This window comes from Emys orbicularis, chromosome 1 (genome assembly GCF_028017835.1).
Source record: "Emys orbicularis isolate rEmyOrb1 chromosome 1, rEmyOrb1.hap1, whole genome shotgun sequence".
Lineage (NCBI taxonomy): Eukaryota > Metazoa > Chordata > Testudines > Emydidae > Emys > Emys orbicularis.
Window position 1 is genome coordinate 265,411,640 of NC_088683.1, and position 144,179 is coordinate 265,555,818.

Sequence of the window (144,179 nt, forward strand, 5' to 3'; positions counted from 1 at the left end):
CCCTGTGGTGGGAAGAACATCTCAACAGCCCAACACTGTGGCATTTAATTTCAAAAAGGGGAACTATGCAAAAATGAGGGGGTTAGTTAAACAGAAATTAAAAGGTACAGTGACTAAAGTGAAATCCCTGCAAGCTGCATGGGCACTTTTTAAAGACACCATAATAGAGGCCCAATTTAAATGTATACCCCAAATTAAGAAACACAGTAAAAGAATTTTTAAAAGAGCCACCGTGGCTTAACAACCATGTAAAAGAAGCAGTGAGAGATAAAAAGACTTCCTTTAAAAAGTGGAAGTCAAATCCTAGTGAGATAAATAGAAAGGAGCATAAACACTGCCCAATTAAGTGTAAAAATGTAATAAGAAAAGCCAAAGAGGAGTTTGAAGAATTGAGTTTTTGGCTAGCCAAAGGTAATAACAAAATGTTTTTTAAGTACATCAGAAGCAGGAAGCCTGCTAAACAACCAGTGGGGCCCCTTGATGATCGAGATACAAAAGGAGCGCTTAAAGACGATAAAGTCATTGCGGAGAAACTAAACAAATTCTTTGCTTCAGTCTTCACGGCTGAGGATGTTAGGGGGATTCCTAAACCTGAGCTGGCTTTTGTAGGTGACAAATCTGAGGAACTGTCACAGATTGAAGTGTCACTAGAGGAGGTTTTGGAATTAATTGATAAACTTAACATTAACAAGTCACCGGGACCAGATGGCATTCACCCAAGAGTTCTGAAAGAACTCAAATGTGAAGTTGCGGAACTATTAACTAGGGTTTGTAACCTGTCCTTTAAATCGGCTTCTGTACCCAATGACTGGAAGATAGCTAATGTAACGCCAATATTTAAAAAGGGCTCTAGAGGTGATCCCGGCAATTACAGACCGGTAAGTCGAACGTCAGTACCAGGCAAATTAGTCGAAACAATAGTAAAGAATAAAATTGTCAGACACATAGAAGAATATAAATTGTTGGGCAAAAGTCAACATGGTTTCTGTAAAGGGAAATCGTGTCTTACTAATCTATTAGAGTTCTTTGAAGGGATCAAGAAACATGTGGACAAAGGGGATCCACTGGACATAGTGTACTTAGATTTCCAGAAAGCCTTTGACAAGGTCCCTCACCAAAGGCTCTTATGTAAATTAAGGTGTCATGGGATAAAAGGGACGGTCCTTTCATGGATTGAGAACTGGTTAAAAGACAGGGAACAAAGGGTAGGAATTAATGGTAAATTCTCAGAATGGAGAGGGGTAACGAGTGGTGTTCCCCAAGGGTCAGTCCTAGGACCAATCCTATTCAACTTATTCATAAATGATCTAGAGAAAGGGGTAAAAAGTGAGGTGGCAAAGTTTGCAGATGATACTAAACTGCTCAAGATAGTTAAGACCAAAGCAGACTGTGAAGAACTTCAAAAAGATCTCACAAAACTAAGTGATTGGGCAACAAAATGGCAAATGAAATTTAATGTGGATAAATGTAAAGTAATGCACATTGGAAAAAATAACCCCAAGTATACATACAATATGATGTGGGCTAATTTAGCTACAACGAATCAGGAAAAAGATCTTGGAGTCATCGTGGATAGTTCTCTGAAGATGTCCACGCAGTGTGCAGAGGTGGTCAAAAAAGCAAACAGGATGTTAGGAACCATTAAAAAGAGGATAGAGAATAAGACGGAGAATATATTATTGCCCTTATATAAATCAATGGTACGCCCACATCTTGAATACTGTGTACAGATGTGGTCTCCTCATCTCAAAAAAGATATACTGTCTTTAGAAAAGGTTCAGAGAAGGGCAACTAAAATGATTAGGGGTTTGGAGCGGGTCCCATATGAGGAGAGATTAAAGAGGCTAGGACTTTTCAGCTTGGAAAAGAGGAGACTAAGGGGGGATATGATAGAGGTATATAAAATCATGAGTGATGTGGAGAAAGTAGATAAGGAAAAGTTATTTACTTATTCCCATAATACAAGAACTAGGGGTCACCAAATGAAATTAATAGGCAGCAGGTTTAAAACAATTAAAAGGAAGTTCTTCTTCACACAGCGCACAGTCAACTTGTGGAACTCCTTACCTGAGGAGGTTGTGAAGGCCAGGACTATAACAGTGTTTAAAAGAGAACTGGATAAATTCATGGAGGTTAAGTCCATTAATGGCTATTAGCCAGGATGGGTAAGAAATGGTGTCCCTAGCCTCTGTTTGTCAGAGGGTGGAGATGAATGGCAGGAGAGAGATCACTTGATTACCTGTTAGGTTCACCCCCTCCGGGGCACCTGGCATTGGCCACTGTTGGTAGACAGGATACTGGGCTAGATGGACCTTTGGTCTGACCCAGTACGGCCGTTCTTATGTTCTTACATTCTTAAAACGTGACCTGGCCTCCTCTGGCTCATCTATGAATCTATAAACCAGAGATGTTTATAATTAGCTTCACCATATGCAATCGATACAATCCTCATTTTGAAAAGGAATGACTCTGTCATACACACAATAGGTGTTGCTCTAAAGTTGAGAAAGAATCTTGATGTTTCCTGTGTTAGCCAAAGAACCATTAATTATTATTTTTTTATATGTATTGGAAGATGGGAAGAGATTTCAGATGACTGGAAAGGGGCAAATATAGTGCCAATCTACAAAAAAGGAAATAAGGACAACCCGGGGAATTACAGACCGGTCAGCTTAACTTCTGTACCCGGAAAGATAATGGAGCAAATAATTAAGTGATCAATTTGCAAACATCTAGAAGATAATAAAGTGATAAGTGACAGTCAGAATGGATTTGTCAAGAACAAATCATGTCAAACCAACCTGATAGATTTCTTTGACAGGGTAACAAGCCTCGTGGATAGGAGGGAAGCGGTAGACGTGGTATATCTTGACTTTAGTAAAGCTTTGGGTATGGTCTCGCATGACCTTTTCATAAACAAGCTAGAGAAGTGCAACCTAGACGGAGTTACTAGAAGGTGAGTGCAAAACTGGTTGGAAAACCATTCCCAGAGAGTAGTTATCGGTGGTTCACAGTCATGCTGGAAGTACATAACGAGTAGGGTCCCGCAGGAATCAGTTCTGGGTCTCGTTCTCTTCCATATCTTCATCAATTATTTAGATAATGGCATAGAGTATACTTATAAAGTTTGTGGACGACACCAAGCTGGGAGAAGTTGCAAGTGCTTTGGAGGATAGGATTATAATTCAAAATGATCTGGACAAACTAGAGAAATGGTCTGAAGTAAACAGGATGAAATTCAATAAGGATAAATGCAAAGTACTCCATTTAGGAAGGAACAATCAGTTGCATACATACAAAATGGGAAATGACTGCCTAGGAAGGAGTACTGCGGAAAGGGATCTGGGGGTCATAGTGGACCATAAGCTAAATATGGGTCAACAGTGTATCACTGGGATCATTCTGGGATGTATTAGCAGGAGTGTTGTAAGCAAGACACGAGAAGAAATTCTTCGGCTCTACTCCACACTGATTAGGCCTCAACTGAAGTATTGTGTCTAGTTCTGGGTACCACATTTCAGGAAAGATGTGGACAAATTGGAGAAAGTCCAGAGGAGAGCAACAAAAATGATAAAAGGTCTAGAAAACATGACCTGTGAGGGAAGATTGAAAAAATTGGGTTTGTTTAGTATGGAAAAGAGAAGACTGAGAGGGGAGGTGATAACAGTTTTCAAGTGCATAAAAAGTTGTTAACCGCTGAGGATAGGACAAGAAGCAATGGAATTAAATTAAATTGCAGCAAGGGAGGTTTAGGTTGGACATTAGGAAAAACTTCCTAACTGTCAGGGTGGTTAAGCACCGGAATAAATTGCCTAGGGAGATTGTGGAATCTCCATCATTGGAGATTTTGAAGATCAGGTTAGACAGGAATGGTCTAGATCAGGAATTGTCAACCTTTGGCACGCGGCCTGCTAGGGTAAGCACCCTGGCGGGCTGGGCCGATTTGTTTACCTGCCTCGTCCACAGGTTCAGCTGATCACAGCTCCCATTTGCCGCGGCCTGAGGGATGTGGTGGCCCCTGCTTCCCGCCAACCCCATTGGCCTGGAGCAGCAAACCACGGCCAGTGGGAGCCGAGATCGGCCAAACCTGCGGACGCAGCGGGTAAACAAACTGACCCGGCCCACCAGGGTGCTTACCCTGGCGGGCTGCGGGCCAAAGGTTGACGATCCCTGGTCTAGATAATACTTAGTCCTGCCATGAGTGCAGGGGACTGGACTACATGACCTCTCGAGGTCCCTTCCAGTCCTATGATTGATTCTATGATTGTGGTAGCATATAGAGGAGGCGTCTGCCCTAATGTGCTAGGCCCTACACACATACAACGAAAAAACAGTCCCTGCCTCAAAGAGCTTACAATCTAAATAGATGAGAACAGGTAAGTACAACAGACAGAGGAAGGAGCATAGATAACGCACCTCCCTAAGAGGCAGTAGGTAGGTTATTGGGAGAATTCTCCCGTTGACCTAGCGCTGTCCACCCCCAGGATTAGGTCAGTTTAACTGCATCATTCGGGGGGTGGGGAGGTGATTTTTATGCCAACATAATTTCCTAGTATAGACCAGGCCAATGAGAGGATTAGAATAAGTGTAACATGCTGTGACCACTGCTTACCACCCGCCTAGCCACCTTGTAGGTATCACAGCAGAGGTGAAATTTGAAGGCAGACAGTGTAATGGTCTTGGGCAATCTTAGAAGGAGCTTTTCCCATGTGTAAGGGCCAGTACTGGAGTACACAGGTGTCATAACTATAAAGGGAAGGGTAACAGCTCTCCTGTGTACAGTACTAAAATCCCTCCTGGCCAGAGACTCCAAAATCCTTTTACCTGTAAAGTGTTAAGAAGCTCGGGTAACCTGGCTGACACCTGACCCAAAGGACCAATAAGGGAACAAGATATTTTCAAATCTTGGGGGGGGAAAGGCTTTTGTGTGTGCTCTTTGTTTGAAGGGGTTGTTCGCTCTTGGGACTGAGAGGGACCAGCCATCAATCCAGGTTCTCCCCATCTTTCTAAACAAGTCTCTCTTATTTCAAAATTGTAAGTAAAAGCCAGGCAAGGCGTCTTAGATTTACTTTGTTTTCTCAACTTGTAAATGTGCCTTTTACTGGAGTGTTTATCTTTGTTTGCTGTACTTTGAACCTAAGACAGAGGGGGGTCCTCTGAGCTCTTTAAGTTTGATTACCCTGTAAAGTTATTTTCCATACTGATTTTACAGAGATGATTTTTACCTTTTTCTTTAATTAAAAGCCTTCTTTTTAAGAACCTGATTGATTTCTCCTTGTTTTAAGATCCAAGGGGGTTTGGATCTGTATTCACCAGAAGTTGGTGAAAGGAAGGAGGGGGGAAGGGTCAAATTCTCCTTGTTTTAAGATCCAAGGGGGTTTGGATCTGTATTCACCAGGGAATTGGTGAGAGGTTTCTAAAAGCTTCCCAGGGTAGGGAATGGTGGCAGCGGACCAGAACTAAGCTGGTAGTTAAGCTTAGAAGTCCTCATGCAGGCCCCTACATTTGTACCCTAAAGTTCAAAGTGGGGATACAGCCTTGACAACAGGTTTTTTGCATAACACCATTTATCTAGGGAGAAAATACCAACTTTTTCAGTCAGATTAGAAAAATACTGGCAACCACACCATACAAACATGTTATATAATTTTGGGATCATGACCCAGCAGTGGGTTTTGTTATGGAGACAGAGCCAGGGCAAAGTTTAATAGAGCATAACTTAGTTTTATTAGGAGCATGCAGTCTCAACAGGAGCCCATAACAAGCATTTTTCACTCCAGTCCCCCTTACAGTAGACTAAAAAAAAATTTTCACTCCAGTCCCCTGGCAGTAGACTAAAAACAAACTAGGTAAACACTGTATGTGATCCACAGGATGGTTTCTACATAATAAAACATAGGGAAATTCTTTATAACAAGGCTCAACATATTAAACTGTTAATAAAATCATCTTCCTTTCCCCTTTATAAATAAGAATAATATATTAGTGTAAACATTGACTTCCTTGGGACTGCCCACCTGAGTCAGGTTCAACATATGCACAAGTCTTCACAGGATTAGGGGCTTTAGATTGTAAAGTCTTTGGGTCAATTCTGGCCGCATCGAAGCTCCTGGGAGTTTCACCACAGATCTCAAGGAGGTCAGGATTTGACCCCTTGGATCAGCTACTTCTGTATTTTTATAATGTCAATCACAGGGCTTGTCTAGACAGAGTAGTGCAAGACAAGCTGGGGTGTAAACCTACAGCATATACTGCGCACTAACTGTCCATGTGGAACCTGCTACCATCCACTAAAAGTTCCCTCATGTGCTTTGATCTACTCCTGTTTGAAACAGGAATAGGTTAATGCACACAAGAAAACTTTTAGCACGCAGCCCCTGGGTACACGCAGACAGTCAGTTTGCATCACGCTAGTTGTGCTGTAGATTTACACCCCCACTTGCCACTCTGTCTACACAAGCCAATAAAACAAATAAATAATACATAAAATAATAATAATTAGTACTAAATAATAGCTGTTAGGGATCTGGAGAGAGAACTTTGTGACACTTTGAAGACTAGAAGGTGGTCTAGGGCTCAGAGTTAAGTGCAGTTTCACTTATAGCACTAAATAATACTTTCTCAACTCTCTTTAAAAGTGAAGGCTATATTTAGATCTGCAAGAAATTGTTGAAAAAGCAAAGAATGGCAACCCTGACAAATGAAATGAACTGCCAAGTAGACTTTCACAAGTGTAATAGCTTATCCTGAAATCTCACAGCTTGCTTTTTTCTAGTAAAAAGCAATTCTCTTTACTAGCTTTCATGACAACTTAGGGACCAGCAACCTTCAAACTGATTTTCCCTTGCAGTGATACTGTTAATTGTAATAATGAGATATCCAAGAATCCAAGCCCTTTTGAAACTGATGTAGTACCTTGTTGTCTATCAAACTAGAACACAATTAAAGGAAGAATTTACTATTTTAAAAGCTATGTGGCAAATTGTCTCATATATATTAAGTCTGTTGAAAATTTCATGCGCAGTTAGGTTTAAAGCTTCCCTGATGTTTGCAAGACACAGCTGAGGCAGTGAATTTGTGTCCCAGATATAATTATGTGGCATATTGCCAGGAGTTTCCTGATTCTTATAGACCCATAGACTTTAAGACCAGAAGGGACTATCATGATCATCTGATGTTGTGGCCCAGATGTCAAAGCAAGCTATTGATTAGAGGCAGGATGTGATCTTAACTTCTTTAAGAGAAAGTTAATGGTTATTTTTTATTTGATTGAAAATCCAATATGACTTTGATTGAAATGAATAAGTCCTTTGATATTAATTGAGACAAATTTTGGGTTTTTTCCCCCCACCCAGTCCTATTATCCTCTTTTTCTAAGACAACTAGACATGAATATGCGCCAACCTGGGAAATAATTAACGCTTAAGCCAAGTTTCCCGTGAGCACATGGCATCATCACAAAAACCATCACCCCAACTGGTTTTTGTTGGCATTCTCAGCAGCAGAGGAGCCAAGAATTGAAGGGATAGAAATATAAAACTACTCTTTCAACCCTTATTCCTCCAAGTGAGGGATGAGGAATATTGCAGGGGGAGCATGGGGAACTTGCACTGTCATTTCCCACACTATGCCTGTCCTATGAGTAAACAAAGGACAAAACATTCCAGAGGTAATAATCTGACCCCTTCCTCAGCTGTGAAAGTTCACTACAATAATAAAAAAGGGAGGGGGGAGAATGCAATTCAGAGGTATGCTCCATAATCTCACACACACGCTGATAAAACATCACCTTTACTTAAACTTTAAACGCACTCCCTGTGTTACTTTACAGCTTTGGCTCCTCCTTGTAGCACTGGAAGTTCCTTTACATCAAGTACCTTTACCAAGAGATTAAACTGGGCGCAGGTCATGGGATTCCTACATGTCATATTTCCCCATCACCACACTCCTTGGAAATTCCCTTAAGAGGAAATCCTGGGGATGGCACTAGTGATTTGGATGCTATAAGGGCTGCGCCTGTATCGCTGAAGTCAATGAAAGTTTTGCCATTGAATTCAGGAGATTCAAGATCAGAATCCATCCATAGCACCTCCCAAGTAGTAGCATCAGTCAGATGCTGACAGTTTCATTGTATCTGTTCCTGCTGGTGTCATGATATACTGAATCACAGGTCATCTTAAACAAGATTCCGAACCCCCCTCTTCTGGCCTTCAAACAATACCCCAACCTCACCAAGCTCATCTTCAGAAGCCAACTCCCCACAGACCAGGACCCACCAACTCTATGCAGCACCAGACTCTGCCAGAACAGAGGCAACACCTGTAGACATATTTCTGCTGCTACAATGTCAAATATCCCCCCAAACACACCTTTCAAGATCCATGGGGCCTACATATGCCTATAGCATGCAGTGTACCTCATCCAGTGCACTAAATGCCCCAATAACAACTATGTGGGTGAAACCAATCGCTATGGTCACAAATGAACTCACACAGAAAAATTATAAAAGAGAAAAAACACCATATCACCTGTGGGCAAACATGTTTCATAAAATGATCACTCCATATCTGACCTCGCAGTCCTCATCCTCATAGGAAACCTCGACAATACTTTCAAAAGATGAGCCTGGGAGCTTAAATTCATGACTTTGCTAGATATTGAAAAATCCTGGTCTTAATAAAGACACTGCATTTGTGGTCTATTACAGCAATCTGTAACCCACTAACTCCCCTCACCCCTGTTTTTTTCCTATGGCTGCAGAGGTGTTAATAGGCCACTTCACCTTAAGAACAGCCATACTGGGTCAGACTAATGGTCCATCTAGTCCAGTATCCCATCTTCCGATAGCAGCCAATGCCCCAGAGGGAATGAACAGAAAAGGGCAAATATTGCATGATCCATCCCATGTCGACAGTATCTGGCAGTCAGAGGCTTAGGAACACACAGAGCATGGGGTTGCATCCCTAACCATCTTGGCTAATAGCCATTGATGGACCATGAACTTATCTCATTCTTTTTTGAACCCAGTTATAGTTTGGGCCTTCACAACATCCCCTGGCAATGAGTTTCACAGGTTGACTGCACACTGTGTGAAGAACTACTTCCTTTAATTTGTTTTAAACTTGCTGCTAATTTCACTGGGTGATCCCTGGTTCCTATGTTATGTGAAGGGGTAAATAACACTTCCTTATTCTCTTTCTCCACACCATTCATGATTTTATAGACCTCTATCATATCCCCCTTAGTCGTCTCTTTTCTAAGATGAACAGTCCCAGTCTTTTAAATCTCTCCTTAGATGGAAGCTGTTCCATATTCCTAATCATTTTTGTAATCCTTCTCTGTACTTTTTCCATTTCTAATGTTTCTTTTTTCAGACATGGGTGACCAGAACTGCACACAGTATTCAAGGTGTGGGTAAGCCATAGATTTACAAAGTGGCATTATGATGTTTACTATCTTCTTATATATCCCCTTCCTAATGGTTCCTAACACTGTTTGCTTTTTTTGATTGCCACCATACACTGAGCAGATGTTTTCAGAGAACTATCAACAATGACTCCAAGATCTCTTTCTTGAAAGGTAACAGCTAATTTAAATCCTATCATATTGTACGTATCATTGTGATTATGTTTTCCAATGTGCATTACTTTGCAGTTATCAGTGCTCAGTTTCATCTGCCATTTTGTTGCCCAGTCACTTGATTTTGGGAGATCCCTTTGTAACTCTTAGTAATGTCCAAATCAGACTGCAATCTTAAATAATTTTGTATCGTCTGCAAATTTTGCCACCTCACTGTTTACCCCCTTTTTCTAGATCATTTATCAATATGTGGGACAGAACCGGTCCCAGTACAAACGCCTGAGGGACCCCGCTATTTATGGCTCTCCATTGTGAAAACTAACCATTTATTCCTACCCCTTTGCCCCAGTCTTGTAACCAGTTATTGATCCATGAGAGGACCTTCCCTCTTATCCCATGACTGCTTACTTTGCTTATGAGCCTTTAGTGAGGGATCTTGTCAAAGGCTTTCTGAAAGTCCAAGTACACTATACCACTGGATCATCCTTGTGCACATGTTTGTTGCCCCCACAAAGAACTCTAATAGACCTGGAATGGTCCCTTAGAATTTGTGTTAACTACTTATGATAAGCAATCTGCTCCACCTTGAATTTAGCTGTGACACTGGGAGTACCTTTCCCAAACCTGAAGAGCTGGGTGTAGCTTGAAACCTTGTTTCTCTCATCCACACAAGTTGGTTCAATAAAAGATAGTACCTCGCTCACCTTAAACAAGAAGCATTTAGTAAGGAAAACAATTACAAACTATAAACCCGAAGAAACGGGCTTCACCTCGATTGCTTACCAGGGACCACACTCTGTGTATATATAGCACACAGAGACAGCTACCAGTAAACACTGTGGACACAGTAGGTGCAGAGTGGGTAAGTGATAGCCCCATTCCTTTACTGCATCTGGGAGCGCTCTGCAGGGACAAGGAGAGGTAGAAAGGAGTGAGACCAAGCATTCGTTAGTCTGACTGTTCTTTCTTTCTCCATCACACACTGAATTCAATCTCTCTCTCCCCTCCAGATTGCCGGGCATAGTCAAATTGTCATACGATCAGAAAACAGCCTAGCTTCTCAATATATTGGCTTGTCTGGATCGCTACCTAGTTGAACCCTTTTGTTTTTCATTTGGGACTCTCTATTTTGTTCAAACCCTTCTTTTGCTAGATGATTTTTTTACTATCTCAAATATAACACACGCTATAAGTGCCATATTTTGAAAGTCCCAGAACTCATATGGGAGGAAAAAATGATGGCAAATTCCTTGGGCTTTTTCCCTTGTCAGCAATGATTAGGGTGGGTATGGCATGCCCCAGAATACTCACCCAATCTGAGCATTGCCTCGCCCTATGCAGTCCCTCATTTTGTATCCTTTTAACTATAGAGATGATCACAACATTTTTGAATGAAAAGGAGCGTTCAATAAAAACAAGACTTTTTTTAAATAAAGAATTTTTGTAGAGCTCTGCTTAACAACCTCCCCTCCACATTTCACCTTCAGTATGGACATTAGCGCTTGCTTCACATCTTTCCTCATTCTCAGCTTTTGGCCTGGTCCACACTAACCCCCCACTTTGGACTAAGGTACGCAAATTCAGCTACGTTAATAACGTAGCTGAATTCGAAGTACCTTAGTCCGAACTTACCATGGGTCCAGACGTGGCAGGCAGGCTCCCCCGTCGATGCCACGTACTCCTCTCGCCGAGCTGGAGTACCGGCGTCGACGGCGAGCACTTCCGGGATCGATCCGGGATCGATTTATCGTGTCTAGACAAGACGCGATAAATCGATCCCAGAAGATCGATTGCCTGCCGCCGAACCAGGAAGTAAGTGTAGACGTACCCTAACTCTCCCCTCCTTAGTCAGCCGATCACTTCTCTGCCACCTCTCCTTTAACCTCCTTCACTAGGGAAAGCATGTTAGGCGTATAGCTGCCAATTCAGCAAAATGTTTAAGCACCTGCTCAAGTCCATCACCATTAGGAAACATTTAAGCACCTGCCCAAAGTTAACCACATAGGTAAGTGCTTGGCTGAATAGAGATAGACTGGTGAATTGAAGCTAGAGCACTTGTATCAACTGTGCCTACAAACGATGTTCACACTGGCTGATAGACAACATGGAAAGGCTCTAGTAAATCTCTTTGGGCTTGTCTTCACTACCGTGCTACATCGGGTGAAGATGCGCACCGTCAATGGGAGAGCGCTCTCCCATCAACGTAATTACTTCACCTCAACAAGAGACAGAAGCTATATCGGTGGGAAAGCATCTCCCGCTGACATAGCATGGTGTAAACACCACTTTACGGCGATATAACTTACATCGCTCAGGGGGGTGGTTTTTTCACACCCCTGAGTGCTGCAAGTTACATCGACCTAAGCAGTAGCATAGACAAGCCCTAAGTTGCAAATGCTGCTTCCCTAATAACCATCTCATTTTAGATATAATTCATTTGGACATATGGACTGTAAGGCATACATCATTATTCCTGCAGCACAAGAGAAAGACTGGCCATCTCCAAAAGCTGATAGAGGAAGAGGCGTGGCCACGCAGTGTGTGTACACAATGTATTCATTGAAATAATCAGAAATAAGACATGAACAGGGAATGTTATATATCCGTTAAGCCCTGATAACACCAACAATGTATACAGTGTTTTACATGCTCAGAGCACTAACTAATCCTTACAACTATCCTATGAACTAGATAAGTATCATTATTCCCAATTCACAGAGGGGAAAACCAAGGCAGAGAAATTAAGCAAGTTGCCCAAGGCCATAGAAGTCAGTGTCATCAGTGGAAATCAGGCTTCCAGTGCAGTGTGCAGACCACTCAACCACTCTAAAATCAGTGTTTAGTCCTTTCTTTACAAGATTTTTTAATTCTTTGAATTGGCATCAGGCAGTCCTTTTGCATCTCTTTTTCTATTTAATATATGCTCATAGCTGAATAAGATGCAGGACTATTTATAGCATGGCTATTTGGAAAGTGTTATGGCTTTCTAAGCAGCAAATATGTTAAATATTATCATTACATCTCCTATTGATTTGAGCAATTAGTTTAAACTATCATATGAGTTGAGACTACCCTTTTCTTTTTTTAATGTGGAAAACAATTCATTAATCTTTATTGATCCTGCTCCAAAGAGAATGTCTCAAGAGAAAATGGCTGTGGCTCTTAGGCAATAAAGTAAGGGGGTTTCAGGTAGAAAGTACTGGAGTTAGAAACTACAATCAAAGAGTTGGGCTGTTTGGTATCCATCTGTCTGAGTTAATACTGACATTATAAGGAGACTAAAGGAACTGTACAATAAAGTGTCATATCTTCATTACAAATTTCTATTTAAAATTCAAACATTTAAATAGTTTCAACACAACCGGATACTATTTTTTTTCAGTCCTGCCAACCCCAAGTGTTCAAAAATAATGAGTCAGGCCCCCAAAATTATGAGATTTTTTTTTAATTACACATTTTGGATTCTTTTTATTTGCCTTCTAGTTTCCAAGGTTGCACTGGATTATGTGTTCAAGCCTTTGTCTGCAACCATGAGCGTTAGACCTTTACTTTTTTTAAAAAAACTGAAAGTTGAGATTCTCACAAAACAACTTGATTCCAAAAGCTGGGATCTTAACACCAAACATCACAAGGCTCTCGATCTATTTGCAAGAGTTGGCAACATTCTTTTTCTTCAACATATTGTGCTTTGTGCTAGTGGGGTGGCTAGATTCAGGTTCTCTCCTCAGAGATACTAGCTTCTCTGGTGGCATAGCCCGCAAAAGCACTTCCTCATTTTGAGGGATGTGACTCATTTTATTCTTGAAGTTTCCTACAGCCTGTGTGCAGCAGCTGCTTCTGTGGTGTACGGATGTGAGACGTGACTGCAGAGACCAAAGGTCATCCTCCCTTTAGAAAAGTGGGGCTCTAGGCTGCAGGGGGGCAGAACAGACAGTGCTGGCTGAAACTTACAGCAGGCTCTCTGTTGCATTATGTGATATTTTGATAATTGTTTCCTTGTTAAATGCAAGCTCTCCGTGCGCACAAAACATACAGATCGATGTGCAACCCACCACTTTTATTGTTAAAAATTATTTGTAACCAGAAACGCAGAATCACGAAAGAGGGTCTATAGGAAGAGTTATTTACACTAAATGAATCTCACAGCATTTTAAGTTTCTTATGTGAATAACTGTCTATCTTTGTGTGTGCGCATTCCTCCTTGTGGGTTACTATTCATACAGCCCAGACAAAACAATCAGACTATAACTACTAAACATATGGGTGGAACAGAGGGAGGGACTGGTGAACAAACCAGCAATGCAGGAATTGCTGAGAAGTATCAAGGTGGGAATTGTAGTACAACTCTGCAGTAAGCAAACATTTTAGAGATAGGGAAACTGAGGCAGGGGTGAAATCCCTTGACCAAGACCTCCCACTGAGTCAGTGATACAGCCAGGACTGCAATCCTAGAGCTCTCAACTCCCAGCCCTGTGTTCATTCCTGCAGACTAGGCTGCTTCTCTTCCGGGATTTGATGTGTGGTACTGAAAACGGGTTGTTGGATTATGTCTTTCAGATGTCAGAGCTCATTTTTAAAGCATTGTTGGTTTCTGCAGAGTTAACATCAACACATACTAATCAGCAACTAAAGCACTGGTTTCCAAACTACATGGTGGTGCTCACTGCGCACTAGAGATCAACCCAAAACAAAACACTTCCTGTTTTTGATTTTGAAGAAGATTGGGTTAGCCAACAAGATGCTAAGAGCATGTGATATTATTTCAACTATGAGGAGAGTGGGAGGTTTCTGAAAACTCAGTAATTATTGCAACCTCTTTCTGGCCTCCTTGAAACCTATGTTGCCCTCCTCCAGTCTATGTCAATCACAGCTGCTGAGATCACCTTCCTTGCCTGCTTCTCTGATCATGTCACTTCTCTCTTTGAAGCTCTCCTCCAGTACAAGTCCAAGCTACTTGCCTTCACAATGCCCCTCTCCCTGCTCTTTATCCACTCTTGCTTATTACCACATTGCCAATCTGAAGTGCAGATTCACCTGCAAGAGAAGGAAAGAAAGTAAGGTTTCAGCTAAGGCCTCTTCACATCCCTTTCTTTGGGGCTGGCTCGGTTTTCAAAAACCAAACTCAAAACCAGAACTAAACAACTCAAACTACTGGGTACTAACCACCTTAGGCCTTTCCAGCTGCAGCCAGCTGGGAGGAGCAAGGACACAGCCTTCCCCTCTCATAGCCTCCTTCGTACCAGTTACCTTTCCTTTTATAACCTAGTCTAGGATCTGCCACATGACAGGTCGAAACCCAGCAGCTCTTTACATGCGAGAATGTCTATACACTTCGTTGTAGTCACCCACAGGCCCTCCAGTATTAATGCCAGTCCTGACCATGTCCCATTTGTCTGCTTTTTCCTAAAGATGTCTCTATGTCTTTTCATGCTATTGCTTGTGCCTGGGACACCCTCCCTGAATGGAACTGTAAATTTCCCTGTCCTCCTTCAAATCCCTCCTTGAGTCTCACTTCAAATGAATAAGTAGCAGGACAGAGGGCAATAGCCAATATTTAAATGTAACCAATGCTGATTGTGACTCAAATTGTCCCCTGTAATGGAACTCCATCTGGCACAGCGAGGAGTGGTGTCAGGGAGCAGGTCCCAGGCGCAAATTAGAGCCGCTGAGATTCTGACGAGTATAAACTCCATTCCACCACATACCGTCCCTGCAGGCTTCCTCCCTTTCCCTTCATCACAGGTGGGGGGATGGGTGGTTAGAGCAGGAGGCCTGTATGCCACCTCCCACAGCTTTAGGCCAGAAGAGAAAGCTCCCCTCCCTCCCCCTGCGCAAGGGGAATTCTCCACTGGCCACCTCCAGCCAAAATACCACCCCTTTGTGCTGTGTGAGTGGTACAAAGGAGCTGTAGGAGACCAGAGACTTTGGCCCTGTGTGTTGTCTCTCTCACTCCCTTTTCCTATGTTGCTTGCCTTAGGGTGTAAGCTCGTTGGGGCAAGGGCTGTGCCTTCCTGTGTGACTGCACAGCACCCGTTATAGGTGCTACCAGAACAGATAATCAATAATAATTTAAGGAGCTTCATAAGCACCCGTGGCTGCTGTGTCTCAACATGTTCAGCATCTTCTCACCCCCCCTTCTAGTTTGAATAATTGAAGTCAATGGCACTGCTCCTGTGCTTAAGTGCTTTGCTGGATCAGAGCCAGCTTGCTTAGTACCTCCCAGGATCAGAGCAATGAGTGGGCAAAACAGTCCTTTCCCAGGAGCAGTGTGGGTTTGTACTGCTCATTCTGTACGTGGTACATGCAAGAGAGCTACAATTCAGACAGCAGATGAGAATTTTGGCCTTATTTCAGTTGACACAAGAGGAAAATTTTAGAAGTCTAAGGAATGTGTGTTTACAGGCTATGAGGGGCACTTAGCCAGGAAGGCAAAAGAAAAAAAAACCCACTTGTTAGAGGATTGCTGAAGGATCAGACATTTTTCTATTACATTTAACATTTTGCTTATTTTTAAATTATGGGTATTTGGTATGCCTCTATCAGGGCAGCTATCTACTAGCTAATTCAAGCACGCAACTATGCTTCAAGAATATCCCAAGCTGCTTCCAGTTCCTGGCCAATGAATCTTACTGACGTAGAGGTTTGCTGCAGGGAAGGGAAAGATGATATTCCTGCGGGATAACAGGTGTCGTGCTCATGAGGAGGTAGGTAAGCTTTCAGGAGTCAGAGACTCAAACCCTCAACCTAGGCCCTTGCGGATCAAGTTCCCTACATCGGAGGCCAGCTGAAAGACATTCTGCTTTGGGAGAGGAGGAGAGTCACAAGAAGAAACCTGAGACAGCAGTTGTGTGGAGCAACTCCACCTCCACCGTGTAAAAATGAAAAACCAGGGGTTAATTTCTCCTCTCTTCAACCACTCACAGCATGGTTGATGCTCACTTTATACAGAAGGGGGCTGTGGGTAGTGGACTCCTACACTTTTTGCTTAAAATAATTCCTGTGAATGTCATATATTTGTAATCGTAGCTTATTGTGTTTGTTCGTACCCCACGGTTTTCACACCAGTTACTTATAAAGTCACAGAGCAGCTCCGTTTTTAAGCTGTTTTTATTGTGAATTATTTATTAAGAGTTGCTTATTTTTGTAGAGCTATGGTGACCTCCAGTGGCCAGTCAGAGTGATCACAGCCCTTTGGTTCATAATGCTATTTTGGGAGTGGTAATCAAATCCCTGATTATTATTTAAGTGTGACATGCTGATTTGGAATGGGAGACAGGCGAGTCATCCATGGACCTTTGGAGCAACATCAAAGCTGAAATGCTATCTATATTATCTCCAAACTAAGGAGGGAGACCTGAGTTTACAGAACCCATTCTTCAGCCATTTCTTTAGCAAGTACGCTTAAATTAAGTAAAGCTGATAACTAGGGCCCTACCAAATTCACAGCCGTGAAACACGTCAGACCGTGAAAACGGGTCTCTCCCGTGAAATCTGGTCTTTTCTCTACTTTTACCCTATACTATTCAGATTTCACGGGAGAGACTAGCATTGCTCAAACTGGGGGTCCTGACCCAAAAGGAGGTTGTGGGGGGGGATTGCAAGGTTGTTGTGTGGGGGGGGTGGTATTGCCACCCTTACTTCTGCACTGCCTTCAGAGCTGGATGGCTGGAGAGTGGCACCCGCTGGCAGCAGCGCAGAAGTAAGAGTGGCAATACCATACCATGCCATCCTTACTTCTGCGCTGCTGCTGACAATGGCGCTGCCTTGAGAGCTGGGCTCCGAGCCAGCAGCAGCCGCTCTCTCCAGCCACTTAAGGCAACAGCGCCAGTAACAGCACAGAAGTAAAGGTAGCAGTACCCCAACCCCCCCACAATAACCTTGTGACCCCCCCCCCCCCAACAACCTCCTTTTAGGTCAGGACCCCTACAATTACAACACCATGACATTTCAGATTCAAATAGCTGAAATCAAGAAATTTATGATTTTTTAAATCCTATGACCATGAAATTGATGGAAAGGGACCGTGAATTGGGTAGGGTCCTACTGATAACACATCTTTCTATAAATCTCCCTAACAGAATCTCATCGTTTAGAGCTCACAATTTTCATTTCCCTTCATCCCGAAAAGGCCTGGTAAGATAAAAGGTAAAAAAAATTAAAAAACGTGAAAGCAAGAATCTACATGGAAACCAGCTTTTCCATTTTCAATTTCAAGGAAAGGGTTAAGAGTGGAAAGAGCTAATATATGGCTGAGGAAAAAAAGTAGAAATTGTTTCCCTAGAACAAACAAACAAACAAACAAACAGTATTCTGGACTTCAAGGAGTCCAGGATATAATAACCACAAAATATCTTTGGGGCTGGTAGATCAAATTTATTCCAGGTGGTAACCCTTCCATGTCTGAAAGTTGCAGATCCTCCTGGGGAGAATGAAATGTTCTATTCTTTACATACCCATTAGACCACAATAGCAGCCCTCCATTCCATTAACCCTTACCTATCCACTCCCCCCTCCTCCCCACTATCACCCCAAATTGGCTTTACAATGGAGTTACTTTCTTATCTGTTATCAGGTTTTGTACAGGCACCCATCACTGTGGTTTGTGAGCACTGCAGATACTTTAGTTATCGTATTCAAGGTTGCAAGGTAGATGAGAGGACTGACAGACTCAGTAATATTACTGTTGAGGTGCTAGGTTTGGGCTTAAACTGAAGAGCAAGTAATCTTGTGATGGGGAAGGGAAGGTCCTGCGGGGCTGTGTGGGCTTGTTTCATTCAAATTGTTGTTCTGCGCAAAAGGCCCATTTTTACTCTTCCCTTTGTGACAGGTTACCACAAACATACACTACACACTGATCACCAGAGCTTTATCAGTACAAGGCAGCGTACAGACTGTAGCCACTGTAGTGACTGCTCTCACCTCTGGGACAAACTGGTCCGACTGGGAAGAGCCCCAAAAATGTTTTCCTCATCTAATCGACATTCAGTCAAGCTGGAAAGAACTCACCCCACATTAGGATGTGTAAGGGATTCCTGTGAAAGTGCTTTACCAAGGTGCTCTGTTGTACATTTGGGAAACTGAGATACAGTGAGGTTAAGTGACTGGCCTAAGGCCATACCGTAAGTCTGTGGCACAGCTCGGGGAAAATCCAAGCTCTCTTGCCTCCCAACCTCACAGTCAACCCAAGACCAGAGCTGCCCCAGAATGAATAAAATGCTAAGGGAATGGTGACATTCTGACAGTGCTAGACTCAAGTCCACAGAACAGGTACATCAAATCGATAGCCTAGATGGGTCAAATTAACTCCCCACAATCCTGATTGGGCTTCTCTCTCTCCTTTCTCTGATTCTCTGGAGCAGGGCAGAGATTCAATGGGGAGGATGCTGGATTTGACGGGGGAGGTGGAAACAAGGCACAGGAAGCTGAAACAAATGTTGAAGGAGCTCAGAGTGATGTTGTCACACTGACGATTTGGACCCACTGGGATTTAGTTTGCAGGCTGGCAGTTTACATGTTTAGGCTGGTCTCTGTTCTTGACAGCAGGGTGGTGTCAGCCAGTTCCTGTGTTTGGTGCAGGTGTGAGGACAATAGTTAGAGGCTCTGAACAGAAAATTCTTTACTCTGGACTAGACTGAGTACATTGCAACTACCCCTCATAAATTAATATCCACTCATAAGGGACAGAGGTGAGGTTACAGTTGCTGTATCTTCTGTTCTTACCAGAAACAGAATGTTCAAATGTCTCCTCAAAACCATGAGAGGCCACTGGACTTCCATTCAGTGGCTTGCTTTAGAGAGTACAGTCACAAGAGGCCTTGATGCCACAATCTAAAAAAAGGAAGGGAAAGAGACATTAAACTGAGTTTTAGTTTTCCTTATTTAAACTTTTTCCTGCCCCTGTTATTCAGTTCCTTGTGACCACTGTGTGGCCTACCTGAGTTCAGCAAATTTGTTTATGTAACCAAGCTACTAAATAAAATGGTGCTGTTTTAAACCACTCCACTTTAATTTCCTTATTATTGCTACTGAAGCCTTCCACGCCAAGAAGATTTTATCTGTGGTGTTCTCCTAATGAGTTTTGCATGGATTCATGCTTTTACAAAATTATAGACAGTATACAATTAACCTGGCTGCAATTATTTCCTTGTTTTTCCTCTGTCTGTTCTCTCCTTTTTTCTGGTGAAGCATGAAATCCCTACTGGAAAGTGCAATTATCTGTATAGTATTTACCTCAGAGGTTTCCAACCATCAGCCCCTTTCTGCCCTGCCTGTCTCACAGAGGCTGGCTAGAAAATGATGATCTTCTACATCTACCTATATTCAGCTCCTTGGGTGTGTTCTCTCTCTGTTTCAAGGCAACATTGTACTGCATACAATAAGCCAGAATGAGCACATAAACCTTTGCTAACTTATACACGAGTGTGACAGCAGATCCTCTCAGAATCTCATTGTCAGGGTTCTGAAAGCTCTGTCAATGGTAGAGCTGGCAGCTTGATAAAAAGAATTCTAATTTTCCTTTTGAGGTATTGCTGAGATCAGTAAAAGGAGTCATGAACCATGTTTTGAAAGCATAGAGAGTATTCCCTATGAGCAAGAAATCTGTTCACCAGCCCAGAGCGGATAACCGTAACAAGAAAGCTAATGCTACCATGAGCGGATTTGCGGTCTTTATCCAGAAGCCAGCCTCCATCATTTTCTCTGGTCTCTTATTCCACTGCCACACCACAGGATCTGAGAATGTAACAGCCATGGTATACTCCTGAGTGACACCTGTGGCTTTTCAATTTGCCTCACAGGTGTGACGATGCGGTTCTGGCGGAACCCAACTGAGAGTGCCAACTCAGGACAAATTGCTCAAACAGGGCAGTTACAGCCCAAGGCTGGGGTTTTTTCCACCTCTAAGGCAAACCAAACCAGCCAGACTAAGAGGACTTCGGTCTCACCCCACTGGCTAACCGCAAGTCTCACAAGCAATCTCCTTAGACACTCCAGTTTCCCAGTATTACCACCAGTGCCACTCGTTATGGGGACAAATGGTTATGAAAACCAAGACCCCAGTAAAAGAAAAAGGTTCTCCTGATCCCAAAGGACCAAGCCCCAGACCCAGGTCAATATACAAATCAGATCTTACCCACAAATCACGCTGTTGCCAATCCTTTAGAATCTAAAATCTAAAGGTTTATTCATAAAAGGAAAAAGATAGAGATGAGAGTTAGAATTGGTTAAATGGAATCAATTACATACAGTAATGGCAAAGTTCTTGGTTCAGGCTTGCAGCAGCGATAGAATAAACTGCAGGTTCAAATCAAGTCTCTGGAATACATCCCCCGCTGGGATGGGTCCTCAGTCCTTTGTTCAAAGCTTCAGCTTGTAGCAAAGTTCCTCCAGAGGTATGAAGCAGGATCGAAGACAAAATGGAGATGAGGCATCAGCCTTATATAGTCTTTTCCAGGTGTAAGAACACCCCTTTGTTCTTACTGTGGAAAATTACAGCAAAATGGAGTCTGGAGTCACATGGGCCAGTCCCTGCATACTTTGCTGAGTCTCAAGGCATATTTGCCTTTTCTCAATGAGTCCATTGTATAGCTGATGGTTCTTAATGGGCCATCAAGCAGGCTAGGCAGAGCTAACACCAGCTTGTCTGGGATGTCACCCAGAAGCATAGCATAAGTTTGCAATACAGACAGTATAGAGCCAATATTCATAACTTCAACTATAACACTGATACACACATATAGACAGCATAATTATAACCAGTAATCCATAACCTTGTCTTAGACACCCCATTTGACCCCCTTTATACAAGATTTGGGTGCCACTACAGGACCTTGGTTGCAACAATGATCTATATGGTCCCAGATTATATCAATAACGTCACAACAGGTGAGCTGCAGCTTGAGTTAATGGAACCCCTTTTTGCTCCCCAAAGGCCTAGGAAGAACATGAGTATAGTCAGGAGCACAAAGGACAGATTGGAAGTCTGTAGTATCAAAGACTCCTATACTGATTTGCTGCCTCTGGAAAAATCAGTGTAATTATTAACCTGCCTGAGAATAATACACAAATTGCTCGATGCAACTGGAGAGGTCTAGCTTATCACTCTCCTTTGAGTCTCTGAAATGTTCTCCCTGTCAGCAACCCCAGAGTGGTGTTGACTTTGACCATCATAAGTAGAGCACGGTTCTCTTACGTGCTTCTCCATATCCCCTTTTAATTCCTCACAGAGGTGCAGAATGGAGGTAGTCAAACCTGTATATCTCAGAAGTCTTCTGAAACTAAGTCATAAAACTTCACTGTGGCCTATAGATCCTATTTTCAGGATGTAGTCTGGGCACATTTGTATAAAATGGTTTATAAAGTTTAAATGCATGACGCTTTCCTCCTGACCCCCCTTTGATCCTCCCACGTTTATCTGGTTTCTCTCCCCTTTGGGAAAAAAAAAAAAAAAAAACCAACAACCCAGACTTGAAAAATAACTTAAATCATAACAATAATGTAACTCCTGCTTTACTGCATGTGAACTCCAACAATAGTAGGGCACAAGGAATCAAGAGCTGTCATTTTTGTGGTTTGAGGTACACACTCTCACTCAGGAGATCTGGGTTCAGTTCCTAGCTCCGCCACAGACTGTGTGTCCTTGGGCAAGTCACTTAATCTGTGCCTCACAACCTGCTCATATGTAAAATGGGAATAATAATGCTTCCCTACCTCACAGAGGTATTGTGAAGATAAATCCATTATGACTTTAAGGTGTTAAGATGCAACAGTGATGTCTTGCCTGGACACATCTCTCTCCCTTTTCTAAACTATCTGAGGTCACTCCATGGTTGCTACCACTGTAGCACTGATGGCCATGACCAGCCCAAGATTCCCATAATTGTGGAGGCATTCCTGAGGGCCTGAGAAATCTCCCAAAAGCCTGCATCTCAGGACAAAAATTTGAGGATAGGAAAGTCTATGTCTGACTCTTGTGTTATCCATGGTACCTGTAAAAAGCCACCTCTTCCTAAAGACCCCTCGCTCTTCTGTACCTCAGGTTAACCCAAATGTTTATAAACATCATCAGGACCCCTCCAACTTACTCACTTACATTCTTCAGCCTAGTGACAGTCAATATGTCTCCAGCTTCTCCGCAGTACAAAGAGAGGTTGATGAGGCTATGCAATGCAACTTGAGTGAGTGCTGTTAACCTTATACTGACTAATAGAGATGCAAAATCTGGTACAAGCTATTTGCTACCCAGCAACCATGTGCGCCGAGGTGCAATTATTTGAAAATTTCTTGGCAGTTGTATTCTTTAGGCCACACCTCTCCACTATATTGGTGCTGCCAAAAGAACTACACCCCAGTTGAACTCTTTGAAATGCTCAGCAGCAGCAGCAGCAGCATTTCCTCTTGCACCTATTAGAGACAAAAGCCTGATCTAGTCGCATGAACATGGAAAATGTAGGGTAATAACTTAGACACACAACCTCATTGTATGACAGTAAGAGAAAAATATTCAATATGAGCATATGGAAACCATATACGGATGAGGAAATTTGTTACTTTAATGTTTAATAGTGAAAAGTAAAAAATTGTAAATAGAACTCTCTAGACACTATGATACGCAATGAATGGAAGAACATTGCTGTAATGTTTGTATAAATACTAGATAAAATTAAACAGATGAAACACATTAAAATTTAAGATTCAAATGCAAGATATTTGAGGCAAGGAAATTCTAACAAATGTGGTCACATTACTTTACAGATATTGTTGTTCGTGAAATAATTGTTAGATTAGCACATAAAGAACATAAAGTAAAATTATGTGGAAAACCAGCTAACTGTTCTATACAGTACCTCCCAATTTGGATAGCCTTCTCCTCATAGCCAACATAATCTCACTACAGCCTTTGTAGCAATTCCTCACAGTTAGGGCTTTCACTTATAAAAAATTGTTGGACTTCATTGCTTTCTCCTCCTTCAAAACAACTACCAATTGTAGCTATCAAAGATCTTTAGACTAGAGTGTACAGTTATGTGCAATGCAAATACACCAGTACTTTAGCAAGCCAACAACTAGCATGGGCATTAGATTCTCTTTTTTAAAGAGGAATAAAAACCAAACTCTGTGTAAGTAATTTTAAAAAATATAGTTTGTTGGGAACTTGCCTTGGGAAGCTATAACCATACTTGACATTATTGTGGGAGGACTATTACTGAAGAAAAGAAATAATTTCTCTATGCAAATGCAGTATATGACCTCCAACCTCACATTGGTCATGGCTAATTCACTGCTAGTCATAACAGAGGACCAAAGGTCACAGGCACAATAGAACAGATAGCCACTAAAGCATTCCCAGGAAGTTTCATACAACTTTGCTAAACAGAGGTGTGAGAAAACAGAGTAATGTTAAACAGTTCACCTTATGGACCCAATCCTGTTGACTTCAAAGGGACTCCAGTATGTGGACAGCCTGAAGAACTGGGCCTTAGCTGAAGAACTAATCAGTATAACAGCCACTGAAAACCAGCTGCATTTTATTGCTTCTTTGTAACACAGAAGGTTTCTGTTTTCTTCTTTCAGACAACCAGCCATATTTCCCTGACATATTTTGGAGTTCATTTCCCCTTTTAAAGAACTTTCCAATTTTGGGTTTGGCCTTGTTGTTAATTACATGTTAATAGCCAGCACTATCCATATATCTATTACATGTTCCTATGTACAAATGACCTTCGGGGTGCCAGGTTCACAGCCACAAGCTCCTATGATTCAGGGAATCTAAAAAAATGGCAGAGGGACTCTGCTTTCTTTAAAAAAAAATTGTATCCCTTTTTTCCCTGTGCAGAGTTTTGGAAACAAAAACTGATCCACTAGGGTGGAAAGTTTGTCATTGATTTTTTTCCTAAAAATTCTCAATTATTAATTTTCATCCCCACCTAACATCCAACGCTGGCTTTTGCCATATCTGCCACCAGATTTTTAAAAAAGGGGGAGACGAGATCATGGTCCATTCTCTCTACATTTCCCATCCCACTTGGGCTGTGCTGGGAGCCATGGATAACTCTAGGATCACCACAAGGTCCCTCCTTGCTGCCTCCTGCAGCTGAGCTGGCCCCTCTGTCCAGAGCCACTGTGCTCCCTAACCACTGGGAGAATGAAAGCTCAATAGTCTGAGAAGCAGCATAGCCTAGTGGACCAAGAGCAGGACTGAGAACAAGGGATCCTTGCATTCAAATGCATGTTTTGTCACTCGTTGGTCTTAGACAAGTTGCTTCATTTTTCTGCCTTATTTTTTTCCAGTTTGACCCTGGAGTTGTGATGGTTAATGCATTTTGTAAATCAGCATAAACAAGTGCTACAATTCACACAAATGCACAAAGAAAGGCTGTGTTAGGTGGGGGCCTATCAGCCCCCAAGACCCCAGGTTATTTGAACAATTGTCCTTGACAAAACTTTTTAAAATGATGGTAACTATGCGTGGACCCCAGCACAAGCAGCTGGGTTTGCCTTTCTGCATAGTTAGGTTGGAATTGACCTGAAGATCTCATACTTACTTATTAAGTGACTCAGGAAATTTAGTAGTATCCAAAGAATTCATATAAACCTCCCTAAAACAAAATTCTCTGGTCAGTTCCAAGCAAAGTTGTGTGGTCATCAGAAATCTATTACAATTAAAAAACAATTATTTTGTGGGAGTGAAATTACCCAGGGTACAATCTTGACTGATGGACAGCTGTGTCCCCTCAATTCTCCACCCTAGGGTGCCTTTTACACTGCTTTGCTGTGAGAGTAACAACTCCTGGTCTGCTCTCACACAGCCTCCAGAATGTAAATCACTCCCAGCTATATTGTATAAATGCTATAGCCAGCCACCCATGAATTACACTGCAGGGCAACACCAGCAAACTCCCAGTACAAGACTTTCCCCCAGAAATGTCTCTCTTATTACTGCCTGGCACCCTTCTGGACAATACAAGCTCATATAAATCCATCATTTCATTAATAGAAAGTGATATGCACAAATCTTGATATCGCAAATGGAGTTTTCCAAACACTTCAATCCAAGCACACTGGTTTAGATAAAACAAGTTTAATTAACTACAGAAAGATAGATTTTAAGTGATTACAAGTAATGAGGCATAAGAGTCAGAGTTGGTTACAACAAAATAAAAGGTAAAACACAATTAATATCTAACTTAACAAGCTAAATGAATTCAAAGCAAAGGTCTCTCTCACCACATGTTTGAACAGTCTTACTGTCTGGATTTCAGTTGGCCAGGATTCTTCCACGTAACCCCCCTCCCCAGTTCAGTGTTACTTTCCTTGTCTTTCAGGTGTTGTTGATGTCATGGGTAGAGAGAAAGGGAGGAGTATTTTGAGGCATCTGTTCCCCTTTCTTATGGTTCTCTTTTATTTTAAAAATTATCTCCAGCTGAGGTTCAGGAGACAGAAGGTCTGAGGAGATGGGAACCTCCAGCTGTTTATTTGCCAAGATGTAAATTTCTTACTCACACCCTTTTTCCTACCAAAGAATGGCAGCCTAACCAGGTGATAGTCCATGTGATTTTGTTGACACCTGGCTGAGGCGTCAGTTTGCCTTTTGTCTTTGGGGAACTGGTTTGTGCCTGCTTTTGCAGAGTTGGAATATGTCTCAATCTCATACAGTAGAGCAGGGGTCAGCAACCTCTGGCACGTGGCTCGCCAGGGTAAGCACCCTGGCGGGCCGGGCCAGTTTGTTTACCTGCTGCGTCCGCAGGTTCGGCTGATCGCAGCTCCCACTGGCTGCGGTTCACCGCTCCAGGCCAATGGGGGCTGCGGGAAGCGGTGGCCAGCACATCCCTCGGCCCGCCCCCCCATTGGCCTGGAGTGGCGAACCGCGGCCAGTGGGAGCCGCGATCGGCCGAAACTGCGGACGCAGCAGGTAAACAAACTGGCCCGGCCCGCCAGGGTGCTTACCCTGGTGAGCCGTGTGCCAGAGGTTGCCGACCCCTGCAGTAGAGTCTTATAACTTTACATACAATGTTGCCACACACAGTTTACCAGGACAATAATGATCAGTAAATTATGAATTTTCAAATGATACCTCACATGGCATACTTTGTACAAAATGCATTGTAGTTTTGTAAAAAGGTGAACACAGGGATACAGACAGACAGTCACAGCGGGCCTATCCAAAGATGCTAAGCAACTTTTTCTATGATCTGCCCATAATTAAGCATGCAAATTAAGTCATTTTGGTCTCAAGCTACCACAATGAGGCAGTGATGCAAAACATTTTCTTGAGGGCAATTGTTCATATTGTTGTGCTTTCAGAGCTAGAGGTCCACAGTTGTCTATTTTGAGAGGGGCAAAGCTCCAAAGATTTGAGATTTTTTTTTAAAAAGTGAATTGGTAGTATGCTGCACTATTCTTACACAAGACCATTTGTTAAAGTTTACAACATGAGGAAGAAGAGCCACTTGCCCCAAGGCTGTGAGGCTCATAATCACCATGCATAAGAGAAGGCAAAGGGTGGTGGTGGGAAGGGACTTTCTTCTGAAGGGGACAGAGGCATCCATCTGCTGCCCTGACATCCCAAAAGGCATGCTGCCTGCATGGAGCTCACATCTGAGATGTCACAGAAAGCTTGCCATGGAACTATTCACTACAGTATATATTTCCGTACTCTGTCCAGTCTGGTTTATTGTCCTTATTACTGCCTGGCACCCTCCTGGACAATACAAGCTCATATAAATCCATCATTTCATTAATAGAAAGTGATATGCACAAATCTTGATATCGCAAATGGAGTTTTCCAAACACTTCAATCCAAGCACACTGGTTTAGATAAAACAAGTTAAAATCTATCTTTCTGTAGTTAATTAAAGTGATTACAAGTAATGAGGCATAAGAGTCAGAGTTGGTTACAACAAAATAAAAGGTAAAACGCAATTAAAAGTTATTAAAAGAACTCGACTTTGAACAGCGTGGGTGGCGGTGTGGAAACATCAGAGTGCAATTTGATACCACAATTTTTAATTTTAAATAGATTATAATCTTATGTTGTGTTTAGTCATCTGATCTTATCAGGCACTATTATAAGCTGCAATGGAAAGTTGTTGGCAGCAATACTACAGCATTGTGGATATATGATCCGCATAACTTGTGAAAAATATTAGTGTTGCACAGTTTAGCACCTAAAGTTCAGAAAATGCCAACGATACGTTCCCCCTACATGTACCAGTAGATGAAAATTTAATTTAGGATATCTTTTCAAGCATGTAAGAAGTTTTATATTTTGTTTATGACAGGACATTGATTTAACCCTAAAAAGCACCATAATCTACAGGTGTCATCAAGCATTAACATGGAACCTGTGAAGAAACTAACTCCACACACACACACACTTTCTAATACTCAAGTTGGAAATCACGTCATCTTCTTGCCTCTTCTCATTGCCTTATACAATGCTATGTTTAAACTGGGGAAATTGGAAATTACCTCCAGGTCAAACAATTCCTGAAATCTGCCCATAAATTGGTTCTTTGTGTCCAGCCTGAATCTCATGGCCCAGAGAATAACAGTGTTGTCCTGACACAAGTGATGGAAGGTAAGAAGCAGCTCCTCCAGGAAGGGATGGTAGTACACAACATCAGCAGCCATGATGTAGTCAAACTGACACAAAGACTTGGGAAAGTTCTTCTCTAAATCAACTCCCCAGGAGAGTTCTTTAACCTGGGGCTGATGCTTACATTTCATTTTGGTATTTTTGAGAATATTGTACTGAAGGTTTCCTAGTACTTCAGGCAGATCTGTGGCAGTCACATGTGCACCTATGAGAAAAAACAACAACCAAGGATTAACCCTTGAAGAATTAAGAAGTAATCTGTACACAAAACCTACTGCAAAAACAATTGCTTTTCCAGGTCTCTCCCATATATATGTACAATATACCTGTAAAAAACCTCCTGTGCGTTTCATTACACTAGAAAAGTATATTAGGTTTTCACACCAAAAATATCATTAAAATATGGTCCTGCTCTGCAAGATCAAAATGATATCCTGGGAATCCACCTTTATGGGGTCTTTATATCAAATCTGCTTGATATACAAGTCAAAAGATGGGGGGAGGGGTTTCTAACTACAACCCTGCAAAGTCAGCCTGGGATCTGAGAATCCCCTGGATTGTTTTCTTCTCATACAGTAATAAAAGACACTGCAAGCTAAATTGTGTCCTCGGTTACATTGCGGTCGTTAGTGATTCCAGTTACTGTTGGTAAAGAACAGGCTGTCAGGAAAGAAGACAGAATGGACAATGTCGGGACAGCAAGCCCAAGGATACGTTTCTGAAAGAACAGGTTACAAATTGGAATATAGAAGTGACTTGGGAAACCAGGAAGGGGTTATTTAATAGTCAGAAGATAAACTGCTCTTGTGAGAGGTTGTGTCTGAATCCAGCCTCTTCTATATATCTCTGACCTCCTGGTCTAGTAAGAACCCTAGTTCTCACAGCACCTAATTTCTGTCCTCTGTTTAATACTGGACAGAGGACAGAACTGGTTTGTGCCTGTCCTCTGTACCCTCCCACAAGGCATTCTAAAGTGAGGGCAAGTAATTTTATGGAGATAAAAGCAAAACTGGCTTCCAAGTTGGCTGAAAACCCCAAAGAATTCAGTGTTTCTTCCTCGGTTTTCAACAACATTTTAGAGGAACTGAACAACTTACTATATGCTCCAATAGTCATCAATATTAATCTTAATGAAGTTTCCAAACCCAGCAAAGCAACAGCCAGCACTTACCAAGTAAAGTGGCTACTATGGAGACCAGCCCTGTTCCAGCTCCAATTTCAATTACACTTTTATCAGCCAGGCTGTATTGTTTAGCATTTGTTTCCAAAAAGTGACATAGAACAAGAGCCTGCCGGGGGAAACAAGAACATATTGAACAAAACAAAACAAAAAGAAATACCACTCTGTGCACACATAAAATCCATAGCTATATGAGCACTGACCTTTCTGAATATGAATTACAAGAAAAATAGCTTTTTTAAAAAGTCAAGATTTTATGTAATTTATTTCACATCTATTTAAGCTGAATAAGTCCAACTGCACAGTAATAAGGCACATTTTTATCTTGGCTCTCTCTTGCAATAAAAGATCATCCTTTATCCATTACCTGACGCAGAGATTATATATTTTGCCTCCAACAGCGCCTTCTGCTGCCTAATTTCTGGAACAGCATTATTTTTCCAATCACAGCTATCTGAATAATACCACCTTGCACTTAAATAGCTCCTTCCATTCCAGATTCTCAAAACACTTCACAAACATCATGCATTTTTGCCCAACATCTCCCCACCTCCCTGTGTGAGATAAAGAAGTAGTGTCATCCCCATTGTGAGGGGGCATGAGGAGCCTGAAGCACAGATTGCTGAAGTGACTTGCCCAACCTCACCAGCACAAGCTTGCAGTAGGGCTGGGAACACAACCCATGTCTCCTGACTCCTGTGTCTGTGCCTCAAATGCAAGAAACAATGAGAATAATGGGAGCATAGTGGTTTATCAGAATGAAGAGGAGATGTTTCGTCAGGACCAGGTGAACCAACCCAGAAACGATTGCTGGCAGACTGAGATTTACTTCACCCCCAGCAGAGGGAGGGGAAGAGGAGGTTACTCACCCTGTGCAGTAACTGACGTTCTTCGAGATGAGTGTCCCTGTGGGTGCTCCACTCCAGGTGTTGGTGCGTCCCTGCGCCTTCGCTCGGAGATTTTTCGTAGCAGTACTCGTACTGGCCACGCATGCGCAGAGGCTGCCCCTCGCTGTGAGTCTAGGATAATAGTACGCATGCGTGGCCAATCTCCTCAGTTCCTTCTCTACAACGGAGGCTACCCCAACTCCGAAGTAGAGGGGAGGAGGGGGGTAGTGGAGCACCCACAGGGACACTCATCTCGAAGAACGTCAGTTACTGCACAGGGTGAGTAACCTCCTCTTCTTCTTCGAGAGATGTCCCTGTGGGTGCTCCACTCCAGGTGACTTAAAAGCCGTATATCTTAAGGAGGTAGGGACTTCGGATCTGATAGGAACGCCATTGATAGTACAGCCCTGCCCAAACGTATATCAGATAGAGGGCCTTGAGTAAGGGCATAGTGTTTAACAAATGTGTGCTCAGAGGACCAGGTGGCTGCTTTACAGATATCAGCCAGGGGAACTTTGCGTAAGAATGCTACAGAGGCAGCCAGAGATCTAGTGGAGTGTGCTCTGATGCCGTCTGGAGGTGTAGCTTTCTTTATCTGATAGCACAACCGGATGCACTGGGAAATCCAGTTCGAAAGTCTCTGGGTAGAAATAGGCGTACCTTTGGAACGCTCCGCGATGGAGACAAAAAGTCTGGAAGAATTTCTAAAAGGTTTGGTTCTATCCAAATAGAAGGACAAGGCCCTACGTACGTCTAGTGTATGCATTGAGGCTTCGAATGAGTTCGCATGTGGCTTCGGGAAAAAGGTTGGTAAGTGTATCGGCTCATTAATGTGGAATGACGAGTGTACCTTAGGAAGAAAATTGGGGTGTAACCTGAGGGTAACCTTGTCTTTGAAAAATAGCGTATATGGTGGGTCTGCCATAAGAGCTGCTATTTCTCCTGCCCGCCTGGCGGAGGTAATTGCCACTAGAAATGCTGTTTTCATCGAAAGGTGTAAAAGGGAGCACGTGGCTAGGGGTTCAAATGGTTGCTGAGTTAGGCAAGATAGAACTAGATGAAGGTCCCACGGAGTGGTGGGTGGTTTTATGTCTGGGTATAGGGTTTGTAGTCCCTTGAGGAAGCGCTTGGTGATCGGATGAGCAAATACAGAAGTATCATCGATTTTGTCATGAAAAGTTGTAATAGCAGCTAAATGGACCCTGATGGAACTGGAAGAAAGGCCGGATTGCTTAAGGCCCAATAGGTATTCAAGTATGAGCGGAAGAGATGCTGACGTGGGACTAAGTTGTTTAATTGAACACCAGTGTGTGAATCGTTTCCACTTACATAGATAGGTGGTGCGAGTAGATTGTGTTCTGCTATGTAGGAGCACTCTTTGAACTTGTTCAGAGCAATCTAGTTCGTTTTGGGAGAACCATGGAGGAACCATGCTTTGAGGTGGAGCATGGGTAGGTTGGGGTGGAGAAAACGGCCGTGTTGTTGTGATAGGAGGTTCGGAATGAGAGCCAAGGGGCTTGGTGGTCGAATCGACATTTTGGTGAGAAACGGAAACCAGGGCTGTCTGGGCCATGATGGGGCAATTAGGAGCACCTTGGCCCCATCTGTTCGTATTTTTATCAGGACCCTGTTCAGAACCGGTATCGGGGGAAACGCATAGAGTAAGTTTTGGTTCCATGGGATCATGAATGCATCTCCCAAGGAATGTTTGCCTAGCCCTGCTCTGGAGCAAAAATTGGGACATTTCTTGTTTTTTGCAGTTGCAAAGAGGTCTATTTCTGGGTAGCCCCAAATGCGGAATATGTTGTGAATGGTGTGCTCGTTTAATTCCCATTCGTGATCCCACGGGAAACGTCTGCTTAGTTCGTCCGCTGTGGTATTCATCACTCCGGGAAGATAGGCCGCTGATACCCGGATGTTGTTCGCAATGCACCAGTTCCAGAGCTTCAGAGCCTCTGTGCACAGAGAGTGGGATCGAGCTCCCCCTTGCCTGTTCACGTAGAACATGCATGCAATATTGTCTGTCATTATGCGTACGTGTTGGTTCTTGATCAGTGGCAGGAACTGACGGCACGCATTGCGAATGGCTCGAAGTTCTAGGACGTTTATATGGAGAGAGGACTCGGTTGAAGACCAAAGCCCCTGGGCTGTGTGGTGAGACATGTGTGCACCCCATCCTGTCAGAGATGCATCGGTCGTCAGTATGAGGGATGGAGCCTGCTGAAGAAAGGGGACTCCAGAGCAGAGGTTGGAGTGAATTGTCCACCACTGTAGAGAATCTTTGACTCGGATAGGTATGGAGAGAGTCTTGTTTAAAAGGTGCACATTCGGTCTGTACACTGTGGCCAACCACGCTTGGAAGCACCTCATGTGTAGACGTGCATTTTGGACGACGGAGGTGCACGAGGCCATGTGACCTAGTATTTGTAGGCAGTCCCGGACAGTCACCTGGGGACTGTTGCGAATCGTTGTGGCCAGTTGACTTATAGAATTGAAGCGGGCTGGTGGGAGAGATGCCAACCCCGTCCGGGAGTCTAGGTATGCCCCTATGAACTCCAGATGTTGAGTGGGGTATAATGTGGATTTGTTTTTGTTTACTTGCAGGCCTAAAGATAGGAAACAATCGATGGTAAGTCGTATGGATCGGAGAGCTTCGTCGAACGTTGAAGCTTTGAGGAGGCAATCGTCTAGGTAAGGAAATATTACGACCCCTTGTTTTCTGAGGTAGGCTGTAACTACGGCTAGGATCTTGGAAAAAACACGGGGGGCCGTGGACAGTCCGAAGGGGAGAACCCGGTATTGGAAATGTGTGGAGCCGAGAGTAAAGCGTAGGAATCGTCTGTGGGACGGGTGTATAGTCACATGAAAATAGGCGTCCTGTAGGTCGAGGGCTGAAAACCAGTCGCCCTGCTCCAGCGCTGGGATTATAGTGGTGAGAGTGACCATCTTGAACTTTTGCTTTTTGACAAATTTGTTGAGCCGCCTGAGGTCGAGGATTGGTCGCCATCCCCCATTTTTCTTCTCTGTTAAGAAATAATGGGAATAAAACCCCTTCCCTCTGTGTCGTTCTGGCACAGTTTCTACTGCTCCCAGTTGAAGGAGATGCTGCACTTCTTGGAAGAGTAGTTGCTCGTGAGATGGGTCCCTGAAGAGGGACGGGGAGGGTGGGTGGGTGGGAGGGAGGGAGAGGAAGGGGATGGCGTATCCAATTGTAACTACCTCTATGACCCATTTGTCGGATGTAATTTGTTGCCATTGATGAGAGAATGGTCGTAGGCGGTGTCCAAAGATAGGTGTGCCGGCTGAAGTGGGAACGCTGTTTTCTAAACCCTCGACCAATGCTTCAAATCTGCCTATTAGTTGGAGGGGGTTGCAGCGCCCCTGTAGAGTTAGGACGACGACGTTGGAATCTTGGTCTTTGGCGTTGTTGCGGCTGCTGTTGTTCCTGCAGTCTATAGGAATGTTGTGTAAATGCGGGGTAGCGTGGTCGTTGATAAGGTTGGTATCTAAATTGTCGTCTTCTGGTCGCAGGTGGCTGGAGGCCTAGGGACCGGAGGGTTGCTCTTGCGTCCTTCATCGAATGAAGCATGTCGTTTGTGGTGGAGGCAAAAAGTTTTTCCCCGTCGAAGGGAAGATCTTCAATGGTGCTCTGGACCTCTCGAGGGAAGAAGGAGGAAGAGAGCCATGAACCCCGTCGCATGACCACTGCTGTGGCGGTCGACCTTGCTGCAGTGTTAGCTACATCGAGGGCCGCTTGGAGAGCGGTGCGTGATATGGTTTGTCCCTCGGAAACCAGAGCTGTGAATTGTTGTTTCTTCTGCTCTGGGATGTGATCAATAAAATCCATGAACTTACTATAGTTTTTGTGGTCATATTTTGCAAGGACTGCGGTATAATTAGCTATGCGAAACTGTAGCGTCGAGGATGCATATACTTTACGGCCGAAGAGGTCCAGGCGTTTACTGTCTTTGTTGGCTGGGGTGGAGCGGGCGTACTGTTGTTTGGCCCTCTGGTTCGCTGCGTCCACTACCAATGAGTTTGGCGCCGGATGGGTAAAAAGGAATTCAGAGCCCTTTGAGGGGATGAAATACTTCCTGTCCGCTTGTTTACAGGTAGGTAGGCTTGTGGCTGGATTCTGCCAGATGGATTTAGCGGGTTCTAAAAGGGCTATGTTGATTGGCAATGCCACTCTAGAGGAAGAAGAGGGCTGCAGGATGTCTGTTAGCTCATGCTGTTGTTCAGTGACTTCCTCCAAGTTAATTTTTAAGTCACCGGCAGCTCTTTTAAAGAGGTCTTGGAATTTTGCATAGTCATCTGACGGTGTTGGAGGAAGGGGAAGTAAGGCTTCCTCAGGTGTTACGTCGGGCTCTGCTGGAATAGGAGCAGGACTCAGTTGCTCCTGGGAGTGTGACGGTGCTGCCTGGTATCTTATGTCACCGGCAGATCCGTCACGTGGCGGTGCTAAACCGGCGTTGCGCCTGGTCGAAGTGCCGTAGCGCATGCGTTCTCGTGGGTACGATACCCATGGTGCCCAACATTGCCATGGTGGTGGGTAGGGCATAGGTGGTGCCATCCAAGGGTTCACTCCCCATGGGGCAGGGTCCTGATAACAGGCTGAGGTGATTTGTTTGTAACCCCTGTTGATTGGGGTGTGGGAGCCTTGATCAGGAGAAAAAACTGCCTGTGGATCAGTTTCCTCCTCACTGGAGGAAGGTTGTTCTGATCCTGAGTCATGCACTGGAGAAAAACAGGCAGTCATCAGGGGAGACTGCAGAATAGGTGACACCGATAGATCTGCTGTCTGAGTAAATTGAAGAGGTGAGGCTCCTGAATGAGGTGAAAACTGTGGAGGAGGAAGTTGCCCTGAGGGAACATTCCTCTGAGCAGGGGTTTTGCCTTTGATCTCCCTGTCAGTCTGTGCCGCGGTTGCCGGTGCCGTGGTAGGTGCCGGGGGGGCAACATCAGCCCGCTGAGGGTCAGCCAGGGCGGGAAATGTCGGCACCACGTCCATCTCGGTGCCGAACGGTGCCATAAACGAGGCAGGCAACTGAAAGCCTGAAGCCTCGGCACCGGAGCCTCGCGCCGCCCCCGCAACCTGAGGCGGCTTTCGTGCGGTGCCTGAGGAGCCCGGCTCTTCAAAAGTGCTGAGGCGAGGAAACACAGGCAGGGAAACTGTTGACCTGCCTGAGGCACTTTTGTGCCTCACCAACTTCCTTGTTGGAGAGGGCTGCCCCTTCTTTGAAGTTTTCTTCAGGTTTTTTGAAGCAGGGGGGCTGTGTCGGGCAGTAGAGCCGGAGTCGGGGGCTGGGTCTGAAACTGACCCGAGAGACTTCTGCAGGAGGAGCAGTTTCAATTTGAGCTCCCTGTCCTTTCGTGCCCTGGAACTGAGTTTGGTACAGTGGGCACATTTTTGGGGAATGTGTGTTTCCCCCAGGCATTTTATACAAAGAGAATGGCCATCAGAGAGTGGGATAGCATCCTTGCACTTAGAGCAGCGCTTAAAGCCTGTGGATCCAGGCATGGTAGAAGCGGCTGCGGCTGAGAGAAATTTTTTTTTTTTTTTTTTTTTTTTTTTACAGATAAAGAACTAATAAACTAGACTAACAAGAACTGACAACAAACTAACTACTATAACAGGTAATTGTAAGAAAGTGAGGGATTTCCTAACGAGTCTGCTGAGCTCCGTCTCAGGCCGGGGACGGTAGAGAAGGAACTGAGGAGATTGGCCACGCATGCGTACTATTATCCTAGACTCACAGCGAGGGGCAGCCTCTGCGCATGCGTGGCCAGTACGAGTACTGCTACGAAAAATCTCCGAGCGAAGGCGCAGGGACGCACCAACACCTGGAGTGGAGCACCCACAGGGACATCTCTCGAAGAAGAAGCAGTGATTCTGAATCTCCATGTTTCTGTGAGTTTTCTGTTGGACCATGAATACCCTTTAACATAACGGTTTGGGGGTATGGTTCCCATGTGTGTTGCTGGGATTTTTCAAAAGACAGTATTTCAGTTGTTCTTACATCCTTATTGAAAATTTTCTCTCAAGACCTACATTAGTTTCTGTTTACTACGTTGATTCCTAGTCTATGGGGGCTGGAGGGGTGGGGGGAAGAGATCACATTTGTAGAGTGCCTTGGACATGCATAGATTAACACAAAACTGATGTATATGTATTCCAAAGAAGCTTCCCTCTCTCCAAGCAGGTTGGAGGAAGCCATTACTAATCATTATTTGTTAAGAGCCTACCTCATGCTTTGGCACTGTACAAGACATACCCCTAAAGACAATCCCTCTCCTGAAGGGACCAAGGCTCGAAATCGCCTTTGAGTTATATAAGCTGCAGAAATATGCCACAATAACCCTGGATATAGATTCAAAGATTTGAAGGCCAGAAGGAACGGCTGCGATCATCTAGTGTGGCTTCCAGCAGAACACAAACCATAGAATGTCACCAGTAATTCCTGACTGAAATCCAGTAACTTCTGGCTGATTTAGAGCATACATTTTAGAAAGGCACCTCATTTTGATTTAAAGACTTCAAGAGACAGAGAATCTACCACATCCCTTGGTAAGCAGCTTTAATAGTTAATTACTGTTAAAACTCTGCCCCTCACTTCTCCTTTCAAGTTGTCTAGCTTCAGCTTCCAGATATTAGCTCTTGTTATGGCTTTGTCTGTTAAAGAACTCTTCACAGTCTTCTCTCCATGTAGGCACTTACAGACTGATCAAGTAGCCTCTTAACCGTCTATATCCCTCCTTACTCCCCTAACTTATACCCACAAAATGGCTGCCAGTAAACCACATAGATCTGGTGCATTCTACATGATATTTCAACTCACTACTGAAGCAGAAAGCACTACTTCCAATCCTCATCTGAAGACAGGTTTGGGCAGAAATTAAAAACTATTTCCAAGTTCCGGTAAATGTCAGATGACAACTTTGGGTAGAAAATTCCTGAGTACCCATGAAAAACAGATGTAATGGTTGCCAGCTCTTCTGGTCTCCTTGCAAGAGTAATCACTTTTAGGAAGGCCACTTTTTAGTGGTCCAGGATAGAACAAAATAGTTCTTTCCCTTGTTTCACTTGTAGCAGGTTCAGAAGGAAACGGGGGGGCATTGACCCAAAAGTTGCTGAAAGCACAAAAACTGAAAAATGATATATAATTCCCTTTATCTAGTCCTTCAACTGAGGGACTAGGGAGCCCTGTGCATCAGCAAGTTCATGATTAATTCTGTGGATGTGTGGACAGCTCCCACTTGCACAGCTCTAACATAAAAGATTTGTGGGTTGCAAAGAGGAGGCAGAGAAAATGCTGAACATTTCCCTTGGTTTTACAGGATTGAACAACAACTATGCAAAACAATTTAAAGGGCTAGAGTTTTTAGGGGGGAAAAAACCAATAATATTGCATAAATATTGTACCGATGGCCAGACTACTGCCCCATAACATTCGGTGGCTTCTATAATTTTTATCTCATGGCCAGCAAAATGAAAACCTTCCCAGGGTCTGTTAGTTACAACAGCAGGAGAAAAACGCCTTCTCATGATTTCTGCAACTGTCTGTTCATCTTCATTATTACCTGGAAGCAAAATGATAAAGATCATATAAGTTAAAGAATGTTGTAACAAAATTGTGACATGAGAAGCAGAATTGACTGATCATGAAGCTACTAGTTTACACAGACAGGCAGCTCTCTAGCTTCCAATCTGGCTTATGCCTGATAGTAGAAATGCCTTTTACAATAAATTGTTTGGTATGATATGGTCCTACTCTCTATGGTAATACTACTACTAACAACAACAACTACAACATAGGAGGAGTCTCCTGGAATATAATTCAAAACTATTTATACAGATCACATAATGCATCTCTTCTCCTTGTTGCTGATGCAGCTGGGTACAGAAAATATAAAGAAAACAGTTAGAAAAAAGTGACAATAGCTTATTAATTTAAACAACACAATAGGAAGTATTTTCAATTGCTGCTGCTATGCTCTTTACTCACATATAGTTTTGTTTGTGTATTTTTCATTTATTATTTCCTATGCCTTTTTATGGGTTCTAAGAGTGCTATTCTCTTTGACAATGTACAAAAGGAGTCAAAATACCAACCTGAATCAACGAGGAATACTTGTGGCACCTTAGAGACTAACAAATTTATTTGAGCATAAGCTTGCATGGGCTAAAACCCACTTATAGACTCAGACTTTAAGGTCAGAAAGGACCATTATGATCATCTAGTCTGACCTCCTGCACAACACGGGCCACAGAATCTCACCCACCCACTCCTGTAACAAACCCCTAACCTATGCCTGAGTTATTGAAGTCCTCAAATCGTGGTTTAAAAGCCTCAAGGTGCAGAGAATCCTCCAGCAAGTGACTCATGCCCCACGCTGCAGAGGAAGGTGAAAAACCTCCAGGGCCTCTGCCAATCTGCCCTGGAGGAAAATTCCTTCCCGACCCCAAATATGGCGATTAGTTAAACCCTGAGCATGTGGGCAAGACTCACCAGCCAGCATCCAGGAAAGAATTCTCTGTAGTGACTCAGATCCCACCCCATCTAACATCCCATCACAGACCATGGGGCATATTTACCTGCTAATAATCAAAGATCAATTAATTGCCAAAATTAGGCTATCCCATCATACCATCCCCTCCATAAACTTCTCAAGCTTAGTCTTGAAGCCAGATATGTCTTTTGCCCCCACTACTCCCCTTGGAAGGCTGTTCATATGCTCAAATAAATTTGTTAGTCTTTGGCCTGGTCTACACTATGAGTTTAATTCGAATTTAGCAGCGTTAAATCGAATTAACCCTGCACCCGTCCACACAACGAAGCCATTTCTTTCGAAATAAAGGGCTCTTAAAATCGATTTCTGTACTCCTCCCCGACAAGCGGAGTAGTGCCAAAATCGATACTGTCATTTCGAATTAGGATTAGTGTGGCCGCAATTCGATGGTATTGGCCTCCGGGAGCTATCCCACAGTGCACCATTGTGACCGCTCTGGACAGCAATCTGAACTCGGATGCACTGGCCAGGTAGACAGGAAAAGCCCCGCGAACATTTGAATTTCATTTCCTGTTTGCCCAGCACAGGAGAGCATAGGTGACCACAGAGAGCACATCAGCACAGATAACCATGCAGGCCGATAATCGAAAAAAAGCACCAGCATGGACCGTACGGGAGGTACTGGATCTGATCGCTATATGGGGAGAGGATTCAGTGCTAGCAGAACTTCGTTCGAAAAGACAAAATGCCAAAACTTTTGAAAAAATCTCCAAGGGCATGATGGAGAGAGGCCACAATAGGGACTCAGAGCAGTGCCGCGTGAAAGTCAAGGAGCTCAGACAAGCCTATCAGAAAACAAAGGAAGCAAACTGCCGCTCCGGGTCAGAGCCGAAGACATGCAGCTTCTACGCTGAGCTGCATGCAATTCTAGGTGGGGCCGCCACCACTACCCCACCTCTGACCGTGGATTCCGAGGCGGGGGTAATCTCATCAGCCACAGCTGAGGATTCTGCGGACGGGGAAGAGGATGAGGAGGAGGAGGGGGAGGAGGAGAAGGACGAGCTTGCGGAGAGCACACAGCACTCTGTTTTCCCCAACAGCCAGGATCTTTTTCTCAGCCTGACTGAAGTACCCTCCCAAGCCAGTACCCAAGACCATGACCCCATGGAAGGGACCTCAGGTGAGTTTACCTTTTAAAATATAAAACATGGTTTAAAAGCAAGCATTTTTTAATGATTAATTTGCCCTGAGGACTTGGGATGCATTCGCGGCCCGTACAGCTACTGGAAAAGTCTGTTAACGTGTCTGGGGAAATCCTCCAGGGACATCTCCATGAAGCTCTCCTGGAGGTACTCCAAAAGCCTTTACGGAAAGTTTCTGGGCAGTGCAGCCTTATTCCGTCCTCCATGGTAGGACACTTGACCACGCCATGCTAGTAGCAAGTAATCTGGTATCATTGCATGACAAAGCCTGGCAGCGTATGGTCCCGGTGTTTGCTGGCATTCAAGCAACATCCGTTCTTTATCTCGCTGTGTAATCCTCAGGAGAGTGATATCGCTCATGGTAACCTGGTTGAAATACGGGAATTTAATTAAGGGGACAGAGGTGGCCCTTCCTACTGGGCTGTTTTCCTGTGGCTGAAAAGAAATCCTTCCCTAGCCAAGCGCCGGGGGGGGGGGGGGGGGGGGGAATTGGCGCTGAGCTTTTCGCCTTTGGCTATCAGGGATCTTCCCTGATACCAGCCACGCGGTGGGGGGAGGGATAAAGCGATCATCCCAGAGAATTGGATGGGGGGGGGGGGTAGTTTGTTTTCTGCTGCTGAAGGTTAACAGGAAAACCGCAGCAGTCAACGAGCTTTGCTTGGTATGTGGGAAAGGAGGGCGCAGAAGCCGAAAGACAATGGCTTACCATAGTCGCATGCAAGCCGAATTCTGTTGCCTGGACCTGCGTCTGTGATCTCTAACACCAAAGCCACAGGCACTCAATATTAAGATAGAAAATGCGACCTTGTACTGAAATCACATGTGCTATGTAATGTAAATAGTGTTGTTCACCGTGAAAGAGTATAAGCATTGTTCTGTAAAAATGTATCTTTTTAAAAAATTCTCTCCTTTTTTCCATCCCTTCAGCAGCTGCAAATTTTTCAAGCCTCCCTCCTCTGTCCCGAAAGCTATCTCAGATAAGGCAGCGGAGAAAGAGGACGCGAGACGAGATGTTCTCGGGACGCGAGACGAGATGTTCTCGGAAATAATGGAATGCACCCGCAATGAAAGAGCTCATTTGAATGAGTGGAAGGACACGGTATCTAAGTACAGGAAAGATGCCAGTGAACATGAGGTCATGAGGGACGCTCGAGATGAGAGGTGGCAGGCTGCAATGCTGGGGCTGCTGCATGATCAAACAGACATGCTCCGGCGTCTGGTGGAGCTTCAGGAATGGCAGCAGGATAACAGAGTGCCGCTGCAGCCACTGTATAACCTCCCTCCCCCCTCACCATGTTTCACAGTCTCCTCACCCAGATGTGTAAGTACGCGGGGGGGGGGGGGGGAGGCTCCGTGCACCCTCCCACTCCACCCCAGTGGACAGCCCAACCAAAAGGCTGTCATTATATTGAATTTTTTCAGTGGCCTTTTACTTCCCTCCTATCCTCCTCCCAAACCTCACCCGGGTTACCTTGTCGGTTCTCTCCCTATGTTTATAATCAATTAATAAAGAATACATGATTTTTAAATGATAGTGACTTTATTTCCTTTAAAAGCAAGCTGTGATTTAAGGGGGGAGGGTGGTTTGCTTACAGGGAATGAGTCAATCAAGGGGGCGGGTTTTCAACAAACAGAACTTTCACACGGTAGCCTGGCCAGTCATGAAACTGGTTTTCAAAGCTTCTCTGATGCGCAGCGCTTCCTGGTGTGATCTTCTAATCGCCCTGGTGTCTGGCTGCACACAATCAGCAGCCAGGCGATTTGCCTCAGCCTCCCACCCCGCCATAAAGGTCTCCCCCTTACTCTCACAGAGATTGTGGAGCACACAGCAAGCAGCAATAACAATGGGGATATTGGTTTGGCTGAGGTCTGACCAAGTCAGTAACGAGCGCGAGCGACCTTTTAAATGTCCAAATGCACATTCTACCACCATTCTGCACTTGCTCAGCCTGTAGTTGAACAGCTCCTGACTCCTGTCCAGGCTGCCTGTGTATGGCTTCATGAGCCATGGCATTAAGGGGTAGGCTGGGTCCCCAAGGATAACTATAGGCATTTCAACATCCCCAAAAGGTTATTTTCTGGTCCAGGAAGTAAGTCCCTTGCTGCAGCCGTTTAAACAGAGTGGTGTTCCTGAAGACGCGAGCGTCATGAACCCTTCCCGGCCAGCCCACGTTGATGTTGGTGAAACATCCCTTGTGATCCACAAGTGCTTGCAGCACCATTGAAAAGTACCCCTTGCGGTTTATGTACTGGGTACCCTGGTGCTCCAGTGCCAAGATAGGTATATGGGTTCCATCTATCGCCCCACTACAGTTAGGGAATCCCATTGCAGCAAAGCCATCCACTATGACCTGCACATTTCCCAGAGTCACTATCTTTCGTAGCAGCAGCTCAGTGATTGCTTTGGCTACTAGCATCACAGCAGCCCCCACAGTAGATTTGCCCACTCCAAATTGATTCCCGACTGACCGGTAGCTGTCTGGCGTTGCAAGCTTCCACAGGGCTATCGCCACTCGCTTCTCAACTGTGAGGGCTGCTCTCATCTTGGTATTCTGGCGCTTCAAGGCAGGGGAAAGCAAGTCACAAAGTTCCATGAAAGTGCCCTTACGCATGCGAAAGTTTCGCAGCCACTGGGAATTGTCCCACACCTGCAACACTATGCGGTCCCACCAGTCTGTGCTTGTTTCCCGGGCCCAGAATCGGCGTTCCACGGATAGAACCTGCCCCATCAACAACATCATCTCCAAAGCGCCGGGACCAGTGGTTTGATAGAATTCCATGTCCATGTCCTCATCACTCTCGCCGCTGCGCTGCCGTAGCCTACTCCTCGCCGCCTGGTTTTGCAGGTTCTGGTTCAGCATAAACTGCACGATAACGCACGAGGTGTTTACAGTGTTCATGACTGCTGTCTTGAGCTGAGCGGGCTCCATGCTTGCCGTGGTATGGCGTCTGCACTGTTCACCCAGGAAAAAGGCGCGAAACAGTTGTCTGCCATTGCTTCCCTGGAGAGGAAGGAGGATGTACCCAGAACCACCCACGACAATGTTTTTGGCCCCATCAGGCATTGGGATCTCAACCCAGAATTCCAATGGGTGGAGACTGCGGGAACTATGGGATAGCTACCCACAGTGCAACGCTCCGGAAATCGACGCTAGCCCCGGTACGTGGACGCACACCACCGAATTAATGTGCTTAGTGTGGCCACATACATTCGACTTGATACAATCTGTTTCCAAAATTCGAATTATATAAATTCGGATTAATCCCGTAGTGTAGACATACCCTTTAAGGTGCTACAAGTACTCCTCGTTCTTTTTGCTGATACAGACTAATATGGCTACCACTCTGCAACTTTAATCAATCAGTCACTGAACATGTGAAACAGAAACCTTAGCAACACACATTATGACAGCTAAGAGAAGAAAGCACTGCTGTTGGCAGGTAAGCATATCCATGCAGCCCACGGTACCCTTGTACATAGATTCTTTCCAGTTGGCTAGATCACCCAAATGTCTTCCTTGTTGCTGTGTGAAGAACATTTAGGACAGCTAACACAATCGCAGACTACACTGCCATTTTTGTTTAGTAGAACAGAATATTAACCTCAGTTATGTCATCATCACACAGTCTTCTGCAGTGGAGTTATGATGCAATAGCATGTTTTAATTATATATATGTATATGTACAATTTAATAGGTATATGTATATACATACTGTCACATGACTTGCATTATAATCACAATATCATGCACAATTGATTTAAATATAACCATCATAAAAGGCACAGGAGTTAGCAACATTTTCTACACTAAACTATGGACACAGGTTTCTTCTGGAAGATCGGAGCTTCTTGGTTAACTAGTGAAGGGCTAGTTATATAACAGTGTAACAGATTATTAAACCTTGCACAGGGAGGCAGAGCTCTTTTCAGTCATTCTAATGTCAAATTAGGTGACTTATTAGCTCAAAACCTGGAGTAAAAACAGGGTTGAGTTTTCTTCTGAAGAAGAAGGAACCAGGGGCAGAGACAGAGGAGTCCTGCAGAAAAAATATATTATATTATATATATATATATATATATATATATATATATATAGAAAAAAAACCAGTTGAGTTCAGAAGGAAACTTGTGCTAAAGTTTATTGTTAACTTAAAAAAACAATAAAGGAAATCCCTGGAAAGGGGCAAATTAGACCTATGTTGAGTCTGCATACTTAGTATTCCTACCACTTCTAAACAATCTGTTTAAAAGTAGATACACTCTGGCAACTGTCCAATTTGCACTAAACCCCACATACTTTAAACAATAGTAGATTGTTTAAATCAGGAAGCAGTAGCCTTAAAATTGAATAGAGTACCATCCCTCAATTACTAACACACGTTAGATATACTGTAAGACAGGGGTGGAAAAACTACGACCCACGGGCCACATCCGGCCCATCAAACCTTTTGATCTGGCCCTCAGCTCCCACCAGGGAGCGAGCTCGGGGGCTCTCAGGAAGCAGCCAGCATGACCCCGCTCCAGCTCTGATGTAGTACGCAGAGGCGTGGCCAGGCAGCTCTGCGCACTGCCCCTTTCGCAGGCACCACCCCCGCAGCTCCCATTGGCCATGGTTCCCGCCCAATGGGAGCTGCATGGGCGGCGCCTGCGGACAGGCCAGCACGCAGAGCCGCCTGGCCATGCCTCCACTTAGGAGCCGGATAGGGGACATGCTTCTGGGAGCTGCTTGCAGTAAACGCTGCCCAGAGCCTGCACCCCAAGCCCCACCCCCCCTCACACCCCAATCCACTGCCACAGCCCTGATCCCCCTCCCACCCTCCGAACTCCTCAATCCCAGCCCAGATCCCCCTCTTGTACCTCAAACCACTCATCCCCAGCCCCACCTCAAAGCCAACACCCCCAGCCAGAGCCCTCGCGCCCCCCTGTGCCCCAACAGTCTGCCCCATCCCTGATTCCCCCTCTCAACCCATTGGTCCCAGCCCAGACCCCCCTCCTGCACCCCAAATCCCTCATCCCCAGCCCCACCCCAGAGCCCACTCCCCCAGCCAGAGCCCCCTCCTCCATCCTGAACGCCTCATTTCTGGCCCCACCCCAGAGCCTGCACCCCCAGCCAGAGCCCTCACCGCTACCCCCAATTTCATGAGCATTCATGGCCCGCAATACAATTTCCATACCATGATGTGGCCCTCAGGCCAAAAAGTTTGCCCACCCCTGCTGTAAGAGATAAGATGAATTCATGCAGTTTCTTTCCTCAATAAATTCTTAGCTATGTAAGAGTCCCCTCATTACCAGATAATTTGCTGCAAGGCCTGATCATCTGTTATATTGGAGTAGTGAAGGAGTTGGTGCAGTAATCAGGTGCCCACTCCAGTTTTGCTTGCAATCAATGAATTCTCCCCAATAAGTAGTGTGACAGACTCAGACCAGTGGGGTACAGGAGTCTGGTAGAGTGCAAATATACTGGTCACTGGATGAGTAGTTTTCTGTTCCCTGAGTGACCAGAGCAGGGGCTGCACTAGAGTAATCAGGAACCTGCTAGAACCAGTTAAGGCAGGCAGGCTAATTAGGACACCTGGAGCCAATTAAGGCAGGCTAATCAGGGCACCTGGGTTTTAAAAGGAGCTCACTTCAGTTTGTGGTGGGAGTGTGAGGAGCTGGGAGTAAGAGGCGCAAGGAGCTGAGAGTGAGAGGGTGTACTGCTGGAGGACTGAGGAGCACAAGCGTTATCAGACACCAGGAGGAAGGTCCTGTGGTGAGAATAAGGAAGGTGTTCGGAGGAGGCCATGGCGAAGTAGCCCAGGGAGTTGTAACTGTCATGCAGCTGTTACAGGGGGCACTATAGACAGCTGCAGTCCACAGGGCCCTGGGCTGGAACCCGGAGTAGAGGGTAGGCCCGGGTTCCCCCCCAAACCTCCCAATTGACCTGGACTGTGGGTTCTTCCAGAGGGGAAGCTCTCTGGGCTGTTCCCCAACCCACATGGTGAATCTCTGAGGCAAGAAAATCCACCAATAAGCGCAGGACCCACCAAGATAGAGGAGGAACTTTGTCACAGTAGTTAATACTTTGCACTTATAGACTACCTTTATCCAGAAGATCATAAAGTGCTTTATGAACATTAATTAAAATTCATATCCTTTTGTGAGTTAGGACACGGACACGTCACCTACTACTGAAAAGCAGCAATTTTTGGGAAGGAACATGGCATCATTCAGCAGCACATAAAGTGGAGGAAAAGAAGTGACGACAATTAAATTGAAACTGCAGGAGGAATGTGAATAAGCAAAAGTTAAGTATCCAAGTTGGAATGTGACCAAGACAATGGGATTAAATGCCCCTCCTATACAGAATCTGTAATGATTATCAGCAATCAGATAGCAGTTTTATGTCATCCATGAGACACATATATAGCAGCCAAGCATTCTCCGTATACTTTGCTGATAGACTGGTACAGCACTGATTGAGATGCAAGAGTGCCACCTACTGAGTCACCAACATCACTTCCTCAGGAAAAAGTCCATAATCCCTTCCAAGTATTGACCTGACCTAACCTTACTTAACTTTCGATGTCTGATGTGGCAGACAGCAATCTTATTTACCCTGAAGCTATATCATCTTCTGCTGTGTCATCAACGACTTAGATATTGGCATAGAAAGTACGCTTATTAAGTTTGCAGCTGATACCAAACTGGGAGGGATTGCAACTGCTTTGGAGGACAGGGTCATAATTCAAAATGATCTGGACAAATTGGAGAAATGGTCTGAGGTAAACAGGATGAAGTTTAATAAAGACAAATGCAAAGTGCTCCACTTAGGAAGGAACAATCAGTTTCACACATACAGAATGGGAAGAGACTGTCTAGGAAGGAGTATGGCAGAAAGGGATCTAGGAGTTATAGTGGACCACAAGCTAAATATGAGAGTCAACAGTGTGATGCTGTTGCAAAAAAAGCAAAGGTGATTCTGGGATGCATTAACAGGTGTGTTGTGAGCAAGACATGAGAAGTCATTCTTCCGCTCTACTCTGCGCTGGTTAGGCCTCAACTGGAGTATCGTGTCCAGTTCTGGGCACCGCATTTCAAAAAAGATGTGGAGAAATTGGAGAGGGTCCAGAGAAGAGCAACAAGAATGATTAAAGGTCTTGAGAACATGACCTATGAAGGCTGAAAGAATTGGGTTTGTTTAGTTTGGAAAAGAGAAGACTGAGAGGGGACATGATAGCAGTTTTCAGGTATCTAAAAGGGTGTCATAAGGAGGAGGGAGAAAACTTGTTCACCTTGGCCTCTAAGGATAGAACAAGAAGCAATGGGCTTAAACTGCAGCAAGGGAGGTTTAGGTTGGACATTAGGAAAAAGTTCCTGTCAGGGTGGTTAAACACTGGAATAAATTGCCTCGGGAGGTTGTGCAATCTCCATCTCTGGAGATATTTAAGAGTAGGTTAGATAAATGTCTATCAGGGATGGTCTAGACAGTATTTAGTCCTGCCATGAGGGCAGGGGACTGGACTTGATGACCTCTCAAGGTCCCTTCCAGTCCTAGAATCTATGAATAACCCTCTCAGCTGAATAGACCTTTTCCAGCTGACATGAATACAGAAACCCAAGACTTCCAATTTGCAGTGTAGGATGTGACCTGACAAGGTTCAGTGCTGCAACAACATTCAACCTGCTACAGAAGCTACATACTCTCTCACCCACAGAGTTAATTCAAGCCCTGTACTTGTAAATATCACATATCAGTCCGTGCAGCTCTGGAACTGTAAGCGGTTCCTCCAAGCATTACAATCTTAGGTCGTCTTAGGTTTGTAGAGCATGGCATGAATACCTAGACAAACTGGTTTGTATGGCATCCTGGTGACATAGCACTTGCCCCAGAGAAAATGGCCATTTCAAATGAAAATATACAAGTATATAGACACTTGAGGCTCTCCGTAGAACCCCAGTTTCTAATGGTTATATTTAGAGATGAGCCAATTCAACACACGGATTCAACTTTGAATGTCAGAGCCCTAAACAATACCACAAAAGCCCTATGATAAATGGGCCTAAATTTTCAAAAGCAACTAGCAACTTTGGGTGCCCAATCTGAGCTATTTTAAATGGGCCTGATGTTCAGAAAGTGCTGAGAATCCATCCTCCGAAAATCAGGCCCCTTCCCTTTCAAGCATCTCAAATTGTCCTAAAAATGGAGGCGCCGAAAGTCACAATTCAGGTGAAGATAATACCTTTATTTAGCTGTATTTAAGTATTACTTCATAATACACTTGCTCCATTTTATATTCTAAGCATGTTAATGTCTCTTGTGGTTCTCTCGGACTCAATTTGATGGCAATGTTGCCCTTAAACTACTGAAGGATGAATGCTACCGATATATGCTATAGCAGTGCTGCAGCAATAATTTAGAAAGTTCAGGCTGAGATGGGATGTTCATTCCAAGTTACTATTTTCTTTTCATAAACTTATTTTGGGGGCTGAAATTTATCATGTTGAGATGCAGCCAAGCAGCAACGTGCACATGTGGAAAGTTTCTTATAAATTTATATGTCCATTTTTGAGTTATCACAGTGGGAAAGAGTATTTTTCAGATGTCAAGAAATTTGGGTTTGGATAACTCAAAAGCAGGTTTCCTTAAAAATGTCCAACTTTGCATATGCGGAGACCTTAGTGTGGGGAATGGTTTTTTGTTTTGGCTTGTCTGAAGAATTTTGGTTTGAAATAACATTTTGGAGGTTTGAAATTAATGGATTGCATTAGCAAACAATAATGCTTTCATCTTCAAGCAATTGTGTAATTTACTCTTTATTTTCACTTTCAAGAATAGTTACTCTCCCAATTCTAAAAGGTGGGGGAGGGGAAAAGCACAAGGAAGCATTTAGTAACACTCAGGGGTAAATCTCAAATGATATTGTTCATTTTGTATACACATTTTTCAGATGTTATTTATAGACCAGTGGTTCCCAAACTGGAGTTCGTGAACCCTTGGGGGTTCACGAAATGTTACAGGGGGTTCTCGGGAAAAAATTCCCTAATGGCGGACAGAGCTGTCCCTAGGGATCCCTGGCAGCACAGGGCCAGCAGCCCGGAGCCCTGGGGACTTCCAAGAGCTATGCAGATCAAAGCAAGCAGATGTATCACACTGAGGAGATTTAAACTTCAAGACTCCTTATAAGAAATGGAAAGGGAGGTGGATATTTTTTTGCTGTTTTTAAAATTAAATAGGCTGCTAGTATTGTTTTTTAAATTATTATGAAGAACAAGTTTAAGCTTTGTTGTAACATGCATTGTTTGCCTGGACTGCTCAAGACCTGAATGTTGTGTAGGAGGAACTCTGAGTTGGCTTCTTAAATACCTTCATGCTGTTTCACATCTGATACTCCTTGATGAAACCTAGGAGCTTTGTCTTATAAGAGGCTTAATCAAAGTGATACAAGCTACAAAAGTGAGATCTTGGAAGAGTGTTGCCGTTTTCATAATGTAATAAAATACTGTAATGATAAGTAATAAATAGTGTGCAATAAGCATGTCATAAAAACAAATTTTATACTTCCAAGATCACTGCTTTTATACTTTATCCTCAGGTAAGGGAGAAAATCCCTGGAAATATTCATTTTTAGGAGGGGGTTCATGAGACTTGACATTTTAGTGAAAGGGGTTCGCGAGTTGTTAAAGTTTGGGAACCACTGTTATAGACCAAAAAGATTCAAATTATCAGAGGGTCTCTATTTCCATCCAGATTAGGGCCCAATCCTGAGAGGAGTGGAATACCCACAAGTCCCATTGAGCTATTAGCACCTTTTAGGATAAAAGGTGTGATCTTGCAACCCTTACTCTTGTGAAAAATCCCACTGAAGCCAATGACCACTGAGGGACTCCTTACACATGCAAAGGCTGCAAGACTGGGGCCCAGAGTCCCACAACCTTTGTGCCTGTTTCACTTTATCTGCTTGTCTTTACCTAGTTCTATGGGTCCTTGAGAAACAAAGGCGGGAATCCTCAATTATTCATGCCCTTGTCACCTCTCAGCTGGACTGCAGCAATGTAATACACCTGGGCATGAAGCCTTCAGTACTTCGGAAACTCTAACTGATCCAAAATGACACAGCTCATCTCTTCAGAAACACTGGCTACCATGAGCTCTTCAAACCTGTCCTCAGCTCTTCACACTGACTTCCAGTAGAACACTGAATCAAGTTCAAGGTCTCAGTCCTTACCTTCAAGGTGCTCCACAGCCCGGGGCCAAGGTATCTAAAAATGCCTAACGCTCCAGGATGAGGACCATAGTCTACAACTTCACCCCTCAGGTACAACAGACCTCTCTACCATAAATGGAAAGTTCATCCATGCAGGAGACAGAACTTCCTGAAGGGCTTGTCAAAGCCTGTGGAACGTATTCCCCCAGGAACCCAGGACCATCACAAACCTCATCGCCTGCTCTAAGTGCAAGGCACATCTCTTTGACTTGCCTTCTCGAACAAGCACATAACGTGTGTGTGTGTGTGTGTGTGTGTGTGTGTGTGTGTGTATATATATATACACATTACACACAAGAAGATACATTAAAAGAATATGCTGTGGACTGAATGAGGCAGAGGTCCTGTCAAAAAAACCCAGTAAATGTTCATGTAATTAAAGACTATCATAATGCATGTGCACAAGGGGCCCAAATCAGGGTTCCACAGGCAACCTTAATTGTGGCATTTCCTGATTTTTGCGTACTTGACTTGAAAACCTTAAAAACATTAACGTATTTTTGTGTGTAATTTCCCAGGTTTTTTTAAAAAGCAAACAAACAAAAAAATCACCACACAGCATATTGACACCACATAGATCATTGGCAACGTTGGAACTTTTAGATCCAACTTCATAGACCTCTGCCCCTTGAGCTAACAGAAGTAACTGATACTAGTAGCAGGTTGTTATCCCCCGTGTGGACCAGCACTAGAAGGAGGATGAGGGAGCAGCAGGGGAATGCTTAGACTCTGGGATTTTTGGTTCCATTCCAGGCTCTTGAGGGGGAAATGTACTTTAGTGGCCAGAGTCTTTTGCTCATTTCCCTCAAGCTTGACCCCTTCAGTCTCTGTCCACCAGTCCTCTCTCTACTTCAACACTGGCTCCTCATCCCATCCCATTCTCCTTGCCTAGTTGGTCTCAGACTCCACTCCTCAGGTTTCTGATCCCAGTCCCAGTAATTCCTAGTCTCACCATTCCAGACTCCCCATCCATCAGCCCCACCTATAATTTTAAAAAATTCCAAAACGAACACTCCACTGCACATACCCCCCTCACCCAGGGAGAAGAGGACAGAAATAATGTGACAGATGATAGTTACGCTGCTTAATGCACTTCTGGAAGGTGCTCAGATGATATTACTGGGATGAACATAGTACAAGAACCTAGATAGAACAGAACATTAACTATGCCCTTGACAGATTTGAAAGAGCCCTCAGGAAGAGCATTGCAGATTACTTAAATACAGCAACTGTTAGATGACCTAGCAGTGATTATCAGAGGGTGTAGAACACTAAATCCTTCCACTCCGCTTAACACATACCGAGAGTAATGTGCTACTTTCCAAGAATATGAAACAAAATATTTTTCCAGAGAATAAATTTACCTAGAGACTATTTGACTAATGTTCTTTGGCTTTATCCTTTATAGGGCTTGCAGCTAAGCCAGTACTATTGCTATTAATATCTGCAAAGGGGGAGAGGGAGGGTATGTCTGGAAATATATAATCAAATGCATCTGTGTTAATTTTGAAGACAAGACACTGAAATACAGTAATTGCAGTGCATTTATTTCTAGGTGTGTGACTTTTTTATTTGCCACGAAAATCAATTCGATACCCTATGTCAATGTAATATAATGCTTGAAACTTTATACACATGTAGAAATTTAAAGGCATGACTCCCATAGCAGCTATAACCCTTACACAGATGGCATCTAGTGAGATAAACTGTCCCTAGCCCTGATCTGTTGCACAGAGTAGGGGAGTAATCCTCTCCCTCCTGCCCTGCTGCTGATGGACCAGAAGCTAGCACCCCAAGCAGCATAAGAAAGAGCTCAGTAATCTGGTCCCCACCAATTTTCCCCAACTGGTAGTTAATTATACTTTGCATTTTCAAAGCACATTTTAAGCAAAGGCTCTCCAGGTGTTTTATATCAGATATAAATCAATTACAACTACTCATACCACCTTAATGCATTAAGGCAAGAAACACCTTGCTCACCACTGAAACAAAGCCATCTCTGGGGAGGAACAAATGACAACAGCATAGGAAGAGGAGTCAACCCCTCCACAGCAGATGGACACTCCAAAGGAAGTGTAGGTAGGCAAAACAGAACCCAGTGCTGGGATTCAGAAAGAGCCACAGCCTTGTTGAGCCAGCCACAAGAGGAGTGCACACCTTTTGAAAGGATGCAACAATCCATATCCTACTTCTGTGGGCTTCCTGAGGCATATCAGGCATGTTGCCTCCAGGAGATGGTCTGGCACAGACCTGCACCCTTTACACAATACAGTCCATGGCAAGTTACGTTATTAAAAGGTAGATTATAGAGAAATATTTTTTATTAAACACAGAAGGACCGAGACAGATGTTGTAGGATATCAGAACTTTGCAATTCTATGCTTTTGTACATGCAAAAACTACCACCAGAATGCTGCATTCCTCCTCCCCCCCCCCACTTCATATAAATGAACATCCAAATTTAGAAAAGAACAAAAATCTGAATCATTTGATGAGTCAACTCTCTAATAAAAAACAGTATATTTTACCCAAGTGAATGAATGTACTTTGATGCAATCAGTCCTGATTAAATCTGAAGAAATTTATTAGGAAATGCCTGACACCTGCTTACTTTTCTGAATTAATTGCTATTATACTAAGGCCTGGTCTACACTATGAGTTTAATTCGAATTTAGCAGTGTTAAATCGAATTAACCCTGCACTCGTCCACACAACGAAGCCATTTCTTTCGAAATAAAGGGCTCTTAAAATCGATTTCTGTACTCTTCCCCGACGAGCAGACTATCGCCAAAATCGATATTGTCATTTTGAATTAGGGTTAGTGTGGCCGCAATTCGATGGTATTGGCCTCCGGGAGCTATCCCACAGTGCACCATTGTGACCGCTCTGGACAGCAATCTGAACTCGGATGCACTGGCCCGGTAGACAGGAAAAGCCCCGCGAACATTTGAACTTCATTTCCTGTTTGCCCAGCACAGGTGACCACAGAGAGCTCATCAGCACAGGTAACCATGCAGGCCGATAATAGCATGGACCGTACGGGAGGTACTGGATCTGATCGCTATATGGGGAGAGGATTCAGTGCTAGCAGAACTTTGTTTGAAAAGACGAAATGCCAAAACTTTTGAAAAAATCTCCAAGGGCATGATGGAGAGAGGCCACAATAGGGACTCAGAGCAGTGCCGCGTGAAAGTCAAGGAGCTCAGACAAGCCTATCAGAAAACAAAGAAGTCAAACGGTCACTCCTGGTCAGAGCTGCAGACATGCTGCTTCTACGCTGAGCTGCATGCAATTCTAGGGGGGGGCCGCCACCACTACCCCACCTTTGACCATGGATTCTGAGGCATGGGTAATCTCATCAGCCACACCTGAGGATTCTGCGGACGGGGAAGAGGAGGAGGAGGAGGAGAAGGAGGAGGAGGACGAGCTTGCGGAGAGCACACAGCACTCCGTTCTCCCCAACAGCCAGGATCTTTTTCTCAGCCTGACTGAAGTACCCTCCCAAGCCAGTACCCAAGACCATAACCCCATGGAAGAGAACTCAGGTGAGTTTACCTTTTAAAATATAAAACATGGTTTAAAAGCAAGCATTTTTTAATGATTAATTTGCCCTGAGGACTTGGGATGCATTCGCGGCCAGTGCAGCTACTGGAAAAGTCTGTTAACGTGTCTGGGGAAATCCTCCAGGGACATCTCCATGAAGCTCTCCTGGAGGTACTCCAAAAGCCTTTGCAGAAGGTTTCTGGGCAGTGCAGCCTTATTCCGTCCTCCATGGTAGGACACTTGACCACGCCATGCTAATAGCAAGTAATCTGGTATCATTGCATGATAAAGCCTGGCAGCGTATGGTCCCGGTGTTTGCTGGCATTCAAGCAACATCCGTTCTTTATCTCGCTGTTTAATCCTCAGGAGAGTGATATCGCTCATGGTAACCTGGTTGAAATATGGGAATTTAATTAAGGGGACAGAGGTGGCTGAAAAGAAATCCTTCCCTGTAGTAAGCCAAGCGCGGGGGGGGGGGGGGGAAGAATTGGCGCTGAGCTTTTCACGTGTGGCTAGCAGGGATCTTCCCTGATACCAGCCACGCGGTGGGGGGAGGGATAAAGCGATCATCCCAGAGAATTGGATTGGGAGGGGATTCATTTGTTTTCTGCTGCTGAAGGTTAACAGGAAAACCGCAGCACTCAACGAGCTTTGCTTGGTATGTGGGAAAGGAGGGCGCAGAAGCTGAAAGACAATGGCTTACCATGGCCGCATGCAAGCCGAATTCTGTTGCCCGTACCTGCGTCTGATCTGTAGCAGCAAAGGCACAGGCACTCAATATTAAGAGGCAAAATGCGACCTTGCACAGAAATCACATGTGCTATGTAATGTGAATAGTGTTGTTCACCGTGAAAGAGTATAAGCATTGTTCTGTAAAATGTATCTTTTTAAAAAATTCTCTCCTTTTTTTCCCTCCCTCCAGCAGCTGCAAATTTTTTAAGCCTCCCTCCTCCATCCCGAAGGCTATCTCAGATAAGGCGTCGGAAAAAGAGAACGCGAGACGAGATGTTCGCGGAAATCATGGAATCCACCCGCAATGAAAGAGCTCATCTAAATGAGTGGAAGAACACGGTTTCAAAGTATAGGAAAGATGCCAGTGAACGTGAGGACAGGAGGGACCAACGTGAGGAGAGGAGAGACGCTCGAGATGAGAGGTGGCGGCAGGAAGATCAGAGGAGGCAGGATGCAATGCTGGGGCTGCTGCGTGAGCAAACAGACATGCTCCGGCGTCTGGTGGAGCTTCAGGAACGGCAGCAGGATCACAGACTGGCGCTGCAGCCCCTGTATAACCACCCTCCCCCCTCACCATGTTCCATAGCCTTCTCACCCAGACGTGTAAGAACGCGGGGGGGGAGGGAGGCTCCGTGCACCCTCCCATTCCACCCCAGTGGACAGCCCAAGCAAAAGGCTGTCATTATTTTAACCTTTTTTTAGTGGCCTTTTCCTTCCCTCCGATCCTCCTCCCAAACCCCACCTGGGCTACCTTCTCTCCCTCTTTTTATAATCAATTAATAAAGAATACATGATTTTTAGACAATAGTGACTTTATTTCCTTTGAAAGCAAGCTGTGATCGAAGGGGGAGGGTGGGTTGCCTACAGAGAATGAGTCAATAAAGGGGGCGGGTTTTCATCAAGGAGAAACAAAACAGAACTTTCACACGGTAGCCTGGCCAGTCATGAAACTGGTTTTCAAAGCTTCTCTGATGCACAGCGCTTCCTGGTGTGCTCTTCTAATCGCCCTGGTGTCTGGCTGCGCATATCAGCAGCCAGGCGATTTGCCTCAGCCTCCCACCCCGCCATAAAGGTCTCCCCCTTACTCTCACAGAGATTGTGGAGCACACAGCAAGCAGCAATAACAATGGGGATATTGGTTTGGCTGAGGTCTGACCAAGTCAGTAATGATCGCCAGCGACCTTTTAAATGGCCAAATGCACATTCCACCACCATTCTGCACTTGCTCACCCTGTAGTTGAACAGCTCCTGACTCCTGTCCAGGCTGCCTGTGTATGGCTTCATGAGCCATGGCATTAAGGGGTAGGCTGGGTCCCCAAGGATAACTATAGGCATTTCAACATCCCTAACGGTTATTTTCTGGTCCAGGAAGTAAGTCCCTTGCTGCAGCTGTTTAAACAGAGTAGTGTTCCTGAAGACGCGAGCGTCATGAACCCTTCCCGGCCAGCCCACGTTGATGTTGGTGAAACGTTCCGTGATCCACCAGTGCTTGCAGCACCATTGAAAAGTAACGCTTGCGGTTTATGTACTGGGTACCCTGGTGCTCCGGTGCCAAGATAGGTATATGAGTTCCATCTATCGCCCCACCACAGTTAGGGAATCCCATTGCAGCAAAGCCATCCACTATGGCCTGCACATTTCCCAGAGTCACTACCTTTCGTAGCAGTAGCTCAATGACTGCTTTGGCTACTTGCATGACAGCAGCCCCCACAGTAGATTTGCCCACTCCAAATTGATTCCTGACTGACCGGTAGCTGTCTGGCATTGCAAGCTTCCACAGGGCTATTGCAACTGTGGAAGCAACTATGAGGGCTGCTCTCATCCTGGTATTCTGGCGCTTCAGGGCAGGGGAAAGCAAGTCACAAAGTTCCATGAAAGTGCCCTTACGCATGCGAAAGTTTCACAGCCACTGGGAATCGTCCCACACCTGCAACACTATGCGGTCCCACCAGTCTGTGCTTGTTTCCCGGGCCCAGAATCGGCGTTCCACGGATAGAACCTGCCCCATTAACAACATGATCTCCAAAGCACCGGGACCCGCGGTTTGAGAGAATTCTGTGTCCATGTCCGTGTCCTCATCACTCTCGTCGCCGCACTGTCGTTGCCGCCTCCTCCTTGCCTCGTTTTTCTGGTCCTGGGTCAGCATAAACTGCACGATAATGCGCGAGGTGTTTACAATGTTCATGACTGCTGTCTTGACCTGAGCGGGCTCCATGCTTGCCGTGGTATGGCGTCTGCTGTGTTCACCCAGGAAAAAGGGCGCGAAATGGTTGTCTGCCGTTGCTTTCATGGAAGGAGGGGTGAGGCTGTACCCAGAACCCCCCGCGACAATGTTTCCCCCCCCCCCCCATCAGGCACTGGGATCTCAACCCAGAATTCCAATGGGCGGGGGAGACTGCAGGAACTATGGGATAGCTATGGGATAACTACCCACGGTGCAACGCTCCATAAATCGACGCTAGCCCCGATACATGGACGCACACCGCCAAATTAATGTGCTTAGTGTGGCCGCATACATTCGACTTTATACAATCTGTTTCCAAAATTCGAATTCTGTAAATTCGGATTAATCCCGTAGTGTAGACATACCCTAAGTTCTGCACAGCACTTGCTCTCTTTTCTTTTGTTATGCTGAACTTTTTGTACGTTGTCGTCCCCAATGTATTATTATTTGTATAACAAACATCTATGGAGCCCAGCCAAGATTGAGATGCCTCTGTGTTTGGCACTGTACAAACAGAGCAAGAGACAGTCCCTGCCCCAAAGAGCTTACAATCTAAACTGACAACACAGACTCAGGGTTGGGAGGAAGGGATAGAACATCTATGGGCTTCTCTTCCCTGCAGAGTTAACTTGAGTCTTGCTCCTAACTTGAGTCCCATCCACACTTTACAGGAGTGTGGTGCTCCTTTTAACTTCAATTGGCCAGCCAGTCAGGGACATAGGCTACAACATGAGTTAGTACAACTCATCAGCTTCTAATGCAACGACTCTGCGTAGCTCGAGCGGTATGTCATAGTGTGACCACTCATTCGAGGTAGGCTAACCCAAAAGGAATTAATTCGATTGTAGATGACTTGAGTCAAGACTGCAGTGAAGACAAGCCCTAAGTAGAGCGAACAATGTGATAATTTGCAAACATTTTTGTACCATAATTTAATTTTGTTTTTTTAATATTTTGGAGTCCGGTTTTGTTTGGAGAGGATTAGCTGAAAAGAGAAATAAGGAAGTAGAGGGGATACCAAGGGAATGGAGCAGGAAAACAAGAAGGGAAGGCAGATGGAGTGAGGCTGTAGTAAAGAGATTATTAGAGGCAGGACTGATAGCACTCTAGTATTAAGCTCGCTTGACACTTCCCATTACAAGACCCTATTTTAAGTTGCTTATAGCTTTGCCAAACTTTATATGTTTGGACTGAAGTTTTCCATGCTGGATGCCTGCCACAGGCTCACTTTTTTGGAAAATTTCAGCCAAACACGATTCAGCCATTTCTGAGAACAAACCTAGGGAAAAATGTATTTTTCAATATTAAAAACATCTGGCAACCTTTTCTTTGGAAAGCTTTACAACCTCCGGGTTTGAAGCAGAGACTTGACATTTGGCAGGGGAGTGACTTTCATGACAGGGATGTGTTTGTTACCGTCCCTGTAAAAATCCACCCAAATTTGGGAATGTTCTAAGCCTTTGAAAAATTGCAGCTTGCGTATGTTCAGTAGACACTCGCTACAGCTCAAAAGCTAAAGTTTCTGCAGATTCTGTCCTCACTGAGCATGCTCAAGCCTCTCACAACTCCTAGGGCATGCACCATTCCCACAGAGTGACTGAACATGCTCCAGCTCAGGGCTACAGGGGCAAAACCCAACATTCCTTGTAATGGCAGCCACCGGCTGCTCCAAGCGGGGGAACAGAGCAGGGTGCCTGTCTTCCATGTGCTCTCATTGACCCCTTTGCTGGCACCCATTCAGTATGGATGAGGAAGCCATCTCATTCAAAACCAGAGGGGACAAAAGATGGACTGAAGACACTGTGGGGAAGAGATGGGGGAGCAGATTGGCACAAGGAACATGGGGGCAGAGACTGGTACTGGTGGCTGGTAAGGGCAGAGACTGCATCTGGGTGGGCAAGGAGACTAGATCCAGGAGCCAGGAAGGGAAATGGGGAAGAGACATGGAACCAATAGGTGGGGGAGAACATGAGACTGAATGAGGAGTGGGGGAGAGTAATTGGGGCTGGTAGGGCGAGGAGACTGGGAACCAGTAGGGCAATGGATTTGACAAGCAGTCAGAATATGGGAGAGAACTCGGACTGGCTGGACAAAGGGACTGCGACAAGGATTCAGGGAGACAAGGACTGTGGAGAACGTGTGATTTTTGTTAATGTTATTAATGTGGGTGACTCAGTTTACCCATTTACATTGTATTGCTACCCACTGGGCATGAAGGGGTTAATTTCTCCCCATGGGATATGGGAATGACAGTCAGACGTTATGTTGACAGCAGGTCTGTCTGGGTTAAACCCAAATGGGCCATCAAGAACTGAATGAAATTAAACACCTATGAATGGAGTACCCTAGAGAGAAAATGAAAGGCCCAACAGTCAAACACTGACCAGACATTAACACCTGGCAGCCAAGGAAGGAGAAGGTGTGGAACACAGTGGGGCTGCAACTGGGGACAAAAAGACACAGGAGATGTCAGGTGACTGCGTTAAGAAGAACTGCGCTCAGAGAGACCAGGGAGATAGACACACAGGGTCAGAGTCTAGAGGAAAAAGAGACTGAGATGGACTACAGGAGACCATGGAAACGTAGAACAGTTGCTCCTGCCACTAAAAACAAAGACTTAAGCTTGACTTTTCCATGCTAATCTAAGATTGTATGTCAGCAGACTAACAAATGCTTGCTCGTTTCGAAAATGCTGCCCTGCATTGCTGCAAATACTTACTGATTATATTGCTCCCTGAATGAGTACAGCTTCTACCAGGAGTTTTAACTCATTTGGACTTGCTGTAGAGCACACGGCAAGTACAGAGGTACCATACTCACAAGTTCAGTCTCAGAGTTGTGAGACTTCATGGTTTGCCCTTGTAAAAAGTTGTGCCTGAGGCCTGGAAAATAATAGAGATAGGCCCACAGAGTCTGTATAAAGGCTGCATTAAACCACCCTGTACATCTATGACAAAAGACATGGATTAGATGAGGAGCCTGGAGAAAGACTAGGACTGGGAGCCAGTAGGAACAGGGAAAATGGAGTGTGTGGAGTGACTGAAGGCTGGGGACAGAGAGAGATAGATTGGGGACTAGGGAAAGGAACTAGGACTGACTGGGAAAGGAGACTAGGTCTGGGAGCCAACAGAGAGTGGAGACAGAGTCAGTGGACGAGAGGAGACTGAGATCAGATGAGGAGGCAGGGGGTGACGGCGTGGCAATGCAAGGAGACTAGGATTTAGTGGGCAAGACGACTGAGATTGATATCAGAAACTTGAGTGAAGACAAACTGGCTACATGAAGAGAATGGGACTGGGATAAGGAGTTAGTGCCAAGGTAAAGACTGGACTGGGACAGGGACAAGTTGAAAGGGTTGGGGCTGAAAGGGTCATAGTTGGGGGTAACAGGTAGAAGCGTGTGGCCAGTAGAGCACACTTCCCTTCAGAGCCTGGAATGGAACCCGAGATTCCTGAGTTTTACCATCCTTCTTCTGTCAACAAAAGGAGGGATAGCTCAGTGGTTTGAGCATTGGCCTCCTAAACCCAGGGTTGTGAGTTCAATCCTTGAGGGGGCCACTTAGGGATCTGGGGCAAAAAATCAGTACTTGGTCCTGCTAGTGAAGGCAGGGGGCTGGACTCGATGACCTTTCAAGGTCCCTTCCAGTGCTAGGAGATAGGATATCTCCATTTATTTATCAGTGGCAGAGGCCTGTGCAGTGAATCTAAAGGATCCAAACCAGATGGTTACCCATGTGAGCATAAATCTGATGCCACATGATAGAAGTTCTTTTTTCAGTTGGCTTGTTTAAAAATCTAGGAAATTACACACACACAAAAAGCAATGTTAAAGGATTATTAAGGTTGCAAGGTCAAGCACTCAAATATTAGAAAACACCAATATTAAGGTTGCCTGTATAACCTTAATTCATTGTATGTGTTACAATAAGTCTTTTTAATTACAAAATTACATGCTATTTTTTCCACTCTGCTCTATAGGTGGAGAAGGGCTGTGATGTGAAGGAAGACGTTGTCTTTATGACCCATGCTTCACTTGTTGCAGAAGATGGAAAGTGTGTAGTGTATGAGGCAGGGGATTACAGGAAGAGAGAGAATGGTCTCATGGTTAAGTCAATTGAATGCCACCCTGGAGAACTGGATTCTCTCTCTGCCTCTGCCACAGAGTTCCAATGTCATGCGGGGCAACTCATTTAAATCAAACTTTTCATGGATGGTTACTAATTGTTGTTAGTATATAGGCCTGTTTGTTAGCCTGGGATAGAATTTGGGGTTTGACTTTTGATACTCTGATATCCTTACTAATATGTGTGAACAAAGAAACCGTGTGTTACATCTGCCCACAAGCAGATGGGGTGAAAAGAGATAAGAGATGGAGTCAAAAGTGTTACAGGGCATGGTGGGAGTGTAATATACGAGCATACACTGAAAGGCTCCCTGGCTCCTCTCTCAAGCCAAGGTCAAGCAACCAGTTAAAACCCAAAGAAAGGCCTGGTCATGTCCAGAGCACCACCTCACTCCTTACCCCTCCCATGGGATACAAAAGAGGTGGGACAAAGACCCCAGACTCATGACCCTCCAAAATGGAACATGACCGTAAGTTGTAAGGGGTGGGACTAGGGTAGGGTTACCATACGGCCGGATTTTCCCGGACATGTCCGGCTTTTTGGTCATCAAATCCCCGTCCGGGGGGAAATTCCAAAAAGCCGGACATGTCCGGGAAAATAGGGAGCGGTCGTGGGGCTTGGATCCGCGCTGGGGCCAGAGCCGGAGCCGCTGGGGCCGGCGGTGCTCGGCTGGCGCCGCTCGGCCGGGGCCGGTGCCCCGGGACCCGATCTGAGCTGGAGTTGCCAGGGCCGGAGCCACTCAGCCGGTGCCCCGGGGCCGGAGCCGCTCGGCTGGGGCCGGTGCCTGTGTCCCGGGGCCCAAGCCAAGCTGGAGCCGCCGGGGCCGGGGCTGGCGCACGCCGGCGCCCCCTGGGCCCGAGCCGGGCCGGAGCCGCCCAGCTGGGGCCGGTGCCCCGGGGCCCGAGCCGAGCTGGAACTGCCGGGGCTGGGACTGGCGCGCTCGGCTGGAACTGGGCCTGGTGCCCCAGGGCCCGAGCTGAACTGGGCCCGAGCCGCTCGGCCAGGGGGCCGGACTGGGCCGCGCCTCCTCGCGCCCCCCCGCCCCAGCTTACCTGCTGCCTGCCTCCCTCCCTGTTTCAAGCTTCCCGCGAACATTTGATTCGCGGGAAGCAGGGGAGGGGGAGGAGCAGGGGGCCGGAGCGTTCAGGGGAGGGGCGGAGTTGGGGCGGGGACTTTGGGAAAGGGGCGAAGTTGGGGCGGGGAAGGGGGCGGAGTTGGGGCAGGGGCGGGACCCCTTGGAGTGTCCTCTTTGTTATTTTAAAAAAATGGTAACCCTAGACTAGGGGTGTGCAATGCAGGTATATTTGGGCCTGCTAAGGAGGAGGAGGTGGGAATGGGGAACAGGCACACAGGCAAAAGTTCTGTGACATCAGTGCTGGGAAGGGAGACATGGGGTAAAGGCTCTGCAGTGTCGGAGCTGGGAACGGAACACTGGGAAACAGACTCTGCCGGCATGCAGAGCTATGGATATGCTTGCTTGAAACTAACCCCAATAAACATTGCACTGCCTGCACTTCAGACTTCTGGTCTTGTGTGTGACAAGAATCAGGAGAGGGGGTGAAGGGAAAATCCTCTAACAATTGTGTGTTCCTCTTTTTCTGGTTACCTAACTTGAGACCATGGGGTTTGATTTACAGAAGTGCTGAAAACTCACAGCAGCAACAAATGTCTATGGGCACTGAGCTTTATATGTTCAAAGTGCTATATAATGGTAGGACCTGATTTTTCACAGTACTTAAGTATCTCAAATTGTGCACCCAAAATTACTGGATACTTTTGACCTCAATCTCCCTGTGCCTCAATTTCTCTTGAGTAAAATGGGGATAATACCACTCCCTGATCTCACGGGACAGTGTGGGGGTGTGTATTGTGAAAATAAATTTGTTAGTGTTTATGAAACATGCAGATACTGTAGTGATTAATACAATTGAAAAAGCACATGAGGACATTAATAATTGTCTTTAGAGCAGGGTTTGAATATTGTGCAATAAAAAAGGGAGGAGACCACACACTGAACAGTGAGGAGAAAGCAAATACTGAATAACTGCTCATTAAGTGCACACAGTCCATTCACTATGACAAACTTTCTGTCTTAGCTATAAATTGATATTTTGAAAACTCCTTTCACAGCCAATACTCAAAAGTTTTGATCTGTTTAAAACCTAAAATCTGCGATTAACCTTCATGTTTAAGGGTCTTTAAAAAAAAAAAAAAATCACAGGGCCTGCAACCACAAGCTTTGTGGGAGCAAAGCCTGATTCTGCTACTAGTTTTATGTGAAGATCTCTCAGGATTAAGTTGGAGGCAGTCCAGACAGAAATGGAGCTTGTAAGTAATTCAGTTTGGCTTACTGACATCCCACATAGAAACTCTACATTAATATCCTGATCTATGGCAACAGCTTCATTCACTGGAACCAGCCAGAGGCACTGCTCTAAACTCTGGTAGGAAGCTGCCAAGGTTTGTGTGAGCTGGCAAGGCATAACATTACGAATTTCCACTACAACACTGCAACAACATTATTGCATTTTTATGTAAATGTTAACACAGTTCCTTAAGTGACATGAATGTGAAAATACCTCATGGAAAAACACTTTTTCCTCCTACTTAATAACCTTCTCAAGCATAACAGGAAAATGAAGCAGATAAGAAAAATAAATTACCTTCCTTGTATTCTGGTTTCCTTGTTAATTCAGCAGATATCAGATGATTACATTGTGATGGTATCATGTCCATTTCATGTGATACAATACTGGACAGAAAATATACTTATTAAAATATCAAATGGAATATTATTTATTTAAATATATACAGTGTGTGTGTGTGTGTGTGTGTGCGTGCGCGTGCGTGTGCCTGTGTAGAGAATTTTGTGCATAAAAAGGTGCTGGAAACCAAAATTCTGCTTAGGAAAAACGAATGAGGCAAACAAACAATGAGGAATACACAGTTAAGATTTGCAGGGAAAATATAAAAGTGGTTTTAAAAAATGAGTTGCTATTACCTAAAAAGGATAAGATGAGGTTTTAAAAATATCATCAGGCAGGCAATACTAGACAAAGTAGGGACCAGTATGAAATGACACAAATGACTGCGGTGACTCAATTAATGACTCAAATGAATCACATACTGAACTTGTTTCAAATATTTTAAACAGAAAAAAAAAATTAAAATCTAGGGATGAACAATTAGAAAGAAAGCACTTGTAAAAATTATTATTAAACAAATAAAGGAATACTTGGACAACCTGGATATATATAAACTTGCTTACCTAGGCAACATGGCCACCTGGGCAATTAAGAAAATTAGCTAATGAATTTATTGAACTATGGAAATTATTTTTGAAAAATCTTAAAGAACTGGGGAGATACTGGCAGGCTGTAGACAAGCAAATACTGTACTGATTTTCAAAAAAGTAAAGAAGAGAGTGCTCCTGGCAATTACAATCCTACAAAACTTCTATCACTAGTAAAATAATGGAATGTCAAGGGGAACAAAATCACTAAATATCTAAAGGAGTATGGAACCATGGAACAAAGAATAAATTTTCTCAAGCAAATCTTATTTTTTTATTCTCAAAGAAAAAATAGATGAAGGAAATGCAGTTGATAGAAATTTGGGGTTTTACTGAAGGATTTAATACTATTTTATTAAATCTTAGTTGAAAATTAATTCAAATAATCTTGGATAGAAATACGGCTGAAAGACCATAAAAAGGTCATGAGAAATGTATGGCGGAGGAGAAAACCGTCCAGCTTAGTATCGAAGAGATTGCCATAAGATCTGGCCTTGCTTAACTTCATTAATTATCGGGAAGGAGGTGTAAACCGTGTATTAATGAAATTCATACATGATAAGCAGGAAGCAGGAGTTGCAAATGCCATTCCAAACAGAGAAATAATACAAAGAGATTTAGAAAGATTAGAAACATAGGAGGAAAACAACAAAATGAGATTCAACTTGGAAAAATTCAAGCAAACACTTAACTGAAAAAATGCCACACACACACACACACACACACACACACACACACACACACACACACACACACAAAAGAACTCAAAACGCATATACTCAATGGAAAGTTGTAATGCCCAAAGAGTTTGGAGCGATGGGGAACAAAAAAAAAATTATACAAAAGTTTGCAATAAAGGCAATGCAATTTTGGGCTGCATATACAGAAGCATCCCTGCAAGGAATGAGGTTAATAGTCCCCCTGTGTATGGATTTAGTGCAACTGACCTGAATATTGTGTTCAGTCCTTGACACTTCATTATCAGATGAATATTGATAAATTGGGAGTTCAGAGAAGAGTAATGCAAAAATTATCAGGGGCAGCAAGATTTATGAATAATAGATTAGGAGAACTACAAATGGCTGGAGTGGCTAAAGAATGGTTGTGAGAAGCATATGATAATACTTTATAAATATTTTAATACCAAAGAGGGAGAGGATTAAGTGAGAGGATCTATAAACAGTAGTGAAGAAATAAAATTATGAAAGTGAAAATATAGGCTGAATGTCAGGGACAACTTCCTGACAGTAAAATCTATTGGACTGTAGAAGAATTTCCTCAGGGGAGAGGTGGATACCCTTTTGCTTGGGATATTTAAAATTAGACTAGAAAATGTAAAGTAAAAAACATTCCTGCCTTGTTAGGGAGCTGGTGGTGTGTTCAATCTTCAACTTCTGTGATTTTATCCACACAAGAGGTACAGATTTTCCCTACCACCATATTGCTCTACCATTATTAACCCATACAGGGATGACATAAAATAATCAATTAGTAGCTATTGGACAGGTTAGTAAATGTTACACTGATCAGTTTGTCCATTACTTCCAGTGTAGAATGCATAGGTTTTCTTCAGATTGGCAGAGAAATTAATATGGTTAAACAGACACTTAAAACTCCGCATGACAGACAGTATTGTTTCACTACACAACCATTCTAAGCTGGGAAAACATTTCCCTTCATAGCATCTACACATATTTTCTTCTGAAGGTCATCTCCATAATACACTGTTATGTGTACTGAACTAGACAACATCCTGCTAAACTTTGAATGTTAATTCATAGCATGTTTAATGGATTTTATACTCTATTGCTATGATTAACTAAAAGCACTTCAATACTAAACAGTTCAACTTCTAACCTGCACTATTTAATATAAGCAGTGTGAAGTAATTCAGATTACTTAGAATGTATTCTGAAAATTGAGGCAGTAAGAATTTCTATGGTGTCCAGCGTCTAAAAGCTGTGTTTTATATCTATCAACATACCTGAATCTTTTGTCTTGGCCTTCCAATAAAAGGAGGAGATACAAAAAGATTTATCCACTGGATTTTCCCCTACAATTAGCTCAAATAGTCCCAGATAGAAACGCACTAAAGTTTTGTTACATACTACCAACAATCCCCCACCAGAAGGGGATTTCGTAACAGCAAGAGGTCTATATCCAGAAGGCATTAATAAATCCTGACAGCTGCAGCTTGAACACAAAGTGGTCACATAGTGCTGTGTTTCCCAGAGAACTTGGTACTCATGAAATCTCCTCCGCCCTTATGTAGAACAGCAAGAGATCTAGACAAATTCACAAAAATAGCATTTACTAAGGCTGTCATGATCTATGTCATTAAAAAAATATTAAAAGCGTGGGGGGCGGGGGGGGAATCATTCAAAAGCCAAGTATTCTTCCAAACATTCAGGGTCACATTTAAAGCAGAGGTCTGTTTGTGAAATGCATGTACAACTGCATGTCTAAATTTGAGTGCACAATTACTACAACTGTAAAAACTGAACACCTGAGAGATGTGTACACTCACATGTTCAATTTGCAAGAGGCAAAATGTAGGCACATAATTGTACATAAATTTCAAATTCAGAAGATACAGCATTAAGTGCATCTATAAGACTCCACGTATCAGAATCTTTTCCATCGTCATCTTCCCCTCCAATCTCTTCTAAAAGGCACAATTATATCAGTGGAGCCACATATGCATGTCTCTGAAAATTATCTTATTTAGATTGTAAATTCCTCAGGGCAGAGACAGTCTCTTACTCTACCTTTGTATAGCATTAGCCACAATGGAGCCCCAATCTAATTTGCCTATAGGCCGCTACTATTAAAAAATAATCATAAAATGAAATCTCACTAGAACTTAAATGAAGAACAGCAGGATTCTACCATACTCAGCAACAGTAAATACTGGAGAGCACATTTTATATTTGGGAGCCACTGTCAAACACAACCCATTTAGTCTCAAATGTGAGGCAAGCTGACCACTAGGGCAGTGGTTCTCAAACTTTTTTTTTTGCGGACTACTTGAAAATTGCTGAGAGTCTCAGCAGACCACTTAATGCTCTTTCCAAATGTTGTCTGTACCGTTAGCTAACTATTGTAAAGTGCTTTGGATAAAAGCGCTGTATAAAAAACAAAATGTTTTTTTCCTACAAATAAAAGCACACAACTCATTTTAATATCGGTAGTCTTACCTTTCTAATGCAATGGATGTGCCCTCTCCCCCCCCCTGCGGCAGCCCCCGAGCTGGGGCTGGGAAAAGGGGGGTCTCTCCCCTGCCACAGCAACCACAGAGCTGAGGCTGGGAAGCAGGGCCGTCTCTCCCCGACAGCCACAGCCCTGGAGCTGGGGAGTCGCCTTTTTCTCCGGCCGCCACAGCCCTGCACATCCCAAATTCCCATCACCCCCTCTTCTCACCCCACTGCCCCCTCCCACCTACCCCCTATTTCCCCCCAAGGCCACCACCTCACCTTACATGTGCATCTCCTTCAGGGGGGAAAAAAAAAAAAAAAAAGACAGGTTACACCAATATAGATATTCTTACATTGTGGTAAATTAAGTGGGTCTTATGCAGAGTTGGCCAAAATTTAGGGATTTTTGTTTGCATCTAACTGGGATATGTTTCTCCGGAAACAAAACATGAAATTGGCATTCTTGTCTAGTCACTGAACAGTCATGAAACAGAGAAATACCATTCAATTTCAATTAGCTACTAATTGGCAGAGAGTCTGCCAACTTTGGAAGTCCCAGTTGGAGGCTCCAGCCACATCTCTGGAGGCAAGTAGGCTTTTGTCCATAAAGCTGTCCTGGCTCGAACAGGGACTCGTAAGGCTGCTACCTCAGTGTGGGAAACCTGCCAGCCCCTAGAACTTTGTCTAGAGGGTCTGAGAGGCTCACTGTACTACATCAGGGAGCCTGCCAGGACTCCAGAGGCTGGCAGGCACCCTGAAACACCAACGGGGTGTTTTTGTCAAATCACTGCTGCATCATTGCCAATGTTTCATCTATTCACTAGTCTTATGCAAGGTCTAATGTTGCCTAAGTTTCACATCACCTCTGAATTCGGACAATTTTTGCCCTTGGACATGCTCAGATGACTCCCATGACTTCAAACGGGAGTCATGCACATTGTCGTCAGATTTTCAGCTGCATGTGTTGTGTGTGCCATTCCAGTTCTGCGCAAAACAGGTGGCAAAGCAGACCGCCCAATGACCACAAGGTCCGTTAGATACGAAGGCACCCGGCCAGGTTTATCGTCGACGAAGCCCGGTCCTAGCTCCCGGGATCAATGTCTACAGTTACACTATGCCTGTGACAATGGACACAGCTCAGTGAATGGCCAGAGACACTCCCTTTGAGGCTCCATTTTATACATCAATACAAACAAGTTATGTACTGCCCCTCTGGTGTAGTTAATTGACACCCTCGGACGTAGCCAATTACCACCCATCACCTTGTACATCTCTATCCATCACACAATCATCCTGACCTTATCTTTGGGATGGGTCAGTGTGTTCTTGTTCTCTTTAGAGAATGTGCTTGTATCAAGGTGTTCTGGTACCACCCTTCTGGAATGTGTTTGTGTGAGTGCTCTGTGCCTATTGCAAAATATGTGTTTTGCGATATCAGTGCTTTTGTCAGATTCTGTGAGCTGGGCTTGCCTCTAGCTCACAGCCTGATTTTGCTTTATATCAGCAAATTTTTGACTGCTACTTTAGACCAGGCCTCTGATAGAAGCGCTTATGTTTCAGTCCCTCTTCCTCCTACACACATCTGAAGGCAGAAAGTATAATTTAACATTAATACTACAAGAGATTATTCCTCTTTGGATTATGTAAATTCTCATAATGCTGCCATTTCCCTCTTCCATTACCACAGCATTCTGTAAATTTTTTTGCACCATGAATGATGCAGTAAACAACAGACTTGGAACATGAAACTTTTGAAGACAGGCAGACCGAAGAGGATAAGAGAACCAAAACTGAGCAGATTTTCTTTCTCCCCATACTCAGAAATTCTGTACATCACTTCTCAAACTTCACTGAATAGTGAAGTTGATAGATGGTGACGTAATACAACTATCTCACTTCAGTTATTAGGAAATAACACTGACAAATCATCATCAGACCCAATTTTATAAAATAACTCAGGAAAAACTCCTATTTATTTAATGAAACTTTCACTGAATAAAAAGACCAACACTGGACCTTTTGAATAATTGTCCTGAAAAAACTGCAGTTCAAGATTGCTAAAACTGTCTCTTATTTAAAGTCTAGTCAGAATGTCAGTGCAATACACACAGAAAAATAAGGGATAATTTACATTTATTCTTTTCTACCAGTGAATTCATTAGAGTATTTACAAATCAAGACTTGATCATAAAACAAAAAAACCAGTTAGCACTTTTTCTTTTTTCTTCCTCTCGTATTCCATGATTTCCCTTTTTTGCCCTCAAACACAGATCGGGCAGTCACCATGACTGTGTTTTCTTCATCCCCATCCTCACCACTTGAGCTACTATTCATGTCTTCCTCCTGTCTCACTGTGTTTTTCTGAATTGCTGATTCCTTGACAATTTTTCCTCTTTTGCTCTTACTTAAAACTTCACTTTCAGAATCCTCTCCTGAAGACCCACTGGATGCTTCTGACAGCTGCACCTCACCAATGAAACCGCCTCCATGGAAACTCTCCTCTTTAGACTTTGAATGTTTTTTCCTCTTTACCCTTTGGCTTTGTGCTGCAGTAGCTCGATCCGTTGTGCCTTGGACAGCTATTTTTCCTTTAGTTTTCTCACCGTGTTTAAATTCTCTTTCTACAACAGCAGTAGCCTCATCAACTGCTGCTTCTTTTTCTTTCCTCCGCATACAAGTCACAGCTCTTCGAAGTCTCTGGCTCTTAATGGCTTGTTTTTCATGTTGTGCTAGTCTGAAGAATGAATCAATTCGAAGTTGAGTCTACAAGTATACACAACAATTAAAAAGGTGAAGTTTAGATACCATCATGACAGGCATTCTATAAATAAAATAGATTATGCAATAGTCTAAATTGGTGTAGAACAAAGACTGCTCAAATAAATGAAATATGAATCACAAGTATATACAGAGTACAAGAGATTAGAAATTATACAATAATATAATTATTCAGCAAGTTTTAAAAGCTTCCTTAGAGCAAGAAACACTACAGCCCTGTTTAAAGAAACAAATTAATGGCTAAGGAAGCAAAATTCCCTTCACGTTTTACAAATACTGTGTTCATGCTTCTAACATGTGTTATTTGCAATTACAGCACAAATGGAGACCCCCAGACCTGCACACACACATACTTATTAGCATATTCAAATGCAAACTATTAACATAATAAAATGATTGCTTTACTAAATAAACCCTACAACTATGCTTTTCATTTGCACAAACCAGTGAAATAAAATGTTATTCTCATTGATCAAACAAATTGAATGCTTACTGCAACATTTTAAGTCTTAACTGCAACCTTTTTGAAAGAGTCACTTAAGATTCCACATTGTTAAAAGAATGTGTGTAGATTTAAAAGTTATCAATATATTTATTATAAAACAAGAAGTATTTCAAAAGCAATTCCTCCATTTATCTGCCTACTCCTATATTCAGGGATCTGCATCTCCTTGCAAGAGCTGATGATATTACTAACATATAAAGCTTTATAGGGAATACAGTACAACCTCATTTAGCCAAACTGTTTGAGAGAACATTTAAAAACATTCAGAGAGATGACGCTTTACATGAACGGAAGACTGACAAGCCTGCTTTGAAAATCCTACAGGAGCCAAGCTTCAATGCATCAGAAGTAGGGATTACATGGGGTTTACCTATGCTGCTTTAGGAATCTGTAATATCAGCTACTGCAGAACAAACAGAAGCCTGAACTCAGGAGTTGACAGGCAGCAGAACTATTAGATTTTACTAATTTACAGCATTTAAAATTATACTAAGTGCTTCACAGCACACAAACTGTACAACATTTATGCCCAAAAGAACTTAAAATCTAATGTTATGTCATCATTTAAAAAATATATGTACTTACAATTTTAATATCTATATACACAAGGCCTAATTCCATGCTGACTTACAACTTGTGACAGCCCACAAGTTCAATGGAATTGCAGGGGTTGTAGTTCAGCACAGAATTTGACCAAGAGTCTGTTAAATGATTTGGGTTTATAATATACTTTTGGTTGAAGCTTTGTTGGTTATTTTAAAAATACTACACCTCTACCCCAATATAACGCGACCCGATATAACACAAATTCGGATATAATGCGGTAAAGCAGCGCTCCAGGGGGGCGGGGCTGCGCGCTCCAGCAGATCAAAGCAAGTTCGATATAAACGCGGTTTCACCTCTAACACGGTAAGATTTTTTGGCTCCCGAGGACAGCGTTATATCAGGGTAGAGGTGTAGTTTTTAAATTTTCAAGCCAGCCTTAAACTACATAAAATCTCCAATAACATGATTACCTGTTGTGAGTTCAGCTGTTTAAGTACAGGCAAAAGGGCTTCATCTGTCTTTGTCCTAGTCCAGCCAAAGCAATTCTGACAGAATGTGTAGGCAGTTAAGGTTCATCAAAAATTAAAAAACACTTACTACCAAAGTATGAACGTGAAAAACGGAAGTTCCTCACCTAACCAAGCATCTCTAAAAGATACAGTACAAAAACTTTTAGGTACAGTAAGAACAAAGGAAATGTCAAGGTCTAGTAACAACTATTGCCAGTATTATCCGAAATGTCTTCAGAAAAGCTTATTCTTTTCTATTATCCATAAACTGTGTTTCAAACAACAAAAAGATCCCTTTGGCTACATCCAATATTGTTGTAAAATATGTTAACCTGAAGAAAAGAAAAACCCCTCAATGTTTGTATATACACCAGAGGCTTCATTTAGTTACCTAACTATGGACCATCCATTTTTAGACACATTGCTGTATCTCAAATTGCAATCAGTGCAAGAAATACATGGACTGTGGCAAGGGATGCTAAATAAAGTGAGGATGGAATCACTGATTTTGTTTACATTTAAAGTGAAATCCTCCTCAGCTTACCTTTGCTTGAAGTGAATGAGACTACAATATCACTCCTCATGCAAGTGAGACAAGCAGAATTTGGTTCTGGGTTATTGAACTTGCTAATAGACTCATGCATTCTTTTTTATCAAAGCAACTTTGGTTCACAACTCCAACCAGATAGGATTGTAAAAAGATATTCTCTGATCTGTTCTACATCAGGCCTTCCCCAGATGAATGACCCCTTTGACTCATCCACCACAGGTTTCAGGTAAGCTTTTACTACTGCTGGATTTGGGAAGCCAGGACTCAGCTGCAGTTGCTGCAGTTTTTTCTTTACTTTGGTATCATGTGGATTGGGTCTTATTTTCTTATTCTTCTGAGCTTCAGTCCACCATTCACTGAAGAGTATAGGAGGAGAAAGACATTCAGTTGTTTCAGTAAAATACATTTTAGACTATTAAGGGCTATCAAGCGAACTTAAACAGCCTTTATTATTATTATTTCTTATTTGTTTCCAGTAGTACCAAGACATGATAGGCAATTTCCAAACAACAAGCTGGCACAATCTCTGCCCCAAGAAGCATACAATCGAAAGGCACACAGACACTTTAGGGAGAAGATACACAACCTATAAGTACCAGTGGTCAAGGTGATCTTTGGCCACATCTTGGTCTGGACAGTAGAAGTCAACTAGATTCCTCAAAGGCAGCACAACAGAAGTGGGTCTTCAAGAGGTACGTAAATACAAAGAGGGTGATGGCCTTACTGATGAGCTGAGGAAAGTGTTCCACACATAGTGATGATTCTTGGACAACTTTTGTAACCAAAAATGACTTATGTATATATTTTTTTAAATAAAAAGTCATAGCCCCCAGTAAGCCCACTTCCAAGTGAAACTGCTCCATGAAATTTCAAAAATTTGGCTCTAGTGAACTGTGCTATGGATTTAGAAGTGGTTTAAAACAATTTTTATTGGAAAACAGAGAAGCCTTCCTACTTACTAAATTTCTTTTAGTAATGTCTCCTGCTAATCCTCACTAACAGGATCACATGCACCCTTCAGCTCAAGTGCTTTGAAAGGAACAGTGGGCCTTGCCCTCTTGCCAGAAGACTTCTAAAGATGAGGGAATATTACTTACAAATAGTAACAGTTGAAAATACAATCCAACCACACACAGATATTTATAAACCAGATACAAAGGAACCATATTCAAAAAATGTTAAAGTTAGAAAGTGCCTGAATTAAGGTTGCTCATGCAGCCTTAATTCCAACCCCCCCTCCATGCCCACCCCAGCCTTGCTCATAAGCATGATAGTCTTGATTACATACTGTTTTAACTGGACCCCGGATTCATTCAGTGCACAAAGGATAGATGCTGCTAAGAAATATTGAATAGCTAACAATGCACTTTCCATGTGGCCCCATGCCAAACTGGCTGCACAACCATCCAAACCCTGCAGTGAACACAGAATTATTAATTTCTTCATGGGCTTTTCTACGGCACTCATCACCACAATATTCAAGTACTTCACAAACATTAATGAGCTTATCTTTACAACACCCTGTGAGGTAGGGAAATATTATCCTCCCCATTTTACAACTGGGGAACTGAGTCACAGAGGTTTCATTCAAAATGGTCAAAAGTGTCCACTGATTTTGGGTGCCTAACTCAGGACACCTAGGACCTGATTTTCCAGTGTACTCAGCCTTTTTAACACTTAATATGTTCATTGCATAGCGTTCTATGACTTCAGTTGTGTGTGCTCAGCACTCCTACAAGTCTGACCACAGTTATCTAAAGCCGAGTACCCAAATAATAAAGAGCACATAGTTAGTAGCCACCTTGGAAAGCTTTGGTTTCAATGACTCGCCCAGCATCACATGTGCGAACTCTGAAAGAGACAAAGACAGAATCCAAATTTTCAGGGCAGCATTTAGCTTCCTAAAAAATGGAATAGTCTTTTCCCTTCCTGTTATTCCAGGCCTCATTAGCTATGCACTTTCCAACATCTGCAACAAATGAGCTTGGGGTCCTACAGACAACACACATTCAGTACATAACCCTGATTCATTCCCAGAACATCATCCACACTGTCCCCTGAGTGAGACAGGAGTTATGTGGGGGGAAAAGTGTCTGTGATCATGTAATTAAAGACTGTATCATAAAGCATATGTATAAGGGGGCTGAATTAAAGGTTGCGTAGGACAGCCTTAATTCCAGCATTTCTTAACTTTTAAATGCATGACTTTGCAATGTTAACATTCATATAATTTTTGGGGGGGTGGGGAGGGGGAAATAATATTTCCCAGATTTTAAGAAAAACAAAATGAAAATACAGAAATTATATCATGTGAAACCATAATGGCCTCCTATATGGGTCATCAGCAGGACCAAACCGTTAGGTCCACAGCACAGACCTGTACTATTCCACCTAACTGATAGGAGTAGCAGGCTGTTACCTTTTATACAGCCCAGCCACTAGAAGGGGATACCTGGTAGCTAGCAAAACAACGTAGAAACTCAGGAATCCTGGGTTCTATTTCAGTTTCTGGAAGGGAATGTGTCTTAGTGGTTACTGACCCTTCTTTACATGCCCTCCTGCCCCTTCTGTTTCTTGCACGTAACCCCACAGCCTGTCTCTTCCCGTCTCTACCCTAACCTTTGTATGTCTCTTTTCAGGCAGTCTAATTCACATTCTTCATTCTCCTCCTTCTACCAAAAAATATAGAACACACCTTCTCCCAAACTCAGGGGGCCCATATCTGTTCCACTAGGAGGAGTCCAACTCTGAAATGAACTCTGAAGCAGTTGCACAGTTCTAAAAACCTCCAAATCTCTCCAGTTTTATTCTATTAGCTACATCAGAACATAAAACGGTTACTTACCTTCTGTAACTGTTGTTCTTTGAGATGTGTTGTTCACGTCCATTACACATTAGGTGTGCGCGCGCTGCGTGCACGAACGTCGGAAACTTTTTCCCTCAGCGGCTCCCATCGGGCCTGCAGGGTCCCCCCCCTCCCGCCAGAGCGGCGCCCCACTCTAGCGTATATATATCCCTGCCGGCCCGACCCTCCCTCGGTTCCTTCTTGCCGGTGACTCCGACAGAGGGGAAGGAGGGTGGGAAGTGTAATGGACGTGAACAACACATCTCGAAGAACAACAGTTACAGAAGGTAAGTAACCGTTTTTTCTTCTTCGAGTGATTGTTCACGTCCATTACACATTAGGTGACTCACAAGCTTACCATTGGAGGAGGGTAGGAGTCAAGGAATAATTGATTGAAGCACAGCCCTGCCGACCACCGCATCCTCTCTGGTCTGATGATGGATCGCGTAGTGGGCTGTGAATGTATGCACTGACGACCAGGTGGCCGCTTTGCAGATTTCCTGGAGTGGAACCCGCGCCAAGAACGCCGCCGAGGACGCTTGGGCCCTAGTTGAGTGAGCCCTGATCTCCGGGGCTGGTACGTTGGCGAGCTCATAGCATGTGCGTATGCAAAGCACAATCCATGCCGACAAGCGTTGCGTCGAGATAGGTTGGCCTCTCATTCGCTCCGCAATGGCAACAAACAGTTGAGTCGATTTGCGGAATGGCCTGGTCCGTTCTAGATAAAATGCCAAGGCCCTACGGACATCGAGCGTATGCAGGCTGCGGTGGCTTTGGTCCGAATGGGGCTTAGGGAAGAACACCGGTAAACAAATGTCCTGTCCCATATGATGTGTGACCACCTTTGGAAGGAATTTTGGGTGCGGCCTCAGTTGCACTTTATCCTTATAAAAAACTGTATAGGGAGGTTCCGAAGTGAGGGCTCTCAATTCCGATACCCTCCTAGCCGATGTGATGGCCACGAGAAACGCTACCTTCCATGAGAGGTGCATGAGGGAGCAAGAGGCCAGGGGTTCAAAAGGCGGCCCCATGAGCTTAGTCAGGACCAGGTTGAGATTCCACGCAGGGACCGGCGGGCGCGAGTAGGGAAACACCCTCTCCAGCCCCTTGAGGAATCGGGCTACTGTGGGGTTGGAGAACACCGAAGCCCCCAACTCCCCAGGGTGGAACGCCGATATGGCAGCCAGATGCACCTTAATTGAGGCGGGGGCGAGCCCTTGATGCTTGAGGTGCAGCAAGTAGTCCAGAATCGATGGGACTGAGGCCTGCAGAGGCTGTATGTGCTGAGGCTCACACCAGTGGGAGAACCTTTTCCATTTGGCGAGGTAGGTCACTCTTGTGGAGGGCTTCCTACTACCAAGGAGAATCTGCTGGACCTGATGGGAGCACCTGTGCTCCGTATCGTTTAGCCAGAGAGAAACCACGCCGTGAGATGTAGCGACGATAGGTTCGGGTGGAGTAGGCGACCCCGGTCTTGCGTGATGAGGTCGCGATGGAGGGGGAGGGCGACCGGAGTGGTCACGGACAGTTCCAGCAGGGTCGTGAACCAGTGCTGGCGTGGCCACGCCGGGGCGATGAGGATGACCGTCGCCTTGTCCCTGCGGGTCTTGAGGAGGCCCCTGTGGATGAGCGGGAATGGGGGGAAGGCATACCTCAGGCTCCCGCGCCACGGAATTGCGAAGGCATCTGCCAACGAGCCCGGGCTGAGGTTCTGGAATGAACAAAACTGAGGGCATTGGCTGTGCTCTTGGTGGCAAAGAGATCCACCTGGGGAAACCCCCACCTCCGGAAGATTAAATGCAGGACGTCCTGTCTCAACGTCCACTCGTGCATGTGGTAGGACCGGCTGAGGCGGTCCGCTAACACGTTTTGGGCCCCCGGGAGATATGTTGCCAATAAGTGGACTGAATGGGCTCTGCAGAAGTCCCAGAGGAGGAGCGCCTCGTGACAGAGGGGAGAGGACCGGGACCCACCCTGCTTGTTTATGTAGAACATGGCGGTAGTGTTGTCTGTCAGAACTGACACGCTGTGGCCTTCTATGGTAGCGTGAAAGGTCTGACAGGCGAGGCGAACCGCCCTTAACTCCTTCAGGTTGATGTGAAGCAACTTCTCTTCACTGGACCATAAGCCCCGAGTCCGCAGGTCCCTCAGGTGCGCCCCCCAACCCAGGTCTGACGCGTCTGTTACTAACGTCAGAGTGGGTTGCGGGGTGGCGAAAGGGACCCCTGCGCAAACCTGCTGCCGATCGAGCCACCAGTGGAGGGAGTTCGATACCCGATCTGGGATCGTCACCACCAGGTCCAAGGGGTCTCTGTTGGGGCGATATGTTTGGGCCAGTCACAACTGTAATGGCCTGAGTTTTAGGCGGGCGTGTCGGACTACATGTGTGCAGGCCGCCATGTGTCCCAAGAGTTGCAAGCAACATCTGGCCGTGGTCGTGGGGAATTGCTGGATGGAGCACACGGCCTTTTGAATGGCCAAGAACCGCGATACGGGAAGACTTGCCCGTGCCGCCACTGAGTCCAGGACTGCCCCTATAAAGTCCAGTCTCTGCGTGGGGATCAGCGATGACTTGGGCACATTGACCAGTAGACCGAGCCTGCGGAACACCTGTAGTGCCAACGCCACGTGGGAGCGGACCTCGGCCTCCGACCGGCCCGCAAGGAGCCAGTCATCCAAGTACGGGTAGACACGCATCCTTCTTTTTCGAAGAAAAGCCGCCACCACGGACATGCATTTCGTGAACACTCGCGGGGCCGTTGCCAGGCCGAAGGGCAAGACCATAAATTGAAAATGGCGCTGGTTGATGGTGAAGCGCAGGAACCGCCGGTGGGCCGGGCGGATGGCGATGTGAAAGTACGCATCTTTCATATCGAGGGCAGCGTACCAATCCCCCGGATCCAGGGATGGGATAGTAGCACCAAGGGAGACCATACGGAAACGTGCTTTGACCAAAAATTTGTTTAGTTTGCGTAGGTCCAAAATGGGACAGAGGCCCCCTTTTGCTTTGGGAATGAGGAAGTACCTGGAGTAGAACCCTTTCCCCCTGAGGTCCGGAGGAACCTCTTCCACTGCTCCTACTGTGAGGAGGGTCCGCACCTCCTGCATGAGGAGTTGCTCGTGAGAGGGGTCCCTGAAGAGGGACGGGGATGGGGGGTGGGAGGGAGTGGGCGAGGAAAACTGAAGGGTGTAGCCCGCCTCCACCGTGCGCAGGACCCAGCGGTCCGATGTTATATGTGACCAAGCACGGTAAAAATGGGAAAGGCGGTCCCTGAAACACAGAGGGGGATCCGGAATAGAGGTTGGTATGCTGTCCTCGATCGCAGCTTCAAAACTCTTGCTTGTTTCCCGGCTGCGGCTTGCCTTGGCCATGATTCTGGCCCTGGTTAGGCGTGTTGTTGCATCTACGCCTGTTATCCCTGCCCCTCCTGCGGTACAGTTCCTGTCTAGGACGAGGGTGGTACTGCCTCCGGGGGGGTTGGGGCTTAAAGGGTTTCCTCTGTGTCACTGGGGTATGCATCCCCAACGACTTGAGGGTAGCTCGAGAGTCTTTGAGGCTATGCAGTCTGGCGTCCGTCTGGTCCGAGAACAAGCCCGACCCCTCGAAAGGAAGGTCTTGGAGGGTGTTTTGCACCTCTGGGGGAAGGCCGGAAGCCTGTAGCCACGCCAAGCGTCTCATTACCGCTCCTGAGCGATTGTCCTAGCAGCCGCGTCCGCGGAGTCAAGGAAGGCCTGTAGAGAGGTTTTAGCTACTGCCTTCCCTTCGTCTACTATAGCCGCAAATTCGGGTTGCGAGCCCTGAGGCAAGGATTCCTTAAACTTGGAGACTGATGCCCAGGAATTGAAGTTGTGTCTGTTCAGAATCGCTTGTTGGTTTGCGATCCTCAACTGTAGGCCCCCGGACGAGTAGACCTTTCTCCCAAACAAGTCCAAGCGTTTTGCCTCCTTGGCCTTGGGGGCTGGGGCTTGTTGGCCATGGCGCTCCCGTTCGTTGACCGCAGAGACGACCAGCGAACAGGGTGTTGGATGAGAGAAGAGGAAATCAAACCCTTTAGATGGGGCGAAGTATTTCCTCTCCACGCCTTTTGCTGAAGGCGCACTGGAGGCCGGTGTTTGCCATACTGTTTTGTAATTGGACTGGACCGTTTTTATGAGCGGGAGCGCGATCCTGGAGGGGCCCTCCGGGCTTAGAATGTCGACCATGGGGTCCTCCTGCTCAACCGTCTCCTCTGCCTGCAACCCCAAATTGAGGGCTACTCGGCGGAGCAGGTCCTGGTGCGCCCGATGGTCAATCGGGGGAGGACCGGACACGGTTGTGCCCGCCACGGCTTCGTCTGGAGAGAAGGAGGAGGTCACGGCCTTTTGCGCGTCTTCCTCCTCCTGCAACTCCTCATCGGCTGGGCGCTCCCCTGGAGTGTGTTCCCTGACGAGGGTCCGGGACAGTGCCGGGCTCATTGCCGAGTCAGCCCTTTCCCTCTCCGGCGGCCTGGAGACTGTGGCCTCTTTGCGAGAGGGTGGGCGCCACTGTGGAGAGCGGGACCGGTGTCCCGAGGGGCCAGATCTCGAGGTCCTGGACAGGGGGCCTTGCTGGTGGTAGGCCCAAGGGGTCCAGAATGGCCATTGTCCTGGCTGGCCCCACTGTGGGTGCCAAGTGGCTTCGTGCTCCCTACTGGCCTGTGCTCTGTGGGCATATCTGGTGGAATGGCCCGAGTCTACACCCGAAACTACGGACGGAGATCTGGAAGGCCACGGCGGTGCCGTGGAAAAGTGCCGGTCCGGGGTCGGAGAGTAGTGCTTCCGTGACCGGGACCGGGAGTAGCGTCTTCCTGACCTGGACCTGGATCGGTACCGGTGACCCCGGGACTGGGAACGACTGCGGGAGGTCGGTCTCAGGGATCGCGCAACTGACACGTCCCGGTGCCTACTCGAGCAGGGCTGCTGGGTCGGTGCCGTGCGCTTACTGGGGCCCGACGGTTGTGCGGCTCTCTGCGCGGAGGGAAGCCGGGAGTCCACCGAGGCGGAGCTCGACCGGGACCGGCGCCATGAACGGTGCCGAGATGGCAACCGTGATGGGCGCACCATTGCCGGCTTGCCTCTGGATGGCAGTCTCGGCGGATTGTCCTTAGCGCGGAGGGTGCCCTCAGCGGACAATTCAATGAGGTCCTTTGCTGCCTCAAATGTGTCTGGGGTGGAGGGCTGCTCCAAAAGCTCCTCCAGCCCTTCCTCCTCACTCGACGCGCCTATCCCGGGGTTCGACGGGCCTTTCGGCGCCGGAGCCACTGCCCCCGGGATCTGTGCTGGGGCCGCAACGGCCTTAGGTGCACCTGTGGTCTTCGCGGGCGCTACCCTCTTATGCGGGGAACGTCCTCGGGCCTTGGGTTGGCCCTTCGATTTAGCTGGCGAAGAAGACCGGTGCCAGAGGTGTTCACGCTGATTCGGTGCCATGGGCTTAGGCTGCCCCGCCGGCGTCGGATCACGGACCGATGCCGGGGCACTCCGCACCGAGGTTGGCGGTGCCATCGAAGTGGAGGGCTGTAACGCCGTCTCCATGAGCAGCTGCTTAAGGCGAAAGTCTCTCTCCTTTTTAGTTCTGGGCTTAAAAGCCTTACAGATCTTGCAGCGCTCCTTTTGATGTGCTTCCCCCAGGCAACGGAGACACGAGTCGTGTGGATCGCTTAATGGCATAGGCTTGCGGCACGTGGCACAAGCCTTGAAGCCTTGGGCGTGCGGCATGCCCCGCCGCCCAGGGCCGGTGCCGGGGTTGGCCAAACACCAGACACAAAGAAGTTTAAGTCTTTCTAAATAGCCAGGGGTTGCAGCTTAACTCTAACCACTAAAGAACTGCTAACTGTAAGATAACACTAAGTACTATGCTAAGGGACACTCTCAGACGAGAGATAGAGTTGTTCCAACGTCGCCACGGACGGTAAGAAGGAACTGAGGGAGGGTCGGGCCGGCAGGGATATATATACGCTAGAGCAGGGCGCCGCTCTGGCGGGAGGGGGGGGACCCTACAGGCCCGACGGGAGCCGCTGAGGGAAAAAGTTTCCGACGTTCGTGCACGCAGCGCGCGCACACCTAATGTGTAATGGACGTGAACAATCACTCGAAGAAGAACCCACTATTTCCTTGCCACTCCAGCTAATAATAACCTAAATTCAGAAGGAGGTGACAGGCAGACTAGTTGAAAGTCTCTGCATTAAGATAAAAGGGGGAAAAAATAGAGGTGACATCATGGCAGGAATCTACTATAGACCACCAAATCATGAAGAGGAGATGGATGAAGCATTTTTAGAACAAATAACAAATATCTAAAACAAAAAACCTGGTAGTAATGGGGGTCTAACTACCCAGACGTGTTTCCCATATTACTTTTCCAACAGAAAATATCCGCTAAAGTCTTAGAATCCATTGGGGACAACTTCTTCCATCAGAAAGTAGTCAGGGGGATAGCCGTTTTGGACTTGATTTTGACCAACGGAGACTAATTGGCTGCTAATCTGAAGCTGGAAGACTGTTTGAGTGAAAGTAATCATGAAATGATAGACTTCATGATTCTAAGGAAAGAAAGGAGTAAGAGCAGCAGAATAAGGACAATGGTCTTCAAAAAGGCAGACTTTAACAAACTCAGAGAACTGGTAGGTAAGGTCCCATAGCAGTTTCTAATGGGCACAATATGAAAGGCACAACTGCAAACTATTTCAGTGCAAAGGAAACATAGAGAGAACAGTAAGTCGCCAATATGACTCCATCAGGAGCTCTCTAATGACCTGAAAATAAAAAAGGAATTCTATAAAAAATGGAAACCTTTCCAAATAGCTAAGGAGAAGTACAAAAGAATAGCACAAGCATGTAGGGACAAAATCGGAAAGACTAAGGAACAAAATGAGTTACACCTAGCAAAGGACATAAAAGGCAATAAGAAGAGGTTCTCAATCTTTCCAGACTACTGCACCCCTTTCAGGAGGCTGATTTGTCTTGTGTACCCCAAGTTTCACCTCACTTAAAAACTACTAGCTTATAAAATCAGCCATAAAAATACAAAAAAAACCCACTATCACTGAAAACTTGCTTACTTTTTCATTTTTACTATATATTATAAAATAAATCGCAACCCCCAGGTTGGGAAACACTGATATAGCATAAACAAGTTATTCTCTGTATGAAAGTTTAGTTTGTACTGACTTCGCTAGTGCTTTTCATGTAGCCGGTTGTAAAACTAGGCAAATATCTAGATGTGTTGACGTACCCCCTGGAAGACCTCTGCGTACCCCTGGCTGAGAACCACTGACTTGGATAATGGAGTGGAGAGTATGTTTAGAAAGTTTGTAGATACCACCTGAGGGGCTGCACTTCGGAGGACAGGATTAGAATTTAAGATGACCTTGACAAATTGGAGAATGGGTCTGAAATCAACAAGATTAAATTCAATTAAGACAAGCGCAAAGTACTACACTTAAGGTGCCTCTCCCCGCCGCAGCCTTGAGCGCCTGCACAGCACTTAATAGGCGGCTGCAGCGCTTAGCGAGAACTTAGATTACAGTAGATCACAAATTGAATACAAGTCAACAACGTGATGCTGTTGTGAAAAAGCCGAATATCATTTTGGGGTGTATTAACAATAGGGTCGTATGTAAGACTCAGAAGATAATTCTCCCGCTTTACTCGGCACTGATGAGCCTCAGCTGGAGTCCTGTGTCCAGTTCAGGGTGCCACATTTTAGGGAAAATGTGGATAAATTGGAGAGAGTCTAGAGGAGAGCAAATATATATAAGTGATAAAACCTGACCTATAAGGAAAAGTTAAAAATACTGGGTATATTTAGGCTTGAGAAAAGAAGACTGAGGGGGGATCTGACAACAGTATTCAAATATGGCAAGGGCTGGTATAAAAAGAGCCCTGTGATCAACTGTTCTCCATTTTCACTAAATGTAGGATGCTGCATATTAAATCCATTACTACATAAGGGACATTTAGATTAAATATTAGGAAAAACTTTCTATCTATAAGGGTAACCAACTCTGGAATAGGCATCAAATGGAGACTGTGGAATCCCCATCATTGGAAGATTTTAAGGAAACATTGGAGAAACACCTATCAGGGATGGTCTAGGTTTACGTGATCCTCCCTCAGTAGAGGGGGCTGGACTTAGTGACTTTTTGAGATCCTCCCAGCCCTATGATTCTATGATAGCTATGTTGTTTTCTATAGTAACCTGTACTCTTCACCTATATTCACAACAACATCTCTCTTTACATGCTAAAGTGATAGAAAAATATGTAAAACATCTGTATTATGAAAAGAAAAATCAAATAAATCATACGTGAATTTTAAGAGAGGTTCCATTCCAGGCCCAGGGAATTCATTTAAAATCTCCATTGCTGTTACATAGCCAACAGATGGGATTCCTTCAGTGTAGTCACTTCCAAGCAAATAGGCCAAATTAATTAACTTGCTTCTGTCTAACCCTGTAAGACAGAAAACGTAAACCAGACATTACTCTATGAATTTAAACTCTGTTCTCCCAAAGACAACAATAGCATATTATCTGAAAATAAAAAACAGTAACAGGAAAAAGTACAGGCATTAACAGAGATCAAAACTACTCTGATTCAAGGTCAGGGCTTGCTTTACATGCTGGACCAATCTCAAAACATTACTGCTGGCACAATCACTAGTGATTGCCTTAGGGCACTGTATCTGACAACCCCTTCGAGTCAAAATTAAATGCTGTTTAATTGGACTTGCATTAATTTCTGGCCTTTAAGTTACTTTACATCTTTAAAAAAAAAAAAAAAAAAAAAAAAAAAAAAAATCTACGTCTCACCCCATCTTCAATTCTGACCTAAGTTTAGTGGCTTTGGTATCAGGAATTCAGAGACAGAACCAATGCTGCACACAACCTCCTGAAGTCTGGAGTCATAGTATTCAAATGGCTTAAAAGCAGTGGCTCTCAAACTATGCTCCCTGGCTGAAGGCTGATCACACTGTGTTGGCAGGACACAGGGTGATGATGCTCATTGCTTCAAGTTGCATCTACAGGCCTCCAGGCTCTTTTGAAACAGCTGGAAAGGAAGAGGAGAAGTCAACCTAGCTGCCACTACTAGGAATTGGTGTTACAAGATGACAGAAAACCAGAACCACTCCTCAGGGACTGGATCCACCAGCTTACTCCAGAATTACTTCAATGGAGAGGGAGAAGCGTGCATGCTAGGACGGTCCATGGCAGCAGGAGAGAAAGACCACTGGGCATAGGGAACCATGTGCAGAAGAAAGGAACAACAGGGAAGATGGCAGACAGAAAGTGAAACTGTTTTTTCCCCAAAACAGACTAAAACCAAATATATTACTGTATCACAGATAGTTAAAGACAAATAATTTCATAGCACTTCTTTTCCACATAAGCAATTGCAACCTCTGCCACAAAAGGCACAAATAAGGTAATCAGAGAAAAGAGACTCACTTTTATACACTCACACCCCAACTTTGATATTTTCTCCACTTATCTTCTTGAATTGCTGTAGCTACTCTTGCATATAGAAATTAGAAGTGCTTATCACATCAGCCACAGCACTGGACAAAAACGAGGTCTCAGAATTTACTGGGAGAACGAACCACAGCAGGAGAACAAATACTTTTTCGTTATGTAAAACTATTGAGAAGTTTTGCATGATCAATAATCAATAAACACATTACAATATTGTTTCAAATCTCTAAACTGGGAGATTTATGGTAGTTTTGCCTAAGTAATGACTGAGGAAGTGCTGGAATGGGCAGAAATTGTCCCTAATAAATTAGGTGACAGATACACAAGTTCAATAGTTTAGTATGTGCCATGGCTAAAAATTTTATTCAGACCAGTATACTTTTTTGATCTTTGGTCTTGCCCCAGCAATCAGAAGGAAAAATATTACCGTGAATTAATTAGTAATTGAAAATCGATCTACAACGTGATTTAATCCATTAGATCTATTTATAACAGTGTTTGTCAGCATGTCCAAAAGAAACTTCTATTTAGAAAAGCTTATAATCTGCCTATATAAATTTGCTCTGACTAAAACTATGCATGGTCTTTTCTCTTCTTCACACAAAATGTGAATGCTTACCAGAAAACAGACTTGCATTTCATACATGGTAGCTACTATTACTATCATAATTAGGTCACTAGCCTAGCCCCAGTGCAACAAATGGTTGTGAATTCAGAGAGATATCTTAATGCACAAACCAACATAGAAGGATGGTATCTGATGTGACTTTGATCTCTCTCAAAAAAAGTTATCACCACAATAGTTATGATTCTCAATGAGTTCCAGTATTAAAAAGATATAGAACAAAACTGCCCATCAAAAACAAGCAAACAAACAATATATCCAGCACTTGCACCTTACCTAGTTGGTTTTGAATATCCACATATTGGTAATATTCCACATACTTGTTTTGACTGAAGAAATTTTTATAAACATGCCGTGCTCCAAATAGCCAAATATCACTATCGTCAGTGATTGTCCCAGATGTCTGATCAGTAAGATCCAAGACAGCACATTGAGCCTCTGCCTCCATAGGTGCTTCAATGTAAGGAACACCAAACAGACGGAGAAGTTCCTACAGGAAGTGAGGAGTGGGGTTAATACTTCATCAAAAAGGATAGCTCATAATACATGCCTGCTTGACTCAAAAATGTGCTTGGTTCACATTTGGATAATGTTTACCCATTCATAGAAAACCTAAACAATTTACATAAAAAAGTAAAAAGGCCAAATCCTACTCATCTTACTCATACAAGTAGTGCCAGGAAAGTCAAGCATTACAAGATCCCCTTACTTTGTTGGAGTTTGAGGATTTTGGTTTCTGACCCATTCAAGCCTATCATAGTTTTCCGTTTTCTAGGGGAGGTAGCCCTGGGATGTGATGATGGGGCCTGGAATAGCAGTTTGTGGGGCAAAAAATCTGTATCCAGGATGAGCTGAACTGGAGAGGAGATGGAGGCAGGGACACCCCCCATCCCCAGCTTTCCAACCAAGATGCCATGCTGACCTCATAAGGAAGAAGGTGGCCTTCACCAGTTGGATAGGTCATTATTTTGTCAACTATACTCTCTTTGGATCTAATTCCACAAGCTTAACACATGGCAAGTAGCACCTTATTCTGTGAGGAAACCCATTACTACGCAATGTGAGCTAGGATGGAAGAAGACAGTTCAAGAATATAAGGTGTTATACAAGCTGTATTTAATGCAAATATGTACAGGAACAGGACTGTACTATACTTCAAAAGCATGTGTCCACTGGCTCTCTTTTTTAAAAAATGGTTAAAGAATATATCTAGGAACAGAGTATCTCAGTGCAGAGACAAAACACCACAAATCAGTTTTTATAGATTTTGAGGGCTTCTCTAAACATCTAGTCTTATTCTCCTGCAAAACACATGCCATCTAATTTCCCATAGTAACTTCTGCAACAAACCCACAACTTCTGGTTGAATTAGAGAATACCTTTCAGAAAGACATCTAGTCTTGATTTAAAGACTTCAAGTGACAAAGAATCCACCACGTTCTTTTCCAAGTTGTTCTAATGCTTAGTTACCCTCACTGTTAAAAATTGGTGCTTTATTTCTACGCTGAATTTGTCCACTTTCAGCTTCAAGCCACTGGATCTAGTTATAACTGTCTGCAAGATTAAGCACCCATTTGCTATCAGAAATCTTCTCCCGATGTTGGTACTTTTAGACCAGGGGTCGGCAACTTTTCAGAAGTGATGTGCCGAGTCTTCATTTATTCACTCTAATTTAAGGTTTCACGTGCCGGTAATACATTTTAAAGTTTTTAGAAGATCTCTCTCTAGAAATCTATATTATATAACTAAACTATTGTTGTATGTAAAGTAAACAAGGTTTTTAAAAATGTTTAAGAAGATTCATTTAAAAAATTAAAATGCAGATCTTATCAGTTTAGTGCAGTGATTCTTAACCTGGGGTGCATGGACCCCCTGGGGGTGCGAGATGCCCTTTCTGGAGGTGTGAGACATGGGAGATTTTTTTTAGAAGGTAAATCATCAAAAACACAAATTAAGCACAGGCACGCAAGTACAAGCGGCCGGGGCAGGGGGCCGGGTGGATGGAACCCCAGACCAGCAGCGAGGTGAGTGGGGCCGGCGGCTGGTATCCCAGGCCGCAGCAGGCTGAGCAGGGCTGATGGCCGGACCCCAACTGGCAAGGGGCCGGCGGCAGGAACCCCAGACTGTCAGCGGGCTGAGTGGCTCAGCCCACCCCTGGTCTAGGGTGCTATCCGCCAGTTCCTGCCAGCCCGGGTCCCGGCCGCCGGCCCGCTCAGCCGGCCTCACCCAGACCCACAGCGGGCTGAGCAGCAGTGTCCCAGGAAAAAAAAAAAAAAAAAAAAAAAAAAAATCATCTCGCATGCCGTAGGTTGCCGACCCTTGTTGTAGACCATGATCAAGTCACCTCTTAACTGTTTCTTGAATAAGCTAAATGCTCCCTCTAATTTTTCTCCCTGTACTTCTCAATTCCAAAATGACTGAAAACAAGCTAAGTAAATCACTAACTTAGAGAGGAAAACACCCAGCCTCCTTAACTGGGTAATTCATTTGTTTCAATACAAGTTACTCAAGTAAATATTCTTTTAGGAAAGTGAAGTATTACAAGGCTTGAAAAGTCCTCAAGCATGTCTGACAGCAGACACCACTTTAAATTCTCGTGTTCCCAATTTACAGATTCCAGGAAGTCCACTTTGGACTTCACTATTGCTATTGATTTAACGTGAAGGGTGCTCCAGTTTTACAAATGATGTAGCATAAAACAGGAAGACAGAGCAATGTCTGTACTTTGACCCATCAACCTTTTACCCCCAATCGGGGATATTGCAGATTATGTATTCCTCATGCCACCTTACCTTAAACCAAACTTTGCACCCTTGATAATCTGTATGTTATTCCCTGATAACCAGAAACTTCTATGCTCAAACTCTGTTCACTATTTTTTTTTTTTTAAAACATCATCTTAATAAAACAGGAAGACAGACAGTTGTGAGCAAGTAATTTTATAGCCATATTTCTGACCATGAAAGATAGCAATAACATCCTAGAAGTTTTTTATTTGTTTTTCTAAAAATTCTTATAATATGAATGAATGGTATATTTACATGTCTCAATGGTGCGGATAAATCTTTAGAAAGGTGTTCTGATAAAAAGGTTTCAGACTGGACTCTGCTAAATGTGCTGTTATGTGACATAACTCCAGTTACGCGCACACATACACACACACACCCCCCAATCTATGGAAATTACTCTCCCCATTTCTTCTCCTTCCTCCTTTGTGCAAAGCGTCGATGTGCGTTAGTGAATCATTTTTTAGTATTTTCAGGCTGATCTTATTCATTTTTATCTAATGCTACCAAAGATTATAATGTTTACATTTTTTTTTAGAGCTGTCGATTAATCGCAGTTAACTCATGCAATTAACTCAAAAAAATTAATTGCAATTAATCGCAGTTTTAATCACACTGTTAAACAATAGAATATCAATTGAAATTTATTAAATATTTAAGATGTTTTTCTCCATTTTCATATATAGTGTAGTCTGTGTTGTAAATGAAATCAAAGTGTATATTATTTTTTATTACAAATATTTGCACTGTAAAAGTGATAAACAAGAGAAATAGTTTTTCAATTCACCTCATACAAGTACTGTATTGAAAGTGCAACTTACAAATGTAGATTTTTTTTGTTACATAACTGCACTCAAAAACAAAACAATGTAAAACTTCAGATCCTACAAATCCACTCAGTCCTACTTCTGCCAATCGCTCAGACAAACAAGTTTGTTTACATTTACAAAGATAATGCTGCTCTCTTCTTATTTACAATGTCACCTGAAAGTGAGAATAGGCGTTTGCATGGCACTTTTGAAGCCGTCTTTGCAAGGTATTTACGTGCCAGATATGCTAAACATTCATATGCCCCTTCATGCTTCGGCCACCATTCCAGAGGAAAATGCTTCTATGCTGATGACGCTTGTTAAAAAAATAATAATGTGTTAATTAAATTTGTGACTGAACTCCTTGGGGGAGAATTGTATGTCTCCTGCTCTGTTTTATCCGCATTCTGCCATATACTTCAGCAGTCTCGGATGATGACCCAGCACATGTTCTTCGTTTTAAGAAGACTTCCACTACAGATTTGACAAAACGCAAAGAAGGAACCAATGTGAGATTTCTAAAGATAGCCACAACACTCAACCAAGGTTTAAGAATCTGAAGTGCCTTTGTGTGGGCCATGCTTTCAGAAGTCTTAAAAGAGCAACACTCCGATATAGAAACTACAGAAACCAAACCACCAAAAAAGAAAATCAACCTTCTGCTGGTGGCATCTGACTCAGATAATGAAAATGAGCATGCGTCAGTCTGTACTGCTTTGGACTGTTATCGAGCAGAATCCATCATCAGCATGAACCCATGTCCCCTGGAATGGTAATTGAAGCATGAAGGGACACATGAAGCTTTAGCGCATCTGGCACATAAATATCTTGCAACGCCGACTACAACAGTGCCACAAGAATGCCTGTTCTCACTTTCAGGTGACATTGTAAACAAGAAGCGGGCAGCATTATCTCCTGCAAATGTAAACAAACTTGTTTGTCTGAGCGATTGGCTGAACAAGAAGTAGGACTGAGTAGACTTGCAGGCTCTAAAGTTTTACATTGTTTTATGTTTGAATACAATTATTTTTTGTACATAGTTCTACATTTGTAAGTTCAACTTTCATGATAAAGAAATTGCACTACAGTACTTGTATTAGGTGAATTGAAAAATACTATTTCTTTTGTTTTTTTACAGTGCAAATACTTGTAATCAAAAATAAATATAAATACCTACACTTTGTATTCTGTGTTGTAATTTAAATCAATATATTTGAAAATGTAGAAAACATCCAAAAATATTTAAATAAATGGTATTCCATTATTGTTTTTTTTTTAAATTGCGCAATTAATTTTAACCGCTTGACAGCCCTAATTTTTTTCAGCTATCCCTTGCTTGAACTGTGTTCTGTACCCTGTTAAAGTCTGTTTCAAAACAATTTGCTCAGTTTTTACTGTTAAATTAGGATCAGTTACAGCGTTAATAGTCTGTCTGCCACCATGTGGCTTGCAATATCTCAAGCTCTTACCAAAGTACAATTAATTGGCGGCGCGGGGGGGGGGGGGGGGGGGGTATTGTTTAAAAATCACATCATGGTGAAAATATGAGGAAGCCTTTTAACCTGCGAAACTGGGACACAATTTATACCATATGAACTATCCCCCTTTTCCTCCAAAGAAAGCTTGCAAATTAGTATTTTGGAACACGGTTTACAAGTATTAGATCATTTATACCACCACTGCGCATTACTTCATGGGGTGTCAAGTCAGTATAGTCTTTAATCAAGACCAGATACCTTTAAACCTATAAGTATTTAAATCAAGATAGGATCTCTTTCTAAAAGATATGTTATAGCTCTAACAAAAGTTATGGACTTGATGCAGAGATTACTGGGTGAGGCTCTTCGGCCAGTGGTATGCAGGAGATCAGACAATCATCATAATGGTCCCTTCTGACCTTAAAAATCTATTAATCTATAGGAAACCTTAACTGGCTACAGTTTACCTGCATTAAAATTAGAGTGATTCTATATTATTGTGAGGGTTTAATATTCAAAGGATTTTGCATGGTTCACATGCCTTGTACAGCAAGAGCCAAAGATCAAATTCAGGGTGGGGTGGGGTGTCGCTCCCTCCTTACACTGTTGTAGAGGTAAAAAAAGTCAGGGGTAGCATTCAAGCACATTTTTCATTCAACTATGGTAAATACGAAATCTAAGCACCACAAAAGTGAAAAATCTGTAAGGATTCAAAAAAATACTATTGTGCATATGTGCAGTAACCAGAGCCTGATACAGCAAGTGCTTACATGTCCAAAAAAAAAATAAGCTACTAGCATGACTTCAACTGGTAAGAAATGCAGAAAAATGAACACACACAAAGCTTGATATGGCACACACAAGCATAACTAAAAAAAAATCTTTTGGCTTTTCATAGAATTATAGAAGTGTAGGGCTGGAAGGTACCTTGAGACGTCATCGAGTCCAGCCCCCTGTGCTGACCATCCTTGATATGTGTTCTGTTCTTAAAAACCTCCAATGATGGGGATTCCACAACCTCCCTGGGAAGCCTGTTCCAGAGCTTAACCACCCTTATAGTTAGAAAGGTTTTCCTAATATCTAACTTCAATCTCCCTTGCTGTAGATTAAGCCAATTACTTCTTCTCCTTCCTTCCGTGAACAAGGAGAACAATTGTTTGTGTGTTTGTATATTTTCAAAAACTGTACATTTCAGCAGTACAGTTTTTAAAAAGTTTCAGTTCAAACAACTTTAGGTACAACTTGCTGCACTTCACCTTATAAAGGCTTTTTAATTTCTACTCAATCTTACTGCTCCCTTCTCTTGCCCCACACTAAAAAAATATAAGCTTGATATTTGAAAAAAGGGAAGATATTTTCCCTTATTTATTCATGAACTATAAACCGTAACTGTGCAGTGTAACAGTAGTTATTTCGAGCATTTTGAATCTGAGACATGTTCTTTTAATATTCTCTCAAGTAGGCTGAGGAAAGAAAACAAGCTCGTACGCGAGAAAAGTGACCCAAAATTAAACATTATAAACAGTTTTTGACATACTGTTTGACTTGCCAAGAAGTACAAACAAGGATTTTTATTTTTAATGTCAATATGAGCGTCAACAAACTTTACCTGACTTTCCAAGAACATCTGTCCTGTTACAGTGGCAGCAATACGCTCCTGCTGTTGTTTTTGAGCCTGAAGCATGTTTTGCTCAACAGAAAGGTTGTTCTCCAGAGCTTCCAATTCCTCCTGCATATTAAATAAAAGCAAAGTTTGGTCATACCAAAGGTGAAGTATATTAACTGTTTATACATATATATGTGCTTGACTATAATTACAACAGGAGCCTGTGCACCACTAATTCACACAGATGCCTGTAAGTCTTTACACTCTCCAAATGAAGCACATCATAAGGATATAAATAGAAGAGCTGAGCACTCATAGCTTCCACTGACTTCATCTGGAGTTGTGGGTGCTCAGCACCTCTGAAAAATCAGGCTCAATATATTCTGTACCTTTCAAGCAGACAAATGAATAAGACAGGGATGAAGCCAGTAAGTTAAAGGAGGCACATGATAGCTCTGCCATAAGTGTCCATTCAGTAGTGTCCGTTAGAAAAGCAATTTAACTGGAGATTACTTTACTATTCACTCAATACAACTAACAAAAAACAAGTATCATTACCAAACTAATATCTTGCCACTCATTCACTGCATCTTCCCTGTCTTTTTCGGTTTCAGTATTCTGATGAATAGTCAACTGCACTTCTTCAGCAGCGTCTTGAAGGAGGTTCTCTGTGGCACCATCATCTCCTTCCTTCTCCAGTTCTGTAGCTGCTGCTTCAACAGCCAATGTCTCATCAGGTTCAGAGGGAGCATGTGATGTTTTAAATATTTCACCTGGAAACTCAGTGTCATTACTAATTTCACTGTCCACTTCAATAAAGCTACCTGCACAGGGGGGGAGGGAAAGCACAATTTCTTCCTCATTAAGGAAAAAAAATACCATACTCAACTCCTAAGATACATTCATTTTGTTTTTTATTTCCATCAGACAGAATTCCATGCTCCAGGACTCCTCTGAGCAGTCCCACTGTTAGATGTTGACATTCCCTACTTCTCTCTAAAATCACCTAAGAACTTTTGCTGCTCTCACAGTTTCTGTAGTACCTTTTTTTGTTTCAGACTAGTGATGTCCTGAGCAAACAGAATTAAATATTGATTGTCTGAACTGGCTTTACATTTTTCTTTATTTCCTTATAAGATTGATACTGATGTAGAGTGTGAAAGCTTGAAGAGTCTTTACAGTTAAGATAAGACAGATTTTCTCTTTGGAAATATCAGCAATTGGCCTTTTTTTATTCATTCAGTTTTTAATAATTTGTATTGACTTGATGAGAACTGCAGTTTTACTTTCCCCTCCACTCAGTGTAAAGTTTTCAGGATTAATGCGGATAGGAATGTAAAAATACAGCCATAAAAATAAAGACGACGTGTGATTTAGGAAATTTTAAGTTTTACTTAAGAGTTATTGATTTATTTAGAGGAAAAAAGGAACGGGGGAGGGATGTGTGAGCATGAGTATATATCTATGTTTTTCCTGTTGCATAGAACTTCCCCCAAGAAAAACAAAAATAATAATGTTAAATAGCTTCTATATGGTATGACTTCTGCAGAGCTTTTCTATCAGAAACCTATATTATATGTAGGTATGTGTGTGTGTGTGTGTGCGTGCACACACACACACCCTACCTACATATATACACATATACATATATGAGTTGGCTTGTTTTTAAACAGAAGATATCACTCATTACTTTGCATAATCTTATTTTTAAATGAGTAATGAAATTGTGACTGTGTGTAATAAAAACAGAAGATAGAACAGAGCATAAAATGTTTACAGTTTTAAATGCATTGTATAGGAAAACAAAACAGTTGAAAAATAAATGTTAGTGTAAGTCTTTAATGACAGGAGCAAGCATCTGAATGGCCTCATCCCTCAATGAATTTCTCTCTTCACCACTGCTATGAGAGGAGGGAAGTTTACACCCATGAATCCAACATACATGAGGGGAATACCACCCTTCCTGCTGACCTCACAGTTCTATGGGTAGAGAAGGGCAGCAGGTGTCTGCCAGATTCTACACCAAGCCCACATATCAAAGTAGTTCAAATTAATTTATGCTGCTTACCTCTCTGTGCCATGGAATTTCCTCACCCCGTCAAGGTGGGATCCAGGTGCAGCAGACAGGTAAGACCTTAGCAGCATGACTTTTTGCATGAGCCAAATTGTTCATGGAACTAGGGGAGCTAAAGTGGCTGACCATCAATACAGAGTTTGCTCAAATTTAGGGAAAAGAATGATAAATTTTGCCTTCCCCGCCAAAGAATTACATGAAACTACAGATTTCAATTACCGTGAATGGCAATAATGTTTATTATATAGTAGTGCGGGAGCATTATTACAGTTTAAAGGTCAACCTTTCTAAATCCTCTAAAATGGACACACACAAATTTCAAAGAAATCTGACTATCTCCGGAGGTTCCAGGATAGGATTAGTGATGCAAATTTGGAGTCATTCAAGCCAGGGGTTCTGGAAATAAGCCCTTCCAAAAAATGACATTTTAAAAAAAAGTTTCTAGGTGGGTTTTTTTTTTTGGCCCAGAGCTAGAAATCAACCTATTGATGAGATATGGGTCAAAAATGGTTTCAATCTGCAGCATTTTACCTAAGGCAGCGCATGGTACCCATTAAATCTTTGCAGGACCCAAATTGAAACAGCATTAAAGAAAATACACATGTTTACACTGTACATGTACCAATACAGAGAAAGAACTAGAGGATTTCCATTCCAACTATTTTTTATGCTTTAAAGCTCGAATCTTGTAAGTGGTCTAACATCCAAATGTTTAAGTGGATTGCTTTGAAAATTGGTGTGCTTCATGGAGGTGCGGAGTAGCATTAGTGATTCAAATTTGGGTTCATGACCAAAGGATTCCCAAGTTACAGACCCCCCTACCCCTCCAAAAAATAATCATAATCTGTTTCCTTCTGTTGCCTTGGACTGTTAAACTGAGCTAGGAACTAATGACTGGGTGAATCACAGACCTCTCGAATCCTGTGACCCTACCCTTCAACATCACTAAGGATAAGGAAATCACAAACCCCCACCTAAGACAAAAGGACTTAGGAACCAAGTAGCTGTTGGTTGCTACAATTTGTGAATCACAAGTGGCAATTTTATTTTGTGGGGGAATGTAATCAAAGTATACGGGAAAACAAAGACATGTGAATGCTTCCTGGGAAAGGAGGGAAGTGGGAGTGAAGAGAGTGGGAATAGGGGTGAGAGGGGTTTGGGGCTGCAGCCAGGAGAAGGGGTTTATGGGGAAGGAAATAAATGGGGATTGGAGGTAGGGGAGGCAAGGTTAGGAGCTCAGGTCAGGGAGGCCTGGTACCCCTCAGCTCTGCCGGCACACCGTCACCTCTCTGCACTCCAACACTATTACACTATAAACAGTTTTCCTTGGCTCTAGGCACTGCACTGGAATCAGATTATAGGAAGGGTGAAGAAATAGCAATAGAACTGTTTTTATACCTAGGAGTGAAGACTTCAGAGAAATGCTTGCTTGTGGTGGGAAGGCCTGGATACAGTAGGGGGGAGCGGGGCAGGTTGGATGGAGGAAAGCACTGAATCAGTCGGGGCATAGTTGGGGAGGGATGCTGAAGCAGGGCTGGTGAGAAGTGGCAGGAGGACAGGCATGGGGAGGATTGCGGCTGTCTCAGTATGCTAACTGCAGGACATGATCTATACAACTACCTAAATGATTACTAACTCCTACCAAGATCATTTCCTGTTCAAAAAACGAGGCAATTCAATGGCAAAAAAAACAAACTACATTAATGCAGAGTTAGGGCTGCTGGCGGTATGTTGTCCTCTTGCAGAACACTCAGTTTAGCAAAACAAATGTCTGAAAACTAGGAAACGCAGTTAAGGTTGCTCATGCACCCTTAACTCTGTCCTCTTTCATCAATGCCCAATATGGCTTGTTAACACACCCTGCCAACCCCACAGTTCCCGAAATGTATAAGCTGTTCACCTCCTTTTTCAACCCATTTCATCCACAGGGTTCCAGCTAACACAATGAAAGGGGAAAAAGAGATGGGGAAGGGGAAAGGTTGCTCACACCACCTTCCCTCTACCCTCTTTGAGCAGTGCCTCACAATGCATCTAACACATACTCAAAGAGGCCCTTGGCACTAAGATTCAGGAGGTTCCAGATCCTGGTGTACAGTCACACACTTAACTACCTCCTCAGAGAGAATAACACATGTAAAATTTAAGGACCACTTCACAGCATTTTACAGCTCTCTTACACTTACTCACAGGATACAATCTCACTTTCATGTAACCATCATTTAAGCATTAGAATCATGTCCCCCCTCATTGCTGACAATTCCCTTTGTAAGAATACTCCTGTGCCCTGCTAATTATACAACATATACACAATTCTAAACTGAAATGATGCATACTGCATCCTGAAAGTACATGTGCAGCTCTTCCCTTATCACTGACACCTCAGTGTGCAAAACATAGATCTCCTCATATCCTAATCACTGCCCTGTCACACATGTCCACATGTCACAAACACACCTTACTTGGCAGGCCCAACTGCTGCCTCCACCATTTAGTGCAAGTACACCTAACACACTGACTGCGCCTGGAGTGTATGCAAATAATTCCAATTGACTATTGCCAGGGGAATAGAAGGAATGTGGCATGGTCAACTGCCTCTCCGTTCCCTTCCCCCCATAGTATTAGATGGAATCCTGTAGGTGAGAGAGAATGAGTGGATTGTAAAAGGAGGTGAACAGCTTACACATTTTGGGAACTGTGGGGTTGGCAGAGTAAAGGTATCTGTGTTAACAGGGTGGATTTGCTGAAAGAGGGCAGAGTTAAATATGCATGTGCAGCCTTAACTCTGCAGTTCCTGGTTTTCAGATGTTGGAGTTTTGCTCAACTTAACATTCTGAAAAGGCACAACATACCACCAATCAACATTAACTCTGCTTTAATATAGGGTTTTTTGCCATTTAATTGAATCATTGGTCAAAATGTTAAGATATCAATTGACAGCTGACATATATTGTTAGTCAGTTTTTTGCTCCCAGAGGATCAGAGAAAGTTTTATATTAAAATTGGAGGAAATCAGTTACTTATCAAGAGAAGATGTATTTATAGGTTGCCAGATTTATTGAGAAAACACAACTAAAAATAGAACCTCAAATTTGAGGTTCTAATCCAAAATCAGACTTGGATATGGGACAGAAGTGTTCTTCCCTGCCAAATTAAGTTATTACGGAGCCTAAGATCGGTTATTTCTATATAAGGAGACAAAAGGGCTTATGGACACTGGTCTCTTTTCCCAGGGACTAAGATGATCATGTCAAACCATTGGACGATCTCAATCTTAGAAAAAAAATCTTATTTGCCAGAACTCAGGCAAATCCCAGATCACCCAGTTAACAGTTTATACCATATACTTTTAAAAATGAATATAACATTTGGATACCTAAATACATTTTGTTATTCAAATGACTACTTAACTCTTGCAGCATCACAACCAAATGCAAAGGATGGTCTGGGTATTATTCTTTATACAGAACACTTTTATATGAACAGTTCTGTCGTGCCTACTGTGCTTTGCTACATTGCTGTTGCTGGGTTTTTGTAAAGAAAAATTTCCAAATAATTAATTTCTCTTTGACAATCAGAAAGACTGAATACTGCTGGAATATTAAGCATAGTATTGGAAAGTTCTTCTGATTTATAAACCAGTATCAAAACAAGACAAATTTAGGAATGATCTCTGAAATGAGGCTCATCATAATTAGAGCAACTGTCAGTCCCTCTTCAAGAAAATATTGATTTGTGACAGAGGATAAGAAATCATCATTTTAATCAAATACTCTCATTTCAAATTCACAATCCAATAAAATTACTTCTCCCTACAATTAAAGTATAAAAAAAATTCCATATTAAAAACTGCTTTGTATTTTAAAAAAAAAAAAAAAAAAAAAAAAAAGGAAGCACTTCTTCCTATCTACAAGAGATTATATATTTAATTGTCAATAAGGCCAAATTTAAAAAAAGTCATACATAAGAGATGTTTTAAAAATACAGCTTTGTCTCTATTAGAAGAGGTAAATGCAAGGGTCATGTCAGTAGATTGTAAACTCTTCAGGAAGGGAATCTTGTCTTCCCGTGTATCTGTTTTGCTCAACAACTTTATTAATGATCTGGATGATGGGATGAATTGCACCCTCAGCAAGTTCGCAGATGACACTAAGCTGGGGGAAGAGGTAGATACGCTGAAAGGTAGGGGTAGGGTCCAGAGTGACCTAGACAAATTGGAGGATTGGGCCAAAAGAAATCTGATGAGGTTCAATAAGGACAAGTGCAGAGTCCAGCACTTAGGAAGGAAGAATCCCATGCACAGCTACAGGCTGGGGACTGACTGACTAAGCAGAAGTTCTGCAGAAAAGGACCTGGGGATCACAGTGGATGAGAAGCTGGATGAGTCAGCAGTGTGCCCTTGTTGCCAAGAAGGCCAATGGCATATTGAGCTATATTAGTAGGAACATTGCCAGCAGATCGAGGGAAGTGATTATTCCCCTCTATTCAGCACTGGTGAGGCCACACCTGGAATATTGCGTCCAGTTTTGGTCCCCCCACTACAGAAGGGATGTGGACAAATTGGAGAGAGTCCAGCAGAGGGCAACAAAAATGATTAAGGGGCTGGAGCACATGACTTATGAGGAGTGGCTGAGGGAACTGGGGTTATTTAGTCTGCAGAAGAGAAGAGTGAGGGATAGCAGCCTTCAACTACGCCTCTACCCCGATATAACGCTGTCCTCGGGAACCAAAAAATCTTACCGTGTTATAGGTCAAACCGCGTTATATCAAACTTGCTTTGATCCGCTGTAGTGCGCAGCCCAACCCCCCTGGAGCGCTGCTTTACCGCGTTATATCCGAATTCGTGTTATATCAGGTCACGTTATACGGGGTAGAGGTGTACCTGAAGGGGGGTTCCAAAGAGGATGGAGCTAGGCTGTTCTCAGTGGTGGCAGATGACAGAACAAGAAGCAATGGTCTCAAGTTGCAGTGGGGAAGGTCTAGGTTGGATATTAGGAAACACTATTTCACTAGAAGGGTGGTGAAGCACTGGAATGGGTTACGTAGGGAGGTGGTGGAATCTCCATCCTTAGAGGTTTTTAAGGCCCGGCTTGACAAAGCCCTGGCTGGGATGGTTTAGTTGGTTTTGGTCCTACTTTGAGCAGGGGATTGGAAGAGACCTCAGGAGATCATCTAGTCCAACGCTAATATTCTATAATTCTATGTTCAGCAATTAGCACAATCGGGCTCTAATCCTGATTGGGGCCTTGGCTACCACAATCAAATATGTAAAAAAAACCAGCATGCTGCACATACCATCTGAATCACTCTCTTCAGACTGTGATTTCCTTTGCACTCTTGCCTCATTAGGATTTGCTATTTCTGGAGTGACTGAAAGTGAATGCTGTAGCTCAGAAGTATTCTTTTCCGCTTTTGATAAAACACACTCTACATTTTCAGATTCCCCGTTGTTGGAAATTTCTGTAGTTTCTGAGTGAATCAGGGCTACTGAAGTGGTCTTTGTTTTGGAACTTATTGGTTTCTGCATGCAAATATTCATATTTTCTTGCAGAGAACTTGAGTCCATTTTTGCAGTGTAATCTTGTTCGTCTTCTGTCTCTTCTTTATCTAGTCTAATGATTTCAACGGAGTCGTCATTTTTAACACAAGGTGTGCACACACCTTTAGGTACAGGGATTAGAAAAAAATCTGACTGACTTTTTTGGTCTGATTCACCATCTTGCATAAGGACTGTGTTTGTTGAAAGAATTGTAGGTAAAAGTAGCGGGTCTTTTCCATCCTTAATTTTAGGAACCTCATCTTCCTCATCTGAACTACTAATAAGATCCTTCACCCCTGACATCTCCATTCGTGTTCTATCAGCACTAGTGGTAATAACTGCTCTGACATCATCATCACCACCACCACTTAGAGCTTGCTGAACAGCCTGTAGTGTTCTTGGTGATACATTGCCTTCAACTATACCGGGGCAGAGAGGGGCTTGGTCCAAATTCAGCTGCCTTTTATCTTCATCCTCTGGCTCCTCTTCTGAGCTGCTTTCTAACATAGCTGCCTGTATAGCAAGCAAAGTTCTGGGAGAAGGAGGTGCTCCAACTGCATTGCTAGCCTTCTCTGTCTTTAACTTTTCAGGTGAAGGTGGTTTGGTACTAGCATTCATTTCATTATGTATTTTATCAGGTATATTATATTTAGGTCCTGTGGAAGAATGCCCAACTGAAAGAGTTTCTAAGTGTGTACTGGTGGCTTCCTTTACTTGAATACCTGAAAAAGAAAAAGACTGCTAAGTTTCTTCATACATAACTGTTTATATATTCTTTTTCTGCTATAACGAATTGGATTTAAAATCATAAGAAGTTGGTGGTTGATAACCAAGTCTTTTATTACTCTATTTCTCTGCAATTTAATAATTAAGCTTAGTGTTATAGTTCATCATACTGAAAGTATCAACTACGGTAAACTCTTATCCGGCACTTGACCAACCGGCAAGCTCTATAAACTGGCATTTCTGATCTGCACTGAAAGTCTGGTTTATAGTGTGGTTGGTGCAGAGCCGGCAGGGGGCTGTGGCATGGGAGGAGATACAGGGCATGCTCTGGGAGAGAGTTTAGGTCCGGGAGGGAGCTTGGGGCAGGGGGTTGGAGCACGGGAGGGGCTCAGGATGCCGGATGGAGGGGGCGCTCACCTCCGGCGAATCCCCATCCCTGCTGTTGCTGGAGGAGGCGTGGCCAGGCAGCTCTACAGGCATGCTGCCTCCATCCCCGAGCGCTGACTCCGCGGCTCCCAGACCATTGGCCAGGAACCTCAGCCAATGGGAGCTGCGGGAGGGTGGAGCCTGCAGACAGAGGCAGCATGCCTGCTTGCAAAGCTACCTGGCTGCGCCTCCGGCAGGAGCAGCAGGGACGGGGAGCTGCTTGCGGGGAGCCGCCGGAGCTGAGCACCCCCTCATCTGGCACCCTGAGCCCCCTCCCAAGCCCCCTCCCAGATCCAAACTCCCTTCCAGAGCCCATGCTTCGCAGCCCCTCTCACGCCCCTGCCCCACATCCCAAACCCCTCCCTCTGAGTTAACCAGCATTTTTAATTTACTGGCACCCCCCATTCCCCCAGTATGCTGGTTAAAAAAGATTTCACTGTATATGTTTCTGTACAGGAAACTCAGATTTCTCAGCAGTATATTCAAGACAGACAGCAATACAGAGTGCCCAAACCCAGTGAGAAATGTCAGGAAGTAAAGAGATAACATTACAATACCTTTTATCAGAATGTAGTGAGAAGTATCTTCAGAGACTACCCTCTTGCTTTCCACTTCTTTCATGAAGCCCCCCTCATTTTCATATTGGGTTTGGATATGGCCTGAGTCCTGCTGACTCATCTCTTTTTCCACATCTTCTATGTATCGATTGAGGTTGTTTTTTTTAAGCAAACCCTTAAGTTGGTATTGTGAGAAGTCATTGGACTCCTTAAACAAACAAACAAACAAACAAACAAACAAAAGCTTAAAATTAAACATGAAATGAGCCAAAATCTATTTAAATAAAATGCAATTGCTGAATTTTTGAGGCAAATGTATTCATTGGGCTCTGGAGGAAAGGGCTGTGTTACCAAAAAAATAAAATAAAAAAATTCTCTACATCTCATCACTTTCAGACACAGGACATTTTTCTGTTACTGACTGCAATGTCACAAGGGACTAACATATTAACACAGGATAAAAATAGGTTAATTATTATGACAGACTGATAATATTCTGTAATATCCTGAACCTTATGGAATGAAGATATAGTTTAACTTATTTAATAAAGTTTATCAATTTAGAGGTAACACCTTTGGTGTACACTCTATTAAAAATGCAATTGTGTATGTGTTACTGTGACACTGCAAATACCTTCTCTCATGGGGGGTGAAGTCCTAATGTACTTCCTCTATTATGAGCTCCCCTGGAGATGATAGATAGATTAGATAGATTAGATAGATTAGATAGATTAGATAGATTAGATAGATTAGATAGATTAGATAGATTAGATAGATTAGATAACTTCCAACTGGATTCTCCAGGGACCAACTGTCAAAGAAAGGGTGTTTGGATTAAAAACCCTGGTTTTAAACCCCCTGATCCATATAGGGCCCTGATTCTTAGGATAGGGTTCCAAGGGCTGGGCCTGCCAGAATCCAGGTTAGGGTTGCAGTTAATTCTGGTAAGCTTAATCACATGTGTATAGGTTCTTTTTGTTTTTTATTATGTTTTATCTTAAGAATAAAATAGACTTGCACAGGATGTGCTATAGGATAATATAACTGTTGACAATCACTCTGTTATCAGTCTCTGAAGAGAAACCAAGCAGATGTCTTTAGGCAACCTGTCAGTGCTGGGAAATAGACAGTGGACTGTGCAGCTTGGGAATACCATGGTCAGAAGGGAGAGAGATGCAGGTCTCCCCCCAGAAAGGTAACAGCTGGAAGCAGTTAGTGGGTGCCCTTGCTGTACCACTGAAGGGAAATATAGATGGAGCTGCCCTGGAACTGTGACATTGTTTAATGCTATTATTTTAAATATGCTTAGGAACATTGTTTAAATTCACTGATACCTCTCTTACGTGACCAGCAAAAATTGATCATTTAAAAGAGATGGTCCATAACTCAAGAGCAAATAAAATTATAATGGAACCCACATTGGGGTGATTTAAATGTGGTTGCCTATTACGACGCCTATCCTGGCAGGTTTCAATGCCAGCTGCCATCTAAACAGTCCTATTAAGCTTTAAAATATAGTTGTGGTCTCAAAATATGATTCTGAAAATGGCACTGCAGGGTTCCTGTTGTCTCTTAATGACTTTTTACCCATTTGCTTAATTTACAAATAAAAAAAAAAAAATATTTCCCAACTTCCAGCTCTGCATGCAACTTGGGATCTGGAAGTGAAGTTGTTTTCTTTCTACCTGACTTATCATAAATAATAAGATTCACTAAGTTCCAATTACAGAATAATTCCGGTGGTGATGCCTGAGCCACAATGCAAGAATGGGCAAATTATAAAGCAATCTTGGCTCCGCAATTCTAACAGAAGTCAGAAACTAAAACTCTGAATACATATAGAAAGCAAGTTTGTTGAGAACCATTACCCTGACATTTTTGTGCAGTCACTTTTCTGACATAGCACCGGGAGTTAGGATTTCTTGATGTGAGATACCAATGCAGTCTTCATTGGCAATAATGGCAGCAGTTTCTATCCTACTGGCTTTAAAAAAGCTGATGGATTTTTTAAATTTTACCTCTGGCATTGTCTCAAATAATGTTCTTCGTCGCTTTGTAAACTCCTTTATGTCTGTTAGGATTTCATGTTTCACTTCTGGAGGCAGACTGCTGAAGTCTTCTGATTCAATGTCTACAGAATGAGGATTGTCAAAGAATTCTTCCTGTAAGAAATGAAAGAACTTACAAACACTGATTTCATATAACCAAGGCAACGAACATACATAGAGTCACTTATAACCAAATGGAAACTCAAATATTCAGTATTTAGTCTCTCAAAGCAGAAGTTAGTACAACAAGGCTTTTATTTAGGGCTGTCAAGAGGTGAAAAACAATCATGCAGTTAAAAGCATTAATCGTGCAATTAATCGCATTGTTAAACAATAATGGAATACATGTATACATTTTCAAATATATGGATTTAAATTACAACACAGAATACAAAGTGTACAGTGCTCACTTTATATTTATTTTTATTACAAATATATGCACTGTAAAAAACAAAAGAAATAGTATTTTTCAATTCACCTAACACAAGGACTGTAATGCAATCTATATCATGAAAGTTGAACTTACAAATGTAGAATTATGTACAAAAAAAACCCCTGCATTCAAAAATAAAACAATAAAATATGAATCTTTAGTGCCTCTGACACGTAAATATCTTGTGACACAGGCTACAACAGTGCCATGTGAATGCTTGTTCTCACTTTCAAGTGACATTGTAATTAAGAAGTAGGCAGCATTATCTCCCATAAATGTAAACAAACTTGTTTCTCTTAGCGATTGTCTGAACAAAAAATAGGACTGAGTAGACTTGTAGGCTCTAGAGTTTTACCTTGTTTTGTTTTTGAATGCAGTTATGTAACAAAAAAAAAAACACTACATTTGTAAGTTGCACTTTCATGATCAAGAGATTGCACTACAGTACTTGTATGAGGTGAATTGAAAAATGCTATTTCTTTTATCATTTTGACAGTGCAAATATTTGTAATAAAAATATAAAGTGAGCACTGCACGGTTTGTATTCTATGTTGTAATTGAAATGGATGCATTTGAAAATGTAGAAAACCTCTACAAATATTTAATAAATTTCAATTGGTATTCTATTGTTTAACAGTGCGATTAATCACGATTAATTTTTTTGAGTCAATTGCCTGAGTTAACTGATTAATCGACAGCCCTACTTTTATTTCATCTATATGGTACCACACCAGGAAGGGAAACTTAGTTGTTGCCCTAACAAAGCCAAATATTGAAACTGCCAAATTATATAGATGAAGTATTAGGGGAAATTTACTTCTGAGTCAAAGAACAGGTTTCCTATAACAAGCTCATCGTATATTTGGCATGAATCACATCATCCAGTCTTACAGGTACAGTGATTCTGATTTTCATGCCTTTCAGAAGGATCTGCTTTCTCCTTTTGCAGGCAAACTACTTCAAAATGGTATGTATTTTGTGAAAGAGATTATCAGATTATCTTTGATTATTGCATAAAAGCAAACTTTTAATAAATGCTGACATTCACAAAAGCATGTTGCTCAGATAAAGTCATTCTTTTTCTTTCATCCTTTCCCAGATCAGCCTACCAAAAGGGAGATGAAAGGAAGCATGGAATCTACTTGTGAAAACTCAAAGATTACAAGTGTTTCAATATCAATGTAGGTATGTATGAATGTGTGCATGACTGTTGAATAAATTACAGTGTATGTCCAGATATTTATATTTTTTAAAAAGAGCAACATTTTCAAGCCCTACTAAAAGAAACCATTCATCTCTTTTCTCTTCACAAGTCCAGGAAATGTCATTTGAAACGTTTACCTATCCTGAAAGTATTTTTATTGCTGTGCCATGGTGTTTCTAACCCTAGCAGGTCACAAAACATAGACCTTTAAAACATGGTTGTAACCTAGGATTTTTTTAAAATAAATAGCTATATTACTGAAAATTAAATACATAGAATTTGAATAGTTGCACAAAGTCTCAATGAGCATTAATATTATCAAAGATTTTAGGTAGCACCAACAACAGAAATGACACTTTAGAAAGAGTTCCCAATTCTGCAATTGGAACCCTGCCAGGTGGACACTTGCACACGCGGAGCCACACTGCATATGGATGCAAGAACCTGACTGACCACATCTGACTGCATGATCAGGGCCATAAATAAAAACATTATCTGCCTTACAGTCTAAATAAGACAAGACTAGCACACCCAGATAGACAAAACAGAGCAAAAGTGAGGGTTTAGAATTATTCAATGAAATGAAGAAGGGAAGAAGAAATGCTTGAAGAGAGTGAGCGTGCTGAAAGAGTTCCAGTTGTAGGGATAGCATTTGTTGCAGGGACAAAGACAAAAGTTGGAATGAGAGCCAAAGGGAGGAGCAGAGACAACAGGAGTGGGACAAACAAAGGGACATAATGATAAAAGAAAAGGCCCAATTGAGTTAAAGTTTTTGAAATGAATAAATTGTGAATTTTGTCAGGAGGGACTCCCAACATCCTCTCATACTTTATTGAGAGAAAGAACGACTGAAAAGGTACATATATTAATTTCTTCTAAAAAGTTTTCTGTGATGTTTTACATAGTTAACTTAGAGTAACAAAAACGTATTTTTTCTCTGAATGGTCCAATATTTCATGAATCACCACCTTAGAAAGAAATACTATAAAACACTGGAAAATTGAGTCTCCAGCTCTCCACCAGGAGGCAGCACTAATTTCTATATTTTGAGATTAGCAAGATCTCAGAAATTTTAGAAGTTATTGGTCCCTTAGGCAGGCAATCCTATTTTGACACCAGGAATTAAGTGTGGTACATCTACACACCCCAACCAGTATATTTGTTGGTTCTTCTTGTTAATATTATCCATTTGAAGTGAGTGATTGAAAAATTTCACAATTACAAAGATATTCAAATGCAATTACCTGCAATATTTTTTTTTGGCTCATTCTCTCTTCCCACTCTTTTTCATCCTCGTCTTCTGAACTAAAATTACAAAAGTAAGCAAGGTGGACAAAAAGGAAGCTGTAGGGTTTTTTAAACAAATGTACCAATAAAGTTTTTTATAATAAGCAAAATAGAATTAACTTACTGCTTGCTTATGAACAGGAAAACTAAGAAACTAACTAATCTGTAATGTATAATTAAAAAAAGATACAAGCTAGCAGAAAAGATGGAGAGGAATTGGATGGGATACAACGATCATCACTAAAGCCATGATTGGAAGTCACGGATTCCGTGACTTCCAGAGACCTCCGTGACATTGGGGCACCGTAGCAGACCAGCCACCGCCAGCAGCAGGGCCCTCCAAGCTGCCCAGCCGCCATGACCTGTCCATGACTTTTACTAGAAGTAACCATGACAAAAATCGAAGCCTTAAATCACCACTACTGGGTAACGAGATACTCAGTCACGTCTGAACCAGGTCAGTTGTGACAGTTATTTGGAGGCCTCATTCTGATTCTTAGCACAGAAATAGCTACATTAAAAAATTAACAACATAAAAGGTACCCCTGCTGGTTACTCTGATCAGAAAAGGGGCCAACTGAATAGGCCCTGAAACTGATCTAGCCCTCTCATCTTCAGAAGTCACTTCAGATCAGGGTGGAGGCACAAGTACAGGTTGGTGCAGGAAAGCTTGCTCTACCAGTCACTTCCCTATAGATACAACAGAAGGCTTCTGGCTCCAGGGCTATCAACCCCGCCTCTTTCATGAAAACAAAGTTAACTTAAAATAAATAGCAGCAAGTAAATACAGTTTGCATCCCATGGAGGAACACTCTAGGACAAAGTAGATTTATCAACAATCTCAAAAACAGCATTAAAAACTATCAATATGGATTTTAACATCTCAGACTGAGCTACTTGTCTTAGCATTGCTTACCTCTTTTTTTCTTCCTCTTGTAAAGAAGACAATACATACATATCATCAATTTCTTCTCTTCGAACTTGTGAAATGCTGGGCAGGGTTTCATTGCTTAAGAAAAAATTGGAAGAATTATTAATATCTAAGCAAAAACTGCCACAAACAAGAGGAAAATAATACTTTTGCCCTTGCCTTTTGCCTGTTAAAGCCGTTTTGATAGCCTGTCTTTTCAGGAAAGTTTTCAAGAGTTTTTCAGTAGTTTTCTTAGAGTCACTGACTGCCAATTCTTTTCTTTGTCTTCGTTTAGCCTGCGAACATGAAATGAGTAACATCAGATTTCACTAAAAGGATATTTCTTGTTAACGGAAGATATTTTTCAAATGACTTACTCTTATAATAAGTTGTAAATTGAGACACTGTAGGGACAGATTTTTTTTTTTTTTTATAAAAAAGAATGGTTCTCATATTAATGGACATGAGCTTTCCATATCATGCCTGCATAAATATCAGAAACTAGATCATTATCTATAAGAGAGCCCAATCCTGCAATCTTTCCTCATTGACTTCCAGTTTTAAAATTGGTATTTTGGAAGCTGCTAGACTTTTCCTCCTCCCCCATGGTTATCACAAATCTGCTATGATCATATACATACATCTGGAACCTACAGCATCTCAGAAGGGTTTTTCCTGGGTTTTGAAAAGGTTTTTTTAAGATTTCCTGCTTTCTAAGAAAAAAGAGAAGCAAATCACATAATAGTATCACATTTCCTTGTTTAAATTAATCAGAATTAAATACAAGTTCTTTGAAAAAAATTAACTTTAGTACTAATCATTTTATAAAAAACAGAACAGTTTCCTAATAATATGGAGATATACCTATCTCATAGAACTGGAAAGGACCCTGAAAGGTCATTGAGTCCAACCCCCTGCCTTCACTACCAGGATTAAGTACTGATTTTGCCCCAGATTCCTAAGTGGCCCCCTCAAGGATTGAACTCTCAACCCTGGGTTTAGCAGGCCAATGCTCAAACCGCCAAGCTACACTTCAGAAGAAATATTGCAGGACATGGCAAGCATTGTTCCCTGTGAGAGATGTGCTGGAATGAGTAAAATAATTCCTCACCCCAATCAAATAAGTTCCAATCTTTATAGGGCTTTCCCCCCACCCCCATAATTGCAAAGGTATTAAAACAGGAAAGGATTATGAAATGAAAGTCATCCACTACTAAACTGGGTTAGCCCAGGTTCATTATATAGGTACTTGTGAAATTATAACTGACTTCTAATACGTAGTGTACTTCACTTAAACAATTGAGAAGAATGGTGGATTCTTGTCATGCTCAATGTCTGAATTTTTTTTTTTTTAAATAACCTTGTAAACTGCACAGTTAGTCTGCACACTTCCCTGCCACTGCTATCTTCATTCTTCCTCTCCTACTTCCTCTTTTCACACAGACTTCTTGTGTCTTGTCTTAATTTAGGGTTCAGTCCTGCAACTGATTCTTTGCAGACAACCCCCTCTACTAGGCCCCATTAACTTCAATCTCCAGAGGTATCCCCATTAAATTAATGGAGACCCCATGCAGGGACAAGGTCCATCACACAATGTCAGTTGCCTGGTCAGAGGCCACTGATTTGACCCGCACAGTACCTAGCACAAAGGACCCCCAAACTTGTGGGACACAATCATTCCGGAGTACAAAATATATCGGAAGGACAGAACAGGTTGTGCAGGGGGGTAGTGGCACTATATGTGAAAGAAAATGTAGACTCAAAAGAAGTAAAAATCTTAAGTGAATCCACATGTTCCATAGAATCTCTATGGATAGTATATTCATGCTCTAATAAGAATAGAACATTAGGGATTTATTATCGACCACCTAACCAGGACAGTGATAGTGATGATGAAATGCTAAGGGAAATTAGAGAGGCTATCAAAATTAAGAACTCAATAATAGTGGGGGATTTCAATTATCCCCATATTGACTGGGAACATGTCACCTCAGGACGAAATGCAGAGACAAAATTTCTTGATACTTTAAATGACTGCTTCTTGGAGCAGCTAGTACAGGAACCCACAAGGAGAAAGGCAACTCTCGATTTAGTCCTGAGTGGAGCACAGGATCTGGTCCAAGAGGTGACTATAACAGGACCACTTGGAAATAGTGACCATAATATAATAACATTTAACATCCCTGTGGTGGGAAGAACATCTCAACAGCCCAGCACTGTGGCATTTAATTTCAAAAAGGGGAACTATGCAGAAATGAGAGGGTTAGTTAAACAGAAATTAAAAGGTACAGTGACTAAAGTGAAATCCCTGCAAGCTGCATGGACGCTTTTTAAAGACACCATAATAGAGGCCCAACTTCAATGTATACCCCAAATTAAGAAACACACAGTAAAGGAACTAAAAAAGAGCCACCGTGGCTTAACAATCATGTAAAAGAAGCAGTGAGAGGTAAAAAGGCATCTTTTAAAACGTGGAAGTCAAATCCTAGTGAGGTAAATAGAAAGGAGCATAAACACTGCCCAATTAAGTGTAAAAATGTAATAAGAAAAGCCAAAGAGGAGTTTGAAGAACGGCTAGCCAAAAACTCAAAAGGTAATAACAAAATGTTTTTTATGTACATCAAAAGCAGGAAGCCTGCTAAACAACCAGTGGGGCCCCTGGACGATCGAGATACAAAAGGAGCACTTAAAGACGATAAAGTCATTGCGGAGAAACTAAATGGATCCTTTCATAGATTCATAGATTCTAGGACTGGAAGGGACCTCGAGAGGTCATCGAGTCCAGTCCCCTGCCCGCATGGCAGGACCAAATACTGTCTAGACCATCCCTGATAGACATTTATCTAACCTACTCTTAAATAGCTCCAGAGATGGAGATTCTACAACCTCCCTAGGCAATTTATTCCAGTGTTTAACCACCCTGACAGTTAGGAACTTTTTCCTAATGTCCAACCTAGACCTCCCTTGCTGCAGTTTAAGCCCATTGCTTCTTGTTCTATCCTCAGAGGCTAAGGTGAACAAGTTTTCTCCCTCCTCCTTATGACACCCTTTTAGATACCTGAAAACTGCTATCATGTCCCCTCTCAGTCTTCTCTTTTCCAAACTAAACAAACCCAATTCTTTCAGCCTTCCTTCATAGGTCATGTTCTCAAGACCTTTAATCATTCTTGTTGCTCTTCTCTGGACCCTTTCCAATTTCTCCACATCTTTCTTGAAATGCGGTGCCCGGAACTGGACACAATGCTCCAGCTGAGGCCTAACCAGAGCAGAGTAGAGCAGAAGAATGACTTCTCGTGTCTTGCTCACAACACACCTGTTAATACATCCCAGAATCATGTTTGCTTTTTTTGCAACAGCATCACACTGTTGACTCATATTTAGCTTGTGGTCCACTATAACCCCTAGATCCCTTTCTGCCGTACTCCTTCCTAGACAGTCTCTTCCCATTCTGTATGTGTGAAACTGATTTTTTCTTCCTAAGTGGAGCACTTTGCATTTGTCTTTGTTAAACTGCATCCTGTTTACCTCAGACCATTTCTCCAATTTGTCCAGATCATTTTGAATTATGACCCTGTCCTCCAAAGCAGTTGCAATCCCTCCCAGTTTGGTATCATCCGCAAACTTAATAAGCGTACTTTCTATGCCAATATCTAAGTCGTTAATGAAGATATTGAACAGAGCCGGTCCCAAAACAGACCCCTGCGGAACCCCACTCGTTATGCCTTTCCAGCAGGATTGGGAACCATTAATAACAACTGAGTACGGTTATCCAGCCAGTTATGCACCCACCTTATAGTAGCCCCATCTAAATTGTATTTGCCTAGTTTGTCGATAAGAATATCATGCGAGACCGTATCAAATGCCTTACTAAAGTCTAGATATACCACATCCACAGCTTCTCCCCTATCCACAAGAAAGTACGCTTTGCTTCAGTCTTCACGGCTGAGGATGTTAGGGAGATTCCCAAACCTGAGCCGGCTTTTGAAGATGACAAATCTGAGAAACCTTCACAGATTGAAGCGTCACTAGAGGAGGTTTTGGAATTAATTGATAGCATTCACCAGATGGCATTCACCCAAGAGTTCTGAAAGAACTCAAATGTGAAGTTGCGGAACTATTAACTAGGGTTTGTAACCTGTCCTTTAAATCGGCTTCTGTACCCAATGACTGGAAGATAGCTAATGTAACGCCAATATTTAAACAGGGCTCTAGAGGTGATCCCAGCAATTACAGACCGGTAAGTAGAACGTCAGTACCGGGCAAATTAGTTGAAACAATAGTAAAGAATAAAATTGTCAGACACATAGAAGAACATAAATTGTTGGGCAAAAGTCAACATGGTTTCTGTAAAGGGAAATCGTGTCTTACTAATCTATTAGAGTTCTTTGAAAGGGTCAACAAACATGTGGACAAGGGGGATCCAGTGGACACAGTGTACTTAGATTTCCAGAAAGCCTTTGACAAGGTCCCTCACCAAAGGCTCTTACGTAAATTACGTTGTCATGGGATAAAAGGGAAGGTCCTTTAATGGATTGAGAACTGGTTAAAAGACATGGAACAAAGGGTAGAAATAAATGGTAAATTCTCAGAATGGAGAGGGGTAACTAGTGGCGTTCCCCAAGGGTCAGTCCTAGGACCAATTCTATTCAACTTATTCATAAATGATCTAGAGAAAGGGGTAAAAAGTGAGGTGGCAAAGTTTGCAGATGATACTAAACTGCTCAAGATAGTTAAGACCAAAGCAGACTGTGAAGAACTTCAAAAAGATCTCACAAAACTAAGTGATTGGGCAACAAAATGGCAAATGAAATGTAATGTGGATAAATGTAAAGTAATGCACATTGGAAAAAATAACCCCAAGTATACATACAATATGATGGGGGCTAATTTAGCTACAACGAATCAGGAAAAAGATCTTGGAGTCATCGTGGATAGTTCTCTGAAGACGTCCACGCAGCGTGCAGAGGCGGTCAAAAAAGCAAACAGGATGTTAGGAATCATTAAAAAGGGGATAGAAAAAAAAAGATGGAGAATATCTTATTGCCCTTATATAAGCTGATGGTACGCCCACATCTTGAATACTGCGTACAGATGTGGTCACCTCATCTCAAAAAAGATATACTGGCACTAGAAAAGGTTCAGAGAAGGGCAACTAAAATGATTAGGGGTTTGGAACGGGTCCCATATGAGGAGAGATTAAAGAGGCTAAGACTTTTCAGCTTGGAAAAGAGGAGACTAAGGGGGGATATGATAGAGTGATGTGGAGAAAGTAGATAAGGAAAAGTTATTTACTTATTCCCATAATATAAGAACTAGAGGTCACCAAATGAAATTAATGGGCAGCAGGTTTAAAACAAATAAAAGGAAGTTCTTCTTCACACAGCGCACAGTCAACTTGTGGAACTCCTTGCCTGAGGAGGTTGTGAAGGCTAGGACTATAACAGCGTTTAAAAGAGAACTGGATAAATTCATTGAGGTTAAGTCCATTAATGGCTATTAGCCAGGATGGGTAAGGAATGGTGTCCCTAGCCTCTGTTTGTCAGAGGGTGGAGATGGATGGCAGGAGAGAGATCACTTTATCATTACCTGTTAGGTTCACTCCCTCTGGGGCACCTGGCATTGGCCACTGTCGGTAGACAGGATACTGGGCTAGATGGACCTTTGGTCTGACCCACTACGGCCGTTCTTATGTTATGTTCTCATGTAAACTTAATGAGATTTCTGCACACTTCTGTACAAACCACAGCAGTGATTCACCATGTAAATTATCTTTGTAAATTTGAGATGAAAATGTATCAAACTTACCAACCCAGGCACAAAATCGACTTGCTCGCCATTTAGTTTATCATCAAAAATCATTGTGGTAATTATAGATTTTACTCACCCATTTAAAGATACACATGCCCAGAAACTAGAATTTTTGAGATTGGTTTAAATATGTCAATTCCCTTGCATGAGCACAGTAATTAAACATTATAATCTGATTTTTAGACTAGAATTATGCATATGTTCATGCAGAAACAATGTATAAGAGGAGCCTTTGTTTTTGCACTTACTGTTGCTGATTTAAGGCTCATTCCTGCTCTTACTGACATTAGTGGCAGAATTGCCATTCACTACAAAGATGCAGGACTGGGCAACTACTCTATAAACTTTCCTACTGATAAATCTCCATCTTATTTAGCACCAGAAGGAACATAACATAAAATTACTCAAAAAAAAATACGAACCAAAGTTTGCCTCTTTAGTAGTGGTGCCTCCCCATCAAAAACGAAGACGGGCCGGATTCGAAAAAATAACAACTTGCAGAGTCGATGGAACAAAGTGAGTAGGTGAGCATTTTGTATGGTGTTACCATAACGGTCCCTTGCTCCTTTTACCGCTTGATTCAACCAAATGCTAATATCTTGAAGGACAGTTAAGAGAAAAAAAATGTCTAGTCTTACAAGCACATTTCATAATGTTAAGCATGCAATGAACAAGCTATATTAAATTTATTTAGGTCTAAATCTTGTCTACTGTTCCAAGCCCAAGTAGCTAGGTTTGTATACAAGAAGCCGGTTGATCCTCCAATGAACAGTGAAAATGGGAGAGGAAAGAATTCTTAACACCATACCCAAGCCAAAGAGCAGCAGTGGAGTCACTCTGCAACCAATACAACAACCCTCATTGCTCCTGTAAGTGAATGAATTGTAATAGCTTCCCAGTTTTCATCCATGTTAACAAGATGATTTGAACTGATTTTTCCTAACCCAGAAGATAGGCATTAGTTTCCCCTTTTTTGTATTCTAGTTCAAATGACTGTCAGTACTGCAGACATCAGATGAGCTTATGAAATACAGACTCCTATAAACTTGTCATTTGTTTGTGTAAGGAATCTAGAACAATAAAGGCACAAGTTTAATTATTGTTTGTTCTTATTTATCATCCCTTGATTCCTACATTTTTACTAGTAATCCTTGAAGTCAAACCATGAAGATAACTAAGATTAGTGGTAGTTTCAATGCCATATATGGGATAATAAAAATAATACACACAGAATTTTGGCAAGGGTTCATTTTTGTTCCAAAAAAAAAAAATAATAATAATATATATCTCTATATCTATATCTATCTATATACATATACACACACACACACCCCTTCATTTTCTAAAGAGGTGTCCTATGCATGCTCTGATAAATTTTCAGCCAGTATATCTGTCCTAAGCAAAACTGTTACAGAATCCCACTCCCTTTGGCCCCATTTAGAGTGCTGAAACAAATATGCTTTGCAACCATGCGTTGACGCTCAGATGAGGAGTGTGGTATAAGTGGTTTATATAGCATTTATCTATTTATTTTTTAAAAAACTCAGCCATATCCAAACTAAGTTATACTGGTTTGGCCAGCCAGATAGGCCAGACCATGCCATGTTATAAATGAGTTTTTAAAAAAAAACCTAGCCTATGTCTCTTCCTGAGATAATGCAGGGTTTTGAAATTCCTCTCTGTACCATTTGGCTAAACTGCAGCGTAACTCATTTCAGTCTGAACCATGACTTTAATATAGAGACTTAGAATGTGTCTTTGATAACACTGAAAAGCCTTTTATTAACAGACTGCACTTTAATGTGTAGAAAAACTTCAGGAACAGAGCTAGGGTCAATCAGATGCAGCATTCCACCTCATCCTCTTTTGGCATGAGCCAAAGGTGAAACCCTACATACAGAATGAATTCAGTCCCTTTCAGCTTTGCACACCCTTTACTGGGACATTTCCTTCTACATTTGTGCGTAAGATATAAAGACCAAACTGGTTAAAGCACTCCTTGCCACTTGATCTTTCCAATCATAAGATTTCATCTGTCAAACTCACAGGGTCTATACCTGTACCACGCCTAGTCCTAGCGGATTGTTTTGGTAAGGTCTATTCAGGATATTTCTGCATCTTTTCACAATGGGACAGATGGACCAGCATGTTTCAGCAACAGTAGGTCAACTCAAGGTTTTAAGGATACCAACAGCAAGAATTTTTCCTTCCAAAGTTTCTGGGTTGATAGGTCTTCCAGAGCATTCAAGCAGTTTCCAAAGTCCTTGAACTCCCATTGTTCTTCCTTACTTACTTTGATGAAAAAGAATCTATGAGGAAAAGTTGTAAATATTTACTTTATGGTGCAAAGAACCTTGTTTATGAAAACAAAAGGTTTGTTATTAATCCAACATTTATAAACAGCAAAAAGTGTGTTTAGAAGACCCTGCTGTACAGTACTGTGTTAAATGTAAACTACTACAAAAATAAAGGGAAAGTTAAAAAGTTTTGACAAGGTAAAGAAACTGTTTTTGTGCTTGTTTCGTTTAAATTAAAATGGTTAAAAGCAGCATTTTTCTTTTGCACAGTAAAGGTTCAAAGCGGTATTAAGTCAAAGTTCAGTTGTAACCTTTTGAAAGAACAACCATAAAGTTTTGTTCAGAGTTATGAACATTTCAGAGTTACGAACAACCTCCATTCCCGAGGTGTTCGTAACTCTGAGGTTCTAATGTATATACAAATTATTAGCATAAACCATAATCTTGAGTCTATGTTCAATACTGCCCTGAGCAGCGTTGGAAGTGAGGCATGGAGCTGAACAAAACTTGGCAGTTCTGGCTGGTGAGGATGCTCACTTGAGGGTGGCTGGTGGATAGCTGGGTACCAATGGAGGAATCTAAGTAGGAAGCTAGGTGGGTGGATGTTGGGGATGCTGAAAAACGAATGATACTGGGGATTTGGGGACCAAGGGTGCTGATGGTCATGGGGAGCAAGGGATACTGTAGCTAGGTGGGAGCCTGGTGTGGGGAACCGCTGGGAAGCTAGGGGCCAGTATTAGGCCTCACCTTATCTGCTGCTGTTGCACTTCCTCCTCCAGCTGCTCATTCCTGGCCCTGGTCAAACAGAAGGAACAGCAAAAAAGGTGGCAATTAACTGCTAGTGACTAGTCCACAGGCACCTCTAGTGACCAAAATACAAAACTGCAGTCGAATGCCTGTTGCCTTCCCACTGCTCACCTAGGCAAATGACATTTCAGGTAAGATGTGGGAATGCACGACATAGCTGTCAAAAGCATGACTGCAACATGAAAACATGACGCTTCATAGCCCTGTCTTTTATATATAGCAAGGGAGCTCCACCTCCAGTACTTCCAGTTCTCAACTACAGCAGTATTGCACAAGGTGAGAGGTGATCTCTCACAGCAGAAAAAGTGCAGGCCATAAGCAGGCAGTGCAGATCTCAAAGCACTGGCAGCAGCTCACTGTGAAATACAAGTAAACTGCTGTAAATTGTACCGGATGCAATTTCCCAATGGAGTTAAGATACAGCCCCAAATAAAGCATAGTGCACTCATCTGTTAGGTACTTATATGGAGCCACTACTATAGCATCTAGCACCTCACAATCTTGGCTGGTGACAATTCGTTTGAATTCTGGACCATCCTTCCTCTGTTGGCGATGACAAAACATGAATCATTGTTGTAAAGTCTGCACTAAAGAGAAAAACATGCAGCGTTTTGGCCAACTTGAAATAGAAAAGAAAAAAGAAAGGTGAACGCTGGTTCTCCACTTTAACAGAGCATCAGCAAAACACTGCAATGTTTGGTGGAGTATTTATTTGATCAAAGTTCTCATCTCCTCCTCCCACCCACGATCTTTTGATCTTGTTTGTTTATAAAACAAGAATTTGAGCTAAATCTGACCTGACCATTTCCTTTTAGTCTTTTTAAAGATAACAAGAGGTGCAACAACAAAAACCCACCGGCCCTTGAAAGTCTAATTGCTACTGTACAGACCTCCTAATAGGGGAATCCCGGCTCTGCCACAGCGACTGACGGGAGGTTACTATCCAGCCCCTCCCCCCCGGCTACTCTGGTCTCGCTGCCGCCCCCGGGCCCGGCTCTGCCCCCAGCAGGGGGGAGCGGCTGCCGCGGCCTGGCCTGGCCGCAGGGAGGGTCGGTTCCGAGCCGCCGCGGCTCGGCTCAGGCTCAGCACACACCGGCCTACCCGCCCCACCCCCACTTATACAGCGGCACCATCGCCCCACCCTGCAGCGCCGGGCCGGGCCGGTTACCGCCGAGCCGGTTCCTTCTCCCCCGCGGAACGGGCCGAGCCCCGGCCCCGCAGCAGCCCAGCCTCGCCCGCCGATCGCTGTAGGGAGCATGCGCGGGCGCGGGACATGCTGGGAGTTGTAGTTCGCTCTCAACTGAAACTAACCGCGCGCGCGCATCCCCCATTTTATCCCCGTTGGAAGGCGGCTCTTTCAGGCGCCCTTTTCCCGCGCTCGGGGCGGGGAGCCGGGGGTTCGGGCGTGGGCCATGCTCTGAAGCTTTTCTGTGCCACGCCAAGGGCTAGAAACTTAAGTCCCGATTCTGCCTACGCACACTTATGTACCTGCGTAACTTTACCTTTGCTTGAAGTCAATGGGACTGCCCGTCACTGCTGCTCACAGCAGTAAAGTCAAGCACGTGCAGAAGCAGTTTCAGGATTGGGGCCTTGCCCTCCCCCCCTTTTCTTTTTAATTGAAACCTGAGATTCTCATCTAATTACTTGACTCCATGTTAGGGGGATTAATAAAAACAACAAATAGAATCATAGAATCATAGAATATCAGGGTTGGAAGGGACCTCAAGAGGTCATCTAGTCCAACCCCCTGCTCAAAGCAGGACCAATTCCCAACTAAATCATCCCAGCCAGGGCTTTGTCAAGCCGGGCCTTAAAAACCTCCAAGGAAGGAGACGCCACCACCTCCCTAGGTAACGCATTCCAGTGCTTCACCACCCTCCTAGTGAAATAGTGTTTCCTAATATCCAACCTGGACCTCCCCCACTGCAACTTGAGACCATTGCTCCTTGTTCTGTCATCTGCCACCACTGAGAACAGCCGAACTCCATCCTCTTTGGAACCTCCCTTCAGGTAGTTGAAGGCTGCTATCAAATCCCCCCTCATTCTTCTCTTCTGGAGACTAAACAATCCCAGTTCCCTCAGCCTCTCCTCATAAGTCATGTGCTCCAGACCCCTAATCATTTTTGTTGCCCTCCGCTGGACTCTTTCCAATTTTTCCACATCCTTCTTGTAGTGTGGGGCCCAAAATTGGACACAGTATTCCAGATGAGGCCTCACCAATGTCGAATAAAGGGGAACGATCACGTTCCTCGATCTGCTGGCAATGCCCCTACTTATACAGCCCAAAATGCCGTTAGCCTTCTTGGCAACAAGAGCACACTGTTGACTCATATCCAGCTTCTCGTCCACTGTGACCCCTAGGTCCTTTTCTGCAGAACTGCTACCTAGCCATTCGGTCCCTAGTCTGTAGCAGTGCATGGGATTCTTCCGTCCTAAGTGCAGGACTCTGCACTTATCCTTGTTGAACCTCATCAGGTTTTTTTTGGCCCAATCCTCTAATTTGTCTAGGTCCCTCTGTATCCGATCCCTACCCTCTAGTGTATCTACCACGCCTCCTAGTTTAGTGTCATCTGCAAACTTGCTGAGAGTGCAGTCCACACCATCCTCCAGATCATTAATAAAGATATTAAACAAAACCGGCCCCAGGACCGACCCTTGGGGCACTCCGCTTGAAACCGGCTGCCAACTAGACATGGAGCCATTGATCACTACCCGTTGAGCCCGACGATCTAGCCAGCTTTCTATCCACCTTACAGTCCATTCATCCAGCCCATATTTCTTTAACTTGGCGGCAAGAATACTGTGGGAGACTGTGTCAAAAGCTTTGCTAAAGTCAAGGAATAACACATCCACTGCTTTCCCCTCATCCACAGAGCCAGTTATCTCATCATAGAAGGCAATTAGGTTAGTCAGGCACGACTTCCCTTTGGTGAATCCATGCTGACTGTTCCTGATCACTTTCCTCTCCTCTAAGTGTTTCATAATTGATTCCTTGAGGACCTGTTCCATGATTTTTCCAGGGACTGAGGTGAGGCTGACTGGCCTGTAGTTCCCCGGATCCTCCTTCTTCCCTTTTTTAAAGATGGGCACTACATTAGCCTTTTTCCAGTCATCCGGGACCTCCCCCGATCGCCATGAGTTTTCAATATGGCAAGTCTTCAGATAAAATGGAGAACTCACAACACTGCCAAATAGATAAGGGCATGTCAGAATTTGGCTCACAATTTATGATTATTTTGTTGCAAACCATGTGTTGTAGGTGTTTCTACTGTCAAGAGAAACTTAAATAAAATGTGTCCTGTGCACTAAAGGCCAAATCCTGATAGATGCTGAGCACTTGCAAGTCAATGTGATACTTAATGTTACAACCTGGTCCGGTCCTCTCTTCTGGAAAAGTCACCAATCTGTTGTAAGCAGATCCAGTCCTGGACCCCAGATGCTTCTAAGTCCCCTGGTTCATTTATTGTTTATAGGTCTGTAATTCTAGGGCACACTCCCAGGTACAGATCTCTGAACCCTTCCTTGGGTAATGGCACTCTGCAGTCCAGCTGCCCGAGATCCCAACACCAGTTCCTCAGACCTCTCAAACCCCCAGCTGCATTGACGTGTGATGCTTTCCAAGAGTACCCAGGGTTGTGAGGCACCTGGCTACCACCTGCCCATAGTGTGAGGAAGCCTTGTCTGCGCCTGCCATGGGTCAGCCTCCAGCTCCATTGACAACACAAGCACTCCCCTCTAGACCTTGCAGGCCCTGCTGTTATTCTACAGTTAAGTGATTGGCACACTCCAACGCTTGAAGTCTCTGAGCATCTCCCTGGAGTGTCCAGACCCTGGTCCCCTGGACACTCACAGTATTCATGGATTTGCTGCTTCCAAAGAAGAAACAGTACACCCCAGCTTGCCAGTTCCACTCAGATCACCACTCCGCTTAACTCACAGCATTTAGATATGTTTTTAGTGAAATCAAATATGAGTTTATTTAACAGAACACAGAGATTCAAGTAACAGCAAGTAGACATATTGGAAACATGGTTACATATAAAATAAAATCATAACACGCATCCTAGGGGCTAGACTTAATTAATTAGATACTCTCGTGTCTTGTAGTGTAATGCTTACCCCAAATCCTTATAACGCTTTACAGCCAGGTTGGCTGGAACCCTCATTTCATGATCAAGCACACTGTCAACTTGCTTCCTCAGTGAAGAACTCAGTGTGTTTCCTTGCACACCAACATATACCAGAACAATCCTTTGTCTTTATTCATAAACAGGATACCCTCCTGCTTTAGTTTCATCTTGTAGACTTCCTCTCTTGTAGATTTCAGAGCAAGCAAGGAGGGAGGGGGGATGAAATGAGCAGGAGGTGGGGCCTCAGGGAAGGGGCGGGGCAGAGGCAGTGCCTTGGTGGAAGAGGCGGGGCAAGGGGGGGCTGTTCTGTTTTCTGCCATTAGAAAGTTGGCAACCCTAGGGCTGGGGGGCGCACTGGCTGTGGAAGGGCAGGCCCTGAGGTAGCAGGGAAGGAGGGAGAGGGACTGTACAGGGAGATTTTGGCAAACCAGTAAAGCGCCTGAAATCACTATTGTTTATTGCTAAAAGCAGCCATGTCAGCAGGCCGTAAATTGGCCATGCAGCAGTCTTAGCTTAACCAAGGCAGGAGGGGAGGGGGTTTGGGGTTCCACAGAATGGCAGCTTGACACCATGTCCTTCCTGATAAGACTTGTGTTGAAATTGCTGATACATACATTTTAGAAGAACAGGAAGCTTGTCCATGTGCCCTCAGGAATGTATCTGACAGGGCCTCAAGGCGTGCAAACTCTGAAAAACCACACCTGGTTAATCGATGACCAGAAGGAAACCTCTTGCTTGACCTTTGAAACTGCTTGCTTAACAAGTTTTCTTTAAGTGACATGTCATATTACTAATGTATAAATTAGGAGGGAAAGTTTGAGTTAGGGGGACTCTTCGGGAGGGTTTCTTCAGGGACTCTCCCTCTGGACGCATCTTGTGATCCCCACCAGCAGACGGAAGATTTGGCCACCGGAAGGCTGCCGCTGTGCCACTCGAGAGCCACACTCAGCTTCAGTAATTATCGAGGATTGGGGGTTTTTACTAACCTGTTGCGGACATGTGTAAGTGCTTGAGACTAAGTAAAGTTTAGCTTTAAGTGAAAGCACTCTTGTGTTGCCCTGTTTGTGCCAGCCATCTATCGGTCGGACGCCGTGTCTCCCCTGATTTATTTCCTGACACAACCTCGGACAGAGTAAAAGTTACCAAGAGCTTTGGGTTGAAAGAACCCCGGGTAACAGGACAGTGTTTAACAGGGCCTGAAAGACATGGTGGGTCAGTGATCATGCAGGAGCAGTGTCCTTGGCAAGGCAGCGCAAGCCTTAGCTGACCTGCTCGCTTTGTATTATTATTTTGGCTGGTCTGGCCCTCCTCCCATTCACTCAGTATAAACTCAGGCTGCCAGGTGGTTCAGAGTGGCTGGGCTGAGGAGTCAGGCCCTGAGCTGGCCAGGATTGGGAGATAGGGAACAGGTGGTGGAGCTTCGGGGCTGCTAGAGTTGGGAAGGTGGCTGTTTGTAGTTGATTTATTTTCTAACCCCTGCTAAGGGAATGTGATTCAGAATCACTTCTGCAACAGCCTTTAAACATCCAGACATCACCTAAGACCTGCATGTTGCTCCAGAGCATTCATGGCTTTGGAGCAATAATTCAGGCTGGTCAGACAGCGGTTGACTGGACTTTTCAAGGACTTCTCAATTGTTGGCATACAAAAGACCAGGCTATTACCCAGCTAATTTGAGATGTCATCACCAGTTGGCATTCCACTACTACATGATTTTATCCTTGCTGGAAAATAAGTGGGCTCTTCTTTTGTTCTGAGGATCTTAATTTCATTCTGACTCAGTACAAGTGGAATTTATTGAAGACTTGATTCAAGTACTCAAGCTTTCTGAGAAGCTAACCCAAGAGATAAGCTCTGACCTAGCTCATATCTCAGTAAGCATTGACAGTTAAATAGAAGTTTTAGATCCTGGCACTGTTGCTTCGGAGAACCCTAGAAAATGTGGAGCATTTTCCATACCTTGGCATCCACCTCTCTCAAACAGCCAGCATTGACACAGAAATTGAATACAGGATCCGCTGTGCCAGCACCTCCTTTGGAAAACTACACAAACAAGTCTTCAATGATAGGGATCTGCAAACAGGCACCAAGACCTTGGTTTACAAGGCTGTTGTCATCCCCACCCTTCTGTATGGGTAACCTGGGTAACCTACAGACAACAGCTCAAGCGGCTGGAGGGGTCCAGCAGCACTGCCTCAGGAGGATTCCCAGGATCAGCTGGGAAGACCGACGCACTAACATCAGCATTCTCTCTGCAGCCAACTTCAGCAGTATAGAAGCACAGGTCATGAAACACCAACTCCGCTAGGCTGGCCACTGTGTACGTATACCTGACACTTGCCTCCCAAAGTGTTACCGGAAGATTTAATTCAATTCAACTATACCAATGATGTTGCCTAAAACACTGCTTTTAAGTTAAAACCTTAATACTGTAATTATCTAAACCAGTAACCAAGGATGTGGCCCACCCTAAAGGAATTGCCAGGGAAACTAGCCTTGCTGGCCCTTGAAAGGAAACGGCTACAGCCCTCCGATCAAGAATAGACAAGTAAGCAGTAAATCTTCGAAAACAAAAATAATATTTATTTAGAAATGAGTGGTAAAATAATAGAGATAGATATAATAAGGGTTACAGTTGAAAAGGGAATGAAGCAACGTGGCAAATAAAGATGCAAAACTATAATACCAATTTCGGTTGATAACAGTATATAACAATATATCAATTAAACATTCACTACTAACTACTTAAAGCTAGACATCCAGTAAGCACTGGCCAGGCAGTTACTAGGTGGGTAGGGAAAGATCTCACTCAGACCACAAACACCTAGCTTTATTTACAAGCAAAACCCATACAGTCTAGGATAATAAAATAGAAGAAGGTTGAACTTACAAGGGTTTTCTTATAGAATCCCTCTGAACCATCTCAAATAAAAAGGTCCTTCTGCTCTGACACAGTTTGTGAGCGATGGCTGTTTGCTGCTGTGCTGAACAGCTGCCTACTCCTGAGGTAAAGCGGCTCCTCAGGTAGGAGAGATGGAAGCCTGCTTAGTAGCTGCTGGGGTAGCTGCTGCGGTGGCCCACTGGTGGCTGGGTAGCAGAAACAGCCGTTGCTCTGGGCTACGTTGGAACTGTTGCTGCTACTGCTGTAGTAACTGCTTTTCAGACAGCTTATGCTTTGCAGGGGTCTGCCGATGCAATTGCTGCTGCTTATTGCGTGTCTTCTCCTTCCTAGGTGTCCTGCAGTTTCTTCTCTCTTCAAGGTCCCTGATCCCACTGCAGAGTTTAGCCTGCTGTCTGTCACCATTATATACGATTTGGTCAGCTCATCAACATAATTCACTCACTGATTCAGCCAATCAGCTTTCAGAGATTAGCATATGCTAATGTATGTCATGTGTACCAACATGTGACGCTCAGGCTCAGCCAATCAGCACCTAGGGTTTAGTGTATGCTAATTTCAGATTAGCATATGGTAATTGTGTCACGTGTACCAACATGTGACTAATAGCTCTTCCTCCTCACCGGAAGTCCCATGTATTCCTATGGGCTATAATGTATCCCTATGGGATTTTGCTGAGTCATTCCCCATAAGAAGTGGAGTCATTCCCCATTGTGTTACAGGAAGTGAAATTATTACGCCATAGGTAATGGATCCCTATGTGTCTTAGAAATGGAATCTTCCACTACATCACCCTATAGCCACCATTACTGGATTTTCTAATTTAAACTACTATTAATTTTTATCTAATTAAAGATTTATTCTTAAAACTAATTACTAGTCTAAGCTTCTCAAAGGGTCCTGACACTACCACAACTCTTTCTATGTCTAATTAAGCAAGTTATAATTTTCTGATTCCAAGGTTTTTCTGCACACCTACAATTTAAGGTAATTAGAACAACTGAGGCAAAATCTTTTGTCACAGAAGCAAGTACTCTTCTCTCAGTTAAGTCAGGGGAAAAGGGCTCACGGAGGGCATTGGAAGCGTCGCCACACCATACAGCACACCATACATCAAGCCACAGATCACTTTGAGGAGAATACATGTGCTCATGAGACTGAGAAGCGATGAAGGAGGAAAGAAAGGGCACAATAGTCCAGCCAACAACTATGTCTCCTCCAAGATTACACCTGTCACTTCTGTGGGAAAATCTGCAGGGCACGAATTGGGCTCCTCAGCCACTTAAAAACCCACCAATGAAGCCCCTTGGCAGAATCATCCTTGCATCAAGGGATAAACGAAGAAGATTAGAGGCAGTATTCGGAGTAGGTCAGCCATGTTTAATCTGAGCAAAATAGATTTATCCTTTCAGTTCTGATTCAACCCTTGCTGATGTCAAAATTACCATCTCAAAACTGGCTAAAAACATGTAGCACCAAATTAGGAGAGAGTGCTATAAAACCAACAGAAAGCTGTTATCTAGCCCTCAGGGAAGAAAGTTCCCAAGAAAGAAAGTTACAATGTGGAGCCACTGGAAAAGTTTTTAATGGACTCAGTGTTCCATAATTTCAAGTGTTGAGAATGAGCTGTCACAGGATCTGGCAGTTGACCCTGTCATGTTAGGGAAACCCTGCAGAATGCTAGAGACAAAATGCCAGGAGACTTCCATATCTGTTTTTCCTTGTGTTGTATTAGGTGCTAATTGCTTGGGAGGGAGGGATAGCTCAGTGGTTTGAGCATTGGACTGCTAAACCCAAGGTTGTGAGTTCAATCCTTGAGGGGGCCATTTAGGGATCTGGGACAAAATCAGTACTTGGTTCTGCTAGTGAAGGCAGGGGGCTTGACTCAATGACCTTCAAGGTCCCTTCCAGTTCTAGGAGATAGCATATCTCCATTAATTTTTTATTTATTTATTTATTTTTTTGCTGCAGTGTTCCCTCCAAGTATCAGAGGGGTAGCCGTGTTAGTCTGGATCTGTAAAAAGCGACAAAGAGTTCTGTGGCACTTATAGACTAACAGACGTATTGGAGCTTTCGTGGGTGAATACCCACTTCGTCAGACCCACGAAACCTTATGCTCCAATACGTCTGTTAGTCTATAAGGTGCCACAGGACTCTTTTTCGCTGCTCCCTCCAAGAGGCTTTACAACAGTGCTGAATAAATTTATTTTGATCAGAGACTACTCTCACACTGTTATTATATGTACTGATTATTTATAAATCATACAAAAATGTGCTAGGTGCTAGACACAGAATAAGACAGGTTTCTACTCTGTAGAGTTTACAATCTAAATACTCCACATACATAGCAGAACAAAAGAATGGGAGAAAGAAGAAACACAATTTTAAAAAGAAATTTATTATTTTCATTATCTGCTTTTTTATCCCTGGTAGCTTACCTCATTATAATTACTATGTAACCTGTATCTGTGTGCTCTGGTATTTTTTAAAAAAAGAAATGGTTACTAACCTTCTCATAACTGTTGTTCTTTGAGATGTGTTGCTCATGGCCATTCTAATTAGGTGCGCGTGCCACGGGCACGGCAGCCAGAAGATTTTTCCCCTTGCAGTATCCATCAGGTTGGCCTGGGCACTCCCTGGGGTTGCACCTTCATGGCACTCAATATAGTACTCTGCCAACCCACCACCCCTTCAATTCCTTCTTGCCGGCTGCTCTGACGGAGGGGAAGGAGGGTGGATATTGGAATGGACGTGAGCAACACATCTCGAAGGACAACAGTTACGAGAATGTTAGTAACCGTTTCTTCTTCTTTGAGTGATTGCTCATATCAATTCCAATTAGGTGATTATCAAGCCTAAGTTTTCGAGCCGGAGGCGGAGCTCAAAGGTTCGCTGACTATAGCACCATTCTACCAACGGCTGCATCGTCTCGGGCCTGCTGGGTAATGGTGTAATGTGAGGTACTGATGACCACGTCGCTGCTCTGCATATTTCCTAGGTTGGAACATGCGCCAGGAACACCACTGATGAAGCCTGTGCCCTGGTGGAGTGCGCTGTAAGTGGAGGGGCAGGTACTTTCGCCAGATCGTAGCACTCCCAGATGCAAGATGTGATCCATGACGAAATCCTTTGAGAGGAGACTGGAAGCCCTTTCATTCTGTCCGCTACCTCGACAAACAGCTGGATGGACTTCCAGAACAGCTTTGTTCGCTCGATGTAGAACGAACGAGTAAAGTTTTTGCTCCCTGCTGCTTGAGTGCGGCTTAGGACAGAAAACTGGGAGAAAGATGTCTTGGTTGATGTGAAACTGGGAGATGACCTTAGGAAGGAAAACTGGATGCAGCCTGAACTGAACCTTGTCCTTACAGAACACAATGTAAGGAGGTTCTGACGTTAGGGTCTTGAGCTCAGATACCCTCCTCGCTGACGTTATCGCTACCAGAAACGCTACCTTGTATGAGAGGTACAGCGGAGAACATGTCGCCAGTGGTTCAAAAGGTGGCCCCATTACCCTGGAAAGGACCAGATTGAGGTCCCAGGTTGGGACCAGCCGTCGGACGTGCGGATATAGCCTGTCAAGACCTTTCAGGAAACGACTGACCATGGGGTTGGCAAAGACTGACCGGCCATCCATGCCAGGATGGAAGGCCGAAATGGCGGCCAAGTGTACCTTTATTGATGACATGGACAGCTCCTGCTGCTTGAGGTGAAGAAGGTAGTCCAGTAGGAGGGGTATGGACACGAGAGTTGGAGATGGACAGTGTTGTGCCGACCAGAGTGAGAATCTCTTCCGCTTGGCCAGGTAGATAGCCCTCATGGAAGGTTTCCTACTGCCAAGGAGGACTTGTCTGACCGGGTCCGAACAAGCGAGCTCCATTGGGTTCAGCCATGGAGCTGCCACACCATGAGGTGCAGCGATTCGAGGTTCGGGTGCTGGAGATGACAGTGATCCTGAGTTATCAAGTCCGTAAAGAGTGGCAAGGAGATTGGGGCTTCCATGGACATTTTCAGGAGAGATGTGTACCAGTGCTGATGGGTCCAGGCTGGAACTATCAATATCACCGAGGCCTTGTCCCTCTGAACTTTGAGGAGCACCTTGTGAATGAGAGGAATTGGAGGGAATGCATACAAGAGGTGGCCCTCCCAGGAAAGGAGGAACGCGTCCACAATGGAGCCTGGGCTGTGATTCAGGAAGGAGCAAAACTGCTAGCACTTCCTGTTGCGTTGGGTGGCAAACAGGTCTATCTGGGGAAACCACCCACTGTTGGAAGATGAAGTTCACAACATCTGGGCACAGAGACCACTCGGGGCTGTGGAATGACCTGCTGAGATAGTCCGCCAACTCTCATTCTGTACTCCAGGGAGGTACATTGCTTCCAGGTGTATCGAGTGAGCTACGCAGAAGTCCCACAGTTTGAGGGCTTCCTGGCAAAGGGGAGATGAGCATGCACCCCCATCTGTTTATATAAAACATCGCTGAGGTGTTGTCCATCATGACCGATACATATTTCCCTTACAGATGCACTCGGAAGGTCTGGCATGCCAGGTAGACTACTCTCAACTCTCTGATGTTGATGTGAAGAGAGAGCTCTGCCTGGGACCAGAGACCATGTGTCATGAGGTCTCCCAGATGTGCACCCCACCCGAATGCTGATGCGTCCGTCACCAGTGAGAGGGATGGCTGAGGTCTGGTGAAGGGAAATCCCGTACACAGCACCGATGGGTCGAGCCACCACAGGAGGGAGTCGAGGACCGGACGAGGAAAAGTGACGACCTTGTCCAGATTGTCCGAAGTGGCCAATATACCAAGGTCAGCCACACTTGGAGCGGCTGGAGTCTGAGCTTGGTGTGCTGTACCACATATGTACAAGTGGCCATGTGTCCCAGAAGCTTTAGGCAATTCCTTGCTGTAGTGGTAGGAAACTGCCTGACACTTTGAATAATGTCGCCCAGAGACTGTAACGGCGAATCCAGGAGGTACACCCTGGCCTGTGTGGAGTCCAATACTGCCCTATAAACTCTATCTGCTGAACGGGAGACAGAACTGATTTTTGCACATTGAGGAAAAGGTCCACTTGGTCGAACGTTGTTCTTATGACATCAACTAGTGCCTCCACTTGTGCCCTGGAGCGGCCCTTGATCAGCCAGTCATCAAGGTACGGAAACACCTGTACCTGTTGCTTGCGCAGGAATGCAGCCACAACTGCCATGCACTTGGCAAACACTCAAGGAGCCGCTGACAGGCCGAATGGGAGGACTGTGAACTGGTAGTGGTTGTGGTTCACCACAAACCTGAGGTACCTTCTGTGGGAAGGCGTGATTGAAATGTGAAAGTAAGCGTTCTTCAAGTCAAGGGTGGCATACCAGTCCCCTGGATCCAAGGAAGGAATGATGGAGGCCAAAGAGACCATGCGAAACTTCAGTTTCCTCACAAACCTGTTGAGATCTCGGAGGTCTAGGATGGGCTGAGACTGGCTTTGGCTTTCGGTATTAGGAAATACTGGGAATAGAAGCCTTTGCCCTTCGGCTCCTGAGGAACCTCTTCCACTGCCCCCAGTGATAGGAGCGAGTGCACCTCCTGTACAAGGAGTTGCTCGTGAGAAGGTTCCCTGAAGAGGGACGGGGAATGGGGATGGAAGGGCGGGAGGGCAGAGAATTGGAGGGAATATCCCCTTTCTACCGTGCAGAGTACCCAGCGGTCCGATGTAATACGGGCCCACGCAGGGTAGAATGGGGACAGTCGGCACGAGAAGGTAAGGTGGGAAGGATCCAGTGTTCGTGCTGGTGCACCACCCCTGTAATCCAAACACCCCAAGTGTAGTGCTTCTGAGGAGCAACCCTTCCCAAAGGCTCTGAATCAGAGATTGACAGGTTACTAATCCTTTGCAGGTCCCCTCCGCACCCATCTGTCAGAGTTTGCCCAAGAAGAACGCCACCCACACTGCTGTTTGAATGTAAATGTTCCTTTAATTACTACGGGAGGATGTAAAGGGAGGAAGGGAAGGGAGGGGAATAACAATGGAGCTTTAACCTAACATACACACACAGGCAAGCATATGAGGTGGTAATTGTAAACCTTCTACCTCAACTTCTGATGCTGCCAGATGATTGATTCCTAGCTGAGCTGGATCAGACGCCTCCTCCGACAAGGACTGCTGACGATGGAGTTTAGGTGAGTGTCCCTAACACTAGTTTTCCACCCTAACACCTTTGCGCTGTCGTGGCTGCAAGTAAGAACCTAGCTCTAAGTGTCTGCGAGTGTGCTCCCCAACAAAACAACAAACCCCGACAACAACACACTCACTGGTAACAGGAGCTGTCACGAGCTGACAGCTAGTCCCTGCTGTTACGGAGAGAGAGATCCTGACTGCTGCTGTACTTAAAGTCACAGCGCAGCAGGCAGCAACCTTCTCACTCTCCTGAGAAAAAGCCCCATCCCTACCCAACCGACTTCCCTATATACCCTTCCGGTTGCTAGGCAACTCCCACCTGACAGGTTCCCGCTCTTTCTTTGCTTCCCACCCTTTGCCTTTTTCAGGGAACCTAAACTTCACAAAACCTATGTTCATGGACAATCTCAGGACCCATAAACATATGACAACCATTACATAATAAGAACTTATACATAACTCTTATTAATTACATACATACACCCTACATGGATGTGTTCCAAGCATGCACAATTTAACTAAGGGGCCTCATTCTTTACACCCCAAGGCGTGCCTTCAAAAGGCCTGCTCCTGGCCGGAAGGCAGCTTCATCTGGCCAGAGCCCCGGCCTGAGGAAGGGTGGGGCCTCTTCCTGGCGTTTCTGTTCCTCCACCGGGAACCATCCTGACTGTTCTGCAGATGGTAGAACCGTGGCGGGGGCTGCGGCCTAAAATGCCTTCATTGTGTCACTTGTGTATGGAGTCCAAGGGACTTAAGGGTGGCCCTTGAGTCATTTAAGCTATGGAGCCTTGAGTCTGTTTTTTCTGAAAAGAGGGCTGAGCCCTCGAAGGGGAGGTCTTGTATGATTTGGTGGTCCTCATAGGGGTGGCCAGAAACCTGTAGCCATGAGCTCCTCCTCATGGCAACCCCTGTTGCCATGGTGCGGGTGGCTGCATCTGCAACATCCAGGGCCGCTTGCAGGGATGCTCGGGCGATGAGCTTCCCTCCTTGATGAGCACAGAAAACTCTGCATGGGAGTCCTGTGGCAGCAGCTCTGTGAATTTGGCCATCGCTCCACAGGAGCTGTAGTTATATCTACTGAGGATGGCCTGTTGGTTAGATATATGGAGCTGCAACCTCCCCCGTCCTCATCGAGTAAGCCTTCCTGTCAAACAGGTCTAATTTTTCTGCCTCTTGGGTTTTTGGGGAGGGGCCCTGGTAGCCTTGGCGCTCCTGCTGGTTGGCAGCGTTCACTACCAGAGAGTCTGGTGGAGGGTGGGTGTATAGGTGCTCATAGCCCTTCGAGGGGACAAAGTACCTGCACTCATTCCTCTTTGCAGTTGGAGGCAAAGAGCACAGGGGTCTGCCACAAGGTCTTAGTGGCCTCACTAATTGTTTTAATTAGTGACAGAGCAATGTGGGAGGGGCCCGAGGGGGCGAGGATGTCGATCATGGCATCAGCGTCCTCCATCACCACCTCCGCCTGGATCCCCAGGTTCTGTGCCACCCTCCTGTGCAGCTGCTGCAGCGCTCTGCTGTCCTCCAGGGCCGGGGCAGTCAACATGCCCGCCACCGCCTCATCAGGCAAGGACAAGGATGAAGCCCTGGCTGGCAATGGGTCTTGTTCCCTTCCCTTGGCGCCGAGGGGGGTCTCGTGACACCCGGTGCCCCGGCGCAGTCCCCAACATTAGGACTGGTGCGGTCACTACCAGTGGTGCCATGGTCGTTGGCACCGCTGTCAACGGTGCCGTGGCCGTTGGTGCCATGGCAGCTGACTGCGGTGTCGGTGCCGGCGGTGTAGCTACCACCGGTGCCGACAGCATTGGATCCGAGGCTAGAGCCGATTGGCCTTGGAATGGTGGAGGAAAAAACGATGCCAAGGCCATCGACGCAGACCTGGAGTGCGACCTCTGGCTCTGTCCCTGGTGGAACGCCCAGGGCATCCAAAACGGCCACTGGGCCAGAGCCTGCCACTGACCCAGCCATGGTGCAGGGCAGGGCTGTCTATCATGCTGAGTCCGGGACCTTCTGGTCCTGCTGGAGCGGTACAACTCCAACTCCAAGGACTCTGTATAGGAGGACCACTGAGGAGCAATGCCCATCGGTGCTGGTAACCGGTGCCAGGGGCTTAGGACCGGTGCGGCTCCCCCGCGTGGGTGGAAGGTGCCAGAGAGTGATGCCTGGGTCATGGTGAACGCCACCCCATCATCATCAGCTTGCCCCTAGATGGCTCCAAGGGATGCACTGGCACCGGTGATCTGTCCCGCCTTAGAGGGGAGGACGACGCCATGAGCTCCATGAAGTCCCTTGCCACCTCAAACAAGTACACGATGCATATGCATAAAACAGCACTACAGTATAGCATTAAACAAACATTAAACACTTAACAATTACACTGCTCTACAGCCAAAATGCTTCTGAAATAAATGTAGTCAAACTTTACTAATTCTGGGTCACTGAGAACGAAAATGATGCTTAAAATTGTTGATTGGCTCTAGTTTTCAAGATATGCTACTGGGTCAGTATATACGACCCTTGACTTGGGAATGGCGGAGGATAAGTGAGTTATAAAGGGAAGGGATCCCAATTTAAACCAGAAATGACTAAAATACATCTTTGACTGGATCTATGAATAAATCTGTGACTGGGTTTGGACAGTACTTGCTTTTTAGGCAAAACAATGAATGATGCAATCTGAAGCTGGTATGGCGTCATACATGATATGAATTGCATCATGTTATTCCTAGAAGTCATGGATGATGCAATCATAACGAAGCTTACATCACTCTGCTGAACAAATTGCCCTATATCAGCTCTAGAAATCATACAGTGTTGTGCTCTCTTATTTGTCAGTGTTTGATTTTGCAAAGGGACACATTTCTGTTTAGCCAAAGTGAGCAGAGATGCCTCGTATTTGTGTGAACAGTGCAGATAACTTCTGCTACGTTTGTAGTGAAGTGACTTTTGCATCACAAAAGCGCAGTATAACCACTATGGTTAAGAAAGCCTATCACCTTTATTTTGGCTGCAAAATTGGAGATCAGGACAAGAGGTGGGCCCCACACATATGCTGCAACACTTGTGCAACAAATCTTCGCCAGTGGTTGAACAGGAAAAGGAAATCTATGCCTTTTGCAGTGCCAATGATTTGGAGAGAGCCAACAGATCATACCAGCAATTGTTACTTCTGCATGGTGCCTCCAGTTGGGAAAGGTGTGTCAAAGAAGAAAAAGTGGACTGTGCATTATCCAAACATTCCATCAGCTATACGCCCAGTACCCCACGGAGAAGGACTGCCGGTTCCTGATGCACCAGAATCATTCTCACTTGAGTCAGACGAGGAAGAGGAAGAGGATGAAACTTCTGGTCCTGAACCATCAATGTCACAGGACCCACATTTTCTCCCATCCTCCTCCTCTGAACCACACCTCATAACACAAGGTGAACTGAATGACCTTGTCAGGGATTTGGAACTACCCAAGAGTAAGGCAGAGCTGTTGGGCTCCAGACTACAGCAGTGGAATCTCCTGGCAGGTGATGTTAGGGTTTCCATCTTCCGTGACCGTCAAAAGGATCTTGTCCCATTCTTCTTCATGGAAGGTGATCTTGTAGCCTGCAACAACATCGATGGTGTGATGGCAGCCCTCAACATCGTTCACCATCCAGACGAGTGGAGACTGTTCATTGATTCATCGAAGACGAGTCGTAAAGCTGTTTTACTGCATAATGGCAATGTTTTGCCATCAATTCCAGTTGGTCATGCAGTCCATATGAAGGAAACCTATGACAACATGAAACAACTTTTGAGGTGCATAAACTATGACCAACATCAGTGGCAGCTTTGTGGCGATTTGAAGGTTGTTGCTCTCTTGCTTGGTCTGCAGACTGGATACACAAAGTACTGCTGTTTTCTCTGCGAATGGGATAGTCGTGCAAGAGATTCCCACTACATCAGGAAAGATTGGCCACTCCGACAGTCATTGGAGCCTGGGAGGAAAAGTGTTCAGCATCCACCACTTGTTGAATCAAGGAAGATTTTGTTACCACCCTTACACATCAAGCTGGGTCTGATGAAGAACTTTGTCAAGGCCATTGACAAAACACAAGCAGCTTTCAAGTACCTCCGTGGAAAATTTCCAAGGTTAAGTGAAGCTAAGATAAAGGAAGGTGTCTTTGTTGCTCCTCAGATTCGTGAACTTCTTCGAGATCATGCATTTGACCATGCACTGCGTGGCAAGGAAAAGACGGCATGGAAAGCCTTCCAGTTAGTGGCAATAAATTTTCTCGGAAACAACAAGGCAGACAACTACAGGTTGTTGGTGGAAAACCTCCTCAAGGCATACAAAAGCCTTGGTTGCAACATGTCACTAAAGATACATTTTTTGCACTCTCATCTAGATTTTTTTCCACCGAACTGTGGAGCAGTGAGCGACGAGCACGGCGAGCGATTTCACCAGGACATTGCAACAATGGAGAAACGCTATCAGGGCAAATGGAGCCCATCAGTGCTTGCAGACTATTGCTGGACAGTGACAAGAGATGCTCCATTTAATGAATACAAGAGACAAGCCAAGAAGCGCCGAGTAGACACTGAATGGGACTAAACTATGTACATAATAGTTTTTTGCCTTTTGTTTCATAATAAATTTTACTTATATAACCCTTTTGCTGATTTTTAAAGTGTTACATAAACAGGACAGGTGAAATATTATCATGTAAAGCAACCATAAACACATGAAAAGACCTAGGTTTACAATTTATGATTAAAACTCTACTATCTACACAATATACATAGACATAAAATGTAAAAACTTAAATATCTTAGAAACAGTAGCCAATCAGTTGTTTTAATTGTCATATTTGAATTCAGCACATCAAAATACATAATAAATAGCACATTTTATCTCTGAAGCAGACGACTTCTCAAAAATTGTAGACCAGTGTTATCATTCTGCAAGCAGTGGCCGGCTACTCTCAGGATGGGGTGGGGCAATTCTCACTCAGCAGCAGGCACCAGCTTTATTGACAGGCATACACACAAGTGGTCTCTTAGAATAAGCAAAAATCAGACTTACACTCCTTCTCTCAATTCTCTCTGACTCGTCTTAGGTCCTTCTGATCTGTCACTCTCTTGCTCTCCAGTCTCCGATCGTTCCCCTCTATCTCTGCTCTCTGGTCTTCTGCTGCTGCTGCTTCTTCTTCTCTATGGTCTTCTCCTTCTCTCTTCTCCTTCTCCTGCCACACACACAGCTTCTAGCTTTCCATCTGTCTCCTTATATTCAGTTTTCTGACCTTTTCTGATTGGTTGATCTTTCAAGCTGCCTGCTCCCTGCGTGGGTGGCAACTCATTCAGCCAATCAGCTTTGCCCTTACATCATAGCTACTCCTTCTTCTACCCCCTTCCTCTAGGCGTTTTGAGTCATTCTCCTGAACTTTGTATAACCCTTGTTTCTGACTTGCTGTTGGTTAATTTAGCCAGTGTCCTCCATCTTGGAAATTCCTAATAGAAAATAAAAGTGGTGGCCATGTTGGGTTTTTAACTACAAACTCTCATTAATTATAACTTCCCTAAAGCATCTAGCCTAAAACGAATACTGTTTCTTGCAAACTAAAGCACTCTGATACTAACACTACCTTTGAAATGCTAATTGGGAGAAGTGAATTGTTATAATGTTTCTCACTCCTCCTCCCCCACCGGTCTTTCAGTATCCCTATCCAGAGTGCTGCAACCTAAACAAAAGTCAAGCAAGTAAAAAGAAAAACCTCTGGTAACACTCCCCTCCTTGCTGGTATGATAAACTCATTTCTCTATCCAGCATTTTCGTAATCCAGTGAATCAATGAATGTGGGGTCTTGTCCAGAGCAGACTCAAGGCTTTCCTTCCTCGGAAGCCGAGCCATCATATCTTCATACTGGCACAATCCCTCATCACCCTGGATTCTCACTTTGGTCATACTCATTTGTGTGTCATAATGATTTCTTTTCAGGTAGGGGATCTGCATTTACTTTAGTTGTTTGAACTTTCGCTTGATCCAGCATACCAGGACAATCAGCACAATGACCATTAAAACTTGGAATACTAAGACGATTACGATGGGATGTATAACTATATTAAAGAATCCTGTTGCTGTGGGGGACCATCCTAAAAACACTTCCCACCATCTATGTTTGTATCACTTCCTGTACGCTCAATTACTTGCTCAATTTTCTTAGTGGAATAGTGGTCAGTAATCATAACCCTTTGTGCATTCTCCTGAGCCTTTTGTAATTGTTTTTGCAATTCAAGGTGATTCATTAATTGCCTAACTAAACTTCTGTTTAGCGCAAACTTGAAATCGCAACCAATCACTGAGGTAACATTACACGAGCATTTGTTTCCATAAGGGTTATGAGTTACATTATATATGTAATTTATTTCAAATAGTGTGCACCAACTTCTAATATATACACATTTCCTTCCAACATATACAACGATTGAACCATTAACTGGGAAGGAACTAACTGGTAATGGCATTTTCCTCTTTCTTCATTTAAACATATATCATAAGTTTGAATCACATCGTTACTACAAATATATCCAATTCCTCGTTCTTCCATACAAGCCTCAAGTTCCACAGTTTTCCATGTCTGATTCTGTTTTATTGCCCAAAGTTTATGTTCAATTGGTTGCATTACACTTGCGTTAATATTTAACCCAAGTGATACAATCGGAGATATCCATTCAATATGGGTTTCAGACATCATAATTATGAATGTGGTTGCTTGGTTCAATTGAGGATCGTATGTGAAGTTTACCGTCCTCCACCAAGAGTACAATCTCTTCTCGGCTTTTGAGGTATGTTTCCACATAATACTTCTTATTTCAAGAGGAAAAATACCAATCATTCCATCCCTTATAATATCCTTTACCACATTGGTCCAAGTTTGAGCCTGGATGCATGCTAAAGCTAAGGATACATTGTCTTACAATACCTCTACTGTCTTTAGAATAGTCAAGTGATCTTTCTTTTGTAATTTTTCCCAGCTGGGAAGCAAATTCGGGATAAAATGATGACTAACACTCATATCATTCAGAGATGTTGTTAAAGGTTTCGAGACTGCTCCCAAATGTTGCCCTACTGAATTCAATTTATTGGCTAATACCTCGGTATCGATGCTGTTCCACACACCTAAGCCTGTACCAGTTCCTCCTAATACTGTACCCATCGAATCTCTTCTCATTCTATTGGTTGGAGTTTTCAACTGAAGTTGAGCTTCCAATCCACTTCTTCCATCCCTCAAATAATGGGTTAGTGTATTTTTTACATTGAGGATTTTGGCACGAAATATTCATACGTTCTAAGTCTATCGTTACTTTCTTTAAGGAATATGTGGGATCTATTACCAACTGTTTCTTAATGTCCTCTTTTACAACATAGGGACCAATGCCAGTTGACTCTGGTTTAGATATCCATGTAAAAGAGAAAGGATAACTAAAGTGAGGACCATTAATTTTCCAGGGCCCACTTCCTCGCTTTCTAGTTATATTTACAGTACCTTCACACCAATAACGAAATAAAATTTGACACACATTTCCTTTTTCGCACTTATCAACTTCTATCATATGTGCATACCATGGTATCTGTAATTTCATCTGACTTTTATATATAATTTCAATTTGTAATTCACACTGAACATCTAATTTACTGACCCCTCCTTGTGGGTCCATAATCTGAAATTGAGTTTCTGTCAAATTAACAAAATTATAATACCATTGAATGAGTATTGTTTTTGAATTCTTCTTACTCCATGTAGGCATGTATCATGCTATAACAGCACAGGAAGAATTCTTATTTGGATAAATGATCAAATTATCTGATTGTGCCATCACATTTGGTCCCTCTATTATGGCGCATTGCCATTGCCCTGCTCTTATCACTTTCCCGTATATTTTACCTGTATTATCAGTAGCATCCCAATCACAGTTTGATGGCTTTGGTGGGGTATGATAATCCGGATGGGTCATTAAGTGTCCTCGCCCTTGAGAGGCATACACAATAGAACATTTATGACCATTGTAATAGGTTGTAACAAACCTCCACCTCTTATCTTCCACATTTTGTTCTATGGCTTTTATAGGACCCATGATAATGGTTATTGCTTTTGCCCTATCATTCTTTTGAATAGTGAACTCACACCCTTGACTACTGTTGACAATAGTTGCCGTATTAGGTTTGAGCCACTGTATTGCTGTTCCTGTGTTTGCCTTCATTGTTCTTTTCATAACCATCTTCTGGGGTTTGATTGTGGTTTCTATACTTGAATCCACCCTCTCTTCCACACTTACTAATAGATTTGGTGAGCGTGCAGTTATTTTTGATCCTTCTAATAGGATCACACTGCCATGGTCCAATCCTAACTACTCTACCACATATGGTTCCTCTTCATTCATCAGATTTCCATATACAATTTGAAGGTTGTGATGATTTCTCTTCAGACCTTCGCCACATCAATACTCCCTTTCCTTGGTCTCTGAATAAGATATTACATTTGTGGGCATCATCTGCTATAGGTACCTTACCCATATAATTTTGTGTCAGAAACTCTGTAATTCAAACAGGTCCCATTACTAGTTTTATTACTGTATTTTTTAATTTTGAAATTGTGAGAACACATTCCTCTGTACTATTAGTCAAAACCTTATCATTGGGATGAGACTTGGCCCATCAGATCCTTGCTGTTGTGTCCGAATTCACACCACCATAGTAGAATCCCGTAGACACAAATACCCAGAAGAGCCAAGTTTTATAGAACTGCATCTTCTACCATTTGGCTTCCACTTCTGAAAGATATAAAGAATGAGAGATTCTTCTCTTTTCAAGACAGTTTCATAATTTAACAGAAACTTTTAATAAAATAAACCTTCCCTATATCATTTACGAACAATATTTTTTTCTTTTAACACAAACGTTATACCTCCAATTTTCTTAACCCTAATAATGACTTTTTATCTTAACTATACTATCTTAAATTATTATTAACATTTTCTTAAACTGTTCTAACATTTTTCTTAATATATCCAATCTCAGATTGCCACCCACAGTGCTTGGCGGTTTATGTCGATTAAGCAATTCAACACCCCGATGATATCCTCTCCAATGATCCCATAATTCCATATGCCTTGGTGCATTAGGCCAAATCAGGTTATAATCGTACGATTGCCAACATTGGCCTACTTACATAAATGGAGAATTGTCCTCCCGCCCCCGTACCATACAAACATCCTCTGACTGATATGACCTGAGGTCCACGTTAATATCTACATTTAATATCAAAATAGTAGATCCTGTATCTACATGGCAAAGTACTCCAACCCTGTGATAAATGAAAGGGGAGGTGGCTCCCTTTTGTGGACACCCAGCCAGCCAGTTGGCTATAAAATCCCTCTTAGTAGCTGTTCTCTACTTGCTTTACCTGTAAAGGGTTAAAAGTCTCACTGCGATGCATAGGTAAAAGGAAGTGAGTGGGCACCTGGCCAAAAGAGTCAATGGGAAGGCTAGAACTTTTTAAAATTAAAACAAAACTCTGCTTTTGTCTGTCTGTTGTTGTTCTCAAGGTGAAGCAGATAGGGAGCAGCGATGCTGTAAGAAGCTTTGGGCCAGATATGAAAAATCATCAGTATCATACCTAGAAATTACTCATCTAAACCCCCAGATATGTAAGTAGATTAGGAAATGTCTAGAAAGACGCGATTATTTATTTATGGCTTGTGGATTCCTCTGTGCTAACCCCAGGTGCTTTTGTTTTGCTTGTAACCTTTAAGCTGGACCTCAAGAGAGCTATTTTTCATGCTTAATTCTTGTATTTGCTCTTTTTAAATCTAGCCAATAGCCTAAGTTGTCAGATGTATTTTCTTTCTTTCTTTCTTTTATTAATAAAATTTACCCTTTTTAAGAACAGGATTGGAGTTCTGTGTCTTAAGAGGTTTGTGCAGGGTTTTTTTATTAGCTGGTGGCAACAGCTGATTTTCTTTTTTTTTTTCTTTCACATCTCTTCCTTGGATGGGGGGTGAAAGGGCTTGAGGGTACCGCACAGGAAAGAATTCCCAAGTGCACCTTCCTAGGTTCTACAAGGGGTTTTGCACTTGAGTGGTGGCAGCATCTACCCATCCAAGGTCAGAGAAGAGCTGTAACCTTGGGAGTTTAATACAAGCCTGGAGTGGCGAGTATTAATTTTTAGAGTCCTTGCAGGCCCCCACCTTCTGCACTCGGAGTGACAGAGTGGGGAATCAGCTTTGACATACCCTTACTCCAGGATCATTCAATATTACTAGAACTAAAGGTCGCCTATTAGCGTCTAATAATAACTGAGTGATCATCAATGGGATGGGTTCCTCCTCCTTGTCCTCCACTGCCTCTTCCATTCCACTATCTGTTGATTCTGATCCTTCACTTCCTTCCTCTTCAAGTATTTCTTCTAACTCCTCATCTGGCATGTTCATCAAATCCATGATTTCTTCCTCGTTTAAATTTGGAAGATCGTGAAACCATTCAACTGCCATCATTTATCCTTCCTTATTCTTTTTCTGATATTTTCTCTCTCTTTTTCCTGACTCACTACTCTTCCTTTTCTCTATTTATTTTAGAACAAAAGTATTATCACTCTATTATCACTAACTTCTTATCTTACTGTTAGTTCAACTTGTTCTTAGTATAACTTATTTCCATTCATATTATTGGTATTGTTAATCTTATAATTATTATTAAACTTAACTTATCCCTTATTATTACACTTATTTTCTATCTTATACTCTATACTTAACTACTCTTATTACTATACCTAATATCTGTCTATTAATATTTGCACCTTCTATATCAGACTTTTCTTTTTCTTACCTCTTATCGCCTTATTCAACATTCTATAGTACTTTTGCTTTTATACCTATCGTACAATTTAAACTTTTTATAATATCTATACCAATGAGTCCTCTACTACCAATTCCCATATTTGCTACACCAAATCACACCTTATCTATCTATTGAATACCTATGTTCTTGGATAGAGGAATGCTTAAGGGAATGAATATCTGTTCTCCCAATAGTCCCATAAGTGTGTATGTGTCTCCTAACATATATCGTGTAATATCCACATCTACTGCTGTATTTATTGTCAAAACTAATGACCCAGTATCCATCTAGCAGAGCATTTCAATTTCTGCCTCAATCATTTGGATTGGATAGTCTCATGTACTGATCTAAATATATCTGGGACACAATTAGAGGGGGGGGGCTCTTTCTTCTTCTTCCTCAATCCCACTTTCTTCATCTGTATCTCTTTCATCCACTGCTGCATCAAGTCTTATAAGTTCATCTATTGGCAAATCTACATTCAATAAATCTCTTATTTCTTCATCATCCATTAAATCTTCCATCTCATCTTCCTCCATATTTGGGATTTCCTCAAACCAAGTTGCCATTTTAATTATCTATTCTGTGCTTCCCTTTTTCTTCCTCTATTAAATAAAAATAATAAAGACAAATCACTACTTTACTCGCATGTACATATATTTTATTAACAATATTCTCTTTACTTTGCCCACGGGATATTTTTATCTAAATCTATTGTACATCATAATGCATTAAGGATGTCCATCCCTCTTATTCCAAGCCCATTCTGTCCCAATTCCATAACTCCAAAATGTATATTGTGTATTTCCTTATTCCCTATATTTACTCTCAATGGGATTGTTACAGGAACTTAACTTTTTATTCCCAATATTCCTCATACTTCAGCTACATCCGAGGAAATATAGGGTAAGAATTTTGAGGAGTTATATATATTGTTTAAAATGGAATAAGAAGATCCTGTGTCTAGGTATCCCGCTTGATATATTTTTCCCCCGTTTATGTACATTATAACCACTGGTCTTACACATTGATCTCTACATAAAGGAGTTATGACTTGAAGGGGTTGTCCTACCATTTAATAAACTACAGCTTCCGTTTGGGATGACTGGTCCACCCTTGAATTCTGACTAGTTGGTTCAAGAACAGGTAAATTTTCCAGAAACTCGTCTAAGGCCTGGTCTGCACTGGCGGGATCGATCTAAAAGTTACGCAACAGTAGCTGAAGTCGACATACTTAGATCGACTTACTATGGTGTCTTCATCGCGGTGAGTCAACTGCTGCTGCTCCCCCGTCGACTCCGCCTGCGCCTCTCGCGGCGGAGTACAGGAGTCGACAGGAGAGCACTCGGAGATCGATTTATCGCATCTAGACTAGACGTGATAAATCGACCCCCGCTGGATCGATTGCTGCCCGCTGATCCGGCGGGTAGTGTAGAGATACTCTAACTCTTGCTCTGTCCAGGTAGGGGAAGCTGAAGGTGGATACCAATCTTCCTCATCTCATATCTCGTTCAATACTGCTTCTTTCTGCATTTTTTTCCTATCTTATCTTTTCAGATCCTATAAGAGAGATATTATTATAACTATTTTTGTTCTCCCTTCCACCTTTTTAACTGTGATGAGTGAAACCATTTTGACACTTTCCTTTTTCCTTGTCGGATATCCAGTTGATATACTGTCGGACTTGCTTTATTGACTATTCTAACTGGACCTTCCCAAATCGAGCTTAAAACGTGGCTTTTTTCTGTATGTTTGTACATGACCATATCGCCAATCTGCCATTCCTGAGGATGCAGGATTGGTCCCACTTTCCTATCCATTTGCTGAACATTTGCTTTAAGTGCTATTGCTACTTGTTTATGCGTTTCAATAATAGATTCTAGTAATTTCTATGTCCATTGGTCTGTTAACACCCTAGGTTGTAATCCATCTGGGGATATACCTATTACCCGCCATTGTTCAGGCAACCTCATATCTCTTCCTGTCATAGCTTTAAATGGAGTTACGACATGTGATGCTGTAGTTCCCTTAATGGCCATCAATATTAGTGGTAGTTTCTGATCCCAATCTTTACCCTGATTTACCACTTTCTTTAGAGCAGTTTTTGTTGTTCTATTGGTCCTTTCTTTCTGTCCTGAACTCTGAGGATGTCCAGCTATATGCAACCTTCGTTTAATACCAAAAGCTTGACAAAATCCTTTTGTAATTTCTCCTATAAAGTGAGGTCCCTTATCTGAATCTATTTCTTTAGGGATACCCCATCTTGTAATAACTTGATCCACCAGAACTCTAGCTGTAGTTAATGCTGTATTATTTCTTGTGGGGATTGCCTCGACCCATTTAGTAAAAGGATCCACTAATACCAAACAATACTGGTTTCCTTTTGCAGTTTTTGCCAATGGACCAATAAAATCGACTGGCAACCTAGCCCATGGACTCTCTATTCTCTAATGTCCTAATGGTCCTTTTGTTATTTTGGTATCTGCATTATTTGCTGCACAGGGTAAACATTTACATATTGTTCTACATCTGCCCTCTTACTTGGCCACCAACCTGCCATTTGCAGTCTATCAAAGGTTTTATCTATTCCCATATGTCCATTCTCATGTACCAGTGAGATCATTTATGTTCTAATTTCTTTTAGAACTCTCTATACAGACATATCATGTTCTGTTTTAGTTGCTAATACTAATCCTGTTTCATGTTGCCAAATTTTCCATCCTTGGTGTCTTTCTTTTGACACCAATTTTTGTATCTCAAGGTCTTTTCTTTGTAAAGCTACTAAATCAATTTGCTCTATCCTTTCTCCTTCTATCTTAGCTACTGGGATCGATTGGAATTATGGCTGCCATACTATCCCCTCCTTGGCTCCTTCCTTAGCTTGTTCATCTGCCTTCTTATTCCCCTGGGCCCCTTCAACATTTTTCTTATGGGCTTTTACTTTTCCCATTAATATTGGTTGTGTCCTTTGCTGTGCCAATTTCCACAAGTATATCAACTTTTCAGCATACGCAATCTATTTACCATCTGCAGATTTCATGCTCCTCTTTTGCCAATCTAGGAGTAGATACATGTCCATGATTAATTTTTCCTGTTAATACATATTTCACAGGCGAATGGGATGTCTTAAGAAGCACTGGGGATAGTCCTACTACATCCTCCCACTGTTGCAGAGCCCAAACCAAGGCTAATACCTCTTTTTCACAAGAGGTAAATTCTTGTTCTATTCCATTCAGAACCTTAGAGGCATATGCCACTGGTCGAAGACCTGTACCATGGTCTTGACTCAATACAGCACTCATTCCAGAACTGGTAGTGGCCAATTGGAGCATAAAAGGTTGTCCTACTTTTGGGTATGCTAAAGCTGAGGCTTGTGCTAATGCTTTTTTAAGCTCCATAAAAGCTTTCAGCTGTTCTACTCCCCATTCCCAGTTATTACCCCTTTTTAATAATGTATACAGTGCGGTGGCTTTTTCTGCATAATTCTCTATAAATTCTCTGGAAAATTTTGTCATACCCAAACATGACCTTAAAGTAGATACATCTGTAGGGGCTGGTAATTTTTGCAACAATTCTTTCCTTTGTTTATCTGGTGATTGTCCTTCTTGTCCCAACGTTACTCCTAAGTAATTTACTTGCTGTTGGCATATTTTAGCCTTTTCTGGGCTTACCTTAAACGCTGTTTCTTTTATTTTCTGTAACACTTGGTCAATTAGTGTAATGATTGAATTGAATCTATTTCCCCATGTTAAGTATCCTCACACCTTCTATGGGTCATCTCGATTATCACTTCAAAAAAAATTTTTCTCCTGCTGATGATAGCTCATCTCAATTGATTGGCCTCTTACAGTTGGTATGGCTACTTCCACCTTTTCATGTTCTCTGTATGTATAAATATCTTCTTGCTGTATGTTCCAGTCTATGCATCCGATAAAGTGGGCTGTAGCCCACGAAAGCTTATGCTCAAATAAATTTGTTAGTCTCTAAGGTGCCACAAGTACTCCTGTTCTTTTTGCGGATACAGACTAACATGGCTGCTACTCTGAAATCTAAAGATTCATATGTCCCTTCATGCTTCAACCACCCCTCCAGAAGACATGCGTCCATGCCGATGACAGGTTCTGCTCAATAACGATGCAAAGCAATGTGGACCGACGCATGTTCATTT

General features: G+C 43.5%; 2 protein-coding genes across 2 annotated transcripts; both read right to left on the minus strand.

Annotated features, from left to right (window-relative positions):
- Nucleotides 1–27,975: 27,975 nt before the first annotated feature.
- LOC135873057 (protein-lysine methyltransferase METTL21E-like) lies at nucleotides 27,976–63,560 on the minus strand. The gene is made up of 4 exons (XM_065397532.1): nucleotides 63,488–63,560; nucleotides 37,665–37,822; nucleotides 29,346–29,463; nucleotides 27,976–28,379 (listed from the first exon to the last, which is right to left on the minus strand). Exons 1-4 carry the CDS (start codon nucleotides 63,558–63,560, stop codon nucleotides 27,976–27,978), a joined length of 753 nt encoding a protein of 250 aa, XP_065253604.1.
- A 5,775-nt stretch (nucleotides 63,561–69,335) lies between these two features.
- On the minus strand, nucleotides 69,336–116,896 carry ERCC5 (ERCC excision repair 5, endonuclease). The gene is made up of 17 exons (XM_065409027.1): nucleotides 116,838–116,896; nucleotides 115,888–115,935; nucleotides 115,032–115,152; nucleotides 113,266–113,441; nucleotides 107,216–107,331; nucleotides 107,042–107,134; nucleotides 106,083–106,143; nucleotides 103,172–103,315; nucleotides 101,154–101,361; nucleotides 99,201–100,166; nucleotides 92,393–92,658; nucleotides 91,838–91,957; nucleotides 85,432–85,645; nucleotides 83,367–83,511; nucleotides 72,354–72,554; nucleotides 71,610–71,694; nucleotides 69,336–70,073 (listed from the first exon to the last, which is right to left on the minus strand). The coding sequence occupies exons 3-17, from the start codon at nucleotides 115,117–115,119 to the stop codon at nucleotides 69,516–69,518; spliced, it is 3,441 nt and encodes a 1,146-aa protein (XP_065265099.1). The 5' UTR covers nucleotides 115,120–115,152; nucleotides 115,888–115,935; nucleotides 116,838–116,896; the 3' UTR covers nucleotides 69,336–69,515.
- Between the last annotated feature and the right edge of the window lie 27,283 nt (nucleotides 116,897–144,179).

Coding starts and splice junctions, on each gene's coding strand:
- LOC135873057 (XM_065397532.1), bottom strand. CDS start 63,560: ATGGACATGATACCATCACAATGTAATCATCTGATATCTGCTGAATTA. Junction 37,823..63,487: donor GAAACCAGAATACAAGGAAG/GTAATTTATTTT, acceptor TTTTGCTTCCAG/GTAATAATGAAGATGAACAG. Junction 28,380..29,345: donor CATAGTAGCCACTTTACTTG/GTAAGTGCTGGC, acceptor TTTTTCTCATAG/GTGCACATGTGACTGCCACA.
- ERCC5 (XM_065409027.1), bottom strand. CDS start 115,119: ATGGGAGTTCAAGGACTTTGGAAACTGCTTGAATGCTCTGGAAGACCT. Junction 85,646..91,837: donor AGATGTTCTTGGAAAGTCAG/GTAAAGTTTGTT, acceptor CACTTCCTGTAG/GAACTTCTCCGTCTGTTTGG. Junction 72,555..83,366: donor GAACCTCTCTTAAAATTCAC/GTATGATTTATT, acceptor TATACTCTTCAG/TGAATGGTGGACTGAAGCTC.